The sequence below is a fragment of the Acartia tonsa genome, chromosome 9 (assembly GCF_053477335.1).
Source record: "Acartia tonsa isolate MP-2025a chromosome 9, ASM5347733v1, whole genome shotgun sequence".
Taxonomy (NCBI): Eukaryota; Metazoa; Arthropoda; class Copepoda; order Calanoida; family Acartiidae; genus Acartia; species Acartia tonsa.
In genome coordinates this window covers 37,897,905-38,042,083 of record NC_137268.1, presented here as the reverse complement: position 1 = coordinate 38,042,083, position 144,179 = coordinate 37,897,905, and the positions used below count along the sequence as shown (strand labels likewise).

General features: G+C 32.7%; 4 protein-coding genes and 1 long non-coding RNA gene across 10 annotated transcripts; 3 read left to right on the top strand and 2 right to left on the bottom strand.

Moving 5' to 3' along the window:
• The first annotated feature begins 5,425 nt into the window (after positions 1-5,425).
• LOC145327530 (FMRFamide receptor-like) lies at positions 5,426-32,863 on the top strand. Its single transcript, XM_080171075.1, has 12 exons — positions 5,426-5,532; positions 6,100-6,170; positions 6,735-6,795; positions 8,201-8,251; positions 10,876-10,964; positions 14,924-15,009; positions 22,672-22,742; positions 24,712-24,847; positions 27,193-27,281; positions 28,327-28,406; positions 30,706-30,777; positions 32,736-32,863. Exons 1-12 carry the CDS (start codon positions 5,480-5,482, stop codon positions 32,861-32,863), a joined length of 987 nt encoding a protein of 328 aa, XP_080027201.1. The 5' UTR covers positions 5,426-5,479.
• Positions 32,864-42,384: 9,521 nt separating this feature from the next.
• On the top strand, positions 42,385-44,262 carry LOC145327867 (uncharacterized). Its single transcript, XR_013882265.1, has 3 exons — positions 42,385-43,623; positions 43,690-43,753; positions 43,954-44,262. It is a non-coding gene; the product is annotated as an uncharacterized LOC145327867 (long non-coding RNA).
• A 6,174-nt stretch (positions 44,263-50,436) lies between these two features.
• LOC145328867 (uncharacterized) lies at positions 50,437-59,902 on the top strand. 2 transcript variants are annotated; one of them, XM_080172788.1, is made up of 9 exons: positions 50,437-50,577; positions 51,316-51,377; positions 56,198-56,290; positions 56,581-56,719; positions 57,048-57,236; positions 57,342-57,441; positions 57,545-58,795; positions 59,058-59,135; positions 59,650-59,902. In XM_080172788.1, exons 2-9 carry the CDS (start codon positions 51,320-51,322, stop codon positions 59,773-59,775), a joined length of 2,034 nt encoding a protein of 677 aa, XP_080028914.1. In that variant the 5' UTR covers positions 50,437-50,577; positions 51,316-51,319; the 3' UTR covers positions 59,776-59,902. The 2 variants fall into 2 exon arrangements, with proteins under 2 accessions (XP_080028914.1, XP_080028915.1); XM_080172789.1 differs by having other exon boundaries at positions 50,537-50,577; positions 51,304-51,377.
• A 4,046-nt stretch (positions 59,903-63,948) lies between these two features.
• On the bottom strand, positions 63,949-121,633 carry scrib (scribble planar cell polarity protein). 5 transcript variants are annotated; one of them, XM_080172782.1, is made up of 49 exons: positions 121,533-121,633; positions 113,343-113,463; positions 107,150-107,240; positions 106,623-106,692; positions 105,969-106,045; positions 104,948-105,055; positions 104,469-104,577; positions 104,169-104,288; positions 103,656-103,721; positions 102,802-102,921; positions 101,595-101,715; positions 101,188-101,308; positions 100,679-100,756; positions 100,474-100,574; positions 100,118-100,187; positions 99,721-99,868; positions 98,956-99,060; positions 98,147-98,391; positions 97,541-97,735; positions 97,322-97,445; positions 96,832-97,007; positions 95,960-96,028; positions 95,339-95,416; positions 93,254-93,531; positions 92,714-92,767; positions 91,882-92,011; positions 91,222-91,281; positions 89,864-89,964; positions 89,117-89,235; positions 88,749-88,830; positions 88,151-88,263; positions 85,976-86,046; positions 85,560-85,685; positions 84,909-84,989; positions 84,467-84,550; positions 83,684-83,767; positions 83,059-83,166; positions 82,473-82,549; positions 82,243-82,319; positions 81,622-81,677; positions 73,710-74,242; positions 73,151-73,400; positions 72,331-72,452; positions 71,148-71,310; positions 70,586-70,700; positions 69,264-69,401; positions 66,729-67,681; positions 65,206-66,542; positions 63,949-65,021 (listed from the first exon to the last, which is right to left on the bottom strand). In XM_080172782.1, exons 1-47 carry the CDS (start codon positions 121,558-121,560, stop codon positions 67,656-67,658), a joined length of 5,589 nt encoding a protein of 1,862 aa, XP_080028908.1. In that variant the 5' UTR covers positions 121,561-121,633; the 3' UTR covers positions 63,949-65,021; positions 65,206-66,542; positions 66,729-67,655. The 5 variants fall into 5 exon arrangements, with proteins under 5 accessions (XP_080028908.1, XP_080028909.1, XP_080028910.1 ...); XM_080172783.1 differs by having other exon boundaries at positions 63,949-66,542; positions 69,240-69,401; XM_080172784.1 differs by having other exon boundaries at positions 63,949-66,527; positions 69,240-69,401.
• LOC145328870 (uncharacterized) lies at positions 121,620-141,432 on the bottom strand. Its single transcript, XM_080172792.1, has 12 exons — positions 141,343-141,432; positions 140,812-140,854; positions 140,354-140,468; positions 139,608-139,653; positions 134,731-134,784; positions 130,093-130,209; positions 129,111-129,220; positions 126,756-126,845; positions 125,982-126,062; positions 125,700-125,744; positions 123,224-123,292; positions 121,620-122,853 (listed from the first exon to the last, which is right to left on the bottom strand). Exons 1-12 carry the CDS (start codon positions 141,405-141,407, stop codon positions 122,723-122,725), a joined length of 966 nt encoding a protein of 321 aa, XP_080028918.1. The 5' UTR covers positions 141,408-141,432; the 3' UTR covers positions 121,620-122,722.
• Between the last annotated feature and the right edge of the window lie 2,747 nt (positions 141,433-144,179).

The following is a 144,179-nucleotide window of genomic DNA, read 5'->3' as shown; positions in this document are numbered from 1 at the left end:
GATGTTTTTGGGCTTGTTGTTATAGCCATTAAAATGATTCTTTTTGTAAAATCTCTTATATGATTAAATATACCAGTAAACCTAATGTTTGGTATTTTCCTTCAAGGTGTTAGTGGGGTAAAACTGCACCTAAAACTACTAAAACTTTAAGTTCTGGGCTTATTTTTAGAGATATCAAGCTGATTTTATTAAGGTATACTTTTTTGCATAATTGAGCCAAGTAGCCACTTTTTATTTCTTTTTGGCACTTTCCTCCTTGGGGCTAGTGGGGTAAAACACTCCCCAAAACACTAAAATTTAAGCCTTAAGCTTATTTATAGAGATTTCAAGCTGATTTTTTAATGTAAACTTTTTCACATAATTGAGCTAAGTAGCAACTAAAGATTTCTTTTAACACTTTCTTTCTAGGTGGTAGTGGGGTGAAAGACCCCCCAATAATTAAGTTATAAGATCCAAGGGGGGGGGGGGGAGGTTTATATAATTTTTATAAATTTAGTACAAAATTTTGCTCTAGATGTTTGGGCTTGTTGTTATAGTTATCAACCTGATTATTTTTGTAAAATCTCTTATATCCTATTATATAAAGTAGTAAGCTATTTTTGTCTGTAGCAAAGGATCTCTGTAACCGCTGGTCAGATGTGGTCCTTCTATACTGTGTAGCTTCTCATAGGTTCTGGGAAGGTTTCTAACTATTTTGGGGGAGGGTACAATCACCCTCCCAAGGGAAATCACCCTAAAAAATGAACTCTTCCCATTTTTAAAAACTTTTCTTTTATTAAGTACAATTGAAAGTAGAGGGGTCACCTTCACCACAAGGGCCTCTAGAGTCCTCTAGGGCCTAACCGCTAGTGATTAAATATACCAGAAAGTCTTAAGTTTTGGCACTTTCCATCAAGGGGATAGTGGGGGTAAAACTGACCCCAAAACTACTAAAACTTTAAGTTCTGTGCTTTTTTTAAAAAATATTGGGCTAAAAATAAGGACTATATCATTATTTTCAATTATGTGAAATTTGTTTTAATCAAAGTTCAACATGATATCTTTGAAAATAAGCTCAGAACTCATAATTTTGGTATTTGGATGTTGGTTACCCCACTAGACTCAAGAAGGAAAGTGCCATAAGGAAATCTGTAATAGATACTAATTCAATTAGTAAAATATGTTTATATTAAAAAAATTAGTTTGATATCTTCAAAAATAATCTCATAGCTTATAATTTTAGTGTTTTAGAGGCTTTTTTACCCCACAAGCCCCTAGAAAGAAAGTGCCAAAATTCAATTTTTAAAGTTTTACAGGTAGATCTATTCATATAAGAAAATTTTTAAAAAGAACAATTTAATAACTATAACAACCATACAAACAGCCAGGGCAAAATCTGGTACTGACTTATGATTTTAATGTTTTAGGGAGTGTTTTACCCCACTAGCCCCAAGAAGGAAAGTGCCAAAATGAAAAAAAAACTTAAATTAAAAAAATCTTCTTGACATCTTTAAAAATAGGCTGATAACTAATCCAAGGAGGAAAGTACCAAATTAAATCTTTAGTGACTACTTAGCTTAATTATGTAAAAAAGTTTACATTAAAAAATCAGCTTGATATCTCTAAAACTAAGCTCAGACTATAGATTTTAGTGTTTTTGAAGCTGTTTTACCCCACTAGCCCCTAGAAGGAAAGTGCCAAAATTCAATTTTCAAAGATTTGCTGGCAGATTATATCATATAAGAGATTTTACAAAATGAATCAGGTTAATGACAACAAACCCAAAAACATCCAAGGCAAAATTTTATACTGAATTGCATTGTCTATAAGTGTATAACCCCCCCCCCCCCCAAAAAAAAACTACAAACTATGCACATTTCAAAGACAATTTTTAATTAAGCTAAAATTGAAAGTACCCAAAGTACCTAAAATATACAAATATCTATAATACAAAGTAGCTTGATGTCTGTCCGTCTATCTGTCCGTCCCTTAAGATCTTGGTAACCACTGAACCGATCGGATTCTACTCTTCAGGGTATATACCTATTGGTCCTGTGGTGGTTTTAAGCTATTTTCTTGGGGGGATTGGGACACCTCCAACCTCCCCAAAAAAATGAAAATTCCCCCCCCCAAAAAAATGAAAATTCCCCCCCCCAAAAAAATGAAAATTCCCTCCCCCCCCCAAAAAAAAATCCTGGTGCTGCCCATAAATTATTTTTTTTTTAAATTACCTCATAGGCCAAAGCCCCTAGAGGCTAGGGAAAAAGCCGCTAGTATCTATATAATATAATTATATAACTCTAGATGCTAAGCAATAAGATTTATGGTTTGTGTAACAAGTATCAAACTTAAAATTCAAGAAAAAAATGCATTTTTAAAATTTGTGTATACTTCAGAGGATAGCTCAAAAAATAATAATAGTACAAAAACGTAATATACCAATATGAAAATAGATGTTATAAGCTTTCCAATGGTATGCGTAGCATTTTTCTACCACTTCTAGGTGCTGAGCAATGACATGTTTAAAATGTCTGTATATTTTTTGCAGGATTGCCAATGTGAATTTTAGGTTAAAAATGGCTAAAATCTTTTTCCCGGATTTTCTCCCAAGAAGGAACGCTTTTGATTTCGTTTTTTGCATTTTTCATTAGTCTATATATGTATATATCAGAATCTGTAATAATCTCAGATAGCCCCTTTCAAAAAACTGCTTTTTCCTTCCGGCGACTAGTGAGAAAGGGAGAGAGATAGAGATAAAGTTAGAGAATGAGACACACAGAGAGAGAGAGAGAGAGAGAGAGAGAGAGAGAAAGATAGAGAGAGAGATGGAGAGAGAGAAATAGAGAGGAATAGATTGTAACTGGTGAGTGAAAAGAAATTTTGAGTGGATAACTTTTATTCTTCAGTCTTACACGGGATACCATATTGTCAGATCATCATACATTATATATTTGTTCAAGTGAATAAGAAAACCATATGGACAATTTATAGTTATTTATCGCATCGTATCATAGACAGCTTTCTATGGTTGCTAAAATAAAAATTATAAGAATAGGTCATTTTTTTAATATCCGTGCAAAATTATGTGTAATATGATGCCAAACATGATTTTTCAGTATGGTTCATAACCGGTTCTTATAACGAAAATAACATATAGTGCTTTATGATGATAATACCAGACTTTAAAAAGATAATCCTTTGATAATACCTTTAAATGTTAAAAATAATTGCTTTCATTATGGAAAACGTAATTATGTTTTGATGTAGACCAAAATTTACGGATTTTTATAAAAAAAAATACAGATAAACGCTTAAGAATATAAAACCAGGGCTAGGCAGCCGCGCATCAGCCGCGACTAAGCATTAAATAGAAAAAATCTGACTGGATGCTTTTAAAACATTTTAAATAAGAGTTGTCATATTTGGGTTAGTTTTAGACTTCCAACAGAGTAATAAATTTGTAAAACGATGATTTCCCTGACACGGTTGGACCCTCAGATGTCAAAACTTTATTTTAGTGTTTGGCCAAAATGACTTTGCAATTGTATCTGTAAGTACGTCTAATAACACCTTTTGCTATTTTTAAAATCCTAGAAAATTTTTTTTGCAAGAAAATTGCATAAATTCGCAACCTTTTTTAGAACCACTACATAACTCGAGTTTTAAAACTTTTTACATAAAATCCTTTTTACAAAAAATATCAATAATTACTTAAAATTAAACCTGAAAGAAAAAAAATCTCATTACACGTGTTAATTTGCATGTTTTAGGTCTTTTTTTGAGGAAAGTATAACTTCCACATTTTTGACAATAATTATATTTTTTTAACATTTCAAAGTAAAATATAATAAAACTTAAACGATTTTTCTTGAATTATCAGTTGAAAATTTCATCAAACATGCAATTTAAGTGATGAAAATTTAATAAAATCATTTTTTGAATGTTTAGAATTACCAATTTTCTACATTTAAAACAAAATGTTAACAAAATTTAAAAACATTTTAACATATAACTTCAAAAATCAATAACATTTTATAAAAAGATGTTTCAAAAAATAAATCATTAAAAGGTATTAAAATGCATTTCAAATTACTTAAAATTAAAACGAAAACATCTTTTTACAATGTATTCTGTGTAATAGAGTTTAAATGACATGATTAGTGAATGAAATATTTCATAAACTCATTAAGCCTTTTTGTGACTATATTAAAAATAATTTATTTTGTTTTATAGTGTTTTTTTATTCAAATATTTGACAAAATTTTCCCTACGTCAATAAAATAAAGTCAGTTTTTTACTGTTTCCAGGTTTTTCTTTATAATTATAACAATTAAATATAATATAAATCTTCATTATCTTTTATTTGAATTATCATACACATTAAAATGTAAAGTATAAGCTAGAATAGCACTTTTTTTAACGAATATTTTAATGACATTATATCAAAATAATTCCTCTTAAATATCACACAACATATGATTGGGAAGTATAGCCATTTCTTGGAGGTATAATATTTACAAAAATACCATTAATTCTGTTTTTATCAGAAGTTAAAAAAATTGAACAATTCTAAAACAATGGTTGGCTGTCTAGATATTGAGTACACTAAGACTACGGCTCTGTTCTATTGAAATAACGTTGCAAAAAGAGGGGTTCTGAAAGTAATCTACCTAATTATTTTTAAAGAACCAACAAGTACTGTCAGTATCTTTTTTCTTGTAATCTAGCAGACAATCAAATCATAACACAATTTTCATGATAAAATATTCAGGTTTCTACTTCACATTTTAAAAAATATACTGATCAATAAAATGTTCAAAATTTTACTTTGTACTAATTGAAAAAATATGTTGTAATTCTTATTTTAAAGTTACATTTTTATCCCTGACAAAATCATAGACGACTTTTAAAGGCATCTTATCTAAACTTTTTGAAGAAAAACTTAAAAACGTTAATTAAGTATTAAAACTATTTTCTTCGATTTTTCTGAAGTTATTATCGCATTCTATGGGTTTTTTATTATCATTTACTTATATCGAAAGTGCCAAACATTGTACCCTAACTTATTCATTTAATTAAAAACCAAGCGTGCTGAGGCTTACTGGCGGCTAACGCGCGGCTGCCGAGACCTGGGGAAAACCATACTTTTCTCCTCTTTAGAATAAGTATGTATAATACATGTGCTTTAACCTCATATTAGGTTTCGATGTCATCCGATATCGATGTAAATAATTATGTCACAGTTTCTAGAAAATCTAAAATAAATAATGATATTTAGATACAATATTTTTTTATAGATACATGTTTACTAGCGGCCACGCCCCTAGAGGCATTTTTGGCAATGGGAAAGTTAAGCTTCTCCACTTTCAATCTTTAAAGAACATTGCAAATACGGTATTTATTTCAATGGCGATTTGTTTAAGAATGGCTTCACTGCAAAGATGAACACCAATTTTACTACAAAAACAATAAATTTTAAGTTTTAGAGGATTTAACTAAAATGGACAATGAAACTGTAGAACTTGCAATACAACAATCAATACAACAACACAGGTTCAATACAATTACAGAGGAGCAACGCTTTGTAAAATGTTTTAAGTCAAACAGAGATATATTATAACTTGGATCTTACACCAGATTTTCATGTTCTCTAATAAAGTGAAACTCGTGGCAGACACAATAACGATTCCCCCTTCAACACCATCGATAAATAAAGAAAGTGAGCTGAAATATATCCTCTCACTTAGAATTTTTCGTCAGAATCATAATCCCTTATTTCTGCAATAATAACCAAAATTTTTAAAACGGTGGTTTCAAAGTTTAAATTGATTATTAAATTAGTTAAAACTAGCGGCTACGACATTAGAGGCACTTGAGGTTTTAATAAGAAAAAAAAAGTAGAAATATTTTGAGCAGGCATTTTTTCAGGAGCAATTTCCCTTGGAAGTGTGGTGGTACCCTCCTCCAAAATAGTATTAAATCTTCACATGACCTATAAGAAGCTACACTGCAATGGAGAACTATATCAGTTCAGCAGTTCGTTTTTGACAGACAGACTCAGATCATGTTACTTTTACAAGGATATGTTAATACTTTAAAAAAACAACTTCTTTTGTTTAGGCTCGTATATGTATATAAATTTTGGTTGGAAGGAGTATTCTTGCCCGTAGTTGGAGGCGTGGGAGCTATAGGTAAGTTACATTACAGATTATGTCCATAAGTACCGCAACAAACAACGAAGCAGCCTAATTATAAATGAAGTCATACACTACAAATGACTAAAGATAGGCAAGTGTACTTTTTACAATTGGTCAACTACTACCAGCCTATCATTGGTCATTTGTATTGTATTACGACATTTTTTATTAGGCACTGTAAGCTGCTTCCAAACTGCAAGCTAATAAGGAGTATTTTAACAGCAGTTTATTTGAAGTACTTTTTGCTCTGTTCATTTAATATTTATAAGTATGAAAATTGTGTGTAACTATCCAAGGCGGGAAGAGCCAAGATTATAAGGTAATCTCAGATTAATTGCAGTCCTTTTCTGTTCTTGGTTAATATTGTGTGCGAACATATTTTAGACGTTCAGCCGTTTGGCCGCTTGCAGCCTATGAAGTTTTTAGATTTGAGATTATCGATCCCAGAAACTTTTTACCATAATAAACTGCACTTGGTTCTATCTATTTTGTAAAAAGCGTAATTAGCTTTATGGGATTAATGTACAAGGTTTCAATTAATACAAATTTTATTTTTAGGAAATATTGCAATGTTTTATATCATACTTAAACATGATCTTGGTTTAAAACAACTATTTAGGTAATAATATTTTTGACTTTTTTACACTGATAGGACAATGACAATGAATTAATCAATATTCTTGCAATTTCTGCAAAGGCATCTAAAATATTAAAGCGACTAGTCGAGGATAGAAAACCTGTACCCCCTTATTTTAAATAACAATAGTAAAAAGAGAGTTTTTGTTTGTTTGTTTATTAATGGCTAGGAGAAAATCAACAAACACCATTTCTTTTTTAATTTATTTGAAAAATAATGGGTGGAGGAGGGGGGGGGGATTTTAGTGCTATTTTTGCACTTTGTGGTAAAGCACAATTTAATGTTGTTAATCATACTCTATTATCTTTATTAGATAGACTATGTAATATATATTTCTTAGTAGCAATGCTTAGGATAGTTGATCGTCTTTTGTTTTTGGAGGACTAATTCTGGAACCTAGAATTAGTGTCTAACTTTTTATCTTTGTGACGTAACAAAAATCCATCTCTTTTTTAGGGGTTTCCTTTCCCACCTCCCCTCTCATCCTTTGATTTTTGTTACGTCACAAAGATAAAAAGTTAGACACTATTACTAGGTTCCTAATTCTGCAACTCTACTAATGAACATAATCATCCTTGTTAATAATTATTTGCTAAAAAAGAAGGAAAACGATGGTCATTAATAAAATTTTCATAAAGCTTGCACAGACTAAATTTTAAAAATAATTATTTTAACACTTTTTGATCAAAACAATACATTTTTAGAGGAAAATCATTGAAAGGAATGTCAATTAGGATAACTTTAGAACATGATTATTTCTTCACCATAAAAAGACAGATACTATCCATAAAAGCGAAGTTTTGAAATCAAACGACAGAATAAACAATTGCAGAGTGTAAAAATTTAAAAATAATATGTTAATTTATTAAACAAAATTGTATATAAATTGCGTGCGGACGGACGTACAGAGCCAAATTATAGAAAAGCTTCGCTTTAAAAAAAAATATAAAATTGTAAACAATATGAAAACAATGAATCTTTTTATTTTATATTTTTATTGTGCAAAAAAAAGTTTATTGGCCCTCTTCAAGTTGTCAATTCTTATTTCAGATAAATATTTGTTTTTCATTCATTTGCTCTGTTTATTTGAAGTTTTCTTTTATAAATAGTTTATTTTTTTCTCAATTGACCCTCTTATAAACATTATAGTTTTAAAAATAAAAAGTTATAGAAATATATATATATTTTTTTTTGGGGGGGGGGGGGAGAGGGCGTATTCTTTTTTTTCTAAGGCCGATTTCTCTTGGTGGAAAAAGTTATAAACCTTCTCTCGATAAATCTTTACTGTACAGAAGAACCATATCGGCACGCACAGACAGATAGACTCAAAGACATCCTCTTACTTTTATATAAGGATTACATAATTACAAATTTTGCTTTTGTTTAGACAACTGATAATTCTACTATTAATTTCTGACACCATGTGCGTAGTATCAAGGTAATTTTCTTATTTTCAATCTTTATTTCTTGTTAATAACAACATTATTATTGCTTCAGAATCTAAATAATCATACCGTTGGAAAAAAGGCGATATTTGGTTTAAGTAAATATTTATTTATATAGCCTTTTCAAACATTGTGAATTAAATGATAACGTGGGAAAGTTTTTCGATCGTGAGAACCCAATTATTTTGATATAAATGGCACATATATTTTTCATTTAATTTCATGTTTTTAACCCGTGGGAAAATTTTTTGACCATGAGAACCATTTAATTTTCATTGAATTTCATTTTTTTAACTGTGGGAAAAAACAGGAGAAAAATATGTTTTAGTATGAAGAAATGTTTAATGTTTATCAATTTCAAACCTTTTCCATTTGATACATCTTACTGTCTATGGAAAAACTGTCAGACTGATTTTTAAAATTCAATCTATGAAAAAAAGATATTCAAGTTTACATTTTTTGTTTTGAAAATATTATTTTACATGTATTGACGCCATCTTGGGTTATGATTTTTTTCTTGTTAGAAGTTTTTTCTCTAAATTTTTTTTTTAATTTAATTTTTACAAGGAAAAAAATCTTTGAACTTAAATTGACCAATAACTCAATCCCTGAAAATTTCAGCCGTCTATCTTGAATAGAAGTTGAGAAAATCATGAAAACTTAAAAATGTAGGGTTCGATCTAGCACCTCAACCAATTGACAGATCTTAATGAAACTTGAAGAAAATATGAAGAATGGTAACAAATGTAACCCCTGAAAATTTCAGATCTCTATCTTTTATAGGAGCCGAGAAAATCACGTTTCCCCTATTCTGTCTCAGACGGACGGACATTTCGAATTATAGAGTAGCTTCGCTTTTAAAAAAAGAAAGTTGAAAGAGATAAGTTTGCAGATTTTTAATAATATCACTTTCAAATGCAAAAACTGAATTTGATTCTTTATTAAAAACAGGGATGAGACAATGGACAAATTTTTTTAAACTTTATTATTAATTGGAATTAGAACTTGTTTAGCTTGTAATTAATAGGGAAGGGGAAAGGTTAATTTAAATTCGATTGTCATATTTTTTCTAGGGTTTCCCTTTGAAAAAAATTATATATTCGACGAAGTTGAGGATTTATTAATCTTATATTCTATCATAGAGAGTGAAAATGGGAAAATTTCAATGAATTAATTTGACACCAAAAGTGTCCCCCTACCCCTTTCCACAAGGGATATTTTTAAAAGGAAAAGGCAATGATGTATAAACTTAAAAATTGTTTACTTAAATTGAAAAAGCATAAAAAATGGGTAAATTTTTTCTGTATATTTGTCAGTTTTCCGTTAAGTGGTTGAAATGTGATGCTCTTTCAATGTAATTTTGAAGAAAAAGTTTGTCATGAACCAACTCTGTTAAAATGTATTTATTAACTTCCTTTTATCTTGAAAATGTCTGAAAAAACATTTAAAATTAACATAAAATATGTATAGAATGAGTTTTCTTTGAGTTAACTTTTTATACAAAAATTAATAATATATTCAAAAGATATATCAAGACCATAGAAGTGCAAAAGGCGATTGGATACGGCCAAATGTGGCCACCATAACTGCCCCAAAGATAAGTAACACAGCTAAAAAGGGTGTAAAAACAATTGACTTGAGTATTTTGATTTTGTAAATGGTTGACATCTTTTTTCTGTATATTTGTCAGTTTTCCGTGAAGAGGCTGAATTACGATGCTCTTTAAATGTTATAATTTGAAGAAAAAGTTTTTTATGAACTAACTCTGTAAAAATGTATTTCATAAATTTCCTTTTCATCTAGAAATTGTCCGAAAGGAGCATTTAAAATTAGCATAATAGATGTACAGAATGAGTTTTTAAAAATTAACTTTTTATACAAAATATTAATTATTTATTCAAAAAGAAAAACTTTACTTTTGATACCTCGATGGTAGACTAATGAAACAAAAGATATTAAATAGAAAAAATATTTCAAGACTATAAAAGTGCAGAAGGGGGTTAAATACACCCAATATTGGTCCACCCCATAAATCCCCACAGCTAAGGGCTATGTAAAAAAAAATAGTATGTTGATTATTTAATGAGTGGACACATGCCTCTACAATCACATTGCATTTGGTTTCTGGGGGTTGTTAAATCTTAAAGTGCACTTTGCCCAACCTCATCGCAAAACTCTGTGCACGTCACTGATCAGAACTGTTCAAATGATTTATTTAGGGAAAATATAAAAAAAAAATAACTTTTTTTTGTTAACAACATACGTCATACCATTGTTATTTCGACAAGTTATTCTTTAATAATCAAAATTGCTAAATGAACTGAACTTTTAACCCTTTACAGTCGGGCCCCTTGCCGAACCTTAATCAGTCCGGGGGGGGGGGCGTTCAATCCTGTGCCCGTTAGGATGGAGATATTAAAAGAAATCCAACTCTCAGTTATGTGTCATACCCATACTTGAAAAGTCACGCAGTTTGGGCTCTTTATCTTATACACACAGAAAACAAGATAGAAAAATCCGGAAGGGGGGCGTTCAAAGCCCCCCCCCCCCCCACCCGACCGTTAAGGGTTAACATAACAATATATGTCACATACTAATACATATTTCATTTTTTCAGTATCCTGATTTTTTCGTTGCCACGGTTGCTGCCGAGCAGTTATTATCTTTCAGTTGGTCCTCTACTTGTACCCTATATTCTACCCTTAGGTAAGCTTATTCTATGTCAGGAATATAAAGGGATAGGACAATGGCCGATAGATTGATGTTCATCCCCAATGATAATGCTTAACAATACCCCTCCTGTAAATTACAATTATTAGTTGAAACGTTTGAACACTCCACTTAATGAAGCAACCAATCAATTAAAGTCACTAAAGTTGCTAAGCCAACGAATAAGAAACGTTTTTTATAAAACTTTGGGGACTATTGTAATTAACTGCATAATAATGTCCCATTCCTCTTGGGTTTAAATTGTATATTAAATGCTATGTAAAAGTCAAACTGACACAAAAGTGGTGTGTCTTTCATCTTATTATAATGGGTAGGTTTAAAGCTATTTAAAAACCCAGAGGAGAAAAAATTGAATCTTTCAGAACCCCTCGCTAAAAAAATCATTCTACGGTTACTTTTGTGCTTCCTAATTAGCCATTTCTATTAGTAAACATGGGAAAAACAAACAACATTTGAATTAAGGTTAAAGGGAGTGATGGAAAGAGGTTTAAAAGATTTAAAAACCAATGTAATTTTTCTGTTGCAGATGTATTATTTTCCTAATTAAAATTACATCAAAACTAATGTTAATGTAAATAAAGAGAGATAGAAAGATAATACAGAGAGATAGAAGGAGAGAAAGAGGGAGAGGGAAATGAAAGGAGAAAATTGCGGGAAAACCAGTGGAAAGAATTAAAGGACTTCATCGTAAAGTTTGTGTCAAGTGAAGCATTAGAATAATTTTCTCCTGTATATTCATAATTTAGAAAAATAAAAAAAATATTTTAATGTCCTTAGAAATATTTACAACTTTGGGTGCTACAGTCCAAAATTTTATGTTAAAGTAGATGTTTATTTTAAAAAAAACAAGGATGACAATACCATAAAATCAAAGCTCGAAAATAAGAAGGAATGACAAATATACAATAGCTCTTGTAGAGTGCTTTGCTTCCTATAGCATACCTAACTGTTATATGAATCATCAAGCAAAGTTTGAAATTTATAGGATAATTCTAACATATATAAATTAACAAAAAAGCTCTTTGTTACGGACAAACCGACACTTATTATAGAAGACCTTTGATTTAAAAATAAAACTGTTTCATTTTATAAATTTACAAAAATCCAATAGAAAATAAACTTTAAAATAGGTAGGATGCCAAATTCCGTACATCATACAGTAACAATAGAATTAAATTTTATTTTTTACTTAGTAATTGTGGAATTTTACAGTTTATTTTCTCAATATAATATCTATACATAAATGTATTTTTATAAAATTTAATTTTGATATCTAATAACTATCAAGTATTGTTTTAATATAAAAAAAAAACAGATTGATGATATTCGTTTTGCGTCTTTTATTTAGTAAGATACATCAGAACTTAATTTTTTTTTAAATTCATATTTTTCAGAAACAAAATAAAAACACAAACCTAAATAGAAATAAAAATGATATATAAAAACATGATATGAAACATGTTCATATTTTTAAAAATCGTTTATTTTTCATTTTATTTTAATGAATGTTCTTTTATGCAAATTAGTCTTTTAATGTGATAAAGATATAAACCCAATAAATGAATTAATTATTATTATCATTTATGAAGCAATTTACATAGGATAATAGGCAATTCGGTGTTGTAGTCTAAATTTAAATAAAAACATCCAATCATTCCTAGGGCCAATTTTTATACAGTTTTTAGCTAGAATTTCCCTTTGCCAAAGATTTTTAAGTCTTAAATATGTTGTAAAGTTTTGAGATTAAGATGAAAATTAATTGCCTACTCCCCCTTCATTTGGCAAACTTATTATAAGTGAATATAAAAAAAAATGATGCTCTTCATAGTGCCTATAAAAAAAGGTGCTGGAATTTTAAAACTTTTGGCCGAAAAATCGCGAATGACGTCGTATTAGAACAATGGACTATTCTAATATGACGCCATTCTAAATATTTTGGCCATTTTTTTTTAATTTAACGTTTTTAAAGAGCATAAAAAATATCAATAAATTGATCGAAGACTTTACTTGAAACATATGACAAAGTTTTATGTTGCTCAGAGTTGTCTTCAACTATCTTGGAAGACACTCCCACATAACAACTTATTTTATTTAGCATTAACATATATTATACAAAGTAGAATGATTTCTGTTCGTAAGTCTGAAGCTTAAGATCTCGGTGACCGAGATCAACTTTTCAGGAAATATGGTTACTAGAATTTCGGTGGTTTTAAGCTATTTTCATGAGGGATAGTACGGCCCTACCCCAAAAAAATGAAAATAAAATAACCCCTACTCAATTTTTTGTTTGAAAAAAAAACAATTATGGGTTACCATGCGGTGCGTTTTTTTCTTCTTAATTTCTTCTTCTTTTGGGTCAATGCCCCTAGAGGCTAGGGGCGAAAGCACTATTTTTGAAACAAATTATCACTGTTATAGCTAGAAAGTGTTTAAATTAAGACTTACTCACAGTCAAAAACGAAATAAAGAATCTAAAAGGCAACAATAAAATACAAATGGCTGTTGTGTGAATTTCAAACATTACTACATAGACGTAGTTCATATTTTGATTGTCTGGTAACAACTTCTTTTTTGTTGCACTTAATGTCAGAAATTTTATCGTATTTAACATAATAATGTATATTATATTTGTAACATTTTTTCTAAGACGGGGACGCTTTAATTATATTACTGTATTAAAAATTGATAAAATGATGAACAGCTTTCCGCGGATATAAAAATGTGCAATTAAGATATTAATACCAGTTTTTATCCTTTTTTGAAGAAAACTGAATATAATATTATGCTATTCATAATTTTTCATTATGGCTGAGAACCGGTTCTAATCCACCGGAAATCCATCGGTTTCAAAGTGATACTAGGATATGTATTACAATATAGGAGACTATATGCATATTCTAGTGTTAATATTTAATACAGTTATTCATACATTTTCATTTAATGTATTAAATTTTGTAATGATATTGCACATACTGGAATAGATTTCAACATTATTCTGTTGAAGCACCTTTTAATGCCTGATAAAAAAATTATACAATACAAATAACCAACTACTAGTCCAGTGTGCATTTTATCATTTGTCAATTGCAATATATAGTGACCTATCATTGGTCATTTGTAAAGTATTACGTCAATTTGTATTGGGCTGCTTCTATTCTGTCAATTTATAATTTAAATTTTCTACCTTCTTTGTTCATTAAGAGGAGAGAAAAATTCAACTTTTGTGATTGCATATTGCCAGAATATTATTAGTATCCATTACAGTATGATAAATATTACCAAAATGCGAAAAATAACTCTTGTTGATTCTTCTTTTACTTTAAAGTGTTGTTAATTTAAGTCAGCTTGATATAAACAAAGTGTTTGATATCTACAAAGTGGGAGGTAGGTTGTGCTAAAATTCCGTAGAGGTTTGAGTTTTAAAAACAGTAGTAGAACGATAATATTCACTAAATATGTGTATTCCTTATCGGAAAGAACTATGGACAATTTTTTTAAAAGTTAACATAAATTTTACCGTTTTGCTACTGTTTTTAAGTCTTAAAACTCACACCCTTACGGAATTTTAGCACAAGCTTCCTCCCCCTTTATATATTTCTTAAAAAAGAAAAAACACATCTTTTGTACCCTTCATATTTATATTTATAATTTTCCGGAAAACAAATTCTGATTGAATGATAATTTAAAATGATTTCTTGATGGAATAATAATTTCGGAAACAATTTTGTTGTTAACTTTACATTTATTTTTTTTATACTTTTTTCCTCATCGGATAATCCTTTTTTAACACCGTTTCAAGATTTCAAACTAGATAATATTTTTCTAAAAAAAAGGAATTCTTTTTCCAAAAAAATGTTATTTTGTCCCTTTAAAGTCAAATTTAATGGATCTAGAAGATATTTTAAATCTTTGTTTAAAATTGAATTTAATTTCAGCTGAAATAAGTTTGACAGTATCCGTTTATGCAACTGTAGGGGTAGCCCTGGAGAGGTGGATTAGTGTCTGCCTTCCTCATAAGCAGGTAACAAATTCATTAAACTAATTCTACTGTTTTGAGATGCTTTTGGCAGCAAATTTGTCAATTAAAATGTATACTGGCATGCCATCGTTAATTTAGTCTGTTTATTGGCCTATCATTGGTTATTTATTTAGTATGAAGTCATTTTTTTATAGGCACTATAAAGAGCTTTCTGTTTCAGAAATACCTTCTAGACGTTTTGATACCTTGATTTTTATTGTGTTTTTGTTGAGTTACGTAACTAAATTGCACAGGGCTCGGGAGCTGCGCATAAGCCTCTTTTTAATCTTTTTATTGAAATTCTATTTCAGCCCCCTGATTGATTAATAAAAACTCATAAATTATTTATTTTAAATAACTTTCATCAAATTTGATTTATAAAATAAGAAAATTATGTAAATTTTGAAGAAAAAAAAGGGAATAACAACATCCCTCGGAAATTTATCAAAAACAAAATAAAAATTTAATGCTAACAAAAAATAAAATGTGTAATTTTTTTTTCTAAATTATGCTTCACATTAGTTGATAATGTTAACAAACTTTTTGAGATAATGGATACACTACAAATTTTCCCAATTTTACTTTTAAAATGAAAGATTATCTAGATCATTTTGAAAATACTTTTTGGAAAACTTTATCTTTTTAAAAACGGAAAATTGTTGGCATGCTGCCATTAGAATATAATTATGTTGATAATATGTCAGACGTGACCACTTCTGTTTACGGTATGAACTAAAAGCACACTTTTGGTACATCGAAAAGTGTCATGTGTGACGTCAAAAAAATACGTTTATTGCCCATCTCTTTTTTAGAGGTTTTCTTTCCCATTTCTCCCCTCATCCTTCCTTTTTAGACGTATTATGAAGCCCCACATGACACTTTCCCCCACACTTTTGTTTATTGACAAAATGCCAACTATTATCGCTTTTATTAGTGCACAAAAAGCACATCATATTTTATTTACGGTATAACATTTTATTTTGTATTCTGTGCCCTGACAAATAAAAAACAACAAAATATCAACTTTCCAAGAAGAAAAAACAAACCTAAAACAAACAAAAAATCTTCATTTCTTATTTATTTCATCGGTGTGCCTTTTTACCCCCAAAATTTTATTTTTTTATTACTAAAACTAGACGTAACTGGACAGTATTTAGGTTTTTCATTGGAAAATGATAATAATTAAACTATTAAAAATATCCTTGATTTAAAGCTTTACTATTATTCAAAAGAATTAATGGAAATAAAATACATAACATTTTTTGTTTTGATTTTTAATAACAATGAAAGTAAAGATTAAAGCAAGCGAATGTGAAAACAATCAAGCAGAAAAGGATTAACATAAACATGATTGTTATTAGTACACCATATATGTACTAATGTACTTTTTCCTTGTACCAAAAATATCACTAGTAAATGGGTTTAGAATACTTTTGTAATACCATACAAGTCTCTTCCTCAAACTATAGTATACGGAAAAATATTCTTTACAGAAGATTTGGGCGTTTGAAAATAAAAATCATAATTTAAAAGAAATGACAATTACAGTGGCGTGCGAACCGAAGGGGGCAGTTGGGGCAATCGCCCCCCCCTAGCGACCAAAACGCCCCCCCCCCTGCCCCCCCCTAGCAACCGCCCCCCCTGCCCCCCCCTAAATGTTAAAAAATGCCCCATTTTGCCCCCCCCTGGTCAACAAAAATGCCCCTTTTTGCCCCCTACCCTACAAAAAGCAAAACTATCCCAGTTTCCAAAACAAAGATCAAAGGTCAAGAAATACTCCAAAAAAAATTTTTGGCGCTTCGCGCCAAACAGACAGTTACTATTCATTTAACCTTACCAATCTTTTTAATTAGTGTAGAAATTAGGTTATAATCTTTTTTCACTGAACATAACAAACCAGGTTATAGGAAGTATTTTATTTTGTATAATATAAACTTTTTACCAAAGAAATTTGTACATCCCCAATGATGATACACAAAATTACCCCTTATATAGATTACAATTAGTGGATGAAATGTAGGGAAACTCGAATTAATTAACCAACCAATCAAAATTCCATTAAAGTCCCTAAAGTTGTTGAGCCAACGAATAAGTTAATTTTATATGAAATATTGGGGTCTAGTGTAATAAATAGCCCAAAAACCCCTCCCTCCCTGCATATTTGAAGAAAAAAATTTGCGCTTCACGCCCTTCTAAATGGTTTCTGCTATGAAATATTGGGGACTAGTGTAATAAATAGCCCAAAAACCCCTCCCTCCCTGCATATTTAAAGAAAAAAATTTGCGCTTCGCGCCCTTCCAAATGGTTTCTGCTATGAAATATTGGGGACTAGTGTAATAAATAGCCCAAAAACCCATCCCTCCCTGCATATTTGAAGAAAAAAATTTGCGCTTCGCGCCCTTCTAAATGGTTTCTGCTATGAAATATTGGGGACTAGTGTAATAAATAGCCCAAAAACCCCTCCCTCCCTGCATATTTGAAAAAAAAAATTTGCGCTTCGCGCCCTTCCAAATGGTTTCTGCTATGAAATATTGGGGACTAGTGTAATAAATAGCCCAAAAACCCCTTCCTTCCTGCATATTTGAAGAAAAAAATTTGCGTTTCGCGCCCTTCTAAATGGTTTCTGCTATGAAATATTGGGGACTAGTGTAATAAATAGCCCAAAAACCCATCCCTCCCTGCATATTTGAAGAAAAAAATTTGCGCTTCGCGCCCTTCCAAATGGTTTCTGCTATGAAATATTGGGGACTAGTGTAATAAATAGCCCAAAAACCCCTCCCTCCCTGCATATTTGAAGAAAAAAATTTTTGCTTCACGCCCTTCCAAATGGTTTCTGCTATGAAATATTGGGGACTAGTGTAATAAATAGCCCAAAAACCCCTTCCTCCCTGCATATTTGAAGAAAAAAATTTGCGCTTCGCGCCCTTCCAAATGGTTTCTGCTTTTTATCACAATGAAAGGACAAGTATTTTTTTTTTATTTTTTGCATTATATCTTTGGTTTTTATGGTATGATAAATTTTTTTGTGGATTATAATATTAAATATTAAAAATAAAATTTCTTGCTGTTTCGAGCATCCAGTATGTAATTTACTTTGACTGTCATCACACAACATACAGGAAAAAGGATTTGTAACTTTTTCTACCTAAAATATATATTTATTTCAACAGATGCTCTTTAAATCTACTTGTCTGTATTCTTATTAATGATTTTTTGTGCTTTGCTACTTAAAGATGTTGTCATCCTTGTTGTCAAACAATAAAGAAATATTTAATATCATTTTTTCATATTAGGTTAATTTTTGGTAAATTATTTCCAAAATGAGTGTTTTTATCTCCCCCCCCCCAATTTTTTTAATGGGGTTATTCGTCCTTCCTGCTGAGATTTTATAACATCCCCTTCCACCCATTAAAAATGTTTTGTGGTGGAGGGGGGGGGGGGGGAAAGGTTAATTTATCTTCTGTACTATTTTTTCGAAGATGCCTTCTAGCTCCCTTTCCTTTGGTCATCGCAGGGTGGGGAGAAGGAATGGGGGAGAAGAGATGGGGGGGGGGGGGAAGAGATGGGGGGGGAGAGGTGGGGGATATAAATGGTAAATAGGGATGGGGGAAGGGAGGGGGAAGAAGGGATAAGGACTAGGAGGCCCATAATCAAATAATCCCACCCCTTAAAACGCCCTTATTTAAAATTAGTATATATAATCAAAATGCCCCCCCCTAAAGCAAAGTGCCCCCCCGGGGCACTTTGATTTAGGGGGGGGCAAAATTTTACAAATTCTTCAAAATGCCCCCCCCTAGACAAAGTGCTTCGCACGCCACTGGACAATTAATCCTCTTCATTTGATGAATGAACATTCTATAAATTCCTTTTGAATGAAATTTTATAATTTTATTTATTTACTGATAATTAGCATTTTTCGAAAAGATATAATCGCACTTTCCTTCAAAAACTATTATTGAGCACAACATAAATTTAATAAAGGGGTGGGGATAGTTTTTCAATTATTTGTTTATTATTGTAATTTAAAGTAGGTCATATAGAAGACTAGGCAGCCCCGCAGGGTTGGGATTACGCAGTTTAAAGACCCGAAAGTTTAGGTCCCCTGCAGGAATTAGACATAGGTGCACGACTTTTACTTTTTGGGATAGCAAGCACAAATAACATTTTTTTATGGAAAAAGATGGATCGATATATTATTGTCTTTTTTATCCCAATAAAGGTTTGTTCTATAAATAGATTATGATAGGTGTGTCAGCTTTATTATGCTAAGTATTATAAGATAAGAAACTAACATAGGTTGCCAATTTGTACATGCATGCATTAAACTACTATAAAGAAAACTAGCGACTGCGACTCTAGCATCCTTAGTACTTTAATCAAAAGGGGAGGAAAGGATAAAAAAATATCTTAAATCATCTCAAGATTATAATAAAATAGCCCTAAACCACCCTGGAAGACATGCAAAGCTTTCTTAAATCGGTTCAGTGGTTCGCTAGATCTTTATAGTACAAACAAAAACCCTTACTACACACACCCCTCCTTAACCGAACTTTAGATTAAAAAAATTTCCCAAACATTCGGACAATTGGGCGTTCAAATAGGACCTAGTGGTAGTTAGAATCAGTTGAGAACAAAATCCCAGCCGTTCCTTCTTGCCAGATATCGCCATTTTAAGATTTTTAGTAAAATTGCACTAAATATCCAAATACAAACTTAAATCTTCTTTAAATTTTTTAGCATAATTTCAGTGAGACAGTCCCAAAACAGAGTATCTTTGCTCCTGTGGCCAAACTGACTGCCTGGTGTCCCTAACAGAGTGTGCCTTTTAACACAAGTAGGGATTCGAACCCATTCCCAAAACTAACCAAAGTGGAATAGCTGTGTATTACAGCATTAGGTTAGTATTTTCACCACTAACAGATGGAAGGCAAGGCCAATCCTAACCATAAACCCGATCATTCACCCACAGGCCCCAGTGAAGCACCTTGGAGGTCTACTTGTTTTCTGAGGTGTTGTTCACCTGCACCTATGGATTGGGCAGGTTGAGACTTAATGGTGCCCTCAGACTCCCATGAACCCTGCCATTTTGGCCAACCTCAGAGTGATGTCACACACCTGGCTTGTGCCCTGTCCATGAGATGCTTCCCTGCCAATCACAGATCAGCACAGCTGCCATGGAAGAATAGCTGCAGGTGGTGGGCTGCATACCTTTGCTTAAGATGCAAGTTAGCACTACCCTGATCTTGATCCTCCAGGAGATCATGGTAGTGTGCATCTTGAACTATGCCCTGAGCCTGGGAGGGTTCTTTCTGAGGGAGTTGGGGACACCATTACTGTTTGACAAACCTGAGCTGATGGTATGGATCAATAGGGAGAGTAGCCATGGTCGCCCCCCATTCACATTATCAATGCATGAGTTAGGGACACAGTTACTGTTTGGCACTATCCATGGTGGTATAGCTGTATATTACATTATTGGGTTCAGCTCCTTGTTAAAGTTTTACCTGGAGTCCCCTGCACTGGAAAGTTAGGCCTGGTCTTGACCACCATCTCTCTCCTGGGGGGCCGTTTGATGCAGTCACACCTCCTAGAGGCACATTGAACACCATGGGGGTGTACAACTAAGAATAGCCCCTGTTCAGTTTTACCTTTTGAGGGGCCCAGGCCCCTATCTTGATGGGAATGGCCAAGAACTTCACGCTACCCATATCCTGGTCATCAGTCAGCTCTGAACAGGTGCTCCTTGACCTCGTGAAAGTCAATGGGGACAAGGGCTGTGGCCCCGTGAAAGCTGCCCTGGCCAGACAGTTGATTTTACAGCTAGAGGGCTTCTTGTCTTTAGCAGCTGTTTGTGGAAGGGGCTCTGGGCCTTCCCCAGGCTTGGCAGGGCTGGGACCAATTGCTTAATGTGAGTGGGGGCGACCATGGCTACTCTCCCTATTGATCCATACCATCAGCTCGGGTTTGTCAAACAGTAATGGTGTCCCCAACTCCCTCAGAAAGAACCCTCCCAGGCTCTGGGCATAGTTCAAGATGCACACTACCATGATCTCCTGGAGGATCAAAATCAGAATAGGGCTAACTTGCATCTTGAGTGAAGGTATGCGGCCCACCACCTGCAGCTATCCTTCCATGGCGGCTGTGCTGATCTATGATTGGCAGGGGAGTAACTCACAGCCCATTTTAGGGGCCAGGTGTGTGACATTATTCTAAGCTTTGCCCAAATGGCAGGGTTAATGGGAGCCTGTGGGCACCATTAGGTCTCAACCTACCCAATCCATGGGTGCAGGTAAACACCCAACTAAACATGTGGTGCAGACCTCCAAGGTGCTCCACTGGCGCCTGTGGGTGAATGATCGGGTTTCTGGTTAGGATAGGCACTGCCTTCCACCTGTCAGTGGTGAAAATACTGACCTAATGCTGTAATACACAGCTATTCCACTTTGGTTAGTTTTGGGAATGGGTTCGAATCCCTACTTGTGTTAACACATAAAGGCACTCTCTGTTAAGGACTCCAGGCAGTAAGATTAGCCACAGGAGCAAAGATTCTCTGTTATTGAGCTGTCTCACTAAAATTATACTAAAAAATTTAAAGAAGATTTAAGTTTGTATTTGGATATTTAGTGCAATTTTACTAAAAATCTTAAAATGGCGATATCTGGCAAGAAGGAACGGCTGGGATTTTGTTCTCAATTGATTCTAACTACCACTAGGTCCTATTTGAACGCCCAATTGTCCGAATGTTTGGGAAATTTTTTTAATCTAAAGTTCGGTTAAGGAGGGGTGTGTACAATTTATATAACTAGCGGCTACGCCCCCTAGAAGCCTCTAGGGGCACTGGTAGGAGGGTGAAAAGTCGACCTCATCCCATTTTAAATTTGAATTTCAAAAGAGTAAAAAATATTTTTTTGGGGGGAAGATGGGTGAAGAAACCCTCTTCAAAAATAGTTTAAAACCTTCCCAGGACCTATAAGAAGCTTTACCGTAAAGGAGAACAATTTGGGTTCAGCGGTTAGCGAGATCCTTCAGGACAGACAAAAAACGCTTACTACTTTATATAATAGGATAGAATACCTTTATATATGTATATGTATATATATATATATGGTTACCTTATGGTTGGCACGTACCATATCCGATAATAATTAAGGTTATCTCAATAACAAAGGTTTGCTGATTGTATATTGTATTTATACTGATAAAAATCATTATTAAGAGGTTATATAAGAGGGTATATAAGGTATAAGATTTGCGTATGTATTTTAAAGAACAAGTAAATTCATATACAGTAGTAGGACACCAATTCTGAATAAATGTATTTAGATAAAATTATCCAGTATTTGAGTTATTTAAAAGTAAAAGGTTGTCTGTGTGTGTGTGTGTGTGTGTATGTGTAGCAAAGGATATTATTAAACTGATATAGTTCTCCTCTGCGGTGAGAAGATTCTTATAGATTGAGAGAAGATTTTGGTGAAGAGTACCTTTACCCTCCCAAGATAGATAAATAAACCAATGAACTTTAAATTTGTTACAGTAATTTATGATTTTAACTTTTCAAAACTCGCCAATAAACAAGACAACAGTCATTTGAGATATGCAAGCATTTTCTAAACGCCCAACCTTCTTTATTATATTTTATTATTAATTACGTTTTGTGTTGTCTAGGTTCCTGTATATTCTGGGCTGTGTTTGATAATTCTTATAATTATGGGCTCTGTGGTTCTCAATATAACCAGGTAGAAAAGCTTTTTTTAAGTATCGCCTCGAAACCGATTGATTAGAACTGGTTCTCGGCTATACTGAAAAATTATGTATGGCATCGTATTATATCCAGACGTTTTAAAGTTTGAAGGAATTAAACGCCTCTTTACCCTTCACCTTGGACGTCTATACTTAATATCCTAGGTGTTAATTAATTATTAACAAAAATTAATATTATTTTTAAGGAAAACATGACAGGATGTCAAATTAATCAAAAATAATTTCCAAAGCTATCTATCACATAAATTTAAGAATAGTTATATATCGCATCGTATTATAACAGCTTTCTACTGATATAAAAAAAATGCAATCATTAAAACCAGATTTGTTAGCTCTAAGATGCCGAAGGAAAGGGGTAACAAAACTTCTGACAGACAACCAACCCATTAAATGTAAATCACAGCTATAATACATAATACTATGTTTGGCATTTTTTTATCCAATACATTTCGTCTACTATTAAATTGTAATACGCAGTATGTTCTTAAGAGCCATATATAAATATAGCATTCATTTTAAACATGAATGTGTTCTTTAAAACTGTTCTCAATCTTTTTTTCAATTATTAATTTTTATTCTATGTATTAGTCATATATAACATACATAAATTATTTATAAATGTTTCATCAAAACTTATTGACTCAAATTATTTTAATCAAAGTTTCTGAAGAAGTATTGTGTGTTTCTTAATAAAGTTTCCAATAAACAAATCCTTACAAAAATTTATTATGAAAAAGTTATTGATTTTTTAAAGCAAAGCTTTTCAATGGGATATGTACGTCCTTCCGTCCGTATGTAAGTCACAGTTAGCACTTTGTTTGTAGTAGTAGGGCGGGCTACTACATTATTGTGTAACTAGCGGCTACGCCCCCTAAAGGCCTCTAGGGGCACTTATGGTGGGAGGAGAAAAGTCGACCCCTCCCCTTTTCAGTTTAAGTTTAAATAAAATAAATTTGTCATTTTTCATTTGGAGAGTGTAGATACCCTCCCCAAAAACAGTTTATAACCTTCTTTGGACCGATAAGAAGCTTCACTGAAAAGGAGAACCATATAAGTTTCGTGTTAGCGAGATCCTTCGCTACAAACAAAAAAAGCTTGCTTCTTTATATAATAGGATATCATGTGAAACCGTCGTTGGTCAGAACTATTATTTTTCACATTTACTTTTCTCAGCTTGTAATCATAACATACGTATTTATATTTTTATTTTCTACAGCTCCTCCTGTTTTTTTTAATTTAGGGGGGGGGGTTGATTCCACTTTTTGAAAGTACCTGATTTATAAAATTTATAGAAATAGGGAATACAAAATTAATATTTCTTGTAAAAATTCCACTGGCCAATGAACATCCAATATATGACCTATTACTTTTTTTAATAAAATTTGTTTTTGATTTGCTAATTGTGGATGTTGTTATACCTCTTAACTGGGATCTGATGTATTAAATAAATATGAATGGGTTTTATTAAACTATACTGCTAAAACTGATACTTCCTTAGAAAATTGGGGTATTGATATCTAAATCAATATATTTTATGAATACAATTTCTTAAGATTTGATTATGCTTGTTTTTTAGACCTAATTCTAAATTAATTTATCAAAAAATACACATGACGTCATTTATTTTTGAAAGCTTTTTTAGAGTGAGGTATTATTTACCTCTTTGAGAGTTTACATTAACCCGTAGCATAAATAAAACAAAACTGCGTGGATTTCGAGTTCTGTTAAAACCTTGTCAATTCAAAGACTTTAGAAATTATTTCCGATGTTGCAATGTTGAGCGCGTGAGGGTCTTATGGAAAAATCTAAGATTTGGTTGTCTGATGGGCTTGGGTTACTGGATTTGAAAAAAAAAAAAGATTGCTTAAAGTTCCCTTGAAGACCTAATACAAGGAAAAATGTATTTATGTATTAACAGCTAATAAAGCAAATTGTCTATTTTAGATTTTTCGAGTATAAAATAGTGAAGAAAGTGTACCTAACCCAGACGTATGATGAAAAGAATGAAATCCTAACCGTGGAATCAACAATATTTGAACCTGTAGCAACGGAATTGAGACTGAACAAAACCTATTCTAAAGTAAGTTTTTCTTCGGAGATCAGCCAACGGGCGAATAATTTATGTATTTAAACTAACGGCTACGCCCTTGCAGGTCTCTAGGGGCACTTGAGAAGTGGGTTTGAACCCTCCGCCCCTCCCCCAAATGTTTAGTTTTGTATTTTAAAATAAAGACATATAAAAATATTTTCTTTTTTTCTAGAGGAGATTACTTTTGGGATAGACAGTACCTTCCCGAAAATAAATATAAACCTTCCCAGGACCTAGATCGAGAATCAGATCGGTTCAGCGTTTATGGATTTTTGAATAACATAAATAATAAGTTTATAGACTACTTGTGTATATATTGATTATATGAAAGTTATGAAATTTTCCTCAACCTTAAATCTTTTTCTCTCCTCAGTTGTTAGTAGCTGTGTAAGGCCTCTGAAGCACTTGAAACAAAGAAAGACAACGCTTCACTTTTTTCCTCTCTTTCTCTCATCATGTGTGAATAGAAAATAAACAAGGACATTAATTTCCCTTGGAAGAGCATCACAATTTTATGTACCAGTCTAAAAAGTAAAATAGCCTAAAACCATATCGGGAACTATGTGGGGCTTCCTTAAAAAGGAGAACTCAATCAGAGTTCTAGTTAATTTAAATATTAAACTTCAGACAGAAAAACCTTACTACTTTATATAATAGGATACAAAAAATAAAATTTCACTTTGGTTTCTGACGGACGAACAAACTGACAGACGCTTAAAATTATAGAGTAGCTACGTTATTAAATATTGTTTGCTGGCATTTTTGTTTTTGAAGAAGGCTGACTCAACCATAAAACACGTTGGATTCAAATATTGACAAAAAAAATATGTAAAATCCATTTCTAAAAACTAATGCTTCCTTTTTATACTAATCAATCTTACAGTTTTGAAGTCTTTTAAAATGGGGAATGATACAATCTTAAAGAAAAAAAATTATAGTTATCCTAACAAAAAAAAATTTAAAAGATTTAAAAGATTTAAATTAAGAACTGATAAACAATGATATGAATAATTATAAGTTATGTCCAAATTCTAACCATGTGTGTTCAGGTGTCTCATACAAAAGTTCTATCTTTCATTTTTTTCTTTAAAAAAATTTAAAAGCTTTAGTCATCTCAAAAAAATATTCTAAAATTTTAAATTTTAATCTTCATTTTTTTTAAAAAATGGATTGATTTTTAGCAATAATTTCTCTTATTTGTTAATTAATTTTGGGCAGGTTTTGTTCTTTTATATTAGGTGCTGGGTAGCATCGCAAGGTCAGCCTCCCCCAAAGGGGCTACACCCATAACCTTACACTTGATATATATTAGCTCTGAACTCGAAGTGGGAAGGCGGGGTTGCAAAAGCTATGTGAAGCTTCCAATCAAAGGAGAACTAGGGTTGGGCCGGATTCTTTTTTCGCCGGATACCGGATATCCGGCTGATTTTTTATGCCGGGTATCCGGTATCCGGCCATATATCTGGCCAACATTATATATCCGGCAAATTATAAGATTTCCGGCCGGATAACCGAATATCCGGCATTAGAAATCAGGTGATATTTGGCCCAACCCTAAGGAGAACCAAATCGGATAAATGAGTGATCTTAACTGACAGACAAAATATCACAAGATTTATATATTAGGATAAGCAATGCATCAATACAAAGCTAAAATAATCTATTAAAAGAATGTTTACTTTTCCAGCATGATAATTTCGAAACAAAAACTTCCGTCACTTAGAACAGGATCTACTGACGGAAATATAAAATTAAATAGAAATTAATATACAAATTCATCTGAAGTAATAAATAAAATCATCTTTAAAATTAAGTTTGGAGATTATCTTATAATTGTTTCTTTGAATTTAACACAACGTTTAAATGATATTCCTATTGTTTTCCTTAATTTAATGATAAAGAGAATAGTATCTTTCATAATATGCGTAATATGCCAGTCAAAGGCGCGTATTAGGTCAAACTGTTTCTAAATATGCGTTAAATTATAGTGCGTTTAACATTTAAGAACAGTTAGACTTTGACTTGGAATCTTACGCACAATTTTACGCAATATTGTGAAAGCTACTATTCCATTTATTATGAAAAAAATATAACACTTTTATATATCTAACTCCCTTTTAGATTTATTTAAATAAAAGAGATGGCGTCTCATAATTGCATCTCTATATATTTGGCAATTTTTTTTAAATATTTCATTTGGAATTCTTTTAAAAAATATAATAATACATATTTAATTATACATCTACTGCAATTGTTATCCTGTCAGTTTTATAGACAAACAAAACAGGTAGTTAGAAAGCTAGATAATTTATATCTATTGTGAATCTATATTTTAGGTATCGACAATTGTATCTCTGTGCATTCTACACATTCTGCCATTGGCGTTGTTAACTTGTCTGTACAAGGCTATCTACACTGCTATCAAGTAAGATTTTTAATACCGATGATACCAGGGATAAGACAATGGCAGATAAATTTATGTACATCCCTCATGATGATACATTACCCCTTTTGTAGAACTCAATTAGTGGTTCAATAGATAAACTTAATAAACATCCAATACATATTCATAAAAGTCCCCAAAGTTGTAAAGCAAACGAGCAACAAAAAAATATTATAGAACTTTGGGACTAGTGTTATAAACAGTCCAATGTCCCCTCCCTCCATTCTAGATATCAATATTGATTCATCTTCCCAAGTTGAAAAAGGGGGTATTGACTTTTCAAATTTTATATTACATATAAACACAGCAGAGTCCCTAAAAAGAACAGGAAGCAATATGCTAGCAGACCAAAAGGGTCTCCTCACTTGGTCCAGTTAGTTGTCTGATTATAAGCAGCTTTTTAGCAGGGGGAGGGGGGGGGGGGGGGGGCTCCTGTTGAGTAGCGGCTAGCAGCAATACAAAAAAAGTAAATATAAAATATACTTTTCTTACCACTTCCAAACCCACATGGTTAAAATAATACAAAAAAATAATTCAAAAGGAACAAATATCTAAAGATTCCACTGCAAAATATTTTCTGAGAATGCAAATCAAATTTGTTTTCAAATACTCTGCATATTTCAATAATAATAGAAAATTTTGTTTGGAATAAATACAGTTTTTTCAATACCCGGACTTGATTTTCAGATGAAAATCAAAATAATCAAATGTTACCAAGAAAAAAAGTACAAACACTTCAAACACATTCTTTAGGTTTCAGGACGCTCATGTACTATTTGTATTCCATCTTCTATAATACTTTTATTTTTTTTTTAAATAAGGGTCTGAATAATCCTTATTCCAGGTGGGGTAGAGATCAACTCCCCTGTCCGCTATCTTAGAAAGTTTGTAAGAGTTTCCAAAACAAACTAAAGACGAAATTGCTTCAAAAGATTTGAATTTAATCTATCGCCATAACAATTCAAATTAATATTTATTTATTTGTAAATATTTTGATAAAATTAATAACAATAATGAGTTATTTTAGGGCTCGCGCAGCCAGACTATCATCGATGACCACCCGACAACGCAGAGACCTCAATGTTGCAGCTACCCTCATTATCATAGGAAAATATTTCATCTTTTTAAAGCATTAATATTTAAGGCCAAATCCCCCAAAATTTTAAAGGATAGCCTAGAAGTAAAAATCTCCTATTATTTAGATATCTATAATACAAAGTAGAACGATGTCTGTCTGTCCGTCTGTCTGTCTGTCTGTCCCTTAAGATCTCGGTAACCACTGAACCGATCGGATTCTACTCTTCAGGGTATATACCTATTGGTCCTGTGGTGGTTTTAAGCTATTTCTTGGGGGGTGGGACACCCCCAACCCCCCAAAAACAAAAAAATCCCCCCCCCCATTTTTTTTTGCTTAAGATTTCCTTGGTCCTTTAACGAATTTTGCCTTAATTTTTTTTATCACCTCTTGGGGCAAAGCCCCTAGAGGCTAGGGGCGAAGCCGCTAGTATTATATAAATTAGTTGGCATAACTCTTAGGCTAGTCAAAAAAAAAAAAAATAGGGCAGGGTATTATATAATTGTTATAAATGTGATAGTTGTCAAAAATATAGGTACTGAATAAAAATTACGCAGATTACAATACACAGAATAACAATAAAGGGCCCACGCTGTCCTGTTCACCTGTATAGAATAGGCCCACAAGGGCTGGGGACGAAGGCACTGCTTAAATAATAAATGAAAACTAATAAAATAAATAAAACTCTATTAACATATTTCTTTTTTATGTCAAGTACTTCTTTTAAAATATTTTTTTAGATCTTTCCAAACTAATTGTGAAAACTTTGTCTAACACAATTTTGGGTTCTTCATAAAATATTAATACAAAAAATTTCTTACGGATTGTTTAAAACTCACTTTAATACTATCCAACTAACAATTTTAGAAAAAAATAATTTAAAAATTTTCTTTGAAAACCATAGAGTATATAAAAACATTATTAAAGCCAATTAGAAAACAGTAAAAGTGTCTGACTATGACGTCAGAAAAAATTAACAATTAACCAATGAGAGGCCGCTATATATTTTACCATTGTGAATACTGGCTTCTCATTAGTTAATTGTTAATTTTCTGACGTCATAGTCAGACACTTTTACTGTTTTAGCCAATTATCTTTTTGTCAAGTAATTGTTTATCAAACAGTTAATAGCTTTTTCACATTTTGGAACATGAGTTTAGAAATATCAAACAAGGATAAAACATCCTTTAAAATGAAGCTTAGTTATTACAATTTCAAAAAATATTATCCTATAGAGAAGTAGGACACTTTCACAATATTAAGAATCAGAGCTTTCTCTGTCTAACAGACGGACAAGCCTATTATAAATGTAGAATATCTTCCCTTTCAAAAATAAAAAAAATTGATGTATTATAACTTGAATGTTACATCAGGTTTTCATGTACTCTGATAAAAGTGATGCTGGCAGCTAGCTAAAATAAAGATACACCATATCTACCCACTTTTCTCCATCCTCCCCATTCCTACTGGAATAACGAACTGACCAATAAATGAGGCTTATTTTTGCAAGCTAAATTAACGAAAATTTTCCCCTGTCAATATATCCATTATAAAGATACACTTATTGTGTAAGTAAGAGACGTAAATAATATATTAATTTTCATCAATCAATCCAAAAGAAAACAGTTTGACAAATTCCTATTCATGAAAATTTGAGGAAAGTAAACTAAAACCAATATTGATATGAATATTGCATACAACTATATGAAAATATTTTTGTAATTCTAATATCTTTTATCGTGCGTCTTCAGAACTTTGTATCTTTATATTCTTAATTTTTGTTTAGGTCTTTTTAGTAGGGAAGCTACTTTATTATTCGAAATATACGTTCGTCTGTAAGAGGAAACATAAATTGCTCAGCTGCTATTCATGATATACTGGTGATTTTTTTCAGTGGGCCACAGTAAAAGTGTCTGACTATGACGTCAAAAAAAATTAACAATTAACCAATGAGAAGCCAGTCTTCACAATGTTAAAATATATAGCGGCCTCTCATTGGTTAGTTGTTAATTTTTTCTGACGTCATAGTCAGACACTTTTACTGTTTTCTTTTCAGTGAAGATTTTGTATGCCAATGAGCATCAAGTATATAATTTAATTGGTCTATAAGTCTTACAGTCTTACAGATTTTAATACACTGATATCTATTCTATAACTCAATTTGGCCGTTTGTCAACTCATAATTTTTTTCTGTTTTGTTATTTATGAATGTTATCATTTGCTTAACAATTCATATGCATTTTCTAAAAAATTAGGTAGCACTTTGCTAATACAGTAAATCAGTGGTGTTTATCTAGTTAAAATGGAACAAAAAGATGAAATAATTCATAGTATTTGTATTTCTCCTGTGTCACAGCTTCAAGTGTTTCATCAACTTTGTAGAACTTTTTGCACTCATTAAAGGTAACTTATAATAATTTTTTTCCAGTTATGGCTTCGAAACCGATTAATATTCGCTGTATTAGAACTTGTTCTCAGTCATAATGAATCATCATGTATAGCATCGTAATACAGAACATTTCCTCCTGATTTTTATTGCATGTTAGTGGCTGTGTCCCTTGCATCATCATTTACCCCAAACAACTGAAAACCAAGTTTTATAAAATATAAAAAATAACAAAAGTGGTAAGGAAAGTGGTACTTTCTTAGGCCATTGTTTTAGTTTAAAACGTGCCCATAACAATTATAAATATTTAAAATTTAAAACCCTATTTGTGAGATTATGAGGTACAGACAGGCAGGGACATATAAACAAACTAACACTCACACACTACACACATAAACAAACTAATAGACAAACTAACATACACTAGGATGAAATGTGATTATGTTGTAAAAATGTACTGTATTTCTTATTACGTTCTCTCAGTAATTTGTAAAAAACTAATCCTAATCTTCAAACTGAAATTAGAAAAAAATTAACTATAGATTCAATTACTGTGCAGTGTACTTTCTTAATACAATTACATAAACAACAAGAAAATTCAGGGATATAAAAGGATAGGTGAATATCTATTTAAATCATAAGAAAAATTGGATGATTATTTTGTTGCTCCACCCCTCCCCCCTCAAATTTAAGTGGTTGTGACTTTTTGAACTAGCACCCCCCCCCCCCCCCCCATTTGGTTATTTTAGGGAAATGTATACCCTAGTCTAGGGGGGTAAACCCAAATAACCACTTTATTCTGCCAGAAGGTATTAGACACACAACCCTTTTGCACGCCTATGTATATACTGCTGAATAAATTCCTAGCAATAAAACATATATAAACATATAAGCTGGAAGTATATCTGTATATGTGGAAATTAATGAATTTAATTGAAGTGCAAAATAATCCTTTCACAAGATAAACTAAATTCTAATTGTATTCGTAAAAAGTTCAGGATCTATTTTGAAAAATAGATTAAAAATTGATAATATAATTACTCTGTAAGGTATCTTATAAAATTCAAAGGTTGTTCTTTTTTGGTAGGACGACCTTCTCTATCCTCATATAAACGTAACAGGATGTCTATCTATCTGTATGTGTTTACATCGAATCCGCTCACCATAGGTCCTGGGAAGGTTTATAACTATTTTGGAGATGCTACTAACACCCTCCCAAGAGAAATCTGCTCTTGAAAAGAATGACCCCCTCAATAATAAAAGTATATATTTGTATATTTCTTTCTATTATTGGTCCATGATAAATTTACTTGGTATTACCCTCAGGGATCTAAAGGGTTAAGACATGAGCCGATAAATTCATGTACATTCCCAATGAGGATACACAAAATTTCACTTTCCTTAGATTACATTAAGTGGTTGAAACGTTTGATGCTCAACTTATTTAACCGACCAATCAAAATGCAATAAAAGTCCCCAAGGTTAAGTAAAGCCAACGTTATTATAAGACTTTGGTGAATAGTACAATAAACATCTCAAATGTCCCTTCCTCCCTGTATTACCTCACAGTCTATAATTACTAGAATCAATTTACTTACACTAAATAGAGTAACTGATATTAAAAGGATTTAATAAATCAGATTATTGTTCAAAAAAACAAACTCTTTATGCTGGTGATTACATGTTGACATATGTTATTTATATAATTGATATATATTATTACTTGGGTGTTGCATTATATTTTTTATTTACTGACTTATAAAGTGATGCTCGCAGCTGGCTAAAATAACGATACCTCCGATTCACCCACTTTATCTTATTCCCTCCTCTCCTACTGGATGAACCAACTGTACAATAAAGGAAGTTCATATTAGCAAGCAAAATTGACGACAAATTTTCCCATATGTATCCTCTATCCATTTTTTTATGATTTCCTAAAGAAAATTTTACAACTTTTCACACATATTTTTTTCAGATTCTGACCCTGAAGAGTATTGGGGAGCTGGAATGACAGTTGTGGTTGCTGTATCACACTTTCTTGTTATTTTCAACTGCTCCACTAATTTCATTATCTACTGCTACAAGGAAAATATTCTCACATAATTAGCAAATAATTTAGATTAATAAGAAAAGTAATGGTTTATATCCATATACGTTTGGTAAAAATACTTAATCTTAATATAAAAAATTCGTGTAGTATTGTTTTGAAAACTGTGATTTTTTAAGCCTCGTTGAATTTTATTGCTATTAAAATAACAATGAAACTGTAATTATGACAGTAGTAAAGTTGTAATTTTGATAGAGGTTAAAACATTATTATTCACCAAAAAAAGTTAATTGACAAATGACCCACTTTTTGTTAAAAACACATTGACTAAATTTTGTTAGTCGTAGAAGTAGCAGAAATTATCGAGATGCCGTGCACGTCAACATTCTGACAAACATTCAGAATTTAGTATCATTCCAAGTTCGGCGTGGCATACGGACATACCTAAGTTGTATTTTACCTTTGCAATTTTATGTATAACGTTATCTAATAGTGTAATCATCCTATAAACCCTAATGAAGAAATAAATCGTCCAAAGGATCATTATGCTTATCAAATATGTATGATATCATTAAGAAAAATGTAAACCTAAAAGTTGTGTGTTAGAATACACGTTCAATGCTTCAGGACAGATATTTGTAAAAAGTTAATTGGCCATGGATCAGAAAACCCTAGCCCTAGAAGTTCCAGTCTTACACAGAATTGAATATAAACTGAAAATAAGGAGAAACTCAGGGAGTAAGGGAGGGGACAATGGATCGAATATTCAATTTTTAGGAGTCTCAGACTTTGGGGACTGGCTTAAAGGGAATGTGCAAGAATTTAGCAGTTTCTGACTGAGTTTGGGGACTTGCGCATGAAATGCCGCTACTCGTTATGTATGTTTTGAATATTGCAGACGGGGAGAAGGGATAAGGGAAGTGGGGGCAAGGGATATAAACACTCGTTGTGTTAGTTTGGAATGTAGCAGACAGGGAGAAGGGAGGTGGGGGCAAGGGAAATAAACAGAATAAAAAGGGGCAGTCATATTCTTGCTAGCAGCTGGACGGGTCCAATAATCTTTTAATATAAAAATCACACCAAAATACCTCAATATATTTCATCAAAAACAAGTTGTGATTTCACTTTACATGACGCTATGGAAATCTATATTTCAATTAACAATCCCTTTATAATTTCCTACAAATTTATTGGATTAAACTGGATTTCATGCCCTTTCTTTGATAACTCTTATATTGAATTAATTGCCCATTGTCCCCTCCCTTACTCCCTGGAGAAACTAGTTTTCATTTGTTTGTTTTAGCCCCACTTATTAGTTCAATATCAAGCAGGATAAATGAAAAGAACAAAATATCCATCCTCTTTAAATATTTTTGATTTATTTCTAAAATAAGCAAGGTGGATGCTTAGTGCTTGATAGGGGAAGAACCGCATTTTTTACAGAAGTTACCCTAGATGGCCATAGTCAACAATTGAGGCAATATTTAAGAAATAGGACAATGGGAAACTTATCACCATCTCTGGGCCAATATTTTTCGAGGAATAATTCCTAGTTTGCCCTTAAATATATGACGTCCAGCCAGAAATAATATTTCTTGCGGGAACTGAGGTTTAAAATATTTTCTTCTTTGTTAAAAAATAATTTCAGGACGTAAAATATATCAAAGCTAGATATCTAAAAAAAATGATGGTCAGCTTAATAAACTTTACTTATGGAACAAAATTTGCAGTTGTTATTTTGGTGGTTAAAACTAAAGATTGTTTAGATAAATTTACATATAAAAACAAGAACGACAACATCAATAAGTAGAGAAGCACTAAAAGAATTCATGGTTGGACAAACAGACAAAATGAATTATAAATAGATGTCAGGTTGATATAGATATGCAATAGATAATAAAAATCACAAAACCTTTCTAAAATAATAATAAAAAAAGTATTTTTAAATTTTTTCAAAAGAATTATCGCCAGACCAAAATTCCAGCCATTTATATCCAATAGCAGCTGAAAAAAAATGAAATTTCCCCCAATAGCATTACGTCCGGACTGATGGACGGACAGACAAAGTGAATTATAAAGTATCTTGGCTATCCATGAACAAGAATGATTTTGATAAGGAAATATGATTAAGTATGTGTAATTTTTATATCCAATTTACCTTTTTTATGATAATGGTAGAATAATTTTATGAAAGGAAAATCCTTGTAGAAATGTTTTACATCAATGAAAATTGTATTTTGATTTTTCTTTTACTGCTTTTTGGTGGAATTAATAATCTTGCAAATTAACGTAATTATAGAACAAAAGAGGACAAATTGTATACAGGTATTATGATAAAAGATCTCTAATTTTAGAAATCAATATATTTAAATATTCTAAAATTCTTATTGGATATGGAAAGGCAGAAAAACAGCGTTAACCCATACCCAGTTTTATTTATCTATCTAAAACCATCTCATCTGGACCTATAAGAAGCTTCCCTAAAATGTAAAACTCGATCGAAATCTTTAAGCTCAAACGAACCTTACTACTTTATATAATAGAAATATGATGAGAATATTTATATTTGCAGGACCAGAAATTTCGTGATATTGTTTCAGACGGAATCAAATCTATTTTATGTTGCTGCTGTTAAGAAAAAATTATGCATGGTGGAAAGAAAACGAAGTAGCGGGTTTCGTCGTATTTTCCCAGTAGCTTTTCTCCTATTTCTAGCCCCAGCGGTGGGGGCTCTAACCCTGCGAAGCATTTTTGAATTTCCCAACCTTGCGGGGCAATCATCAAAATTTACCTAACCTTACCTAAAATAACCAAATAAATCAAAAGCTACTGTTAAAATAGGACGAATCCCGCAACTTCGTTTTCTTTCCATGATACATATTCTGAAAATATGACGAAACCCGCTACTTCGTTTTCTTTCCATGATCCAAATATTTTAAATGTTTTATGATAATACATATATATTAGTATGCTATTTAAATAAACTATATTTGTGTTTTTCTGTGTTTTATATTTCCTAAGTCTACTTAATAATTTACTTTGTCCTCAATATAAAAACCTAATTAATTTGAAAATTAGAAGAATAGTCTGATCCATTGTTAAATCTTTGGTTTTGTTATTGGCATAAGATGTATTTAAGTAATAAAATGACCGGTGTTTTTACATCAAGTTCTATAGTGAGCCTTGATATCCTCCCCCATCCCTCTTTATCCTTATATTAAAGTAACAGGATTCTCTTTGTGTGTCTGTCTGTTTGTCTGTACCAAAGGATCTAGCTAACCGCTGAACTGGTCGGGTTCTCCTCTACAGGGTAGCTACCCGGGAAAGTTTATAACTATTTTCGGGGAGGGTGCGGCCACCCTCCAAAAGATATCGCCCCTAGAAAAAATTAACCCCCCCCCCCAAAAAAAAAAATAATCAAATTCGATTCTCCCCTCCTCAAGTGCCCCTAGAGGCCTCTAGGGGCTTAGCCGCTAGTTTTAAAATAAATTGCCAATTAGGGAGGGCAGGAGTTTTTGGTATGCTTGGCAGGTTACTTTAGGTTGTATTGGTTACTGGTTAAAACCTGCAGGTTAAGAGCCCACCTCTTCTTTTCAATTCAATTGTAAAATAAGGGGAAAGGGGCCCGGGGGGTAATAGTTTAACTGACACTGTGTGATTGCCCATTTATAAGTTAATAAACTGTAAATTTTTAAAATGGTTCTGATATCCCATATCTTTGATCAGAAATCAAGCTACTGTGCGGGTTTGCGTGTGCAGGCATGCCAATCCAATAAATCTATAGTCTAGATGTAGACAACTACTTGGATCCCTCTGTTAGGGAATCTTTTTTCGTATGCTAGCAAATTGCTTTCTGTTTTTTTGTAGCGACGTGGCTATGTTAAATTCGCGACACTATTTTCAAAGACCATAGACGTCCAAGGTGGGGGGGGGGGTAATGGGGCGATTACCCCCACCCCAAAATTTTTTTCATTTTATCCCTCCCATTTAAATTTTACCCCTACCCTGGGGGTGCCGTAGGCACCACCAACCAGTTAGGAGGGGGTATTATTTACCCCCCCCCCCCCCAACAATTTTTGGGGGGTAAATACTCCCCCCAAAATAAAAAGCTTGGACGCCCCTGTCAAAGACCCAATTAAAAATCTGCACAAGGTCTCGGAAAGGGGACAAACAGTTATTTAACCCATTCCCGATCTATTGTCTAACTAATGTCTAAAATAGTGAATCTGCATTTCTGAAAAGATAAAAATATTGTAACTGTCATATATGTATTTAGGCGATAAATCATGAATGTTATTTTGATTCTTAATCTCAATTTGTGTTATTTTAAGTAGTGGAACAAAGTGTCGGAGAAATTAGCCATGCGAAGTCATAAAAATGAGAGGAGAAGGGGAAAAAATCTCATAAAAAATAAATAGATAATCCATCTATTTATGACGTCACATGTCTGAATTTTGAGACACTTTGTCCCAATACTTATTTTAAATATTTTGTTGTATACTGCAAAATGTTTTCTTTTATTAAGTTCATTTGTTACCAAGATCTTAACTTCAGATAGGCAGACGGTCACACATCGTTCACTTTGATTTACATTCAAAATCTAGCTAAACTACAAAAGAAAGTGCCGTGTTCACCAAAATATATTTTAAATAAATACCTAGTTATGAAGAAAAGGACTTTTTCACTGCCGTAAATTTATAACGTTCTACTTTGAATTTTTTAAAGATGTTGGAAGGTTCTAAGGAGGTATCCAGAAACCAAAATAATCTAACCTAACCTGATCAAGGGGATACACTAGTATAAGAGTACAAGAAAAAATATGCTCACCACCCCTTTACTTTTTATTTATTTCAAAATTATGCGAAGTGTTTAATTTTGCTCGACTATGCACTTCAAGGGAAACTGCCTTATTTTACAAACAATAACATGTAAAATTGCCTTTTAGATTGCAAAAAAATAAAGATTTATTTGTTTTCCTGCAAGTCTATAAACTTCTTTTATTTGAAATTGTACAAACAAACAAACAAAAAAACATCAAAAGAACAAATATTTCAGTTGTTTTATTTGAAAGTTTACAGTACGAAGAGAAATCGCCACTAGAAATTTTAACCCCACCCCCCCCCCCAAAAAAAAAAAAGAATTAAATTTAATATTTTTACTAAAATTAAAAATGGGGGGGGGGGCGGGGGCACCCCCAAATATAAAAAATCCTCCCCTCCAATTTTTTTAAAACTTTTTCTTTTAAAATCTAAATTAAGAAATTGTGTTATCCTATAAAATTCCCTCCTTCTCAAGTGCCCTCTATGGGCGTAACCGCTAGTATATACATATGATGCTGTCTTGCCGCAGCTGCAGCTAAGAATTAAAAGATCTTCTTTTTATATTGTTTGAATATCAACCCCTAAAGATTAAGGGGGGAGGGGGAGGGGTTGCAAGAGGGAGAAAACGTGCACCTAGCAGTTTTTTTATGTCTCATTTTTTTGTGTATAAAAGATAGAGGATATACGTGAATATAATGACAAGGGAAAATTTATGATCAGTAAAGAACTGACTTTTTAATTGGGTCACTTAGCCACAAGTGTAGTAGGAATTGATTTTTTAATATCACTATCCTGGCGGGCACAGGACGCCAGAAATGCTTGCTGCATCATTAAAATAAAGGTGTGTTTTTAGACACAGGCATCATTACATTATTTTAAGTACAAGCATTCAAAGATTTTGAATATTTTATTAAATTTAGTAACAAGTAACAAAAGAGGTTTTAAAATTTTTAATTCAAAATTATAAAGATTTACCTCAGTGAAAAGATACATATTCTATTCTAATTTAGATTACAATGTAGCAAGTTTTACATTTTAGAAGCCTTAGGTTTTCTTTTACTTGTCTAATTCTAAACTAGGACGTCAAAGGAGAGAAAACATTTTAGCACAAAAATTGTTGTTCGTAGCATTTTTTGATAAATTATTCCTTTTTTTTAGCTAGAAGGTAAATTTTCAGAAAATGTTTATTTTTATGCAGCTTTTCTTTCCAAAGACCTTGAGAATCAGGATCTGCAAGTTCATTTCTAGAGCTTAAAATTGGATTTGGACACTACATAATGACAGCTTTTATAAATTCTTTTCCATTCCTTTGTACCTGGTAGTGGATAATTTAAGATTTGCTGGCAGCCTCGGGATGAGATGAGGATATTCCAAAGATTCAAATACCCAATTTCGTGTAATAATTTTCAAAAGTTAACCAATTAAAACCCGCAGTCTCATCCCCCACCTCTGATTAATTAGGGTTTAATTCTGCTCTAACACAAACTATACTTTTACTTTATTTATATCCATAATTACTTTATAACCTTGAAAGCAAAAACAAGGACATTAACAAAAGCAGACAAAAAAGGAAGATAAAACAGAAAAAAATTGGAAAGTGAGATGTAAAAATACTCCCTACCACGGACAACCTAGAGTAATCAGTTAGCCAAATCGGGTATAGTCCCTTTCGTATCAACGCACCTTAAGGGGCGATTCTTCGTATTTTTCACAGTAGCTTTTCTCCTATTTCTAGCACCTGCGGGGAGCTCTAAACCTGCGGGGCCAATATAGCCTAACCTAACCTAAAATAACCTATAAAAAGCCTTTTTAAAAATACGACTAATCGCCCCTTAAGGGGCGTTGCCATGAAAGGGACTATTCTCGCCAAATCCTAGGTAAAATCAATGTCATTTATTGGGAAAAATGTATATATGCTATGTAGTTTTTTTTACCGTACAGGGACAAGGGATGGTTTTGGTCAATCTAAAGGAATTATATTTAACCCAAACATATTTTTTGTAATTTTAGATGAGAAGATAACGGAACGAGAAAGTGATGGAGAGGGAAATGAAAAGCGAAGGGTATAAGGGAGTCTTTGAGAAAATAGAAAAAGTGAAACATCAGCACTAATATTAAAAATTGCACCAGGCTAATATAACTGACATAAAAACTGGTATAGAGTAGCTTTGCAACAAAATAGTAGTAAGTTTTGTTTAACCAAAAGTACTTTTGTAGAAAATAATCATTATTTGGGTAACACAAGCAATTATTGAGCAAACAGAGTGACTTTAGCAAATACTTTATATACGACTAAAAATTTAAAAATACGGATTTTACCTTATTCCAGGAATAACGGGTAAAGTATAAAGCCACCCCCCCCCCCCCCACCCCCCGCACTCAAAATTTTTATGTTTTTTAATGGTACAGTTAAAATAGCACTTAATTAATCTACATGTCTACAATACGGAAAAAAAGCTTCTACGTCTCTAGAGGCCTCAATGGGCATTTCGGGGAATAAAGGTTAGGTAAGTCTACCCTCAACTTTAAATTTAGTTTTTTTTTACTTTTGGAGGGTCGTTTATTTTGAAGGATAGAGGTAGCGAGTTTCTTCTCTACACACAGACAAACATCATATTACTTGTATATAAGGATTAAAGGTTACTATTGTGTTTAACTATTTATTTTAAGAACTCAAATGCAAAATGTGAAATAATTGAACAAATTGTTTTTTTACTACGTTTTATTTGCTAATCCAGGGTATTAACCTTGTTCCGGGTGGGAGAGAGCTTCAAACAACCACTATTCGAGGGGGTGGAAGGGGGGGGAGGGTGAAAGGTATTAATATTTGACGTTATAAACGGTGATAAAGGTAGAAAATCTGAAAAAAAAACTAAAATAGGTGCACAATTTAATTATCTTGAATTTTCTCAACCTACCAGGATTGGAAAAGATTAAACTTTTTCAAATTTCAAACTTTTGGTTTTATTAAGCAGATTATCCACGTTATTTTTTATGGTAACTCAGTAAATTTATAATCGGATTTGGGATGTCTCATGTGGCCGCCAGAATTTAAAATTTGTGCCAGTTGAAAAATCAGAAAATTTTGTAACTGTAACACAAATAAAATTCCCCACCCAGGATAGGGTTAAAGTGTATAAACATTAGATGACCTCATGCATGGGTCATGTGGACGTAAAGAACCTGACCTTAAATTTAAAATTTAGATGCGCTGGAAAGTGTCAGGTATGACGTCATAAAAAATTTATAAAAAGGATGGATGAGAGGTGAAGTTGAAAAGAAAACCCCTAAAAAGGAAATGGATATTAGATGTATTTTTAAGACGTCACGCATGAAACTTTCTAGCGCTTCTAAAAATGTATCCCAAATTTAAAGTAAGTTTTTAAAGCTCATATTATAGTGATCTATTTATAAGGTAGCAATTAAAAAAAAATTAATTGAGATGTTATTGTTAATATCATACCTATAGATTAAAAACAGAAAAAAATCTATATGAGTTTTTAATTGGGCAAAAACTTTTCAGTCTAAGGGCTTTAAGATTTTAGATTTTATGGCAGTTTTACTTTACAACAAATTAAAACTTTAGGGTCAGGTTTCTGTACTCAAACATAACCAAAATTTTAGAACCTTTAGTATACATAGTGTTACGCAAATAATATCCAGAAATAACTGAACCATGGCAAGGAAAGGTTGTTGTCCTGGAAGAATTTTGACACCATACAAGTTCATCTTTATGCTGCCAGATTTTCAGAATATGATCTGGAACTATGTATTTGTAATTGGGTGGTCAATACTTGTTGCAGGTTTGTTAAAAATCATAGCTACCAGAAAAAACTAACTGAGGTGCTAACAGATAAGTTGAATGTTTGTTATTTAAAATTTATATTTATAGGAGACTCAAAACTTGATAAAAAATTAAGTAGTTTTTAACCCTTAACAGTCGGGCCCCTTGCCGCACCTTAATCGGTCGGAGGGGGGGCGTTCAACGCCCCCCCCCCCCCCCACCACTTATTATATCAGTTCCTATTAGAGCTAGAGGGCTAAAATTTTTGTGCAAGTCCCATGTTTTATGATAAATTTCCGACCTTAAGTAAGACAAAGTCAATTTTCGCTTCCTTTACCCTTTTATTTAACAACCTTTGATTTTAGGTCCTTTTTTACCTAAAAATTTCAAACGGCTGTAATTTTCTTATTTTTGAAGCTAGAAGAAAATTTGTTTTGCAGAAAATGTTTATCTTTATGTAAATTTTGTAATTGAAATATCAAAATATAAATTTCAGCGGCCGCAGCTGTACTTGGCAGCTTCCAGCCGCCGCAGTCGGCGGTCGGCGGGAAAACGGCTTGGATCTTTATGAAATTTTAATACATTATGTAGACATGTAAGAAAAGCTGAAGTTTAAAATTTGAAGTCTCTAAGTCAAAAATTGCGGCCACAGGAGCCTTTTAAAGGTTTCTGAAGACCTGGAGGATCAGGACCTGCAGGAACAAACCTGGAACCTGAAATTGACTTAAACACCTATATTTAATATGAGGATATTCTACTAGAGGATATTTTAGTATTTTGATAAAATAAAATGCTTTGTTTAAGTCAAAAAATATTTTAGCTCTTTACATGGATGACCCTTCAAAAAATTTCAACTCTCAGTTATGAGTGATACCCATTTTAGGCTCTTTATCTTTCACACACAGAAAATGAGATAGGAAAAACCGGAGGGGAGGGTGGGTGTTTAACGCCCCCCCCCCCCCCAATCATTAAGGGTTAACTAATGCTACTTAAGGAAGTGTTTGCTGAGTAAGCATAGGGTGACTGAGGGTCGGATGTATCTGAGTTTGGCTGATTTGAATTTAACTTATTAGGACTTATACGGTGTTTTAATATTCCACACAGCTGACAGATAGGCTTCTGAAAGTAAGACATATGAATGCAGCGAGACAATGGGTCTCAAGCCCTAATCTAAATTCATTTTCTAGGAGTTCACTGTTATGTCACTTCATTTACTGGACTTGTACCCACGTATTATATTAATAGTACTGGAATAGCAGATTCTATTTCTGGATTTGGGTATATGTACAATTACATGATTGTGTCAATACTGTATGTTCCCGTGTCTAACTATGCAACTCAGATCGTAGGAATTTTAAAGGTTTTGCACTAAATTAATATTTTTTAATTTAAATATATATTTCATATTGTTTTATTGCATTAAAAAAGTGCAAGATTCTAAAATAATATAATCTGGATAATACTTTCTCCAGATCAGTTCTAATTTGATTTCTTCTCTATGCAAAATGTTTCTGAAGCATGCTGAAAACACATGTATTGTTTGGTTTGGATACATTGTTATTGACTTTTACCCTTTCAGATTCAACAACTGTCAAAGCCTCACAAATTTTTTCTTTATACTTTGACGTGTATTTGCTATGAAGCACTGTTTATTTTTTGGATAACACTTTCTATTGATACCAATAATACAGCTTTTATGGTTGCTAGTGTCATTCAATGTGTTGTAATTATACTGACATCAACTTTACCACTCACAGTGATAGGGTGTTCTATTGGTCAATTTCTTTTGCTCAAAGAGAGGTATAAGTAATAAGCTAAAAATATCAAATGTTTAATAATTTGATTGAAATTTTCTTTTTTAGACTAGAAAATGCATTGTCTGATCCTGTGACAGTTACAGTTATCTGTGAGGAAGTTCTGAAATTTTACAGGTTTTTAAATTAATGGCTCAGTACAATACATAGATTGAAATCCAAACAAATAAAATATGTATAATGCTTTTTAGAAGTATGCTAAAGGGCTTTGGACCATTGCTGTTTCTGGTCTGTGTGGGAAATAGTTTTGGAATGCTATTCAAGTTGTACTTAATTATCATAGTAGGGAATAAGTCTGATCTGCTATTTCTATTCACCAGCTACTTATTTGTTGTCTACTTTTGTTATGTTTCCGAAGATGCTTATTGTGGTTTAAAAGAAATGATAATTATTGCTAGGTACCTATCTTTCTTTATTTTTAATCATGAATATCTACCTACCTACCCTTTTAAATGTTTAAATAGGGAGACAAAAATGAGTGGTGTAGTTTGTGATCAGCTTGACAATGTTCTCTACTCAATGGAACAGGTTATTTTCTCATTTTTATTTGGAAATCATTTTTACCACTCTACAACTATGGACTTAATGACTTTAATATCCTTGATAATATAATATTGACAATCTACACCCAACAAAGATGTTTTTGTTTGTCAGAGCTACAAGATATTTTTTTATTTTCTAAGCATGCACTGTAACTTAATTCAAACCAATTGAGAATTTTACATCAGGAAGGACCATTGTCTGGCATGGGAATGTTTGAAGTTCGAATCTCCACCCTTGCAAGTATAATATCAAATGTTGTTACCTACCTAATTGCTTTGTTACAATTTCCAAAGTCCATAGATTAAATCGTCAAAGTTTTGAATATCAATTCATTGATCTATTACTGCTATTAATGTAGATTTAAAAAAGATATTCAATAAATAAAAACTAACATTGCACTTCAATTTGATAATTGTAACATTTTTATTTATGTTATTATATGTAAAAACCGTTTATATAAATAAAGTATTATAATAAAAATTTATATTCTGTTATTGTTATAGCCTTATTAATTAGATGGGTGCAGCATAGTGTTCATTATTATTAAGATATTTGAAGAAACATTTTTGTATGCTATAAATCGCCCTTGACCAGGATTGAGAAATGCAGAATTATATAGATTCACATCAGTTTTAAAACCAGTAATACTCATCTGAAATTATTACAAGAACAAGTAAAAATAAATCATTATTCTTTATTATTCATTATCTTTTAAAAAAATATTTCAAAAAGGCACTTTTAAGATAAAAAAACAATTCAATTAAATAAAAAATAATTCTCATTGTCATAAAAATATTGTATTTCTGTTTTTTTTTTAAATTTAAACAACTGTAATACAGTAAAAAAAATAGCGTGATAAGCCCCAACCACACTTTTTCTTATTTTTCTGCAAAGGGAACTGCGGAGGATTTTAAAGATTCTCACCTGTATAATTTGCTCTTGTCTTATACTTAATCCATTAGAGGAAATCCTAACATAAAATTATGTAAATATTTCGTTGCATTCTCCACAATAACGTAAATCTTTAAACCCTTGAGAAAATCCACAAGCATTCTAAATATGTAGAACAATAAATAAAATTGTGTGACATGACGTCAATAATACTGTATAAACAAGAATATGAATGTTCATAACGAGGCAACAAAAGTTGAATAAAAACTATATATGTTTAGATTTATAATATCAGCTTCAAGCATGTTGGTGGAAGTGAATTTGCCAGCAATTGTTCTCGTTCTTGTTTCTAAAAAATATTTTTATAATTAAAAAGAGAATTATTTAATGCTTCTATAGGTATGTTAATCATTTTTCTAGTCTAAATATAACTATAATTTCAGCATTTTTTAAACATCATTATATTCAAGTTATTGTAATTTTCAAATAAAATATCAATATCAAGAACTATTGGAACAATTTTTACCATGCAAAACAAGGTGTTATAAAGTGTAGGATCCCTCACAATATCTATCTGTCTGTCTATAATGCATTACACATGTAATGCTAATAGAGAGGATGCTATAAGAGTGCTCTTATAATGTGAACTTCTCATAATTGAATGGGCTTCCTGAAACCAGAGACCATAAAGTTGGCCTAGTCACTACAAGGGGGAGTGCAGGAGTATCCAGGGGGAGGTGCTTGTAAAAGGGTAATTTTTTTTAGGGATGGGGGTAATCACCCCCCGTAATATATTATGGGGGGTATAAAACCAGCCTTTTAAATTTTTTTTAATAGGAGTAAAGAAAATCCTTAAAACTTACAAATCTAGGAATCAAACGAGCACCCCAACCAATAATCGGTTCCATGCCAAATGTAGGAGTGGAAAAACATTGGAGGGACAAATGCTTGAGTCCCAAACGTCAGAGTGGAACAAACGCAGGAGTGGGACAAACGTTGGAGTGGACAAACGCAGGATTTTTGGAACAAACATCAGAGTGGACAAACACAGGAGTCCCAAACTTTTTTTTCAATTTTGAATTTTTTTTATACAACACAGCCACCCCTACCTTCGTCCTGTTACTTTTCTTAGTTAGGTTAGGTTAGGATATAGGCTAGGGGGCTGAGCGCTGCAGCCATAGTCATTATTTTGTAGACAAGGGTATAAAAAATTTCAAAATTGTAATATTATTAAAATAGTAGACACTCCTAGGTTTTATTTAAGCAATGTCCACTCCAATGTTTTCCACTCCAACGTTTGTCCACCTTGATGTTTATCCACTCTGACGTTTGTCCCATTCTTACGTTTGTCCACTCCGATGTTTGGGACTCCTGCATTTGTCCACTCCGACATTTGGGACTCCTATGTTTGAGGTAGAACCCCAATAAGTAAATCTCAATAAAACTTGATAAAATTATGCAAAATATCAAAGTATTCAATCCCTGAATTTCAACCATCTAACTTGAATAGGAGTAGAGAAAATCATGAAAACTTGAAATGTAGGAATCGATATAGCCCACCCCAGTTTTTTGGCAAATCCTAATGAAACTTGATGAAAATATGGAGTATTGATAGAGAGAGAGAATATTCAATCCATGAAAATTTCAGCCTTCTATCTTTTATAGAAGCCGAGAAAATCTCGTTTTCCCCTTTCTGTCTCAGACAGACAGACATACCAATGAACAGACATACAGATGAATGGACAGACAATGGACGGACAAATATTTTGAATTATAGAGTAGCTTCACTACTAAAAAACTAAATAGGATAATTGTTGTACACAAATTGATTTCAGTATGTTTTAAATGAGCTTACTTAATCAAGGACGTCCAAGCTTTTTGATTTGGGGGGAAGGGGGGGGGAATTGAAATATCTAAATTTGGGCATCCCCATGTTCATTTTGTGGGGTAATCTTTATATAATAGAGGCAAGGACGTCAAAGCTTTTTATATTTTTTTTTTTTTTGGGGGGGGGGGGAAGGGGAAGATTAAAAATTATGGGGTCGCCCCAAATTAATTAATAACCCTTAACCCCCTAACCCCCCCCCCCACCGGGACATCCCTTTACATAAAGTAATGATTATAAAGTTGCTAAGTACCTTACTGCTACAAAAATCATCTTCCAACACTTAAGATTAATTCTAACACGCCTGAATTAACAAAACGAGCTAACCATGGCGTGGATATACACATCCTAATTGTAAAAATGTTTTGCTTTTTAAAATTGTAAATCAATTATTCAGGAATCATTTTACTTTGTTTATTTACTAGCAGCTGCGCTCCAAGCATCTAGGAGCTCTGTAATTAAAGGAGTAAGGAAATTAGTAAAATAGCCTTATACTTTACCGATATCTTAAGCTACAGACAAAAAAGCTTTATATAATATGTATTAATTTGTAAAACTGCAAATGATAAAATATGACCTATTTTTTTCTCTTTAAAGATTCTCTTCAAACACCTCCCCCTTTTTATATAAAGATGCTAATTCCCCCCCAACCCTAAGAGGATATAAGCAGTAAAAAACCCCGCAGGGGGCACAATTTTCTAACACTTCTTTCTTATTTAGTCTTTTAAAAGGATTCAAAATGCATTGACATATATATATATTTTTTTTTAACTCTTATTTTATACATCTTAATTGGAACTGATGATCTATTTTTATAGAGAAACATATGTATTCCATCAATAAAAAGTTAAAAAATTAAGTGTGTTTATACATATAATAATTACTATATATAATAGGATAATGAAATGCAGCTATTTTAAGGGTTGCCAGCCTAATAATACAGACCGATTCAATAATTGTGTTAATATGTTAAGATGTCTAACTTTAAAATGGTGTAATTATAGTTATATTTAGCCTAGAAAAATGATAAACATACCTATAGAAGCGTTAAATAATTCTCTTTTTTATAATATAATTTTTTTTTAGAAACAAGAACAAGAACAATGTATAGCAGTGTAAAATATAAATTGATATTTTTTTTCCAAAATTCAATTCCCTCTGGTGATGTTATAAATAAAATATCAAAAGTCAAATTTAGGTGGATGTTATATGAATATATAAAGCTTCTTTAAAGCCAAAAAAATTGGGAAAAAAAATATCATTTATGGAGCAACAACAAAAGTGGGTTTATCACAAAACCTCGATTTTTTAGTCAGCTGTTCCATAAAAAACCAAGTCATTACCTGTATATCATAAAGCAATGCCAGGCAATTAAAATGAGGTATTAAGAACTTTCTAACTCCAAAAATTGATTCTTCTAGAGCAAAAATTAGTTTAGCATTTTTGGTGACTCAAATTTGAAATTTGATTTGTAGCAAGAGAAAAATATTAAAAAAACATACTTTTTTTCTATCTAAGAGGCAAATTAATGGTATCAATATATTCGCAAATGTCTTATATACAGTTTAATACACTTTTAAGTCCATTATTTTTGGGCTTTGAGTGAACGTCGAATAAGGTTGATTTTATCTCAACGCCAGTAAGGCTCAACAAGACAGTAAACCTAATTATAACTTTTTTCTTTTTCTAGAGCCATTATCTTGTTAAGAATATTCTATCAAACGAGCATCTAATTTATAACACCCTTGAACCATCAAATTGTTGAAAGCTCTAAGGGATTTTTATTGAAATCATATTATTTAAGGGCACTGTTTAAGACTGTGAGTAATATACTGACCAACTACTATTGCCCTTGTGGCTTTCTGTCCACCAAATATTTTATTGAGAAAAGCAAGATATAATCATATGTTATTTTGTTAGAAGAACTGGAACAAATTATCTGACAGATTTTCCAAATTAAAATTGTCAAATTTAGTTTACGTAAAGATAAAAGAATTTTAAAATTTATGTCTATAATAGATTAATAAAGTATGCTAAATACAAACAAATTGACACAAAGTAAATATAAGGATTGATTATGTAAAACAAACTAGTTAATTATAAAATAATAATTAGGTAGCTTTTATGCTTTTTTTCTATCCTAATGTTAATTTTAAGGTTAAATTACTTAATTTTAAGTTTTTGTCTGAAGCTTAAATTTCAATTACTTTTGAAGGAAATGAGTTCTCCATTTTAGGGAAGCTTTACATAGAATCTGGGAATGGGATGGTTTTTGGCCATATTGTAATTATGATTTAAGCCTTGAGATGGTTTAATGCTATTCTTTCCATCACTTCCCCTTCGAATATAGAGCCCCTATAATATGCTAGGGCGAGCTACTAATTTCTTATAAACTTTTCCAGATTAGGTTTTTCTGTAGGAAACTTTTCTTAAAAATCCTAAATAATATCAGAATAAAAATCACTAAACCTTTCATAATAAATTTTTGATAAACATGGAGTCTTGAGCATATATTTTCCAAAACAACAGACGAGGAATGTGTATTGAATACCAACCTTTTACCTAATTATAAAATAAATAAATTGAACATAGCTAGGAATAAATTATTTTTTCATCTGTTAATATTTTTTATTCCTATTATTGAATTTCGCAATGAAATCAATAATCATAAAAAATCCAATAAACGTCAATTACAATCCATTTTAGTTTTATCTGGGTAGTTTGTTTGCTCAGTAAATTTATTACATTTTGTTAACATGGAAGATAACAAACCCAAACAAGTAAATCAAATAAAAACTTCTGTAGAAATTCCAAAGTTTCCAATCAATTTAAATGATCCCGTTCTATTTCTCTAACAGCTTAGGCAAGATTTGTGGAATAAAATAAGCCCTGTAGTGAATCCAAATTTACAAAAACAGTTTCATAAGATAGATATGACTAAATATTATATTTCACTGTTGAATGGCCAGATAAAAAAAGTTTATTTTAGTGTTAGGCAAAAATGACTTTGCAATTGTATCAGTAAGTTGGTCTAATAACACCCTTTGCTTATTTTAAAATCCAACTAAATCTAATTTTAGAGAAAATTAGATTTGAAAATTTTAAGTTTAATTTTTAACCAATAAGAGTTACCGAACAATCATGGCAAGAAAAGCAAAGATTATTAATTTAAAATTTTGAACAAGTTTGTTTTTATAAAGTATTTCATAAAACCAGTCCTAAGGGGAGTTATCAATGGCTATTTTTATCAGTTGCTTTGCTAAGGTCACGGAAATTCATCCTTAAATAAATCATATATAGAGTGGTTTTATGAAAGACTTCATTAAAGCAAAGTTGTAAAAAATTGAAAATTTGAATATTTGCTTTTCTTGTCATGATTGTTTGGTAACTCCTAGGGGATGAAAATTGAACTTAAAATTTTCAAATCTAATTTTCTCAAAAATTAGATTTAGTGGGATTTTAAAATTAGCAAAGGGTGTTATTAGACCTACTTACTGATACAATTGCAAAGTCATTTTTGCCTAACACTAAAATTAACTGTTTTCATCTACCCATGCAACAGTGATTTCTCTATTCAATATCTACTTTACAGTGTTTAAATAACTTTGATACTATTTAACAAATTTGTCTTTAACTCTTGTATAATATCAGACAATGGGTGAAAAAATATCTAATCAATTACCACCATGGGGATGTTTTAAACTTTTTAGTTTTATTTTTAAACCTGAAAATGTAAAAAAAATTATGAGTTAAGATCACATGAAGATAATTTTAATAAAGTTAATAAATCAATTATTACAATGAAATAATTCCAATTGTTTAAGTAAAATGAAAGTACTGTACAATTACATACAAATTTTATCAATAAAAAAGGGTTCTCTTTAGCATCATAATCTTGTAAAGATAAGAGGCTTTACAACAAAATATTAATACTTTTATAGCCCAGTATAAACAAGTTTACTTCTGTCTATAAAAAGAAATGATAAGACCCTACTTTTACTCATTAATTGCCTGATTTTCTTCTAATCAACAGGTGATTGTATTTTCTATCATGTTAAATAGTTTGATGTATTAACATTTCTATTTTACTCACTACATTAGCTTCATTGTTATTTCATTCATTTTTATTGTAAACTATATAATAAACTAGTGGATTCGCCTCTAGCCTTTAGGGGCTTTGCCCCAAGAGGTAATTTTAAAAAAGAAATTAAGTATTCTTTGTGCTGCCATTTATTTTGAAGTAACTGCCTAAAAACTATTTATTTTTTTTTGGGGGGGGGGGGGAATTTTCATTTTTCGAGGGGATTTGGGGTGTCCCACCCCTCAAGAAAATAGCTTAAAACAACCAAAGGACCAATAGGTATGTACCCTGAAGAGTAGAATCCGATCGGTTTCTGTGGTTACCGAGATATTAAGGGACAGACAGACGGACGGACGGAGAGACATTATTCTACTTTTTATTATAGACTAGCGGCTACGCCCCTAGAAGCTTCTAGGGGAACTTAGGGCAGGAGGGGGAAAAGTCGACCTCATCCAATTTTAAATTTGAGTTTCAAGAGTAAAAAAAAATATTTTTGGGGGGAGATGGGGGTGAAGATTCCCTCCCCAAAAATAGTTTAAAACCCTCCAAGGACCTATAAGAAGCTTCACTGTAAAGGAGAACAATATCGGTTCAGAGGTTAGCGAGATCCTTCGGGACAGACAAAAAACGCTTACTACTTTATATAATAGGATTAACAATTGAAAGCAAATTTTTCAGTTTCAATTACAGAAGAATGAGGTTTGACTGTGTCTTCTTCCTTGCCATAGGCTTACTGATTCAAGAAGCAACAGGTAAACATTTAAATTTTAACTTATTTTAAAACCATTAAGCATTTATAACTTGAATTACGCAATTTATGCTCCTGACATGTACTTATACAGTGTGTTTTTTTATCAGAACTTTTTTGAAACCAATTTTACCCCACTTATAGTTATCAGAATTTAATGATTAATGGCTTAGTTTCTTCGTTTTTAATGCAATCAATAGAACACCAAAAAATATTTCAGTTATCAATAATACAAAGTAGTACGATGTCTGTCTGTCTATCTGTCCGTCCGTCCATCCGTCTGAAGCTTAAGATCTCGGTAACCACTGAACCGATCGGATTCTACTCTTGAGGGTATATACCTATTGGTCCTGTGGTGGTTTTAAGCTATTTTCTTGGGGGGTGGGACACCCCTAACCCCCCCAAAAAAAAACAAAAAAATCCCCCCCTTATTTTTTATTTTGCTCTGGTACAGGCTGCCGCAGGCTGCCCTTTTTATTATTTTTTATTCTAGCATTTATTTTGAATGAAAGAATAGCAACATTCTCTCACTAAAAACAATAAATATTAGTTTTTTTATCACCTCTTTGGGCAAAGCCCCTAGAGGCTAGGGGCGAAGCCGCTAGTTATTTAAAAAGTACAGTGAAATCTAAAATTCAAAACTTAGTTGTCAACATCTAAAAATGGTTTTAGCGCATTTTTCTTATGCCTAAATCTTCTACCATTTGCAAGAAAAAAATTGGATTTTCTGTAGTCGACTTTGGGGGGCCAGTACTTCCTCCTTGGTTGAGATATGACCTTCAAACTTTGATATGTTCTAGTATATGTCCCTAATAGTATTTGTATACATTTTTAGCTCTATATTTCAACTTTGAAGTGTTGAGCAGCCATTCTTGCAAAAGGTTGAATATTTGAGCATAAGAAAAATGCGCTAAAACCATTTTTAGATGTTGACATCTAAGTTTTGAATTTTAGATTTTACTGTACTTTATAAATAAAAATTGAAAAATTTTTTTTTGTTGTACTCTATCACTAGCTTTTTGGGCCCTTGTCAATCTATGTCAATTGTAGTCCGATTTTAGTGTTGAAAGTGTCAAATTAGGGGTTGCTGGGGCCTGGGAATTCATTTCGGTAGAAGGGGAGGGGATGGTGTAAAGGGGGTGGATGGGAAATCCTTATTTTAGTCAGCTACAAGTTTGTTCAGTGTCAATAAATCCATTATAAATGTAGGCATGATTGACATCAATTTTTATAAACTAATATCTATATTTATAATGAAATTATGATTCTTGTTTACTGTTTATCTGTATATTAATCCTTAACAGTTAGGGGGAGGGGGTCGTTTCCCCCCCCCCCCCTCCGTTTTTTTCTATCATATTTTCTGTGTGTGAAAGATAGAGGGCTATAAATGAGTGACTTCTTAACTATGGCTATGCCACATAACTGAGAGTTGTAATTTTTTGAATATCTCCATCCTGGCGGGCACAGGATGCCAGCAAACCTGGCAGGGTCATCCAGGTAAAGAGCAAAAATATTTTGTTTGACTTAAACAAAGCATTTTATCTTACTAAAATACTAAATATCCTCTAGTAGTACATCCTCATATGAAATACAGGTGTTTAGGTCAATTTCAGGTTCCAGGCATGATCTTGAAGGTCCTGACTCCTGATCCTCCAGGTCTCTAGAAATCTTTAAAAGCCTCCTGTGACCGCAATTTTTGACTTAGAGACTTTAAATTTTAAATTTAAGCTTTTCTTGTATGTCTACATGACGTATTAAAGATCCTAAAGATCCGCCGCCGGTTTTCCGCCACCCGCCGACTGCGGCGGCTGACAGCTGCCAAGTACAGCTGCAGCCGCCAAAATATATGTTTTGAGATTTATAATATAAAATTTACATAAAGATAAACATTTTCTGAAAAAATTGTATTTGTAGCTTCAAAAAAAAAAAGAAAATAACAGCTTTTTGAAATTTTTAAGTAAAAAAGGACCTAAAAACAAAGGTTGTTGAATAAAAGAGCGAGGTAAGCGAAAATTGACTTTGAATCACTTGTAGTCGGAAATTCATTATCAATCAGGGGACCTGCAAAAAGAACCCCCTCCCCCCCCGACCGATAAATGTGCGACAAGGGGCCCAACTGTTAAGGGTTAATTAACAAACAGGGATCTAAGGGATAAAATAATGACCGATTAATATATGTATCATTGTATATTGTATCTACCTACATAATATTGATACATCAAATTATATTACGAAATTGATTACTGTAGATGACAATTAGTAATTAAAATATTTCAACACTCTACTTAATGAACCAAGCAATAAAAAATCAATAAAACTTCCTAAAGTTTTTAGGCCAAAAAATATAAAAATTTTATTTTAAAACTTTGGGGACTAGTGTAATAAACATCCCAATGTCCCCTCCCTTCCTAAATAAAACTGCAGATTTTAAAATGAAGACCAAGTAATTACATAATTTAAAAACAAAGCATTACCAATAGACAGACACATAACACTTGCTAATTCCAATTTCAATTAATTATAAGAACACCACGTTATTTGGATATTAACTTAACCCTTAACGGTCATCTCCATCCTGGCGGGCACAGGATGCCAGCAAACCTGGCAGGGTCATCCAGGTAAAGAACAAAAATTTGTTTTTGATTTAAACAAAGCATTTTATCTGACCAAAATACTAAAATATCCTCTAGTAGTACATCCTCATATTAAATACAGGTGTTCAAGTCAATTTCAGGTTCCAGGTATGATCCTGCAGGTCCTGATCCTCCAGGTCTCCAGAAATCTTTAAATCTTTCCCGCCGAACGCCGACTGCGGCGGCTGGAACCTGCCAAGTACAGCTGCGGCCGCTGAAACTTATGTTTTGATATTTCAAATATAAAATTTAAATAAAATAAACATATTCTGCAAAAAAAAAATTTCTTCTAGCTTTATAAATAAAAAAATTACAGCCGTTTGAAATTTTTAAGTAAAAAAGGACCTAAAAACAAAGGTTGTTAAATAAAAGGGTGAAGGAAGCGGAATTTGACCTTGACTTACTTAAGGTCGGAAATTCAACATAACACAGGGGACTTGCACAAAAAATTTTAGCCCTCTAGCTCTAATAGAAACTGAGATAATGAGGGGGGCGTTGAACGCCCCCCCCCCCCCCGACTGATTAAGGTGCGGCAAGGGGCCCGACTGTTAAGGGTTAACCTTTGGGACATTTGGCTGTTTATAACACTAGTCGCCAAAGATTTACAGTTGTGTGTTAAAATGTATTGAATACTAACTTTTATCTATACAAGAGGTAATTTTGTGTTTTATAATTGGGAATGTACATCAATTATATTGACCTTTGTCTTATCCCTTTAGATCATTGATAATGGTAATAATCCTTAGAAACAATTATTTAGTTACATTAAAACTTCGAACATAAAGAGCCCCTCCCCACCATTTAGTGCAATATCTATCATCTATCCATCTATCTAGTGTGGTAAATTGCAAAATCCATCTATCTATCAATCTATCTATCCATCTATCTATTCATTTATATATCCATCTATATATCCATCTATTTATCCATCTATCAATCCATCTATTTATCTATCCATCTATCCATCATCCAACTATCTATCTATCTCAACCTCTAAGGAAAACAATAAGGATGATACAATTTATAAGGAACGAAGCAAAAAAAATCTACTGTGATAAATTGCGAATATGGTCAATTAAAGAGCAAATGCTTAAATTTAATAGTAAATTACATACTGAATAGCTTTTATAGTGTTTCCAATTTATCTAAACACTCTAAAATAATAGACATAATATACGTGGATATTATAACTGGGTAAATTTTGTTGTCAATTTAGGTTGCTAATTTAGTCCTCATTTATTGGTCAGTTCTTACGTCCAGTATGAGGGGAGGGGATATCGTTATATTAGCATGCTGGAAAGACCATTTCATTTTAGTTGGAGAAAATATGGTGCAACATGCAAGTAATTATATATCCCTTATTAAGATTCTAATTTCGGGTTGTTACAATATTGACAGGAAGAATTATCTAATAAATTAGCGCAGCAATATCAAACTTGAAAAAACCCATATATTTTAGAGGTAAAATAAAGCAGGGATTTATTGAAATAAAACAACTATGTTATTAAATTTTGACTTTAAAAGCGCCTTTAAAAGCATTTTCTTACAAAGTTTTTGTGCACCCACCTTCAGAAAACAGGCAAAAAACCCCTACGGGGGCGCGGGGGGGTAAATGAAACCAGTACTGGCGATTATAATATGTCTTTTGGTAATCAAATATTGCTTTTTTAGCCGGTGGCACCCGGTGAAAACATGTTTCCTGATACTGTCTACTTAAATGTTGATTTTAAAACAAACAAAAATAAACTAAAATCTTGACTTCAACTATAATTATGTAGGATTAATATCTTCAATTTGTGCTTTTTTCTTTTATATTTTCAATATACATGTAATGCATGACTCAACAAAAGTTATTTTGTCTAATTACGTTAATTCTAAGAGATTTTATAATACTTTTAAAATTGTTGGTGAAACACATAAAATATGCCTTTTTCTGTAAGAAATTTTTTGCATTTCTTAACTTCCAGGCATTAGAAAGCTTACTTAAAAAGCGTAATTTTACGATTCCTTTGAAATCTGATGTAATATGGATATAATAATACTTATAGAATGATTAAAACTTGATTTGGGGGTGGTGAATAAAGTCCCCTGGTTGCCCGTATGTGCACTGTAACTAAAATTTTGTTTAGAAGGAGTTATTAGTCTTGAGTTTTTGAGATTATCAATTTTTGTTAACACTAAAATTGTTTAGGACAATGTCTTCCTCACGATGCCCCACCTCCAGTTTGCAAGAACTGGGTCAATACTGATAATGGTCATCCAGTTTTCATGCAACATCAATTTAGTAAGTAGACTTATGAAATAAATTTTAATGATTTTACAAAGTGCACCATCCACAAATGAAAAAAAATGTTGTAGACACGAATTTAGATTTTTGGACTGATTTCAGTTTTTAAGAGAAAATAATTACTTATTGTAAACACAGTTCAGTTTCAAATTATCAAATGTTATGTTGAATTCAAGATGTCATGAACAAAATCAGGGTAAATTATCATCAATTTCTATGAAAGACAACAGTAACTCCCATATTTACAGTGTTGAACAAGTTACTTAAACAATAATTTAAATTTTTAGATTGCAGCAGATTTTGGGTGTGCAACCCTGACTTGACTGATTGTCTTCATGAGTGTCCAAAGGCTAATGCTGATTCAAATCTTTTCTTTGATTTTACAATTGATTTTGATCATGGTGGACCAGTCTGCAATTGGCCATGGTAAGTAAAATAAATCAACTTGGAATATCATTTCCTTACAACTTAGCAAAATGTTATTTTATGTAGCTAATCATACAAAGCCTTTTCAGACTACTAATAATTCAAAACTGAAATAAGGAAGGTGCAAAAGGAAAGAAGTGTTATTTACACCCCTTAAAGTATGAATTAATTATCATAGTCTAGAAATAAGAGTGAGGATGGTATATTAATGCAAATTTTTAGGATTACCATTTTTACTATCTTTGTTTCAATTTCATTCCAGAGATTTCTGGTTGGGGGGAGAAAGCATGTTCTACTATGTTCTCTATATACATTAAGTTACTTTTAGGAATGTAAACTGTGTGTTCAAGCCAGAAATATGCAACAAGTGTGAAGCCTGGCAGGAGTGTGTTGAATGTGAGACCTGTGATGATGGCTGGAAGTGTACTCCTGAATGTAAGCTTGATGTTCACTGTGACGGTGATGAATACTGTGACTTTGAAGAGGGTGGTGAGGGAAACTGTATCAAGGGATGCAGGTAATATTTTCACTTTCAGTATTTTCAAAACACGCAATAATTTTAATACATTTCAGAAAACAGTTAGTTACCAAACACTTATTTATATATCACTGTTCTTACTAGGAATGGATCAGACTGTGGAGTAAACAACTCAGAGGACTGTGGTATCTGTGAAAATCATGTCTGCAATGAACCAGAGTGTTGTGTTGATCAAGATTGTCATGTAAGCATGTTTGTTCTCTAAATGAATACGTTTTAGATGTAGAAAGTTAAATTTAGGTCATAAAACTGATAATTAGGATACTTATTGATTAATCTTTATGTAGGATGGAGTCTGTATTGATGGAACATGCCAGGGCTGTGCCAATGATGGAGACTGTACAATGACGGCATGCTCAACCTGTGTCAACAATGAGTGTTACAATCCCCACTGCTGTTCAGATGATGACTGTGCTTCTGACCACTATTGTGACAATGGAGAATGTAAGGAGGGTTGTAATGAGGACTCTGATTGCTCTAAGAATGGATCCTGTGCTGTCTGTGGTGATGACAACCAGTGTACTCAACCTGAATGTTGTGCTGATAATGAGTGTACAAGCAATGCTGCTTGTTCTGTCTGTCAATATGACTTTACCTGTACTGTACCAGAATGCTGTTCTGATGATGACTGTTCAGAAGATCAATACTGTGACAACACTGAGTGTAAGAATGGTTGTAATGAGGATTCTGACTGTTCTAAGTTTGGATCCTGTGCTGTCTGTGAAGCTGACAACCAATGTAGCCAGCCTGAATGTTGTGCTAATGCTGATTGTACCAATGCTGTGTGTGCAATGTGTCAGAATGATTTAACCTGCACTGAACCAGAGTGCTGCACTGATGATGATTGCTCTGAGGATCAGTACTGTGACAACACTGAATGTAAGGATGGCTGCAATGAGAACTCTGATTGTGCAAAGTTTGGTTCATGTTCTGTTTGTGGTGATGACAACCAATGTACCCAGCCAGAGTGTTGCTCAGACTCAGAATGTACAAACATGTCCTGTGCTGAGTGTCAGGATGACTTTACTTGTTCAGCCCCAGAATGTTGTGTAGATTCAGATTGCCCAAGCGACTTGCCCTTGTGTGATGCAAATGAATGCGTGTCTGGTTGTAGACAAGATGAAGATTGTGACTTGTGGAATGGATTCTGCAATGGCAACTATACTGTTGATGGTTCTACCTGCTTTTACTGCAGCTTCGATTCTGGTCACCACATTGGCAGTTGTGATCCTGGATGCAGTGATAATGACAACTGCCAAGAACCCAATCCTGAATGTGATGGTAGACATCATTGTATTGCTGAGGGAACAAACTCTGTCCTGACTGCTATTGAATTTGCTACAGAGGATTGTGTTGGATGTTCTGAAACTGAAGAGGGAGGACCTATGCTTCACTTGGTTGGTGAGGAGAGCTTGTCTGGATCACCATCATGTACTACTGATTCTCTAGATCATGAAGGTCAAGTGGATTTTGGTGCTGGTAGTGAGGTCACTTTTGAAGGTGAAGAGGACAGAGACCTTTTGGGAACATGCTATCTTGTAAGTATTTCAATTTGTAACAATTCTATTATATAAAGTAATAAGCTTTTTTGTCTGTTTAAAGAATATCACTAACTGCTGAACTGATATGGGTCTGCTTTACAGCGAAGCTTTTTTTAGGTTCTAGAGAAATTACCCATAGAAAAACTCTCGCCCCAGAATTTTTTTCTCATTTTTCTTAAGTGCAAATAGAAGCTTCCATGAGCACAGCCTATAGTTGTATGTAAAATATTATCAATAGATTAAATATTTTCAATTTCAGTCTAATCTTCAAAATGCTGTAACTGAAGGAACCATCACCTGGACTGGACAAGGAACTTTGATCCTGAAAAATGGTCAGGTAAATATGTTTTATAAGAGATAAAAAAGCCAAATAATCTTTGTTACAATCCACCAAATCCTTTACATTTTTATTTCTTAGTAGGTATTTGAAGAAGTAGATGTAAGTTAAGTATGTCAGTCAGTCTCTTTAATCTTAACTAGCGGCTACGCCCCTAGAGGCCTCTAGGGGCATTTGAGGAGGAGAGAGTCGAATTTAATAATTCAATTTCTTATTTTAGATTTTAAAAGAAAAAATAAAAAAAAATTACGTTTGATGTTTGTTTTTCGTTGAAATCTCTTTCTAAAATTGAGAAATTTAAAAAAAATTTAATTTCTCTAGGGAGGGTGGTGGTACCCTCCCCCAAAATAGTTATAAACCTTCCCGGGACATATGAGAATCTACCCTGTTAAGGAGAACCCGATCGGTTCAGCGGTTAGCAAAATTATGGAGAATCACACAACCCCAAATGTATTAGTAATTTTAAGATCTATTGTATTAGTTTTTAAAGGAACAATAAATGATTTTATTTCAGGTAAATTTCTACTGGACTGATGTGAATGCCTGTCCCTACACCTGCTGTATTGCCAGTGGTCTCAACTCAGGTGAAGTCAACAGCTTTGACAGATGCTTCAAGAACTGTGGTGGTGCCTCTTGCTAAATATATATTTATATTTTCAAATAAAATAAAATTTCATATTTGATGAATTAAATTAATAAATTTAAATTCTTAAAAATTTAACATTGAAATATTAAGGGATGTGGTCAATAATAAATCTTTTAACGATCTCTTTGAGTCATTCTTAAATTTGAAAAGTTCTGTTGAAAATTAGAGTGATAGGAAATATAAAATTACTTAAAACATTTCTTAACCTTTAATAAAATACAGAATGTCATCTTCCATGCAGAATATCTATGAAATAATGTAGTAAGATTTTATAGTATGCAATACTCCAAAATCGTAATAAAAGTTAGAGGCAAAGCCATTTCTATAATATGCAAGTCCTGAATTTTGCTTTTGTTTTATTTATAAACATATATATTACTGAAGTGTAATTTAAAAGCAGTTATGATTTAAAAACTACACATAAGTTAAAATAATACTTAAATAATTACATCTATTCTATAATATAAAGTAGTAAGGCTTTTTTCTATCTGAGACTAAAGCTGCCTGAAAAATATTGGTCAGAATTGGTTGTACAGTTTTGTCTTGACCTGTTTTTTTTATATATTTTCCTGATATTCTCCCAACCTTATGGGACTTCTCCTTCAGGGACAAATTAAAGGGAGTGTGAACGTAAAAATTTCTCATCTGATTATCAAATCTTAACATTTTCTAAGCACACTTCACAACACTGATCAACAAAAAACGTCCTATTAACAAAAAATATCCAGAAATAATGCCTTGATTTTATGGTATTTTTGGAGGGAAAAAGGAAAAAACAGGGAAAATCTGAATGTTTTTGTTTCTTATAAAGTTTGTAGGGATATTTAACTTGTCATATATAGTTGAAACAATTTACTTACTGTTAAGGATTTAAAATTGCCAATTAGTTTTTTTATAACATAGTAATTAGGTAATAAATATATATTTTAAATTCGAATTATTGACAAAAAATACCTCACTGTCTACAAAGGGTTGAATCTCAGAGGTTATTCAAAATAGTAATATCCTTTTTTATTGTGTTGGACAATAAATAACCCACTTTGGAGAATTAGTCTACACTTTTATCAGACTGTTTATAAAGAAATATTGCACCTTTATTATTAACAAAGAAGATGTATCAACTTTTTTGCTTTTTATTTAAGATAGCTAGCCGGTTCTTTCAGTAAGTAGTAGATGTAAAATTTTTCATAGAATTCAGATATGCAATAGGTTTTTTTGTAGACCTCTTATTTTTTAAGTAATTTAAGTTTTAAAAAAAAATAATTAAGTCGGTTTTAAGGTACTAAAACGCAACAAAATAAAAGAAGAAAATGGCCAGTATGAACAAAAATAGTAAGATCTTTAATTTGACACCTTACTTTTAAAATTATGTTGAGTAATTATTGAAAAAATCAATTTTTTTAACCTCGGTTTAATCAAAACTTTGAAGTAAAATATAATCTTCCACAGGCATAAAAAATATGGGTTCATATATAACTTTAGAATTAAAAAAATATTATGAATTATCTTAAATCCATTTTTGCTGCATATTAATTTATATATGTTTTTAGAGCTATATTAGACATTATACAAATGGCTAAAATAATAATTTTAAAATTTTGAATTCTTAAGTTGTATACTCTATTTAGATTTCGCGAATGCCGCGCTTGTTATTCATAGCGTAAAAAAACAATTTTTTAGACATTGATTGATTGAACGAAGACGATGGTATTTCAACACAGAGTATACAACATAAGAATTCAAATATTAAAATGTCTAATACAACTTAAATCCATTTTTGCTGCAAATTTTTTAATGCATCTTTTTAGAGCTGTGTTAGACATTATACAAATGGCTAAAATGATAATTTAAAATTTTGAATTCTCAAGTTGAGTACTCTGTTAAAATCGTACGGGGCATTGATCTTCAAGATGAAATAAGGTTTTTAACAGGGTATACAACTTGAGAATTCAAAATTTTAAATTATTATTTTAGCTATTTGTATAATGTCTAACACAGCTCTAAAAAGATGCATTAATAAATTTGCAGCGAAAATGGATTTAAGTTGTATTAAAAACCCATCTCGGAGGTGGTTTTTATAAGTGAATGCCGCGTTTTTGCGACATTTTTTTTAGACATATCGCCTTCATTCAATCAATCATTATTTTGAAAATGCCTTGTAGAATTAAAACAGAGTATACAACTTAAGAATTCAAAATTTTAAAGTTATAATTTCAGCCATTTGTATATATAATGTCTAATACAGCTCTAAAAAGATGCATTAATTAATATGCAGCAAAAATGGATTTGAGATCATTTGTTTTCCTTTTATGAAGGCGGTACCAACAAAAGCGAAATAATTTAATAAATAGTTGTATACTCTGTTAATTTCCATGGGGCATTTTCATAACAATGATTGGTTGAACAAAGACGATATGTCTAAAAATATGTCAAAAAACACGGCCTTTACTTATTAAAACCCACCTCTGAGGAATGTACATATCTGTACAGGAAAATTTTTTACTGTAATGGAAATAAACTTCAAATTTAAATACTTGGTTATTAAATGTTTTCATGTATGTATTCATTTACTACTAACTTTAAAATGTACAATAATAAACAATTTTTTAGACATTGATTGATTGAACGAAGACGATTGGATTTCAACACAGAGTATACAACTTAAGAATTCAAAATTTTAAAATTATTATTTTAGCCATTTGTATAATGTCTAATACAACTTGAATTCATTTTTGCTGAATATTTATTAATGCATCTTTTTAGAGCTGTTAGATATTATACAAATGGCCAAAATAACAACTTTAAAATTTTAAATTCTTAAGTTGTATACTCTGTTAAAATCGTACGGGGCATTGATCTTCAAGATTAAATAAGGTTTTTAACAGAGTATACAACTTAAGAATTTAAAATTTTAAAATTATTATTTTAGCCATTTGTATAATGTCTAATACAGATCTAAAAAGATGAATTAATAAATATGCAGCAAAAATGGATTAAGTTGTATTAGACATACAAATGGCTAAAATAATAATTTTAAAATTTTGAATTCTTAAGTTGTATACTCTGAGATGGGTTTTAAAAGATGCCGCGTTTTTTCTCCACATTTTTTATGCTATGACTAATAAGCGTGGCATTCGCGAAATCTAAACAGAGTATACAACTTAAGAATTCAAAATTTTAAAATTATTATTTTAGCCATTTGTATAGTGTCTAATATAGCTCTAAAAAGATATATTAATTAATATGCAGCAAAAATGGATTTAAGATAATTTGTTTTTCTTTTAAAAAGGCTGTACCAACAAAAGCGAAATAATTAAATAAATAGTTGTATACTCTGTTTAGATTTCGCAAATGCCGCGCTTGTTATTCATAGCATAAAAAATGTCAAGAAAAAACACGGCATCTTTTAAAAACCTATCTCAGTGTTAAAATCCCATCGTCTTCGTTCAATCAATCAATGTCAAAAAAATTGTCGAAAAAACGCGGCATTTTTAAAACCCCATCTCTGGCCCATAAACTGTTCTTTAATAATTCAAAGAAGGTCAAATAGAGATGAGATGGATTGGAAAATAAAAAATTTTAGCATTTCCATTTATTACCAAATCTGGTGCACTAAAAAATAATGAGAATTATTACCTGACTTTAGAAATTTTAACCAGTGCATTTTTTTTAAGACCTTGATATATTTTTCTTTTAAGTTGCTATAAAGATGAATAAATTGATATAAGTCAAATTGTCATAAGGAAAAAGGTTATGGCTTAAGTAACTATATAAGTAAAAATTTTCAGATTTACCTGTCAAGGATCCACCTGGAGGCCTGAGATGAGGTTTTAAAAAATGCCGCGTTTTTTCGACAATTTTTTCAACTTTGATTGATTGAACGAAGACGATGGGATTTCAACACAGAGTATACAACATGAGAATTCAAAATTTTAAAATTATTATTTTAGCCATTTGTATAATGTCTAATACAACTTAAATCCATTTTTGCTGCATATTTATTAATGCGAAGCGCCGAAAAAAATCTGACATAATGACCTACTTGAAAAAACATATATTAATGCAAAATTTATTGGAATTTAAGAAATACTGAAATATACTGGTAAAGATTATAGAGGCATCTAGCAAAGTAGCTGCCAGTATGAAATCAAGAAATAAAAGAACAAATTTCAATTTTAGCATCATTTATTTTGTCAATATATTTACACATTTTTTCTATAGATTATAATAATAATAAACATATTAAGCAATAAAAAAGAAGTCAAAAACTAGAAAACAGAATGTAGAATAAATAAATAATCATAAGCATGAACCGAAATTGTACTATAAATTTTTTTTTTAGAACAATTTAAGAGTTCAAAAATAAGTTAGTTATAATAGGGCACAGAAAGGCGAGATATGAGATAGAAAATTATCTACCTAGATTAGATATCTATTCTAAAATGGATTAGATAGACAGGACAGAGGGCAAATAAATGCCATCCAATTTCGGTGCTAAATTGAGAAAGCATTGTAAAGATTACTTAGGAGGTGAATATTAATGTGCAATATATGTAATATGATGGACAGTTATTAAGTGTCGTTTCTCCAAGTCGTACGCAGTCATACGCAATACAGGAAGGGAGACGCAAATTTCAAATCTCAGTTTTCGCGTTTTGAGAGGGATTCATCTATATATCATAGCGAATTAGATAATCTGAAGTTTGCGTCACAATTTCAACATTGCGTATGGCCGTGTACGACTTCGATAAACGGCATTTTATTACTATCCATCGTGTATTATGAGGTGTGCTTAAATAATACAACAAATTATTGATTCAAGTAAATATTTCAAGACAAACTGAAAAAGAATATTTTTTCAATAAAAATAAAATTCTATTCCTTTAAATTGCCCAGAATAATTTTCCTTTTTTGGTATAAAATGTTTATAATAGTTATTTATCGCATCGTATTATAAACAAAACAGCTTTTCGCGGATAGAAAAATGTACAATTATAAGATTCAAACTAGTTTTGTTAGCCCCGAGCTACATTCCTATATTTGTAGAAAACTGGATATAACACGATACGATACATGATTTTTCAGTGTGGCTGATAACCAGTTCTTATCCACCGGATATTAATCGGTTTCAAAGTCATACTAGAAGAATTATTATGCTGCCTTAAACATTTCATGATTAAACTATATATGTATAATGAATTAAATTATTAATATAGCGTAAGTATTTTCGGGAATAGTCCCTTTCGTGGCAACGCCCCTTAAGGGGCGATTCGTCTTTTTTTTTTTAAATGTTTTTTGATAGGTTAGGTGATTGCCCCACTGCGTTAGGCAATTTGCCCTGCAGAGGCTAGAAATAGGAGAAAAGCTACTGTGAAAAAATAAAGAATCGCCCCTTAAAGAGCATTGCCACGAAAGGGATTATACCCGTATTTTCTTAACTACTGACACACTATTGAATTAATTTCATTACATTGAAACATCACATCATTGAGTGAACTAATACAAGATTTTATACAAAATTATATCATTTTCATAAATGTTCATTTTAAACCCCTTTTTAGTAAAATATTCAACTTTTTAAAATAAAACATAAAGTGATATTCAAAGGCATGATAATTAAGGCAAATCAACTTAAAACACTTGGATTTGCACTTACTTTGTTGGAATAACTTAATAGGCACTATAGATAGATAGATAGCTTTTAATCAAGTTTTGGATCATGGAAGGAAACGATGTAGCGGGTTGCGTCGTATTTTCACGGTAGCTTTAGATAGATTAGGTTAGGTTAGGTATATATGTTATTGTTAATGATTGCCCCGCAGGGTAACCTGACCCCACGGGGTTAAAGCCCCTGCAGGGGCTATAAATGGGAGAAAAGCTAATGTGAAAATGCGACGCAACCCGCTACTTCGTTTTCTATCCATTATCCGATGTTTTTTTTTACGCCACAAGATAAATAAAAATAAAAATATTTTCCAGAAATCCCCTTTTTGAAAATATAGTTAAAACTTAAACAAAATAAAGTGGCTTTTGAAAAATATGTATTTTATATGTTTTTGTTTAGCCCTAGTTTAAACTTGATCCCTATAATGAAGTTTATTAATCTAAAATAAATTTTTCTAAATTTTGCCAAAAATCAGCGAATATCATTTTGCAAAAATCCGCGAACCTTATTTTGCAAAAAATGTGCCAAACTTATTTTACATTACTTTAGAAACCACCAGAATTAGGATACCTATACAGTCTTTTGGCCGCGCACAGTTTTATCACATTTAATTTTCTTTTTTTATAGCAGTTTTTTTATGCTTAAAAATTCTATTTGGGTAAAAAATATGGATTTAGAAATGGTTTTGAAATCTATTTTAATTAAAAAAGGGGGGTACATTTCAAATACTAAAATCGGCAGTGACGGTTTAAAATATATCTTTTTTACCCAAAGAGAAAATTTCTAATCTAACCAGAAAAATATATTTTTTTTAAATAGAAAAAAAATAATTATTTCAAAAGTGTAATTTTATCTACGAGACCTTGTCAGTGATACCTAAATGCAATATAAACTAAAAATAAAAGCTTTTTTTTGTCCTAAGCTCTAAATTACAAAAATATTTAAAGGTATTTAAGAACTAAAAAAATATTAAAAATATCTTTTCGCCAAAAGACTGTACATTTACAATTGATAGCATAAATAACAGCCAATTTATATTAAAAATTGTCAATCATTTAAAATGAAAATACACTAACCTATTCTAAATAAATAAAACCTGTGGTGGATTCTTAAAAAACTTTTTGGCTCACTGCCTCACTAAAATTAGTGAAGCTCGTTAATAATTTTTGTGGAAAATCCTTCAAAATCGCATTAAAAATCTAACAATTTTTCACAAAAAAATTATATCGAACCTCACTAATTTCAGTGAGACAGAGAGCCAAATTTTTTTTAAAGAATCCACCTCTGAATAAAAATGATCAAAACTTAAAAATTACATACACATACATAAATATAAACAATCAACATTGAACAAATAATATCTATTCCTTCTTAATTTAATTATATCTTTTACATTTAAACAATTCATTTAAAATATAGAAATACATAAAAATATTTTATCAGAATAGATTCTTTTTTATTACAATAGACTTATCAAAATATTTTATAATTTTTAAGATTGAAAAATATATGTTAGAATAATTCTTTTAAAAGACCTTCAAAGTTGCTTGAAAATAAAATAAAACAAGCAGTAGTTTTTCTAAAAACTTGTTTCTTTTACTAAGCTAAACTTTTTGGTGTGAAGTTTTAATTATGAACACAATAATATCTCACTCAAAATTGCAACGCAGCAAAAAGTTTGGAAAAAAAATAATGTAGAGAAAGATGTTTATTTGTATTCAAGCACTGTTTTCTTTGCGGTAAGAAACATGCATTGCATTTTAAAGCAATGTATACATGAGATGTCTTGAATTAAGTTTCTTCCATAAATTATCACACTTAACACTATTAAAATTGCAATTTAACTTAGTAAACATGTTCATAGCATTAGTTCCGGATTATCTTTTACTTACTTTGTCATCTAGTGGTTAGAATTTGAACTACTTTCCAGCAGTTTTGGTTGCATATATTGTAGAGCAGATTATTGGAAGCTTTTTATGCATTTTTGTCAGGGGTTGTAATTCATAAATTGTCAAAAATATAGATTGTTTGTCTCAACAGGATTGAAAACTGGATTCTAATTGGTTTAAATTTTGTTGGCTTGGTTGATTTTCATTTTGGATTTCTATTGGTTGAATAGAAGCTGTAGCTTTGTTGTGATTGGCTGGTTGGATGTTCAGCCTAAGCAGGTGATTAGTCAGATTGAAAAGATGAATTGTGATTGGTTGGATCAAGCTGAGTCAGGACTAGTTGTACCTAAAACAAGTAAGTTGTCATAAAAAATTTTATTTCTAATTCCATTATTCTGGCTATGAGCACGATTCGTTTCCGCTAGCCAGGAAGAAGATATAGCCAACAAGCGAAAAAATCTAAAATGTTGGTTAGGGGTAGATATTAGGGTCGGATATGGATTCTTACAAAAATCCGCCAAAAAATAAAGCGGATTAATCCGTGGATTCTAGCAATATTTTAGATGCTATCCACCATTATACTTGTAGTTAAGAAACAATAAAAATTTTTTTTGGTTTTTGTCTGACACATTGTAAAATAAAAGTAATAACAATTAACAATTTGGATCTACTGCAGTTCACGGTAAAATATTGCTGGTAACGAATATTGCTAAAAATCTATGAATTTTAAATGCTGCTAGCTGCCAAACCGATGAACGTACAGATCATGCTCGCACACTGTTTTAAGCGGCATAAGAAGGCCTACAAATAATCTGGAATAATCATAAATCAATAATGCATAATTATCTCGCAGTGCAGAGAAATGCGCGAAAAAGGCCAATTCTACGCGTCTTTTCTTCAGTGAAGCTTTCCCTATGCATAATTGGATCTTGGCTATTCCAGATTATTTGTAGGCCTTTTTATGCCGCTTAAAATGGTGTGCGAGTACGATTTGTACGTTCAGCCGTTTGGCAGCCTTTAAAATTCATAGATTTTCAGCAATATTCGTTACCAGCAATATTTTACCGTGAACTGCAGTAGATCCAACAATTTAAATTGCAGATTGCGGATTCGGATTCTGTGTCCAAAAATTGGACGGATTCCGGATTCGGATTGCCAATCCTAGTAGATATAAGGTCGTTAATTTTACTATGTATTTCCCCTTAATGACAAATGGTATAAGCTGGATTAAAGCCGATTCTAAGTTGTACTGAAAAGACATGTACTGTATTTCGAGAATTTTCTGCATTTAAAATGTAATAAAATTTTTCTTTATTTTGTTGGCTAGAGCCTTCTGCCTTTCGAAACAATCAAAAAATTCTCTAACTAATCATTGTTTCTAATATTTTAATTTTCCTTTCACAGAATACGATGTTCACTGCTCTTATCTTATTACCCTGGAGTGGGGAGAAATTGGACTGTAAATTATACTGGTACCCAACCTCTTATTCGTTGGCTTAGAAACTTTGGGTATTCTTATTGGATTTGGATTAGTTGGTTCCAAACTTTAAAACCAATATTAATCTACAGAAGGGGTGATTTTTTTAATGATAATTATTAGGATTGGGCCGGATATCCGGTTTTGCAGAATATCCGACCGGATACCGGATATTAAAACTATCCGGATTCCGTAAATCCGGCTGATTTCTAATTCCGGATATCCGGTTATCCAGCCGGATACCCAGTAATTTGCCGGATACTTAGCGTTGTCCAGATATCCGGCCTGAAACCGGATATCCGGCATTATAAATCAGCCGGACATCCGGCCAAAAAAGTATCCAGCCCAACCCTAATAATTATGAATGTACATCAATTAATCGTCCATTGTCTTATCCCATAAGATGCCATCATATTACTAAGTTTACCTATTTATATATCTGTATGCTTACTTGTATGCACATCAGATTCTGTTTCAGTGGTAGTATCATCCATGTTGTTGTCATTGTTGCCAGCAGGCAGATCACCTGGCTCCCGCAACAGTTCTATGGTCTTCTGTCCAGATTCCAGGTAGTTTCCGTTATCCTCTTCTAAACACAAACAAGGATGACAACATCCGTAAAAGCGAAATCTAAAACGGTAGGACAAACGAACATTAACACATGTCATAACTGAATAATCAAAAATAAATGTATAAAAGTCGAACGAAACAAAATTGTAAGTATATCTGCTGAAAAGCTGCTTAATTACAGGATATTGTTTACGGACATACTTACATTTTTAGGACTTGATTAAAGAGATGCTTCGCTTTTAACAATGTACTTTGTTGTCCTAGGAATCAGTATTCCAAAAATCAGACCAATCGGATAATTTTATCACATAAATATTTGATGTTAAAAAAGTTACCTAAAAAGCAACATGTTTAAAATGGGCCGACCCTAATTATAGAAAAGCTTCGCTTCTAAAAATAAGGATAAGCTGCTACCAGGGAGGGAGGAAGGGGGCATTGGACTGTTTATTACACTATTCTCCAAAGTCTTATAATATGGTTTTCTTATTCGCAGGCTTCACAACCTTGGGATTTTTATTGAATTTTAATTGGTTGGTAAATTTTTTGAATGTCCAAACTCTTCAACTACTAATTCCAAACTTCAGTGAGGGTAATTTTGTGTATCATCATTAGAGATATACATCAATATATCGGCAATTTACTTATTCCCTGAGTTCCCTTACTTTTTGAACTTAAAATAAAGTTCAAATATCAAATTTTGAAAATTTGTACTTATGCGTTTATTAAGTTGAATGAAATGTGTAAGATCAAAAATAATAAGACTTTTTCAGAGATAAAAGGGTCACAGAAAGTTTTATAACTAAGTCATCTTATTTGTTGGTTTGCCAATTTTGGGTGCTTTATTCAAAGAAAGGGGTAGGTTAGAATCCGTAAAGGTGTGTGTTTTAAGGCTTAAAAATAGTAGTAGAACGATAATATTCACTAAAGAAAAGAAAAGAACTATAGACAAATTTTTTAAAAAAAAAGTTAACGCAAATTTTTATCGTTCTACTATTTTTTTTTTACTTAAACACATAACTTATACGGATTTTACCAGAAACCTACCCTCTCTTTCTATTGGTTGGTTTTAAACTGATAGATAGTCTCCAAACTTTTTAACCAATATTATCTGCCAGAAGGAGTAATTTTGTGTATCATCTTTGGGATGTATATTAATAAAGGTTTGTCGTCCATTGTCTTATCCCTGCAGATCCCTGCAATTACCTGAATATTTAGAAAGTTCTGTGATTCTGTCCACAATATTTTGTGCTTGATTTTCATCCTCTTCAAATGATCTTAATCTTTCTTTCCTCCAAGCACTGCGAGCCTCTTTTACCAACTTAATAATAAAATATTTCAATCAATTTTCAATTTAACTCGAGCTAGTTTTCTGATTAGTTTTAAAAATTTTTATTTAAGGAATAGTCATTTTTCTTATCGTAGTATGAACAGCTTTCCGCGGATAGCCCCGAAATGCCAAAGGCAAGGGACAAAAAACTGGTTTAAATCATATGATTGTACATTTTTATATTCGTAGAAAACTCGATGTAATACGGTTCTAATCCACCGGATATTAATCGGTTTTTGAAGCGATACGGGGATAGACTCCTTTCCGCGGATGTTAAAATAAAAAAATATAATATAAGATCAAAACTAGATTTGATTGCCCCGATGTGCCGAAGGCTATACGAGCCTTTACATGTTTTTTTTTTGTATGGCTGAGAACCAGTTCTAATTCAGCTGATATTAAACAGTTTTAAAGCCACACTGGAAACAATTTTACTACCTCGTCTCCTTCAGCTTCCAGAAGTTCAGCAGCTGTATTCTCTCTGACTGTGTCTAGCTCATCTGGAACATTGACTTGACCACCCTCCAGCTCTCCTAGAAGAATACTGGCATCCTCTGTACTTAGTTGAGATGTCAAGGAGTCCAGAGTCTCCAGATCCAACCTTAAGAGATAAAATATTATTTTGTGTTTTTTTTAAAGTTTTTAAAAACGAAGCTTTCCTATAATTAGGGTCCGTCCGTCAGTCTGGATCGAATAGCTTTTTTCGTTAATTTAGGCATGTTAGAATTGCCCTATTGATTTAAAACTTTGCATGGTGATTCCTGTTGTAGTTAGGTACGATTTAGAAAGCATTGCCACTCTATAATCACTACCAGAATGTCCGTACTTCAATTTTAAACATGTTGATTTTTTTTACTTTTTTATGCGATCTAATTATCCGATTGATATGATTTTTGGTATACTGATTCCTGGGACAACAAAATACAATATAATAAGCGAATCATCTCTATAATTAATTACTAGATATGTAAGTGGTGGTTTTAAGCTATTTTCTTGGGGGGTGAGACACCCTTAACGCCCCTAAAAATAAAAAATCCCCACTCCGATTTTTTGTTTCTTGCGGAGAAGTTAGATTTATTTTCTTATGGAGAAGTAGTACTTAATTTTTTTTTAATTACCTCTTGGGACAAAGCCCATAGAGGCTAGAGGCGAAGCCGTTAGTATAGTATATAACACCATAACTTACTTTTTATAGAACAGGGGATCATTATTTTAGCCAGATACAAGTTTCACAAGAGTACATGATAATCTGGTATAAGATCCAAGTAATAATAATTCTGTAAATGCATATACTATTTCTGTATTTCTCTATCTGACTATTTAAGTCTTTATCTGTAACTAGCGGCTAAGCCCCTGGAGTCCTCTAGTGCAGGCACTTTATTTTTTTGTGATTTCTCTTGGGAGGGTGGTGATACCCTCCCCCAAAATAGATATAAACCTTCCCGGGACCTATTAGAAGCTACCCTGTTAAGGAGAACCCGATCGGTTCAGCGGTTAGGGAGATCCTTCGGTACAAACAAACATAAAAACACACAGACATCCTGTTACTTTATTATAAGGATGTTATTCAGTTCATCTATCTATCTATCTATCTATCTATCTATCTATCAATCAATGTTACCTAGTCATAGAGGCAATCCTAGCTGCTTCTTCCTCTTTCATTTTACGAAGTTCATCTTCAGAAAGGAAAGAAAATTTACGGTCCTTTTTGGGCTCAATGGGCACGGTCTGTTGCTTGATCTCCTAAATGGCGAAGATTATATTAACCCTATTGTATAACTTTTTTTTGTTATCTAAAGCTTCATATCTCAATAGCTTCATATGATTTAGGTCCTTTGATGGTTTTAGGCTATTGTGTTTTCAGATTTAAATCTTGGGAAGGTTTCAAGCTATTTTCTAGCCCCTAGATGCTAGAAGCGTACCCACTAGTGTCTAAAGAATCATTATCCTTTGAAGCTAAAGACAGGCTGTTACATAGAGATTAATTTTAATACAAGTAGATATTTCCTTTTGCTAAACCTAAGCTAAGGATCTGCATTTTTTTGAGTCCAAGGATCCGGATCCGCTTTTTTTTTGCAGGGGTATAAATTTATGGAAAATTCTACCTAAATTTATATAAAATAGTCACTTACAAATTTTGAAATATCTGGTAACCTTGTTAAGATCAGCTGATTCACTCCCACACTCTTCTCTCTCACATTGTATATAATCTCCCCTTCCCTTTTCGTATACCCCTGGTCGATGATTTTATTTTTATTGTCAAGGATCCGGATCCGGATCCAGAGCCGGATCCGGATCAGCACTGACCGAATTTGGAGGATCCGGATCCGCATACAATTAATGCGGATCCGCAACACTGCTTCCAGGGAAGGACTCTATAGAAGTTAGAACAAAATGTTATGAAATAATATTGTTATTTATAATTATAAAAATCACCAAACCTTTTCAAATAACTGGAGCCTATCCTTTAAGGACAATAGTTCAGGCATGGGTGAATCAGAATTTGTCTGCGGGGGGAGTGATAACATTTCTCCACCGGGGAATGCCGAAGGCGCGTCACTAGGTGGTTCACTGGCCGCTCTGCTGTCATGCTGCGGCGTAGATGGCTGGTAACCCGCGTTTATCACCGACGATGTCCGCATTTTGACTATTGGTGATTGTGGCTTTGCGGGAATTGGCGGTCTAATTTTCCTAAAAAGAGTTTTTGTTTGTGAAATTAAATAAAAAATCGTAGTCACACTATAATTCGTGTAGGTCTGTCCAAGGTCATTAAAGAAAGTTAATTACAATTTATTTTTATTATTCATGGATTTTATAAGGTAAAGATAATACAAAAATCCAATTCCACTGTTATACATTCAAGAAAATTATTTTCTTAAAACCATCGTTTAAGATGTCCCAAGAGACAAAGTAAAGACGAAAGAGCACTATTTTTTAAAACTTGTTGGAGAGGTGAAAAATGTATGCCTTTTTTTTTAAAAAAAAAGCATAAACTTTTACCTAGGTGTTTCAGGTAAAGATGAAAGTTCTTCAGGTTCTGGACTAACAATAGCAGCTGCTGCAGCTCCTTCAACAGGACTAACAACATCTTCACCACCATTAGTTGGCGCATCTCCATTCATATCAACATCCTTTACCTCGATAACTTCAATAACTTCCTCTTCATCAACATTGTTAGTCTTATTATTGATAGGATCATCTGAACTGGTGTTGTTCTCATTAGTGATGGTGTTATATTCTTGATAATCAACACTGGCTGAATAATTAACTACTGACTCGGATTCACCATTCCTTGTTGGCTCATCATCATTATTAACATAATTGTTATGCATAGCTTCGATTACATCTTTGCTTGTATCTAACTCTTGTTGGTGGTGGTGGTGGAGGCCAGGGGTGGCGGATTCTTCTGCGGGGGGTGGTGGAGGGGGGCTAATGCTGGTGTAGGAAGAATTGTGGGGCAGGATGGTGGGGGGAACTACTTCAGCTGGTTGTGATATTTGAGTGAGGGGCACTGTAGGGCTTAAGTCAGGAATCTAATAAAAATAAAATAATTAGAATATAAAAAAATGCGACAGAAAAAAACGATACAATTTAATTTTTTAGTGAAGTTGTTAGACAGTCATAACAAAGCATAATTAAGCATAAAAAGATTATCCTTATGTAAAAGTAGCAGAATGTCTGTCTATCTGACAGTAGTTTAAGATCTCGCAAAACGCTCGACTGAAAAAATTCTCATTTCAGAATCTTCTTTTGGTCAGGGAAATGTTTATCCCTATTTTTAGGGGAGGGTACCATCCCAATAGAAGACGATTCTATAAACTCCCCTCCCCCCTCAAAAACATAACAAGATTGTTGCAACAGAAACTTTAATTATTTTGTTGACAAAAAAGACTCTAAAGGGATCACTCAAAAAAAAGGATTAAAATATCAAACATCTATATTTGATTGAAAATCTATTTTTATGTTTAAACTTATAAAAGGGATAGTTGCACATAATCAAAAAACCCACCCAAAAAAAACCACCCAGGTTTTTTTTTTAAAACCCAATAAAACCCCTTAAAACCCTGGGTTTTTAAGGGTTTTTGGGTTGGGTTGGGCTTGGCTTTTGAAAAAACCCTGGGTTTTTCCCCACCCTGCACATAATGCATTTAAACATGAATTTATTGAACCACATATTTTTTCCTGTTTAATGGGTTAAACTGTAGGTATTTATAGGGCATACATTTCAAAGAATTTCAATTTTCTACCCCGTACTTTCAACAATAACAATTCTGAAATCTTGACTTTTACTTAAATAAATTAGACATTTTGAACGTAACTCTAAAACTGCCTGGTAAAAGTTTATTTTTAATTCAAATTTCTTCTTGGTTACCTAACCTTTAAATATATTATATTCTACAAAAACATTTAAATGTTCACTTTTACAAGTACCCCCAACCCGTTAAATGCACTTCGTGCAACTATCCCTTTTATTAGAACTAATAGCTTTTGGATTAAAAGTTTTTATTGAACTATTCTGTGTTAGTTGAGATATTCATTATATTTCTATAAACTAAATAAGTTTAGTAAGGGTTGTGTTAATTTTAATATATAAAAGGTTAATATTGATTACTATGTAGTGTTAGTAAATATATAAATTTAAATTGGTTAGAGGAATGAGTTACAAGAATTATAAAGGGAAAGGTAGGTTGCGGGTAAATTCCGCAAAGGTGTGTGTTTTAAAAGGACTCTCCACAGAAAAATCAACTTTGGATTTTGGAAAATCTAACCTGAAATTATTATTCTCTGTTCAATTTTAGGCATTTTTTGTTTTTGTGGCATCGCGATCGAAGCCCTTTGAAATTTTTTACCTCTTTTAAGTGAATCCTCCCGCCATTTAATTTGTGCTGCTTTAGTGATTTTTAGCTTCTATTTTTGCCGCCGTTGCCGCATTCATCGCCCTTCTCCGCCGCTACTCCGCTGTTCATCGCTTTTTAATACATGCTCCCCTCTCCCTTGTTCAGAAAATAAATGGAGGCTGGGGGTGTTGTGTATAGCGACGTACGCAATGTATAGCGGAGTAGCGGCGGAGAAGGGCGATGAATGCGGCAACTGCGGCAAAAGATGGTTATATTTGGCGGAGGCGAACACAAAATGGAGGCGGCAGGATTGTCCAGTCAAGGAAGAGGATAAATCGTAGAGCGGCCGGTTGCAATGGAGCAAATGTTCTTTAGCGGCAAACATATATTGAGTGGAGGAAAGTGTAGTATATATTGTTATAGCGGCAGTACAAATAGGCGGCGGACAAAATTTTCAAAGGGCTTCGATCGCGATGCCACAAAAACAAAAAATGCCTAAAATTGAACAGAGAATAATAATTTCAGGTTAGATTTTCAAAAATCCAAAGTTGATTTTTCTGTGGAGAGTCCTTTTAAGGCCTGAAAACAGGAGTAGAACGATAATATTCTCTAAATATGTGTAGGGTAGCGTGGGGTTATTCCAGGGTTGTCGAATTGGGCACTTTTTTTTTATATTGGGCGGCCCAATTGCCCAAAAGGGTTTTAGGCGGGTTTTGGGCGCCCAAAAGTGGTTTTGGGCACCCTTTTTGGGCAAATGTCGTAAAAAGCATATAAAAAGGATATAAAATAGCCTAAAACCATACCTAGACTTATTATTAGAAATAAAATAGCCTAAAACCATCTCAGGACCTATAAAGGCTCCACTGGAAAGGAGAACCATATCGGTTCAGCAGTTAGCGAAATCCTTCTCTAGATACAAAAAAGCTTACTAATTTATATAGTTAACTAACGGCTACGGCCCTAGAGGCCTCTAGGGGCACTTGAGGAGGGGAGAGTCAAATTTGATAATCCAATTATTATATTAGATTTAAAAAGAAAAAGTAAAAAAAATTGGGGGGGGAATAATTTTTTTTTTAAGGGGGGGGGAGTTTCCTCCTCCATTTTTATTTTTAGTTTAAAATAAAATTTTTTTTGGGGGAGTGTAATTTTTGCTAGGGGCGATTTCTCTTAGGAGGGTGGTGGTAGCCTTTCCCAAAATAGTTATAAACCTTCCCAGAACCTATGAGAAGCTACCCTGTTAAGGAGAACCCGATCGGTTCAGCGGTTGGCGAGATCCTTCGGTACAAACACACAAACAAACAGACACACATCCTGTTACTTTAGTAAAAAAAAAATAGGCCCAACCCCCTCTTTTTTAACCCCCTCCCCTTTTTTTCCATCTAAAAGGGGGGTGCCCAAAACTGCCCAAAAGGACCTTATATTGGGCGGCCCAAAACCGCCCGCCCAAAACTGCCCGCCCAAAATGACAACCCTGGATTCCAGTAACTTTTTTTGCTTCTAATCAAAAAAAGCATACTTCCAAAAACTTTTTCCGGTTATTTTGATCGCTAATAAATGATATGGCAATTAAGAAGATGCCTGTCTCGGTCCCATTAAGATCTCGCAGCTAGAAGTCGGTCAAAAATCGGTCTAAAGGGCGGCGGGTGGCCTATACCGGAATTACCCCACGCATGGGGTAATTCCGGTCACTTGACTTTATTTAAGCTATCTACATAAATTAGAGGCAATTTCTGATTCGCAGGTCTTGGAATTTTTTGAAAAAAGTGATTTTTTCCTCAAAAAAAAATTATTTTAAAAATCCTGCCAGTTTTGACATCAGTTTTCGATACATTTTTTCTTGTCTCAAGTTGGCTAGGATTGACCTACAAAGATGGTTAAGGTGTTACATAGCTGACAATAAACTCAAAATGATATGGAGTCTAACTCTAATATTTCAACACATTTTATTCAACAGGAATTTAAAAAAATACAAAATCTTGATTGTGTACTCTAAATCTTGGAGATAGAACCCATATCCTGTAGTTTTTGTTAGGGCATGCAAAGAGCTTTCTTTAGACACCTTAAACACCTTTCTAGCTCAATCCTAGCCGATTTGACAAAAAAATCCAAACACCCTCTTATACAAAAAAGATGCTAACCGGAAAATATCCCCACTTTTTAAAAACTCTCGTAAACATTTAGAACATTGTTAAAAAATGGTTTTAAAAAAAGTTGGTAGGGGTGACCGGTATTGTACAACCCCTACCCAAATAACCCCACGCTACCCTATTCCTTAATGAATAGAACCATAGACAAATTTTTTAACGATACCCAGGGTTGTCGAATTGGGCACTTTTTTTGATATTGGGCGGCCCAATTGCCCAAAAGGGTTTTAGGCGGGTTTTGGGCGCCCAAAAGTGGTTTTGGGCACCCTTTTTGGGCAAATGTAGTAAAAAGCATATAAAAAGGATATAAAATAGCCTAAAACCATACCAAGACTTATTATTAGAAATAAAATAGTCTAAAACCATCTCAGAACCTATAAAGGCTCCACTGGAAAGGAGAACCATATCGGTTCAGCAGTTAGCGAAATCCTTCTCTAGATACAAAAAAGCTTACTAATTTTTATAGTTAACTAGCAGCTATGGCCCTAGAGGCCTCTAGGGGCACTTGAGGAAGGGAGAGTCAAATTTGATAATCCAATTTTATTACTATATTAGATTTAAAAAGAAAAAGTAAAAAAAAATTGGGGGGGGAAATAATTTTTTTTTTTTTGGGGGGGGGGGGTGGGTTTCCTCCCCCCCATATGTATTTTTAGATTAAAAAAAAATTTTAAAAGTTTTTGGGGGAGTGTAATTTTTTTCTAGAAGCAATTTCTCTTAGGAGGGTGGTGGTACCCTCCCCCAAAATAGTTATAAACCTTCCCAGAAGCTATGAGAAGCTACCCTGTTAAGAAGAAACCGGTCTGTTCAGCGGTTAGCGAGATCCTTCAGTACAAACACACAGACACACATCCTGTTACTTTAGTATAAGGATATCACCCAAAAAATAGGCCCGCCCCCCCCTCTTTTTTAACCCCCTCCCCTTTTTCTCTCCCCTAAAAGGGGAGTGTCCAAAACTGCCCAAAAGGACCTTATATTGGGCGGCCCAAAACCGCCCGCCCAAAACTGCCCGCCCAAAAGCGCCCGCCCAAAATGACAACCCTGACGATACCTGAAAATTGTTAAAAAAAAACCCTAAAATTTTCACTGAAAGCTTTGCTAATTTCAAGCTGACAAAAATTAATTTTTAACATATAATACATAGAATTACCATGGACAATCGAATAATGTTCTAAAAAATTAATATCTTTGAAATAATTGCATTATTTTTAATTTTTGAAGCTCTTTCCAATATTTTTTTTCTAATTGTCAATTTTGTTATTATTGTCAGTTTGACATTCGATGAATTTTCCGGTTTTAATTTTTTTTTAACTTAAAATCTTTTTTTTGTCTATAGTTCTTTTCAATAAGGAATACACATATTTAGTGAATATTATCGTTCTACTCCTGTTCTTAGGCCTTAAAACAAACACCTTTAAGGAATTTACCCAATTAATAATAAATTTAGAGTATAGATGTATAAACAGATAGCTACAAACATTCCTTAAGCAAAGACCTAAAGCTCTGCAGAAGGTTGTTTATCAATATAAATTTTGCTTTCTCCCTTAGCTGCTAGAAAGCTCATATGCTGTCATTGGAATAAGGTTTGAAGAAATAATCAAAATCACCAACTTGTTGATATAAGGATTTGGGGGACCTTTATTATAAATTAAAGTCATCTGCCCAATTGTACAAGAGTTAAAACAATTAAATCAAAAGATTTTAGTGTAAAACTATTTGTAAATAAGAGTATAAGAATAAGATATTGTTATCAACGACAAAAAAATGTTTTGCCTAGTTTTTGTAAAAAATTTTGAGCATATTTATCATTTAAAATCAATGCTATCTTTTCAAAAGTGTTTCCATTAGTTTGTTTGTGTTTTGTAAGCAAACCCTGTTTTATTATTATTTGTACTGTGTTATTTTATTTGAATATATATTTCAAAGATAGCTAATTTTTTTAAAAAATAAACTGAGATGAATGTCGGAATTTTCTTATTAAACATAATAATGTATATATAATTAGAATAGTAAGACCTTGAAAATAAGCGATAAATTATTAGATGATAATTATCAGTAAATTTAACAGAATTTAAACGTAATTATTACAAAGCTAGCTAAAAAAGTGTTGACAAAAAATAATAATCCTTTTAATCAATAGAACATTATAACAAGGATGATAATATCAAGTGTAGCAGCATTTAGAAAAATATGTCTTTCTAAAATCAATTGATTTAATGAATAAAATATTGAAAATATAGCAATGTACAGATTTTTATGATTTTCAGGAATTGAAAATAAATACATTCATTTGGTTGCTGATGTAAAAAGAAGAGAAGGGCATGTATAGTCATAAAAGAGCTGCAATGATTTACATATATTTAATAGGATGTAAAATCCTTTTATCAAAGTCAAATACAGATTAATTTTTATTTAACTCATTGGAAAAAAATCCGGACTTACTGATAGACAAAGTGAATTATAGAGTAGCTTCTCTACTAAATATATAGATATATAAATAGACATGCGCAGAAGCTACGTAGGAGCTACGGACAGTTCTAATATTTCGGAAAGCGGAAAGGAAGAAAGTTATCTATCTATTACTGGGAAAAACATTTAAAAGCCCCCTCAAAAGGAAAATATTTTAAAAACAAATTAAACCTATATTGATTTTAATTTGAACCTTAATATTGCTATTTTTAAAAATTGGCATTGATATCTACTTTCCGAAATGATTGTATTGTTAACAGCTTGAAGTAAAATTATTTTACTGAAAGTCCAAATTTTTACAGTTTTATAATTTTTTGACAATGCTAAAATTTATTTGTTTCCTTCATTAATTTTAAGATATATCCATTATTTGTTAAGGAAAAACACAAATATATGTTAAATTTTATAGTTAGGGCATTGTTTCTAATAATGAAAAATCCTGTATAAAACTCGGCCATTTTAGGGTCCAAGCTGTCGAATTTCTTGACCAATATGAATATGTTAGTAGGTCTTTGCCATAGTTCTATGTAGCCATATACCATCGACCCCTCTATACTCTAACTTTATTCAATTAATATCCGCTGATTTAGAAGCGGTTCTCAACCATACTGAAAATTCTTGTATTGTATTACAGACAATTTTCCATGAAAATTAAAATACATGTCATAACAATAATAGGTATTTGTTTTGTTAGCCCGGGCCTTTGAGGCTAACAAAACTGGTTTTAATATCCGCGGAAAGCTGCCTATAATACGTTCCGATAAACAACTGTTATACTATTCTAAATTATACCAAAAATATGTTTATTTAGGTTCTTTGGTGTAATCAGAAAATGGGCGTTAAGGTAGGAAGGTATTCAAAAAGTATTTTCCCTGATAAATAATTCGCGCCCTATGTTCAATACATGATAAAAGGGTTAAAATTAGGGTTGGGCCGGATACTTTTTTGTCCGGACACCGGATATCCGGCTGATTTCTAAAGCAGAATATCCGGTATCCGGCCGGATATCTAATTAAGACAGGATATCCGGCAAATTACCTAATATCCGGCATTTAGAAATCAGCTGTATATCCGGTATCCGGATAGTTTGAATATCCGGCCGGATATTGAAAGGGCCGGATATCCGGCCAAACCCTAGTTAAAAGGATAAAAACAGGGACAAATTTATGCACAGAGAGAGAGGTAGAGTGGTGTACATACGTATTATTATAAATTTCTCCTCTAAATTCTCGCTCTCATCTCTCATCTGAAGGCAAATGGTTTAGATATATAGGTAATTCTGCACTAGTTAGACTGAGCAAAACTTTAAACATTAAAAATAATAATCCCAAATTAAAGCACAGAAAAATAACCCCTAGTAGACTAGAATATTTTTATTAGAAAAATAAGTAAAAATGTAAATCCCTAAATTTTAGATGAAACAATAAATTGTTTAAAAATTTTAAAATAAAAAAATGTTTGTACCTGTGGACGCGAATTTAGTTCTGTATGTAACTCCATGCTCTCATCCCTGCGGGGCTCTAAAACAAACAATTAGGTTAAGCCTAACCTTCATAGTAGGTATCCAATGCTAGCATATCACCCACAGGCATCTATGAACTCTACATTTAGCCTAAAACCATTCCAGAGCCTTGGTGAAGCTTCCCTTATAAGGAGACCTCAATCAGTTCAGTTGTTATTGAAATCTTCAAACAAAAACCCTTACTATTCTATATTATACGATATACAACTTTTTAAACAAGTTAATATTATCACATGTTTCGACAATTTTAAAATTGTAAGTATTCATTTTAGGATTTTATCTATCGATTTTCAACTTTTCCAGGGATTTAAATGAATAAGACAATGGCCGATAAATTGATGTACATCCCCATTGATGATACACAAAATTAACCCTTATGTAGATTATAATCAGTGGTTGAAACGTTTGGATACTCAACTTAATAAACCAATCATTAAAAACTAAATCAAAGTCCCCAAAGTTGTTAAGACAACGAATAAGAAAAAGTATTTTGAAAACTTTGGGGACTTGTGCAATATACAGCTCAAGGTCCCGTTCCTCCCTAAATGTTAAAAAGTGATTACCAGGCTTGATAGTGGGTGTGAGGATCTCAGGATCGAATCCATGGCAAACATGTAGTTTAATTTGGTCTCCAGCATTTCTAAGAAAAAAATATTAATTAGAATTGGACTCAGAAATGCATTAGGCTGAATAATCCTTAAATCATCTAATTTTGGTTCATTTCAAGCTTTTCGGAATTTGAACATTGTACCTATGTGTTTAAGCAGAACCAAAAATAATAAAAATTGTTTACCTAAGTATATTTACAGCTTCTTGGTGCGTAGCACCTAGCAAACTCTGTCCGTTAACCTCAATGATTCTCAATCCAACCTACAAAAATTAAAATAAATTTTAATGCAATTTTATCTGATTAAAACGACAATCAATAGGCTTTATAAATGTAACAGTGAGCTTTTTGAAGGAACTTGCTAACCATTGGTTCTCCTTTACAGAGTTTCTTATTGGTCCAGAGAGGCTTATACTATTATTGGGGTTTGTACCCCAACCTCTCAAGAAAAGTTACTCTTGGAAAAATAATCTGCAATTTTTAAAAAATTTTCTATTTAAACTAAAATTGAAAGTAGAGATTCGACTTGCCCCCTCCCCCCTTCCATCAAGTGTGGCCGTTAGTGTCATATATTTTTATATCTAAGCATGATTTCTAAATTCTGGATTGATCTTCCCGTTCATGTAAAAAAAGACTTGATAGTCATATTAACACTTTGGCCTAGTTAGTCAGACCTCTTACAATGACCCTAATTGGGTTCTTAAGAGTATACAAACAATAAACAAAAAGTCACACTCACTATGAAGATATTTAAGCATGCATGCTTGCTTACCTTAATTCCAGGTTCTTTTTCGGCTGCGCCGCCAGGATTAACCTTGACGCAGAACACGCCTTCATCTGTGTGGTCCAGAGGATTTCCAGGTTGGCCCTTGATTCCTCCCTAAAGTGAAATATTTAAATTATACCTAAATTTTCGAATAAACATTGGGCCTATAAGTATATAGTTAGTATATTTTCTTTTTGAAAGGTAAAATCATATGAAAATGAAGGAAAGAGGAACACATTGATGTGTTTATTAACCAGTCCCAAAAGTTTTATAATAACGTTTTCCTATTAGTTGGCTTAAGAACATTGACACTTATATTGAAATTTGATTGTTTGGTTTTATTAAGATGAGAGTCGAAATATTTCAACCACTAATTAAAATGTTGTGTATCATTATTGGAGAATGAGATACACATCAATTTATCGCCCATTGTTTTATCCATTTAGATCCCTTTAAAAATCACATTCCTTTCCGTAAAAAATTCCAAAATTCAATCTTATTCCATATTGCAGAATCAGATAGCACTTTGTTAAATTTTTCGCATAAACTGCGTGTTTATATCATAATAACTAACCAACATAAAGAGCAAAAAATATATAACGAAAAGAATCAAGACTAAAAGTATTATTACCTTGATAACCATACCAAGTTTCTCTCCCGGATTCTTAGTGATATCTATCTCAGCAAAACCAATTGGCAAGGGATCATGTTGAATCTAAATGGATAATATTAATTTTTTTTTAAATTCACTTACATAAAAAGTAATTGTCATCATTGGCATTCAAATCGCGCAATTTTTATTGCACAGGAGTTTGCTTATATAAAGTTCTTCATAAAACCACTCCTGAAGTGAGTTGATACATGGCCATTCTTATCAGTTGCTTTGCTAAGGTCATGGAAATTCAGCCTTAAATAAATCATATATAGAGGTTTTATGAACGACTTCATAAAAGCAAAGTTGTTCAAAATTTTAAATAAATAATCTTTGCTTTTCTTGTCATGATTATGCGGTAACTCCTAGGGGATAAAAATTTAACTTGAAATTTTCAAATCTAATTTTCTCAAAAACGGCTACATTTTAGATTTTATTGAAAAGTAAATTGAAGTTACCTAACCTAGGGTAATAAAATGCACTATGTCCCAATTTAGGTTCTGAAACAAAAGTCAAAACACCTTTGAACGCACTGGGGGGGGGGGGGGGGGGGTTGAGAGAATGTTTTCAGTAAGAAATCTTTATTTTGTTCATTTTCCCCCCGCCCACATATTTTTCTAATTTTTCCCAAAAGAGATTGGAAAAAAGGTTTTTACTACTCCCACATACTTTTTATTCCTCTCCCCCCCTTAAGCAGAAAATAGACTCCTGATTTGACATCTTCCTTTATTAAATTATCAGCGGATCTATAAAGTTACAAACCTCTAGAGTCATAATTTGACAAGGTTGAAGAAGGGCAAGAACAGCCTCTTGATGTGTACACAATCTTACATCTGTTTGGTTTACCTACAAATTAAAATCAAGAAATTATAATGAGAAAAAGAATATGTTTCAGTTTTATTTATAACTCTTAAGTGTATGGTAGGTAACTTTTAAATAATTTTAATGGAACTTACACCGAATTAATGTGTACTCTAATAAAATAAAACTTGTAGCTGGCTAAAATACTGGATGAACGAACTGACCAAAATTTTCCCCCTGTCATAATGTAAATCATTATCCATCAGTAAAACTTATATTAACCTCCTAAAAAATTTAAATTTGTAAGAGAATTTCTTACAAGAAGGTTAGGTATTGTTTTTCTCAAATTTAATTTTTAAAAAAGTTCTTGTAAAATTGAGCATATTAATAAATAAAATCTTACCCTTAGAATTCTGTCTCCCATCTTTAATTTTCCCGTTTTAGCTGCGGCACCTTCGGGTATAATCTTGCTGATATAGATTCCCTAAAAACAAGAAAGTTTCTATAACATAATAGTTTAAAAACATTATAAGGTTATAAAAGGTTATATATAAAGCGGGAACAGTAAAATATTCAATCAATAACCATTCCTCCTATCATTAACGTATAATTTTCTTTTTCGTCAAAACATGATTTGTAGAATGCACGTAAAAATATTTGCATAAAACACCAGAGATCTCCTTAAATTATACTATAAGCAAATAACTGATATACTCCCTTTCCCAATTATATCAAATAAAAATTAAAGTTAAGTTACTTTAGGTTTGTACAACCCAATCAATATAAATTAAAAGTACACAAAGTTTTAAAGCTAATAAATGGCTGTTAATAAAATTGTTAATTTACAATACTATAACATTTCCTGTAAGAAAAATTAAAAGGAATAGATGCCTGAAATGCATTTCAGAAAAAAAAATTTCAAGTAAAAGTTACAAATACAGTATGACCCACGAAAAAGTATTTTTAGGGTTTACAGCCCTTATTTCTCAATGTATCATCAAAAATAGCATATATCCGACGACAACTTTTCCCCTGTCAAAATATCTTTTTATACCTGTTCTCCTGTGCCAAAAGGCACACAAGAATGATCGCTTCCACCAATGATAGAGAGACCCAAGGGTCCTCCACTTCTGTTCAGCAACACCTCCTCTATCACTTTAGTATTTGTTACTCTCTGCACCTAGAAGAAAAAATATACTCTTTATCCTATAATACAAAGTAAAGTTTATTTTTATCTGCAGCTAAAGATCTCATAAATTGCTGCTCATAATTGGTTGTACTAGTTAGGTAAGCTTTAAATACACTTAGGGTGGTTTTAAGCTTTTGACTTGACCTCTGCCGCCATCCCCTAGAGGCTAGGGGCGAAGCAACTGATATAGTTTATGTGTAATATAAAAATTTCCTTATTACTTCTATTTCTACCATAAAATTTAAATAGCAGAGTATCTTTGCTTCTAAAAAGAAACTTACTGTTGTAGCAGTGTATGAAGTTTTAGTGATAGTTTCTTTCAGTAAACCAGGTCGCTGAGTTTTATTAAATTCTAAATAAAATAAATCGTTAGTCTTAATTAGTAAGTCAAGAAAAATAATCAAATAGACCATAAAAATGCATAGACGTCCAAGGGTGGGGGTAAAGGGTTGTTTATCAGTATTATCACCCTCAATCTTTGAAACCCCTTATTTTACCCCCCCCCCCTACCAAAAAAAAAAAAAAAAATACAAAGGACTGCGATCCTCGAACCTTTGAAACTCCTCTTTTTACCCCCGTGAAAATATAAAGCTTGGACGTTCTTAAAATAAAGATGTACGAATTTAGAAAAATACTATCAACATAAAGTTATAAGTTATTATTTAGTTGATTCGTATTACTCACGGGTTAGGTAAAGTAATTTTTAGGGTTGGGCCGAATATCCAGCCATTTTCACACAGTGGTCCTCAAGGCAAAAAAAGTTTGACAAAACCCACCAGAAAAACGGACTATATGGCCATCATATATACCCATTGGGGGGCCAGGAACTGATTTTCTTAAAATCATAGCTGTTCCTTCTTGGGATTTATTCCATTTTAAAGATAATAGACCGAATTCCTTAAAAAAATAAGGTTGTTTGTCACTATTTTTGTTGCTATGGTTTCAGAATAGGAAAAATCCTTATAAACCCTGAAAATCTGGCTCGGGTAGATCACAAAAAGTCATGACCCAACACTTTCCCCCCATTGGCGGAAAAGTTAGAGCACCTCAAAGTTTTTTTAACCATGCTCTGGTGTATTGGCCCCAGAGGGCCTCCCAGAGGAGCTAGCAGAAATCTAAAGGTACCTATAGAACCACAATGGCTGGCTCTAACTATAATTTAAAGTTGCCGGAGAAGCTGGCCGGCCTCCTTCCTGCCTTTAAGTGGCGGCAAAATTTGCGCATCCCAAAAATGACCATTTTTTGACGTGTTTTTTGAGCATAGCGCGGCGTGTGTGCAGGGCGCAGCCAAGTGTATTCCAACTTTTTTGTAGGCCATCCCAAGCCGGTTCAGCAGATGTGCGGCCGGAGGCGGTTGGCCCAGCCGTTTGGCCATCAGCGGCCGTAAAAGGTTGCAAAAATTGTTAAAAATCTACGTTTTTGCGGATTTTCGGTGGGCCAGTGCGGCCAAAACCATCTAACCGTGTAAACACACTGTTTTTGGCGGATATGTGTCCTGAACTGGTCGGCCAAATGGCCTGGCTGCACCGGCCCACCAAAGATCTGCAAAAACGTCAATTTTTGATGATTTTTGCAACCTTTGACGGCCGCTGTCGGCCAAACGGCTGGGCCGACCGCCTCCAGCCGCACATCTGCTGAACCGGCTTGGGATGGCCTACAAAAAAGTTGGAATACACGTGGCTGCGCCCTGCACACACACCGCGCTACACACAAAAAACACATAAAAAAATGGTCATTTTTGGGATGCTCTAATTTTGCCGCCACTTAAAGGCAGGAAGGAGGCCGGCCAGCGTCTCCGGCAACTTTAAATTATAGTTAGAGCCAGCCATTGTGGTTCTATAGGTACCTTTAGATTTCTGCTAGCTCCTCTGGGAGGCCCTCTGGGGCCAATACACCAGGGCATGGTTAAAAAAACTTTGAGGTGCTCTAACTTTTCCGCCAATGGGGGGAAAATGTTAGGTCATGACTTTTTGTGATCTACCCGAGCAAGATTTTCAGGGTTTATAAGGATTTTTTCTATTCTGAAACCATAGCAACAAAAATAGTGACAAACAACCTTATTTTTTTAAGGAATTCGGTCTATTATCTTTAAAATGGAATAAATCCCAAGAAGGAACAGCTATGATTTTAAGAAAATCAGTTCCTGGCCCCCCAATGGGTATATATGATGGCCATATAGTCCATTTTTCTGGTGGGTTTTGTCAAACTTTTTTTGCCTTGAGGACCACTGTGTTCAATATCCGGCATTAAAAATCAGCCGGATATCCGGTATCCGGCCAAAAAAGTATCCGGCTTAATCCAAATTCTTTAAAAATTCTATACGCCTTACTATATGGCAGGAAATTAAATCACTCTTTCTCAAAAGCAGTACAGGCCAACAGACAAAACAAAAAATTATTAGCAAAAGAGACATTCAGAAAAAGATAGATAGATATGAAGCAAGACATCTAGCTAACCTGTACTAATATTTCCTTGAGAAGCACTTAGACTTGACTTGATACTGTCTGGGATCATCAGATCAAATTGTTTGCTAGTGTATCCATTGGTTGCTGGGGGCGCAGTGTTCTTCCTAAATACAGAAAAAATGTTATCAAATATTATTAGTAGTATAAAAGTTGACTGCCAAAATTTTAAAATACATAAACTACTTATCTCTAATTTTATATAAGACTTACCTATTTAAATTATACTGAAAAAAATCTAAAAATTACAGACAAATTACACATGAGGAAACCCTATTTTTGAACTTTAACTTTTCCACCAATTAAAAATCTTATTCTGTCATCAATATTTCGACAAACTGCATAATAATAAATATAGGTGAATGTTATGACAACAGGGGAATAATTGTAGTCAATTTAGGTTACGAACATTTATGGTCAGTTCGTTCATCCAGTAGGAGGAGAGAGGTTGGGGTAAAGGGGGTAGATGAGGATCTACGTTATTTTAGCCCAATGCAATTTTCCCTTTATTAGAGAACATAAAAATCTGGTGTAACATCCAAGTAATAATGTATCCATTTGTATAATGTATCTTGAAACTTATTAAGTTTACCTTAAGTAATCCGAAGCAGGAGTGTTGGCAAGTCCTGGTAGTTTATTATAACTCTTATCACCAGCAGTCATTGTGTAATTTCCTAAATACAAATACAATCATTACAGTACAGGGATCTCAAGGGATATGACAATTGCCGATAAATTGATGTACGTCCCTAATGATGCTTAACATTCTTCTGTAGATTAAAATTAGTGGTTAAAACGTATGGACACTTAACTTGAAGAACCAACCAGTAAAAATCAAATTTAAGTCCCTAAAGTCCGAATAAGAAACATGGTTATTAAAACCTTTGGGATTAATGAAATAAACAGCCCATTTTCCCCTCCCTCCCTGATTACAATAAGCATAATTTGATAGAAAATGACCTGGTTCTCTATTTCTAAGTCCATAGCTGGGTCTGTTGGCCATATAGGAGCTGGCACTGTACAGCCCTTTGTAGGGTTTGGGCACACCAAAAACTTTGGGGGAGTTGTCATTTCCAATGCTGAAATTAAATATTAGTAGGTATTAATTTTTATCAACATCATTTATCTTCGGCCTAACAGGGCCAAGAAAACTGGAAATAATCCTATAATCGAATATGTTCCTAACCGCGGAAAACTGTTTGTAATACTACGATACAATAATATCTTTTTTAAGTTGCTTTCTTGTGCGGATATGTTTATATTAGTGATTCATTAAGCATCCATCAATTGAAATGTCATGTTTATCTGTTTTTGGGCCTTTTTTTAGGGCAAAATTATCGATAATAATAAACTTTTTTAAAAATTCTAATACCAGCTGCTTAACATCAAGAACCGACTAAAAAAGGCTGGTAGTAAGAGTATTATTTTTATACCAAATAATGTGAAACTATCATTCAAAAAGTTGATTCCTTCGTAATTAATGATAGATTTACCATAAAAATAGCCAAAAACGGCTTAAAGGCTGTGACGCCAGCCGTTATTTTTCCAACTTTTTATTCGATTTATGGAAATTAGACCTACCAAGGATTACTCAATACTCATACCACATTTCATCCTGAAATTCGGATTCTATATGCCATTTGCGCATTGATTACGAGATGGTTGCATCAACCCCCCCCCCCCCCCTTATATGAAATTACTATACACCTTGTTTTAGCTTCAGGTGGTGCTTGTGATCTTGGTACAAGAGTTTCTCTTTCTACAACTATACGAACAAATCTCTCCAAACCAGTCAACATTTGGACAGCCTAATAAGAAAAATATCTTAAAACCAATTATATTTTTTACGGATTGGAATATTTAAAGATATAACAAGGATGACAACATCCATTAAAGCGAAGCACTTAGGCGGTAGGACAAACGAACATTATCACTTGTAGAGTGTCAGAACTGAATAAACTTATTATTACCTAAGTCTCCTATACAAAATTGTAAGTAAATATGTTGAAAAACTGATTAAATACACACTACTGTTTGAGGACATACTGAAGTTTTTATTACTTGATTATAGAGATACCTCTCTAATAACATTGTACTTTGTTGTAATAGGAATCAGTATTGAAAAATCAGATGAATAGGATAATTTTAACATACAAAATTTGTTGTAAAAAAGTTTTAAATCTGCTTTTTTTCAAATGGACGTACGGACTTTCTGGTAACGGTTAGAGTTGCTACGCTTTCTAGTTGTACCAAACTAATATAGGAATCAGCGTGCAAATGTTGAAATCAATGAGACAATTTTTACCTGTTTAAATTGACGAAAAGAGGTAACCGTCACGGACGTACGAACCCTAATTACAGAAAAGCTTCGCTTTTTAAAAAGTGCAAGGAGTAGGTATAGTTATTGGCTTGAATTTTTATAGAAAAAGTTGATTTTATACACTTTCATAATTTGGTGATATGTTTTATCAATTTTTATTGGTACACATGTAATACAGTAAAGAACATTGATATATCACATACACTCTAATTCAAGGAAGTTAGACTAATACTAGCAGCTGCGCCTCTAGCATATGATGTAGGGGCTCTATAATAGAAGAGTTAGGGAAGAGCAGAAAAATATCCTAAAACCATCCCAAACCTAAAATAAAAAATAAATACCCCAAAACAATCGCAGAACCAAAGTGAAGCTTCGATTATAAAGAGAACTCAATCAGTTCAGAAGTTAACAAAATATTAGGCTTCAGACAAAAAGAAACCTTACTATTTTCCTTTTATACAAAGTAGTAAGCTTTTTTTGTCTGTAGCGAAGGATCTCGCATACCGCTGAACCAATATGGTTATCCTTTACAGTGAAGTTTTTATAGGTCCAGAGAAGGTTTTTAACTATTTTGGGTAAGGGTATACCACCCCCAAAAAATTTCTTAAAGCTTAAATAAAAAAGTGGGAGGGTCGAATTTTCTACCTTTCACCTTAAGTGCCCCTAGATGCTTCTAGGGGCGTAGCCGCTAGTATATAATATGATAATAGAGCTATAGATAGATTATTGACTAAAAGTTTCCCACCTGATCGTGTCTTGCATCCGTGACATCAACACCATTAATTTGAAGAATCTTGTCTCCAACCTATCCACAAAATTGTCTTTGATTTGGAAGATTTTTTTGTCAAAATATTTCAAATAATTTTCCATAGAGGAAGGGAACATTATAATTACTGGTACCCAAAGTTAAATAAACATTTTCCCATACCTAATCATTGCCTCAAAAATTTTGGGTACTTTAATTGAATCAGCATTCAGGATGAACATTCATTTTACGTTCAACCTTTTTCCGCTTAAGATCACAATTTTTTCATTATTTACATTTTAAAATATTTTTTCATACAAATTCGAAGGAGAAGGAGGGGGGGGGGGGAGATTAAACTGTAAATTAAACTCTTTAAATGAATATTTTTCCTCATTTGTAAGCTTAAACTATTTGGGTAGGTACTATATTATCGTTTTTTCTTTCGCCAAATTGGATAATTTAGTAATATTTGTGACAACCCTAGTACCCTTACATTTGCACTTTTTGAGAATATTTCAATAAAATATTTTTTAACAAAACAAGTTTGTCGCAAATGATTCAAAATTGTCCAATGTTGTCAAAATTGGCGATTTATAATTCATTTTGAGTAGAAGTTTGTTGTTTTTTCTTCAAAACATATTTTTCAAAAAAAAATTTTACCTGGAGTTTTGCATCTTTGTCTGCAGTACCACCTTCTGATATCTTGGAGATGAACAGGTTATCACTTCCCTCCCTATAGGGGGTAGCTCCGATACCACCAGCTATGGAGAAGCCTAGTCCAGTGTTATCCCTACAAATACATATATATATATATGAATGTTAGAGGCAAAGGCGTCAAACGGTGGAGGTATTTGGTTTTTACCCCCCCCCCCCCTCAAACTTTGATACCCATCATCTTACCCCCCTCAAAATTAAAAATAACTCTTAGATTAACTAATTCTTAAACCTTTGAACTCTCATTTTAAACCCACCCCATCAAACCTTTGAAGTCACTCATTTTACCCCCCTCAATTAAAAAGCTTGGACGTCCTTGATCAGTGGATACCAGTTTTTCAGGTATTCCAGACAAAAAGCCTCAAAGTCTCAAAAATTAATAGATACTATAAAGAAAAATTTCCTGGGAAGCTATTTCTAAAGCAAAATAAGCCTTTGATAGGTCTTGGAGTATCTATGTTTATCTTGCTAACAAAGGTTAAATATAGCAAAAGATTTGGTACAACATAGTAATTTACTCCTTAAACAATTATGGTTGGTCATTTTGTAATATTGTTAACAATGTAGGGTTTGGCCGGATATCCGACCATTTTCAATATCTGGACGGATACCGGATATTGAAACTATCCGGATACAAGATATCCGGCTGATTTCTTATTTACCGGATATCGAACGTTGGCCAGACATCCGGCCGGATACCGGATATCCGGCATTAGAAATCAGCCGGATATTCGGTATCCGGCCCAACCATACAACAATGTATTACCTACAATGTTACCTTAATAATGTTGTGACAATTTTCTCTACTTTTACAACCATATCTTCACTCTCACTGAAAAAATCAATACAACATTGATAACATAGAAAATGACTAATAGTTTAAAATAAACTAGCGATTACACCCCTAGAGGCCTCTAGGGACACTTCAGGTGATGGGATACGACCCTCCCCCCGAATTTTTTTTTTTTTGGGGGGGGGGAATGTGGTGGTACCCTCCCCAAAAAAAGCTATAAACCTTCCCAAGACCAATTAAAAACTACACTGTAAAGGAAAGCCATATCCATTCAGCTGTTAGCGAGATCCTTCGCTAGAGACAAAAAATTGTACTACTTTAAATTATAGGACTATGTACACTTAAGGGGGAGGGAGGTAGAAGTTGACCTATAAAAAGCGGAGTAAAAAGAAGTTATTTGGTTTTAAAGATATGAAAAATCACAAAAGTACTGAAGAAAACCATATTTGGTTACTTGTTTAATAAAAAAATCTATTCTCAATTTTCTCTGGAAATAGACTAAAGGTGTAAACAAAAATAACTTACCATGACGTATTCAAATTAGAAGCAACTGTAGAATTCAACGAGCTTTTAGTTTCACTCGTGGCCAGGGGTCCTGTGGGGGAACTCAACGGTAAAACACCACTTGGCGGAACTATGGGGGGCAGGTTTGCGGTGGACAGAGTGGGCAGGGGGTTATAGGTGGAGGTGGAGGTGGTGAGGGGAGCAAAGGAAGGGAGGGTAGAAGAGGAAGGGGTGCTTAGGGGTGTAATTATTTTGCTGATTTCTCGAGTGATCACCATTGATATATTTGCACCGGCAGCCTAAGCACAAAAAAGCAAGCTCAAAGATATTATTAAAGCAGTTTTAGTTATTTTTACATATCAACGAAAGCTTTAAAAAATTCATAAAATCAAAAATAAATATTTTATACATATATTTGAATATAATTATTAAAAGCTACAAGAACACTAGGTATAATATTAAGCAGTTAGATCAATAGCCATTAGGATTGATTTTAATTCTTCCATTTGTGATTCTAAATCCTAAAAATTAATTTAACAATCCTCAATGATTTGGTCCTCAACTATTAAGACATCATAAAATAAAACTTGTACATAAAAATAAAGTAAAGGGGGGGGGGGGAATGTGGTGACTCGTGCCACGACATACCAGCAATTTTATTTTGGGTGCTACTCCCTTAGTTTTAGAGATAATTGGGTGAAATCTTTTGGGCTGGGTCACTAATTACCCCAACTAGAGGTATCTTTCAAAAAAAACGGCGGCGCCAAAAATTTTTTTATTGCATTTCTCGCCGAATTAGGCAATTTGGAATCATTTGAGACCATGTTATTTTTTTCAAAAATTTTTCCCCTTATAACCAACCCTGCGGGGGGACTTAGTCATTTTTTTCAAATTCTCGTTTATTAAGGTATATCTTAAATTCAGTGCCTCTCCTAAGCTTTTAAAGATATTGAGACAAAACCTTTTGAGGTAGATCAGTAAAAAATATTTGAATAAAAATGGCGGCGGTACCGCCGCTCCCGCCGTTCACCGCCATTTTCCGCCGCCGCCAAAATTTTTTTTATTGCATTTCTCGCCGAATTAGGCAATTTGGAATCATTTGAGACCATATTATTTTTTTCAAAAATTTTTCCCCTTACAAGCCGTCCTGTGGGCGGCGGAAAATGGCGGTGGATGGCGGGAGCGGCGGTATCGCCGCCATTTTTTATTCAAATATTTTTTTGCTGATCTACCTCAAAAGATTTTGTTTCAATATCTTTAAAAGCTTAGGAGAGTCCCCCTGCAGGGTTGGTTATAAGGGGAAAAATTTTTGAAAAAAATAACATGGTCTCAAATGATTCCAAATTGCCTAATTCGGCGAGAAATGCAATAAAAAAATTTTTGGCGGCGGCGGCGGAAAATGGCGGTGGACGGCGGGAGCGGCGGTACCGCCGCCATTTTTTATTCAAATATTTTTTACTGATTTACCTCAAAAGGTTTTGTCTCAATATCTTTAAAAGCTTAGGAGAGGCACTGAATTTAAGATATACCTTAATAAACGAGAATTTGAAAAAAATGACTAAGTCCCCCAAATTGCCTAATTCGGCGAGAAATGCAATAAAAAATTTTTTTTGGCGGCGGCGGAAAATGGCGGCGAACGGCGGGAGCGGCGGACCCGCCGCCGTTTTTTTTGAAAGATACCTCTAGTTGGGGTAATTAGTGACCCAGCCCAAAAGATTTCACCCAATTATCTCTAAAACTAAGGGAGTAGCACCCAAAATAAAATTGCTGGTATGTCGTGGCACGAGTCACCACATTTCCCCCCCCCCCTTTTTTTCCCGTAACGCTATCCTGTGAATTAGAACCGATTCTCATCCATACGAAATAAACTATGTCTATCATCGTATTACAACCAGTTTTCTACCAATATAAAAATTTACAGTCATAAGATTTAAACCAGTATTTTTAGCCCGTGTCTTCGGCATCTCGGGGCTAAAAAACTGGTTTTTAATCTAATAATTGTACATTTTTCGCGGAAAGCTGTTTATAATACGATGCGAGAAATAACCATTAAAACACATAATCTCCATTGCCGTTTAAGTGATATTAATGGACAGAAAAAGTAACCTTTAAAATGCCAACAGCTTCATAATGGTCCACGTCAATACAAGATATTCCATTAACTGATAACACTTTGTCATTTACCTGAATTAAGCGTTTCAAATAAAAAATAGGAAAAAGGTGTAGGAAAGTTATTGTAACAAAAGTGTATACTTTTTGTTAAAGTTAAATAAAGGGGAGGTAAATTCCGTAAAGGTGTGAGTTTTAAGGCTTAAAACAGTAGTAGAACGATAAAATTCTCTAAATATGTGCATTTCTTATTGAAAAGAATTATAGACAATTTTTTTAAGTTAACATAAATTTTATCGTTCTACTGTTTTTAAGCCTTAAAACTCACACATTAACGGAATTTTGGCACAACCTACCACCCCCGTTTTTTATTTCATCGACTTAATACGTCATCATTTATAAATAGTTGAATTTCTTAACACAAAGTTTAGCCATTGGAAATTATATCATACATAAATTTCGTCGGGTGATGACCCTGTACCAATTTTCAATTGAATATTAGCAGAAAACAACTTGATAGCAGACAAAAAAAGGTCACCACCCCTTTAACCAGGTAGTTATCTAACTTATGTATCTGTAAGCCATATTGATAACATAAATAGTTGATTAAAATCCTACCATAAGCCCAGCAATATCAGCGGGGCCGCCAGGAGTTACTCGTGAAATAAAAACTCCTTCGTCATCTCCCTAAATTCAATGAATTGTAATAAAATACATGTAAAGGGGGGGTTTTAATGCAACCATCTCGTAATCAATGTATAAATGGCACTTAAAATTCGAATTTTGATCTGAAATTGTGCATGACTAATCCTTGGTAGGTCTATATTCCCTAAATTGAAAAAAAAGTTGAAAAAGTAACGGCTAACGGCTCAGCCGTTTAGCCGCTTTTTGGCTATTTTTAGGGCAAACCTTCATAAATTACGTAGAAATCAACTTTTTGAAACATATTTTTGCTTTAAATCATGTGAAATGATACAAATTTTTTTTTTAGATTTCTATTACCAGCAATTTCCGGCTAAAACCGTTTGAAAACGTTTTGGATCGGAAAAGAGCATTATGTGGAGAGAGGTTTCGTGATGGATTTCGCTTGAAAATACCCAACAAATGTCTAAACGGATGAGCCGCCAGCCGTTAGCAGCTACTTTTCCAACTTTTTGTTCGATTTAGGGAAAATAGACCTACCAAGGATTACTCATGCAAAATTTCAGATCCAAATTCGAATTCTAAGTGCCATTTATACATTGATTACGAGATGGTTGCATTAAAACCCCCCCCCCCCTTAGTATTAAATTAATAAAAAAACAGATTATATAATTACAACATAAAATAAAATGAATAAATGTCATTGAAAAAAAAGGAAGTTAGTAAAGAAAAAGATAACACTTTTTTAAAGATTTCGTTTAATGAAAAAAATTACAACTTATATCAAATATTTATACATATTATAATTTTCAACAGCTTAGAATCTAATTGCACTTTGACAAATTTACCTTAAATGGAGTAGATCCTAAGCCGCCAGCAATGCTCAGTCCCAACCCCTTGTCGGCCCTGCTGAAATTGATCTGTTTCTCAATTGTTTCCAGGACCATTTTGGGTCCCTGTGCAGCAGGTGGTACCATGTGGTCGGAACTTGTGTTCGCAGAACGGGGAGGTGGAGCAATATTTTCTAAAAAAAAATACAAAAATAATTTGAACATTATCAGTCTAGCTGTTTTAGTTTATCTACTAGTCTCTTATGTTTAAAAATCTGTCCAATTTCAAAGTATGTCTGTTTATAACTTTAAAATTCCCAATAATGATCTACCTTTCTGTAGATTACAATTAGTTGTTGAAATGTTTAGACTCTTAACCTAATAATCCAACTTATCAAAATGGGATAAAAGTACCCAAAGTTGTTAGGCGAACGAATATGAAACGTTATCATAATGTCCCCTTCCACTCTGTATAACGCCCCTAAGACTAGAGTGAAGCCGATATTACCTGAGATAGAAACAGGACGAGAGGATCCAAGGGCCGCAGCTGTAGCTGGTAGACCCACACTGTTAGGATCTGATTTCTTCTGCAGGGCTTGAGCAATTATATGCGCCATCTGATCTTTGTCAACCTACAAACAAAGCAATATATAGTGCCTTTATCTAAAAAAATTAAATTGTTTTTAAAAAGTAAAAAGTAGAGTATTATACAGTAAAAAAAGTCTACCTGTTGATTAATCCTTTTGTTCTTGAGATGATGTGGAGTATCCCTCCTGTGCAGGCGCATTTTATCTTCACTATCCACTCCCTCCCCAACTCCGTCTACAGAGAATCTAACCCCATCCTCTCGGAGTCCATCATCGTCCTGTTCGCCACCAGCATCGGCCACTTCTTGTCCAGGCTCATTTTCCTCTTCGCTTGCCTTAACAGAAGGATGATATAAGTTGACATTACAATATACTAATTCAATTTGTATGTCTACATAGGTACATATTAGGGTGGGTCGATTTTGGACATTTGTTTTCTAAGACCAAAGCGGGGATCTGCAAATGATCTTTGCATTTTTTTTATGTCTATGTGTCTCTTCTCAGGGGTGTATCATATTCTTTATGGGATCCCCTGCTAAAGGGGAAAAAAATTGAAAAAAAATAAAGACTAGGTACATACCTACTGAAAATTTAATTTCATTTTTCCTCTCCTTGGGAAAAAAAAACTAGAAAAATATGTTCCTACTGGGGTTGATAGAATATTTACAGTCAGTAAAAAATTAATCTTGTGCTATCATTTGTCTCTACTTTTACCGACTACCTTTCTACTGTCTATGTTTTTATACCTGACTATGGCTCGTGCTGCCTCCACTGGCAACACCTGGATCACTTGGATTACTGTTCTGCCTGCGGGCCGCCAGACTGGAGGGCAATGATCGTTCAGCCAGGCTACCCTGGCGTGCCAGCTCAGCCCGGTCACGGGCAGCGGTCACATCGAGGATGTTGGTGACAGGCACAGCATGATTTAAGTCGGCTGCGCTGTTTCTATCACCGGGAACCATTCCACGGTTCAGTTGCTCGCGAATTCTCTCTAAATTATTAAAAAATTACATCTAATTTTAAACCTTGGTATTTCTAGCGAGGACGGTATAATGCAGCGTTTCGGAGCCGGAGCAGCAACATTTTTGGTGGAGCCGGAGCCGTATTTTTCGTTAAAAACGGCTACGGCTCCAGATTAGCTAAAATGATTTTTAAAAGTAGTATTATAATTTGGCAACGGTCTATTTCCATATAATAAAAATTACACGGCTCCGACACGCTGTATAATGGAATGATGTTGAATCTTGATTGGGTTATACAAAGTATTAGTGTCTAAATCTATTTTTCAATAATCTTAATATTCATGATAACTGATAAGGAGTAATTTTATTTCTCATTTTCTTACTATCTGGTGGATTAGAACCGGTTTTCAGCAATACGAAAAAAATTATATCTATCATCTTATTATATCCAGTTTTCTACAAATATAAAGATGTACAATCATAAGATCAAAACCCACTTTTTAGGCTAAAAAAAACTGGTTTAAATCTTAAAATTGTACATTTTATATCCGCGGAAAATATATTTTGAAAACTACAACATAGTAAAAGCTGACCTTTATATGTGGCCTCATCCTCTTCATCCTGGTGTATTCCTTCATCCTCCATACTGTCCAGCACTCCTCCATTCTTATCCTCAATCATCCTCTTCTCAACCATTTCTAAACAAAGTTTATCATTAGTATCTGTCCTTTAAGATCTCGGTAACCACTGAACCGATCAGATTCTACTCTTCAGGGAATATACCTACTGGTCCTGTGGTGGTTTTAGGCTATTTTCTTGGGAGGGTGGGACACGCTTAACGCCCCCCCCCGATAACAAAAAATCCCCCCGCTATTAAAAAAAAAATTATTTAAAAGAGTGGGGGATCTCTAGGTAATAAAAGATGTAACTATACCTCTTGGAGCAAAGCCCCTAGAGGCTAGGGGCGTAGCCACTAGTTGCTGATAAAGGACTGAACTCTTGGAGGGAGAGGACATTGCACTGTAAATTAAACCGGTGCCCAAAGATTAATAACCAATTTATCCCATTCGTTGGCTCAAAAACTTAGGGTACTTCTATTGAATTTGATTGGTTGGTCCCAACTTTAAACTAATCATTTTTATCAACAGAAGGGGTAATTTTGTTTACTATCATTGCATTGGGGATGTATATTGTATAAATTGTCTATTATTTTAGTATTAAGATTCATAAGTAAACTAAGGTAAGATATTTAATAATGCAACATTTTTAAGGAACTAGGTAATATTTTATTCAAAATATTAGTATACATCCATTGAATTTTTATCTATTTGAAATTGAGTACTTTCACCCGTCCCTACCTTCATGTGGCTCCTCTGGTTGTTTTTGCGGGGAGCCAAACAGTTTATGTGCCTTGGCTTTCAACTCTTTGGGGTGGGGAGTTTTCTGACGGACAAAGTTGGTTGTCTCTCTGTCATCCATATTCTCTTCTTCGTCATTTTCTACTCCCTAAAAATAAACAATGATTCAAAAAAGGATATTAGAAAAGTCTACAAGAATATTATTATTATCAAACAAAATATAAACAATGATGACAACATCCATTAGTAGCGAAGCTCAAAAATTCTGAATGGAAATCGCAAAAAATTACTATACAACAGCAGTGTCATACAATAATCATTAAACTTGATCAAATAGGGAAATCAGGAAGCCTTTAAAATCACGCAACATTTAGGGAGGTCTAGGTGCTGTTAATACCTGGAACTGAATAATTGACTTGCGTTGATGGTTGGGGTCCCAAGTGTCCTCTCTCCATTCTGAATCACGCCTGAAAAAAAGATAAATACTTGCAAAAATAGAAATATTTTGTGTCCTAGTAAACAAGCAATTATATTTCTTTCTATCTCAACCTATAGGCTGTAAGCCAATCCTACTCTAACTACAGACTTATAAAATTACATCAAAATTAAGTCTAGCACCTAGCCTGCTATCTATCTACTTACTTGTATATATCATCAAGAGTAAGTCTATCACCCAGACTACTTCTCTAACTACTTACTTGTATATATTATTAAGAGTAAGCCTAGCACCCAGCCTGCTATCTATCTACTTACTTGTATATATCATCAAGAGTAAGTCTAGCACCCAGCCTGCTGTCACCGGCCTGGTCATCGCCAGGTCCGTCCAGTTGGGGCAGAAGGAAACAGGTCAATACCTGAAAATATTTTTATTTTATTTCATCAATAGTTTTACCAGAATTAAAGTTAGTTTTTTTTTTAATGTTAAAATTCCTAGAAAAATTGGTAGAATTATTGTCACCTGATCTCCTGTTTGTTCATCATAATCAGTTTGGAAGGCAAGCATTGGTTTTGCCTGATTTTCTGATAACCATAAAGCCTAAAAATATAAAATGATTATTTTGAGATTTAAGTGAATATAATACCTACCGAATGAGGCTATTAACCCAGGTAGAAAAAGGGATATTTGGCAAAAAAGTTTCCTTTTGGGATGTATTTTCACTGTATTAAAAAAAAAATTGGCTTTGGGTACGGGTTCAGGTACTGCAGGCTTCCAGGTGTTCTCTGGACAGGTAAAAACTATACCAAGTTTTTTTTTGAAGAGTTAGAGGTGAAGTTATAAAACAGAATATGCATCTTTTTTATTATTATTTACCTACATATTTTTTAAAAAAGATGTATATTTTGTTTGTTTTTTAAAGTTGTCCTCTAGCTCTTAAATTTTGTTTAGTTTTTACCTGTACAGTGTCCATGGAGCACCTAAGGACTGCAGCACCTGAACCTTTAATAGAAATAACAAAATAAAAATACCTTAAGATTTAAAGAAGTAAGGCTGAAAGGTAGATGGCTGAGCCTGTTACCACAAACATCCAACACATGCAGCTCTCTGCAGTTTCCTATCTCACTTGGCAGCTCCATTACACAATTCTCCCTGGAAACATAGTCATGATTGAGTTGTCCTATAGATTTAAAATCAAGAATTTTATCATATTATTGACAATTTAATATGAATTAAACCAAAATAAAACTACAACCAAAAGTTTATTTATGGTAAAAGTTATGTGTTATGCAATGCATGACACCTAACAGTAATTAGAATAGTTTTGATTTAAATTCAAACCAAGTTTTGTAACACTGTACCTAACTTCAAATAAAAAATAATATCATTTTATTTTAAAATGTTATTCATTTCAACTTAAATGAGTAAGGTAAGATACCTTAATGATAGAACGCCAAGGTTGACAAGGTGTCCAATTTCAGTTGGCAGGAATTCCAGGCGGTTACGGTCCAGGTTTAGGTTGGTCAACTTTACTAGGTTGCCAATACTTGTAGGTAGCTCTAGAGATAGATAGATAGATAGATTAGTAACAAATAACATAATACAGAAAAATAAAATCATATGCTTTTTAAAAGCGAAGCTTTCTATAATTAGGGTCGGTCCGTACGTCACGGACAGTTAACTCTTTTTGTTAATAAGTTGGAATTGTCCTATCGATTCCAAACATTGCATGGTGATTCCTGTAGTAGTTAGGTAAGATTTAGAAAGCGTAGCTACTCTATAATCGTTACTAGAATGTCCATACGTCCATTTGAAAATGTTGATTTTTTAACTTTCTTAACAGCAAATTTTTATGCGATAAAATTATCCGATTGATCTGATTTTTGAAAAACTTATTCCCAGGAAAACAAAGTACAATGTTATAGGCGAAGCATCTCTTATACCTAATCAAGTTCTAAAAATGTAAGTATATCCTTAAACAATGTACTGTAATTTAAGCAGTTTTTCAACAAATTTACTTACAATTTTGAATTGACTTTTTTTACATTTATATTTTGCTTATTCAGTTTCGAACTACAAGTGTTAATGTTCGCGTGTTCTACCGTTTCAGAGCTTAGCTTTTGTGGATGTTGTCATCCTTGTTAAATACATTTTTTGATAACTACAACAGAAATCCAAAAGAACTACAGTGTTTTTTTTATGAGAACTTTTTTGAAAGCAATTTTACCCCACTTATAGTTATCAGAAGTTAATGATTAATGGCTTATTTTCTTCGTTTTTTAATGCAATTAATAGAACATTAAAAAAAATATTACAGTTTTAGTTTAAAAAGTACAGTAAAATGTAAAATTCAAAACTTAGGTGTCAACATCTAAAAATGGTTTTAGCGCATTTTTCTTATGTTCAAATCTTCTACCTTTTGCAAGAATGGCTGCAAAACGCTTCAAAGTTGAGATCTAGAGCTAAAAATACAGATACTATTGGGGACATATACTAGAATATATCAAAGTTTGCAGGTCATATCTCAATCAGGGAGGGAGTACTGGCACCCTAAAGTCGACTACTGTATATCCAATTTTTTTCTTGCAAAGGGTAAAGATTCTGATAAAGAAACACACTGTATTTAACTGAAATGTTTAACTGACCTGTAAGAAAGTTCTCCGTGATGACGAGTTCTTGAAGGCTGACACAGGTCCCAATACAAGGATTTAGTTCTATCAGGCGGTTCTGGTCACATTTCAGTATTGTTAGCCGAGTTAAGGTACCTAGTAATGAAAAATAGATAGTTTGTAACAGGGTTGGCAATTTAAATTGCGGATTCGGATTGTTAACTTTTATGACTTTTGTAGCACTTAAAAAATATTGATTTAAAATGTGGCAGGCAAAACCATAAAAGTACTTTATTATATCTTAACTACAAATAATTGTGGGTAGCATCCAAAGTTTTATTATATTTTATTTCACAGTAGGTTTTCATGCTTATTTTAGGTTAGGTTAAGTTAAGTAAGGGTTATAAATTGGCCGCTGTAAGGGGTACCTAGAATTTTTTTTTATTTATAAAAATATCTTTAAAATATTGATAGAATCCGCAATCCACAACCCAAAAATCCGCAAAATATCCAGATTCCAGAATGCCAACCCTAGTTTGTAATTTATACATAGATAGGTTGGTTAAATTATCAACAGGATAATGGATATAGAATACGTTGATATATTGACAGAGGAAAATTTGTCGTCAATTTAGGTTGCTAATATGAACCACATTTATTGGTCAGTTCTTTCATCTAGTAGAAGAGTGAGGGGATGGGGTAAAGGAAATTATTGCTATTTTATCCAGCTATGAGTAATATAATTTAGTGCAACATCCAAGTGATAATATATCGAATTCTAGAATGGAAAGATGCGTAAAATATAGATTTTAGTAATTTCAGACTGGTTAAGAGAAATAGAAATATTTTTATTTGCTACCTAGGCATTAATTAACTAGAATAAATCTTACCGATTGAGTCAGGTAATTGTTCCAGAAGGTTTTGTGACAAATGTAAATCTGTTAGTCCAGCAAGTCCTTAACAAACACAAAATATATTATTTAAATAAATGGACAACAAACTTTCATTATATGTATTTATTATGCTTGTGACAGGAAAGGTAATTTAAAGAGAGCCTAGCCGGATTAGATTCCCCTCAGGGTTATAATTGTTTTTCAAAAGTTAGACATATCTTAATAGGGCACTAGACTTCATGTTCTTATATTCCCTAAATTAGCTTCCACTATCACTTCCAAATCGGTGGATTAGAACCGGTTCTCAGCCGAATTATTTATGCCATCGTATTATATCCAGTTTTCTACGAATATAAAAATGTAAGTACAATCATAAGATCAAAACCATTTTTTTCGTCCGTGCCTTCGGCATCTTGTGGCTAAAAAAACTGGTTTTAATATTATGATTATACAATTTTATATCCGCGGAAAGCTGTTTATAATACGATGCGATTTATAGCTATCACATACCTGAGATATCATTTGGAAGGAATTCAAGTTTGTTCTCTGATACATCCAGACAGGCAAGCATGTGCAGCTTAGAGATCTCCACAGGTAGGCATGACAGTCCATTGTGGTCCAGCCATAATTCTAAATAAAAATTGATTCATTTTGGATAGATCAGGGGTGTATATATTCTGCAAAATTGATCCTGCTAAATTTTCAATATTCTCCCCTCCTAGGTGAAAATAAAACTAAAAAAAATATGTTGGAGGGGGGATAAAAAGATTTCTTTAGCCTTATTCTTATCAACCAGTTAAGATTCCCTACCTTCCAAGGAAGGTAGTTCTCCAATATGGGGAGGTAGGACGTCTATCTCATTATCACCAAGATCGAGTCTCTGCAACTTCTTGAGCTCGCTGATGCTTTCCGGCAGGTCCTGCAAAGATTAAAGAGTTGGAAAAGATTAATTAAAATTAGGTTTAAGATTAATTATCAAAACTTATGTCTAACTCTACTACATGTCTGATGAGCATATATTAATAATTTTTGCATAGTTAAATCATCTTTTTGACAAGGGTGTATATTTTGTCCCTAAAATTAAGACAAAATAAATAGCTGCATTTTGATTTTTTCTGGCATAAAGATTACTACAACGATTAGGGCAAACTATGAAGAAGCGTAGCAAATATGGGACTGTGAGTACGTTCATACAAAAAAATATTTTATTCAAACAATGTTTCACATATATGATCGTTACAAACAATGAGTTTCGATTTTATTGTTTACATTTGAATATTAAAACTTACCCTTAGAAGATTTTCTCTGAGCTCCAAAGATGTAAGATTCTCCAGGAGTCCAAAATCTTCGGGCAGCATGGACAGAGACATATCATTCAAACTCAGCACAGAAAGTGACTACACAAATAAAAAGATATATTTAATTCTTAATCCAGTATGGCTTAGAAATAGTTTCATATTAGGGTGGGTCGATTTGCTTGCTTTTTGGGATTTTAACATTAGTACACATTGGCAAAGGTTACTGGGCCAACATAAAACCCTGTGAAAATTTTAAACAGTTTTTTAATCCAAAAACAACGGGCGCGCGGAGTGTATAAAAGTGCCCACCCCCTTATAAAACCAAAAATTGAAATTGTTTCAAACACAGGCATGTTGCATATCAAAATGACCGCTTTGAAATGCTGATTACGAATCCGAAAACCGTTTTGAAAAATGTTGCTCCTAGTTCGAATAAGATGTCATTAAGTACCAAAAAACAGCTGATTTAGTCAAAATTGTTTATTTTGGTAGGTTATTTGAAAATTATTTCAGACTGAATCAATATTTTTCAAAACTGTTTTCAGATCTGTAATCAGCATTTCAATGCGGTCATTTTGATATGCAACATGAATGTGTTTGAAGGAATTTAAAGTTTTGGTTTTATATGGGAGTGGGCTGGGCACATTTTATACCCCCCCGCGCGCACGTTGTTTTTGGATTAAAAAACCTCTTTCAAGTTTCACAGGGTTTTATATTGGCACAGTAACCCTTGCCAATATCTACTACTATGTAAAATTCCAAAATCGACCCACCCTATTTCATATTTGAAAAATCATGTATAGAATCGTATTAGAGAAAATTTTCCACAAGTATTAAAATAAAAATAATAAAATTAATAACAGTTTTATTACACCGGCCCTTCGGGTCAAACAAAACTGTTTTTAATCGTTTAAATTTTATTAACCGCGGGAACGTTTTATAATACGACGCGAGAAATAACTAATTCAAAATTTCCAAAAATCTATAAAATTGGAAAAAATCAAAAGTTTACCTTCAAGAGAACAAACCCCGAGGGAAGTTCTTGAATTGGATTGGATGAAAAATCTGCAACTTGTAAGGCTTGTAAGCCTAAAAAAAATCATAATTATCAACACATACCTACAAGATCTCAAAAACGGCTAAACCTCAAGGTCAAGAAAATGAAAAAAATATATTGCTATAATTAGGATTACTGCTTTTTTGTGGAGCAGATAAATCATAAAAAATATGATTACTGCTTTTTTGTGGAGCAGATAAATCATAAAAAATAGGATTACTGCTATTTTTGTGGAGCAGATAAATCAGAAAAATTAAGTTAAACAGCTGAGCGAAACGAAATAACATCCAAAATTTTCTTTGTTTTAAATCCTATTAAATACCTCAAGTAGTAAAGTTTTTTTTTTGTCTGAAGAATAAGATTTCAATAACTTCCATTTTAAGGACGCTTGACATAGGTCCCAAAACGGTTTTAGGCTATTTTATGTTTTTCATTTGGTTTCAGGCTTTTTTCTGCCTCCGTCTTACCCCTTTAATAAACAAGCCCCTAGATGCTAGGAGCAAAGACGCTAGTTTAAGTAAAAGAAGGAAGGGGTAAGAGGTGTGTGATGGCTTGCCCATTTTAGGAGCCCGCTCCTCTTCTCTACACAACTCGCTAGTCATTCTTTACCTTTAATATTTTCAGGTATATCTGATATGTCATTTCTGGAGACATCCAACTCAACCAAACACTCAAAGTTCTAAAATAATTATGAAAATTGTAAAATAAATATATTTTGGCAATATACCCTTCTGAAGATTACATTTAGTGATGTAGAGATGTTTGGAGTTGGACACGCGACTAAATGGACCCCTAATCAAAATCGAAAGTTGTTAAGCCACCAAATTAGGAAACATTGTATTCAAACTTTGGGGACTAATAAACCGTCCAATATCCCTTCCAAGTTCACATCTTCCTATATCTGAATCTTTAAAAAAAAGTATACGAAACTATATGGCATAGGTATAAAGTATGTATTATCAGGGAAAAATGTACTGTAAATTATATAGGTACCCAAAATATTGAAACAGGCACTCAATAGTTTCAATCTACAAAAGAGGAAAATTTTTATATTATAATTTGGGCTTAACATCAATTTATCATCCATCGTCTTATCCGTTAAGAACCCTGAGGCATAAAATTTCCGTGCCACTTACCTGTATCTCTGGAGATATTCTCTGTATTTCATTATCGCTGAGGCCAAGTTTTCTCAACCTGTGCAGACGGAAAAAGTTGTTCGGAAGATCCCTAAAATTAAAATTAATGAATTAATGATTGCAGAAATCACTTTTTAAATTATCTCCATTATGTCATTGTCTGTCTAGTGCAGACTGGCCAGCCAATTTTGAAAATAAAAAACGTACATAACGTACACAAAAAAAATACGTTACGTACATAAAAAAAGTAAAAAAACGTACAAAAACGTACATTCCTAATAAAAATAAGTTAAATAATTTCCTAGTTACCTATTATCAATACATTTAAGTCTACTAGCAGCTACCTGTAAAGGAGAACCATAGCGAACTGACAGACACAAGATATCCTATTACTCTATTCAAAAGAACTAGCGATAACGCTCCTAAAGGCCTCTAGGGGCACTTGAGGAGCGGAGAGTTGAATTCAATAAAAAAACATGGATGACAACATACATAAGTAGCGAAGCTCAAAAGTTATTTATAGACATCTGGAAATAAATTAACTTAAAATCGCAATTAAAATTCATTTCTTGGGGGGAGGAGGTAGTTTTTTTTCTAAAGTCAATTTCTCTTCGGAGGGTGGATGGTGATACTCTTCCCCAAAATAGTTATAAAACATCCAAAAACCTATGAGAAGCTATCCTGTTAAGGAGAACCATATCGGTTCCGTGGTTAGCGAGATTCTTTGGTTCAAACAAACAGACATTCTGTTATTATGTACAAAGTATATCCTATTATAAGGACCAGCGACTACGCCCTTAGAGGCCTCTAGAGGAACTTGATTAGGGGGGGGGGGGGGGGGATGGGAGTTGAATTCAAAAACCCATTTTTTTATTTAAAGATAAAAAGTAAAAAACAAGGATGACAACAAAAGTTATGGATGGAAATCTGGGAACTATATAAACTATAGAGTAGTGTCGTAAAAAATAAGCATTTAACTTATTTAAATAAATCACAAAACCTTTTAAAAATATATAATGTGAAAGTCTAAGGAATAAATTCAGCCCCCCAACCAATAAGCAAATCTCAATGAAATTTAGTGGAAGTATTAAGAATGAAAACTAATACAATCCCTGAAAATTACAACCGTCTATCAGGAATATGAGTTGTGAAAATCACAAAAACCTATACATCTAGGAATCGATCTAGCACTGCAACAAATAGACAAACCTTAAAGAAACTTTTTGAAAATATGTAGAATGTGAATTTATTTATTCCCTGAAAATTTTAGCCGTCTATCTTGAATAGAAGTCGAGAAAACCATGAAAAAAAGAAAATCTAGGAATAGATCTAGCACCCAACCAAAAGGCAAATCTCAATGAAAATATGTAGAAGGTAAACTTATTCAATCAAAAAACAGGAGCCGAGAAAATCATGTTTCTCCGATAGCATAACGGACTGACAAAGTGATTATAGAGTAGCTTCGCTAATAATTTTTTTAGTGAGGAAAGGGGGAGTAGACCACCCCCATTTCTAATTTCAATTTTAAAAAGAAAGAAAAAATAGGGGAAGGGTTGTGATTTTTTTCTAAGAGTAGTTTCTCTTGGGAGGGTGGTTGTACCCTCTCCCAGGACCTATGAGAAGCTACCCTGTAAAAGAGAACCATATCGGTTTAGCGGTTAGCGTGAACCTTCGGTACAAATAAACTGACAGAGAGACATACATCCTGTTATTACGTACTAAGTATATTCTATTAAATAAAGTAGTAAGTTTTTTGTCTGATGCTTAAGATTTTCATAACTACTTCACACAGTTACCGAGATGGTTTTAGGCTATTTTTCTACCATTTTGAATACAGGTTCTTGAAGGGATATGGAAAGACAGAGAAAATAGCCTACACCTCACAAAGATCTTGTCGGTTCAGCAGTTAGCGAGATTCTTTGTTACAGAAAAAAAAGGATTTATAGGATAAACATATAATAGGATATAGGGTTATTTTGTCTATTGCTAAAGATCTCAGAAAATACTAGGTAGTCTTTAATACAAAGTAAATCAATGCCTGTCTGTCTAAAGCTTAAGATCTTGGTAACCGCTGAAATTCTAAATTCTAATCTTCAGGGAATATATCTACTAGTTCTGTGGTAGTTTTAGGCTATTTTCTTGAGTGTGGGACACCCACCCCCCCCCCCCAAAAAAAATCAACCACCCCTCAATTTATTTTTGTAAACTAATGCAAATCAGCGGGGTGGGGGAACCCCCACCGCACCCTGAGGCGAAGCCTAAATGAAGAAAATAATCACAATTTTTTTTATATATTTTTTTTGACAAATTTCCAACAAACTATTCTATAAAAGAGGGATACGAAGCCTCTAATCCTAGTAGAAAGTAAAAAGCTTTAAGTGTCCCTCCCCCAAAGAAAATAGCAAAAACCATCACAGGCCTATTAGGTATATTCCATGAAGAGTAGAGCACAATAGGTTCAGTGGTTACTGAGATATTAAGCTTCTGATATACAGACGGACAAGCAGACGGACAGACATCATTCTACTTTGCATTATAGATAATATACTATTTTTGTAATACTTTTTGTACAAATACAAATAAATATACAAATACTTTTATACTTATATTTGATTCTTATTCTTTAAAAACTGAAGATACCAAAAAATAAGACTTCTTAATCCTACACTGTGCACCATATGATATCTCGGAAAATTTACCCAAGTATATAAAGAATTTGAAAAAAATTATCGTAAAATCTATTAAAGGGGTAGTAGCATGAAATGCATTTAAACTTGAATTTAGTCAACTGCATATCTCTTTCTGTTCAATAGTTTAAACTAGGGTTGGGCCGGATACTTTTTTGGCCGGATACCGGATACCGGATGTCCGGCTGATTTCAAACGCCGGATATCCGGTAACCGACCGGATATCCGGTAACCGGCCGGATAATCCGGAAAATATCCGGTTATCCGGCCAAATCACCGGATAACCGGCCAAATTACCAGATACTAAAGTAGCAAAAAAAAATTTCTTCAGAAATCTTATATAAATTTACATAAAGTTAAACTTGTTCAGAAAAAATGTTCTTCTAGCTTCAATAATAAGAAAATTATAGCCATTTAAAATTTTAAAAAGCAGAGATTTTTGGTGTAAAGTATAAAAAATTAAAGAGCCGAATATCCGGCCGGATAGTTTCAATATCCGGTATCCGGCCGGATATCCAGCCACACCGGATATCCGGCCCAACCCTAGTTTAAACTATATCTATAGGACATATATTTCAAATCCATAAATTTAAACTGTAAGTTCTAATAACATATATGCATAATTTACATACATATTTTTGTTCTATGAAAATTGAAGATATTATTGAATTTATTTAAATAATACACCTATTGCTTTTGCAAAAATTTTCGTACAAAACATACAAATTACTTTTCTGCTAATATTTGATTATTATTTTTAAAAAAACGTAAAACGTACAAAAATACAAATTTCAAAATACGTTACGTACACATATCAAAATAACGTCCAGAACGTACACAGATTCGATGCGTAACGTACAAAACGTACAAAACGTACACTCTGGCCAGTCTGCTAGTGTCTACACTCTCTCTTTCTCTCTGTGTCAGTTTACAAAAACGACTAAATGGCTGAGCCGGCAGCCTTACTTTTCCAACTTTTTATTCGATTTAGGGAAATAGCCCTACCAAGGATTATTCATGTCAAATTTAAGCCCGAAATTCGGATTCTAAGTGCCATTTGCGCACTAATTACGCGATGGTTGCATAACCCCCCCCCCCCCCCATCTTAAAGATAGTCTGCATAAAAAGGGGGGGGGGGCGAAAGTGACACTTTTTGAAACCAAAACTAAGAGTCAACAAAGGAACTCAACTAAAAAAAGGGTTACAGGTCTGAGATTTTGCATGGCAGTTGCTTTATAGGGGTACAATATGGAACTGTGAAGAAACGGCGGCGCAACCGCCGAAAACCGCCGTTTCCCGCCGTAATTTTTGTTGCCTTTTCTCGGCGGTTTTCGGCGGTTGCGCCGCCGTTTCTTCACAGTTCTATATTGTACCCCTATAAAGCAACTGCCATGCAAAATGTCAGACCTGTAACTCTTTTTTTAGTTGAGTTCCTTTGACTTTTAGTTTTGGTTTCAAAAAGTGTCACTTTCGCCCCCCCCCCTTTATTTCATTTATTCATCTTACTTGATGGTTAGCAGCTTTTTTAATTCAAAACTCTTAGCTCATCTAAAAATCTATCTGTGTGTCTATCTATATATCTTACTTCAGATAAGGGGGGGGGGGGGGGGGGAAGTTTGTACACTCAGTACAGTTATAGGAAATGAAAATTCAGTACCAAATTTTGGCCTGGTCGTTTGGGCTTGGTTTTTTAGTTATCAACCTAATTCTTTTTGTAAACTCTCATATATGATTGGATCTACCTGTAAAACTTTGAAAATTGAATTTTGGGACTTTCCTTCTAGGGGCTAATGGTGCAAAAGACCCCCCCAAACACTAAAATTTTAAGCTATGAGCTTATTTTTAAAGATATCGAGCAGATTTTTTAAATAGAAGCTTATATTGCATAAATATGTTGATTATCCATCCCATATTTCATTTTTGCAACTTACCTCTAGGGGCATGTAAGCTCAAAACTTAAAAATTTTGTATTTGGGGGGGTTGTTTTACTCCAAAAGCCCCTAGAAGTAAAGTGCAAAAATGAAATATGGGGTGGCTAATCAACTCATCTATGTAATAAAAGGTTCCATTTAAAAAATCAGCTCGATATCTTTAAAAATAAGCTCATAACTTAAAAATTTAGTGTTTGGGGGGGTCTTTTGCCCCACTAGCCCCTAGAGGGAAAGTCCAAAAATTTAATTTTCAAAATTTTACAGGTAGATCCATTCATAGGTATAAGAGAGCTTACAAAAAAATTAGGTTGATAACTATAAAAACAAGCTTAAACGGCCAGGCCAAAATTTGGTACTGAATTTTCATTTCCTATAACTGTACAAACTTCCCCCCCCCCCCTTAGCATCTAGTAGTAGCTCCCATAAACTTCTAGCATATCTACTTATCTATCTATCAATCTATATCTATAATACAAAGTAGAACGATGTTTGTTTGTCTTTCTGTCTGTCTGTTTGTCTGTCTGTCTGTTTGTTTGTAGCGAAGGATCTCGCTAACCGCTGAACCGATCGGGTTCTCCTTTACAGGGTAGCTTCTCATAGGTTCCGGGAAGGTTTATAACTATTTTCTTGGGGGGTGGGACACCCCTAACACCCCAAAAAAGCCGCTAGTATGTATTGTATATATCTATCTATCTATCTTATTTGAGATGATTAGCATCTAATAAAAGCTATTCTAAACTTCTTGCATATCATTATCTAGTATGTCAATCTATTTATGTGTCTATCTGTCTATCTATCTATCTATCTATCTATCTTACTTGAGATGATTAGCATCTAAAAGTAGTTCTTCTAAACTCCTAGCATATCTACTATGTCGATCTATCTATGTGTCTATCTATATATCTATCTATCCATCTATCTTATTTGAGATGATTAGCATCTAATAAAAGCTATTCTAAACTTCTTGCATATCATTATCTAGTATGTCAATCTATCTATGTGTCTATCTATATATCTATCTATCCATCTATCTTACTTGAGATGATTAGCATCTAGTAGTAGCTCTTCTAAACTCCTAGCATATCTACTATGTCGATCTATCTATGTGTCTATCTATATATCTATCTATCCATCTATCTTACTTGAGATGATTAGCATCTAGTAGTAGCTCTTCTAAACTCCTAGCATATCTACTATGTCGATCTATCTATGTGTCTATCTATGTGTCTATCTATCTATCTATCTATCCATCTATCTTACTTGAGATGATTAGCATCTAGTAGTAGCTCTTCTAAACTCCTAGAATATCTACTATGTCGATCTATCTATGTGTCTAACTATATATCTATCTATCCATCTATCTTACTTGAGATGATTAGCATCTAGTAGTAGCTCTTCTAAACTCCTAGCATATCTACTATGTCGATCTATCTATGTGTCTATCTATATATCTATCTATCCATCTATCTATTCTTACTTGAGATGATTAGCATCTAGTAGTAGCTATTCTAAACTCCTAGCATATCTACTATGTCGATCTATCTATGTGTCTATCTATCTATCCATCTATCTTACTTGAGATGATTAGCATCTAGTAGTAGTTCTTCTAAACTCCTGGCATATCTCATAATATCCTCTGGAACATTGTTGAGACTGCAGTGGCGTTTATCCACATATTCGACCTGCCTGTTACAGCCTAGAACATTTTTAATGACAGTATAGTTATTTCTCGTATCGTATTATAAACGGCTTTCCGCGGATATAGAAGGTACAATTATAAGATTAAAACTAGTTTTTTTTTTAGCCCCGAGGTGCTGGAGGCACCGGCTAATAAAACTGGTTTTAATCTTATGATTGTACATTTCTATATTCGTAGAAAACTGGATATAATACGATGCTAGACATAGTTTTTTCGTATTCATGAGAACCGGTTAATATCCACCGGATTCAAATGAATACGAGAAAAGATATTACGGTATTTTTTCATTGCAAACAAATGCCTAATACACAAATATTTGATTATTAAATCTTTAGTTTTAAGAAATACTACATTGATTAAAAGTATATTATCAAATGTAAGAAAATATCTCATGTAAGCTATTTTTTCTACATTTTGCAACACAAGACTGTAATTTCTATACAATACGTATATAAATACAAATCAAAGTTATCACAACAACTACACAGAGAATTTGAATTCTAATTCTTAAAAAGAATTAATAAAGTTATTGTAGAGAAGTTACTCTACATTAATGTCATTACGTTCGTCTGCTAACAGACACTCGACTTTAGAAGTACTTGGTTTACATTGATTTATACTAATTCAATTCTAATATTCAGGGTTTCGGATCCGCATTGATTGTATGCGGATCCGGATCCTACCGGATCCGGTTCCGGATCCATGACAATAAAAATAAAATCACCAAATTTTTCAAAAAAAATTTATTCTTTAATTCGAAGTCAAAAATACTTTTAATTTTCAAGTCTGAACCTAAACCTTAAAGATTGGCTCTCATCAAGAAAATGTTTTATATAAATTTAGGTAGATTTTTCCATTTTTTCCGCATTTTTTTGAGTCCAAGGATCCGGATCCGCAAAAAAATGCGGAAAAAATGGAAAAATCTTGGACTCAAAAATATGCAGATCCTTGCGGATCCGGATCCGAAACCCTGCTAATATTAATTTAAATTACATGCTCTCTTATCAACAAAATTGTCCATATTAGAAAAATATAGGGTAAAGCGGGGCGAACTCTGTGCTTTTTTCGGTTTTTTGAACCTGCAAATCGTAAAAATTATTTTTTTTAAATGGGACCAAGACCAGTAGAAAGATCTCGGAAAAGTCGATCAGGTCCTAAATGGACGTAAACCTAGGACTTTGGGAAGTTTGTCAAAATTGATCTCAAAAATGGCACAGACTTCGCCCCGCCTCGAGGCGAAGTCGGTAGGGCATTTTCAAGCTTAAAAAAATCGATGACGTATAGATCTTATTAAAGTATGCCCAAAAGGTAAAAGTTGCTAAATGTAATAAAGAGTACGCACAAATAATTTTATGAAGATAGGTAAATTTTTTCTACCAAAAAAAATACTTTTTCCGAAGTACGCGAAATTTGACTTTTTTTTCGAAATTTTTTTTGATAAAAAATATAAAAATACTACTAGAAAAAATAATCTTTTATGACTTTTAAGGCCTGATCCTTAAAATTCAGGCAATTTTGAATAGATTTGACCAAAAATAAATTAGTTCTATTAGCAAAATTTCCTGAAAAATTCAAGTTGAAAAAAAGAAAGATTTGGCAAAATCTGTGGTCGAACTTCCAGCTTCAAAAAACCTCTGACATATTGATTTAATTACAGCATGCCCTAAAGGTTAAAGTTGCTAAATGTAATAAAGAGCATTCACAAAAAAAATTATGAAGATCTGACAATTTTTTCTACAAATTTTTTTTTTTTTTTTTTCAAAGTACAAGAAATTTGACTTTTTTTCTCGAAAATTTCACTTTTTTATATAAAATTGAAAAAGTTAGTATAAAAAGTGAAAAAACCGGGTTCGCCCCGCTTCACTTTTGTCGATTTAAGAAAAAACTATACAAGCTTTTTTTAAAGTTTTAAACGGAAATGGATAGCCCATTAGATTCTTGATAAGTCCCCTCAAGACGTCTAAGCTCTAGCTCTTACCAGTTTTTGTCCAACTTACCGTTTTTCCGACCGAAGCAAAAAAATCGAAAAAAAAATTTTTGTCGTCCGACTTTGAGACCCAATACCTAAGTACCCTAAAAATTCATCTCACAAAAATTTCATTTTATACTTTAATTGTAGGCAATTTAATAAGGAACAAATTTGATTTTATGTTTTTTTCTGTCAGTCGATTAGAACATGAAGAAAAATGTTATTTAATGAAGGTGTGTAAAAAAATAAAGACTTCGCCCCAATACCGAGATCGCCCCGCTTTACCCTACACAGGTCTCCTTAACAAAACCTTAGATTAAAAAAAATCTCCAAAGAAACGGACAACGGGGCCTTCAAACAGGGCACAGTGGTGGTTAGAATTCGTTGGAGATTAAATCTTAGCTGCTCCTTCTTGCCAGATATTGCAATTTGAAGTTTTGTGGTTAAAATGCCTAAAATTACAAGAATTCCAAGGATATATGCATACATGAACACCTTAATTCATCAAATAAAAAGATGAGTTTAACATTTGAGGAGTTTAGATATCTCTGCATGTGTAAACTACACAGTCCCTCCCCATTTAGAAAATTTTAAAACTTTAAAGAAAGAGTAATGGAAAGGTACAATGTCCAGTTTATAACTTTAAGCTAGAGTCTGTTATCCTGGAACCAGTAGAAACAACCTCAGTTCAAGTTTACATATAGCCAAAGTTAATTTTTAAAATACTCACAACCCCCTTCCCCCCTCCAACCCCACCCCTTACAGCCCATAAATTTAAGGGGGGGAGGCAAAGTAAAAGTATTATGTTTTACTCAAAACTACTTGAAGTATTGTGAGAAAAATTTATATGTAAGATTCTTAGGACCAATGTTTCTGGAAATATTGTTGACTACCCCCCCATCTCCCCCCACCCTCCTAATGAAATCTAATAGGAAGGGGGTAAAGGGGCAGAGTTCTTTAGATATCACTAAAGAAATATATAAGCTTTAGTACTTAAACTTTAGTAGGCATCAAAATCTCTTACAAATATTGCTGCAACAAACCCCCTCCCCCCTTCTTAGACCACAAATTATTAGGAGGGGGGCAGTGGATGTGGAAAATAATCTTGTATTACTTTAAAATCACTGAATTATATTAAGCAAACTTTGGATTTAAGCTTTTTTAGGATATTAGTTACTTTTACAAATATTGCTGGATCCCCCCCCCCCACCTCCATCTGTTGGAAATAGTGGCTAGTGGCATAGGTAAATAATATTGTGTATCATTTAGAAACCTCTAGAGATATTCAGGGTTAATATTTTAACTTATATAGGCCCATATTTACTTTTATAAATATATATTCCAACTACAACCCTCCCAATTTAGTACAATTATTTTGCTGCATAATCTCCTCCAACCTATTGGACTAATAAAAGAAATATTGTCAACCCAGTGCTCCTTCCCCAAACATTGAATTGGTAATACATATAAAGCAATTTGGAAATCTAAAAGCTTTTTTCCTAAGTTTGCTCCTTATTGCTTTAGTGGTTCCTGAGTAAAACACAGGTGGTGAGATTGTATGGAGGGTAGCTGGAGAGGGAGGGGAAGGGCAAGCAATAATTTAATATTTTTTTATGAGGATGGAGGAAATTGTGCAGCAATATAATTTTACTGGATGAGGTTGGTTGAAGTTGGGGAAAGGTCTGCAATATTTGTTCAAGTATGAAGTAATTATGCACATACTAAAGTTTAAATCCAAAAGCACACTATATCTTGAGTAATCTCAAAGTAAATCACAAGGGTATTGCTATACTCGCTTATATTACTTAATTGGAGGGGGGGGGGGGGAGGGAGATTGTAAAGCAATATGGAGGGAAAGAGGGCTTGGAGGGAGGGTTTCAGCAAAATTTGTAAAAGTTACTTTTGACCTACCAAAGCATATCTCAAAGGTTTACTTTGTTGCTATAATTCTAGCGGTTTCTTAGTAACACAAAAGAGTAGCACCCTTTCAACTGCAACCCTCCCCCCTTTCTCTCTTTACAAAATGTTATGTTATTGATTTATGAGGGGAGAGGAAGAGGTCAGCAATATATGTAAAAGTGCTTTGGGTCCTACAACAATACAAAACCAAAAGCTTATATACATATCTAATAGTTTTCAAAAACACATTGGAATGATCTTCTGCCACCCTACCCCCTAATTAGGTTAGGATGAAGGGGAGGGGGGGGGGGGGGGGAGAATGTGGACAACATAATTTCTACAAACTTTTGGCCTAAAAACCTTACATAAAAATTTTTCCCACTATACTTCAATTAGTTTTTGAGAAACACATAATAGTATTACTATGCTTCCCCCCAAACTCCACCCTAAAGTTTGTAGGTTGTGAGAGTATGGGGGGAGGGGAGCAGAATTACTAAAAGTAACTTGGACCATATGTAATCTTAAACTGAAGTTTTTTTCTTCTGGTTCCAGGGTAACAGCCTTTAGGATAAAGTTGTAAATTGGACAAACCTCTTTAAGCTTATAGTACCTTATTTATTACTCTTACTGAAGTTAAAAACATCATTTATAGAAGTAAAAATTGTTTTGAATGGGGATGTAATGTGTAGTTAACATATGAAGTGATATCTAATTAAATTCCTCAAATGTTAAATGTTATTTGATGAATTAATGTGTTCACTTATGTATATAGTCTTGGAATTCTTGTAATTTTAGTCATTTTTACCACAAAACTTCAAATTGCAATATCTAGCAAGAAGGAGCAGCTAAGATTTAATCTCCAACGGATTCTAACCACCACTGTGCCCTATTTGAAGGCCTCGTTGTATGTTTCTTTGGAGATTTTTTTTAATCTAAGGTTTTGTCCACATTCTCCCCCCCCCCCTCCCCTTCATCCTAACCTAATTAGGGGGTAGGGTGGCAGAAGATCATTCCAATGTGTTTTTGAAAACTATTAGATATGTATATAAGCTTTTGGTTTTGTTTTGTTGTAGGACCCAAAGCACTTTTACATATATTGCTGACCTCTTCCTCTCCCCTCATAAATCAATAACATAACATTTTGTAAAGAGAGAAAGGGGGGAGGGTTGCAGTTGAAAGGGTGCTACTCTTTTGTGTTACTAAGAAACCGCTAGAATTATAGCAACAAAGTAAACCTTTGAGATATGCTTTGGTAGGTCAAAAGTAACTTTTACAAATTTTGCTGAAACCCTCCCTCCAAGCCCTCTTTCCCTCCATATTGCTTTACAATCTCCCTCCCCCCCCCCCCCCTCCAATTAAGTAATATAAGCGAGTATAGCAATACCCTTGTGATTTACTTTGAGATTACTCAAGATATAGTGTGCTTTTGGATTTAAACTTTAGTATGTGCATAATTACTTCATACTTGAACAAATATTGCAGACCTTTCCCCAACTTCAACCAACCTCATCCAGTAAAATTATATTGCTGCACAATTTCCTCCATCCTCATAAAAAAATATTAAATTATTGCTTGCCCTTCCCCTCCCTCTCCAGCTACCCTCCATACAATCTCACCACCTGTGTTTTACTCAGGAACCACTAAAGCAATAAGGAGCAAACTTAGGAAAAAAGCTTTTAGATTTCCAAATTGCTTTATATGTATTACCAATTCAATGTTTGGGGAAGGAGCACTGGGTTGACAATATTTCTTTTATTAGTCCAATAGGTTGGAGGAGATTATGCAGCAAAATAATTGTACTAAATTGGGAGGGTTGTAGTTGGAATATATATTTATAAAAGTAAATATGGGCCTATATAAGTTAAAATATTAACCCTGAATATCTCTAGAGGTTTCTAAATGATACACAATATTATTTACCTATGCCACTAGCCACTATTTCCAACAGATGGAGGGGAGGGGGGGGGGGGGGGATCCAGCAATATTTGTAAAAGTAACTAATATCCTAAAAAAGCTTAAATCCAAAGTTTGCTTAATATAATTCAGTGATTTTAAAGTAACACAAGATTTTTTTCCACATCCACTGCCCCCCTCCTAATAATTTGTGGTCTAAGAAGGGGGGAGGGGGTTTGTTGCAGCAATATTTGTAAGAGATTTTGATGCCTACTAAAGTTTAAGTACTAAAGCTTATATATTTCTTTAGTGATATCTAAAGAACTCTGCCCCTTTACCCCCTTCCTATTAGATTTCATTAGGAGGGTGGGGGGAGATGGGGGGGTAGTCAACAATATTTCCAGAAACATTGGTCCTAAGAATCTTACATATAAATTTTTCTCACAATACTTCAAGTAGTTTTGAGTAAAACATAATACTTTTACTTTGCCTCCCCCCCTTAAATTTATGGGCTGTAAGGGGTGGGGTTGGAGGGGGGAAGGGGGTTGTGAGTATTTAAAAAATTAACTTTGGCTATATGTAAACTTGAACTGAGGTTGTTTCTACTGGTTCCAGGATAACAGACTCTAGCTTAAAGTATAAACTGGACATTGTACCTTTCCATTACTCTTTCTTTAAAGTTTTAAAATTTTCTAAATGGGGAGGGACTGTGTAGTTTACACATGCAGAGATATCTAAACTCCTCAAATGTTAAACTCATCTTTTTATTTGATGAATTAAGGTGTTCATGTATGCATATATCCTTGGAATTCTTGTAATTTTAGGCATTTTAACCACAAAACTTCAAATTGCAATATCTGGCAAGAAGGAGCAGCTAAGATTTAATCTCCAACGAATTCTAACCACCACTGTGCCCTGTTTGAAGGCCCCGTTGTCCGTTTCTTTGGAGATTTTTTTTAATCTAAGGTTTTGTTAAGGAGACCTGTGCCTAAATAGAAAAGTACAAAAAAAATATTTGATTACTGCTAATTGTCAATAGTATTGCGAATGTAATATTATGGGAAATGCCTTGCATTATTTATAGAATACCAATATTTATCCAATATTGTGCAGTAGTCAAGTGTGAGTGTATATAGCAAGAGATTTATTTCTTGTTAAAAATTAAATTATTCTCGGAAAGTAATTTTCAATGCACTTTCAAGAGAATTTTTAAAAATTTCTCTGCAACCAATCCAAAATATTCTGCATTTTTCATTAAGTTGGTTTTAAAACTGATATTAAGTTCAAATTACAGTGATATTTCAGTCCATGTGAAGTTGTATTTTTAGTGTTATTCTAGAGAATTATTTCATTTTAGAAACCAATAAAATAAACAAAATAGACCTCGCTCTACTTCTTTAAAATAATAGGATAGTAGGTATTAAAACAGTTTTTTGAAAATGGAATAAATATTTATGTTTTTAAAAAGAACTTCATTTTAAATAGCCACTTATTATGTTCTTAGTTTTCTAAGTTTTATGTAGGTATTTTTTTATATCTCAAAAAAAATTCTACTATTTGCCATTAAGACATTCTATACCTCATTACGTAATAGGTGCTAAGCTTTAGATAAGAAACAAATCTTTACTTGCGAAATGTAATTTTATCAAATCTCTCAAGTAAATATGAAGTCTTTAATATTAACAATAGGAAATATAAAACATAAGTAGCGCAGTAATTTAAGTAGGATAGTTTGATACAACACATTGTTAATATGATAGATTCTTAGGATCAGGTGCAGTTCACGGTAAATATTCCTGCTTTTAAAGTTGATAGATTTTTGGAGATAATCGATCCCAATAACATTTTACCGTGAATGAACTGCTGCACTTGATCCCATTTTATTTAAAAATGAAAATAAATTCATTTCAAGTTAGGGTAGTTCTCTGACGTACTGACATAGATGATAGAACCATACCTTCCTATGCTTTACTAGGACATTTAAAAATATTCTCCATAATAAAGGGAGTGTTGACAAGAACGGACATTTTGAATCAAAGAGTAGCTACTAAAAATTATGGCTGGGCAGGATACTTTTTTGGCCGGATATCGGATATCCGGTCGATTCCTAATGCCGGATATCCGAAATCCGTCCGAATATTGAAAAAGGCCCGATATCCGGCAACTTACCGGATATCTGGCAATAGAAATCAGCCAGATATCCGGCATCTGGATAGTTTCAATATTGGATATCCGGACGGATATTTAAAATGGCCGCATATCCGGCCAAACCGGATATCCGGAACAACCCTAATAAAAATATTACCTTTAAAAATAGGAATGCACTTGAACATTTTTGTCACCTAAGTTGTCGCTGAAACTGAATCAATCTACCAACGATCATCACATATTATCTGAAATATAAGTAGTTTTATTATAGTGCTCTTTATAAATAAATATATAATTTTTTATATATTATCTAACTGGGACTAGTATATAAATTAGGGTTGGGCCGGATACCGGATATCCGGCAAGATAACCGGATATCCTTTATTAGAATTCAGCCGGATATCCGGTATCAGGATAGTTTCAATATTCGGTATCCGGCCAGATATTAAAAATTGCCGGATATATGGCCCAACCCTAATATAAATAACAAATAGAAATTATGAGCTAGTAAAAACTTATAGAAAATAGATCATGCATAAAGCAAGGACAGAAATAAAACTTCTGACTAACAATTGAGAGAACAGGGCAGGTAAAAAATGTCTTCATTTAAAAGCTTCACGTTTTGAAGATTGTAAATTAATGTTTGTATAGAACCGTATCAAAGAACCAAAAAAAAAAAATAATAAGTACATTAAAAAAGTTTTGATTTAACTCTTACATCATTAATCTTAGCTTCTTTATGTGTGTGCTTTAGAAGATTTTTAGAGTTATCATCAACAGATTTTCTTCAATCAAATATTTTCAAAAGAGGATTATGTTTAATAATATCAGAAACAGATCTATAATACAGATGTATATACAGACAACTACCTCCCTTCATTTTTTAACGACCTTTTTCGTCTGCTTCTAAATTATTTTCTGCTACTTGGTTGTGTTAATATAAGCGACACCATTGGTTGATTTTCAATGACCCAATAGAAAGGTGGTTGCGATGGGGAGATACAGTTATTTAACCCTTTCTCCCTCTAGTGTTTTACTCAAATATATCAGATGAAAATGGGAAAATCTAAAATAAACCCAACAATTATTAAATTAAAATAGAATAAAAAGTATAGTACCATATTTCTGAAAATAAAAAAGTAACAGTCTAAAACAGCTCTATTGTTCTACTAGCTCATAAATCCAAAGTCAGTCATTCATGACATTATTATTTTGTTGCAAAATGACAATCTATAATCTTCAATTAAAGGGAAGCTATGGCTTTTTGATAATCCACAACATTCATGCAAAAGAATTGCAGTAAGTGTGTAATTCTTGTTCATTGTTCTATCCCTGTATAGTAGACAATTATGATCTTTGTTGGGTTGGAAAAACAGGAGGAATAATGTTTTCTGCTTGTTGATCTTGTTCCTCGTATTTGCTTCCAATTCTAATGGCCAGGTATTGTAGGTAAACCGCGAATATAAATGACAACAAAACTAAATTTGTTATTATTGATATCTTTTTAATAAATGGTAATAAAAGTGTGACAAGGGAAAGCATGTCCATAACAATGCAGCAATAACAAGCTAACAACATTCTCATAAAATAAATAGGTAATTAAAGTAATATGATATTTATCTGTACTGTATGTATGTTCGTTAAGATCTAATAAATGACTGAACCGATCAATGCATCCTTATCAAAAAATTTTAGCCAGGGAAGATATTTTATTACTTTTTAGGGATACAGAATACCCCTACTTAACACAAGAAAGAAAATAAAATCAAGGTAGAGAGGGAACATTATTCTGTAAATTAAACTGATACCCAAAGTTTCATGTAAGAAATTGCGATATCAATAATATGCCTATAATATTTTCCATTCTGATGTACTTTTCAAATTTCAATTCTTCATTTACAACAAGATGCAGTCTTCCTAAAGTAAAACATATACCATAAATAACATAAATATAATATAAAGCTCAGAGCTGGATCTTTAAATGTGTTGCCGTTGCTGTGGCCGTAGTCGTCGCTTCTGCCAGTGGTGCCAATAAAAGATGGATTTTTAAAAGATTTTACAGCAATGCAATGCAGGCAATCCTCGAAATATGGATTTCTAAAATCTTCTATTGCCCACCAAAAATATAAATTATTTTTTATTTTAAAGTTTTAATTTTACTTAGCCACAGCTACGCGTAGCCAAGTTGATCTAAAGATCGCTATTAGGTTAGTGGCTGTACCTTTGGCAGCGGAAACGGCTACACATTTAAAGATCCAGCTCTGTATTGACAATATATTTAACCTTTCTAACATAATTTAACCTTTGAAATATTAGTTTAAAACTTTCCCTCAAAGTTTCTATCGAGCACTGAACACCCAACACTTATTTTGATAAGAATTGTATTTTTTATGCCAAACCATGCAGGGCTACCCAATACCCAATGTAACCTAACCTAAACTAACTTACATGATGTAATAGCTTATTGTAAAGAATTGTAAACTATAAAACTCAGAAAGGGAGGGGACATTGGGCTATATTGAAATTTGATTTGTTAGTTCATTAAGTTGATTGTCTAAACGTTTCAACCACTAATTCTATTATACAGAAGTGACAATTTTGGGTATTATCATTGGGGTGTACATCAATTTATCGGCCATTGCCCTATCACTTTAGATCCACTCTAAAACTACTCTTGTGGAGAAAAAAAAACGAAATGTGTACTTAAAGAAACCGTAGAAGATTTGTATTTTTTGTTTGTAACACATTTACTTCAGTTTTTTTAGATATATAAATGCAGAGATAGATATCTGTTATAAGACAAATAAATCTGGGGAAAATTGGAATTAAATAAGGTTTATATGTAGAAGGGGGAAATTGGGCTTGATTTATGACATTAAATAATACTTTACTATTAAAACAATAGAGTAGAAATTGTAAGGGAGAGAGGGGGCATTGGGCCCTAAGTCCCCAAAGTCTTATAATAACGTTTTCTACTTTGTTATCTTAACAACCTTGGGGGACTTTTATTGAATTTTGATTGGTTTGTTCATTTAGTTGAATGTCCATACATTTTGACCCCTAATTGTAATCTACAGAAGGGGTAATTTTGTGTATCATTATTGGGGATGTACATCAATTTATTGGCCATGTTCTTATTCCTTCTTTATAAATATTCTTCTCTCTTTCAATGTATTTATATAGCTAAGCGAATTCAATTTGTGTAAGAGATAAATTCAATCAGGAAAATATACTCATTTCTTTCCAGCCAGGGACTAGGGATATTGCACCAGAAGATAAACCTGTTCGGTCTCCAACATTTTACACGTCAAAAATCATTTATAACTTGCCGAAAGTTAACAGCAAAATAGATTTAAATTGGGTGACATCTAGGGATGGGCCAGATACTTTTTTGGCCGAATAAGGGATATCCGGCTGATTTCTAATGCCGGATAACGTTCGATATCCGGCAAATTACCGGGTATCCGGCCGGATAACCAGCATTGGAAATCAGCCGGATATCCGGTATCTGGATAGTTTTAATAACCCGAATCCGGTCGGATATTGAAAATGGCCGGATATCTGGCCCAACCCTAGCTGATATATACATATGTCCCTGATTTTTATCCACTGATGGAAAAGTGAATATTTTATACCTATCGTATTGCTTTCAAATTAATCTCTTAAAATATCATATTTAATTTCTTGAAATCACAGAAGAACTAAAGAAATGTAGATAAGTGTTCTATTTATTTCTAGTTCAGGGAGGGAACATGCAACCCCCCCCCCCCCTCTCCCCAATCATTGAAAAAACACACCCCTAAGGACAAACTATCTTTTGTATCCCCTATAAAAATTTTGACCTCCATTTTTTTGTTTTAAAAACTTTTACCTTAAGTTAAGTAATATGGTTTTTGTGGGCAGGGAACAAAATGTTTATGCCCAACAGGGGTTAGGCATAAAGAAAACGAAGTGAAGTTTCCCTTAAGATTGTCGCAACCACGTCTTTTTTTTTTATTAAAAATACATCATTTGAGATGGGGGGGGGGGGGCACAGGTACGTCTAAGGGGGAGGGTAAAGGGGAGATTACTCCTTCTACCACCACCATTTTTTTTTCATTTTACTCCCCCCCCCATATAAAATTTACCCCTACCTACGACACCACCAACCATTTGGAGGGAGTATTCACCCCCCCCCCCCAAACAATTTTGGGGGTGAGTAAATAGTAATACCACCCCCTGAAAAAATAATCTCGAAAAAAATTTTCTGTTAACCAATTTTTTTTACCAGATTACTGAAAAATTTATGAATATATAATATTGGTATAATTTTAAGTCAACTTACCTTTCCAAAGATGTCTTCTAATGATATTCCAAATTTTGCCAGTATCTAAAATTTTAATTTTAATCAAAATACCCAGTAACTTCAGTCCTCTTAAATTCTAAATATTTTAGAGGAGTTTTTGAAATTATTTCGAGGATTTCTTAAGATATTAAAAATCTAATTAAAAGAAAATGTAGAAATTAGAACAAGTAGCGTAGCAATCATTATTTAACATGTACACCAATTAAAAGTTTATTGTCTTATCCCTTAGGAAACCTGAAAAAAAAATAATTATACTCTGACCTGCATGAGAAAATTGGACGACCTTCCAATTGCTTGCGCCAGATTTTTCAAAAGTGTAATATGTTGCTATTATTTCATTTCCTAAAATTAAAGAGATTAACATATCAGTAGATACCTATGTCAGCTTCATACAGTTCAGAAAAAAACAGCAGTAATTCGTTATACAGCAAAATTTTACAAAAAAAAACACTTACTGAATATTTAGAAATTGTAAAAGCAAAGAGTGTTATATTTTAGTAATAATTTTCTTACTCATATTTGATTAAAAAACAGATCTATAGTAGAGATGTATATAAAGACAACTACCTTCCCTCCCCCCTTTTTTAATGACCTTTTTCGTTAGATAGCAAATTGTTTTCTGCTACTTGGCTGTGTTAATATTCCCGTTACCATTGGTTGATTTCATAGACCAAATTAAGAGACGACACAAGGTCATTGTGATAGGGAATAGTTATTTCTCGCAGCGTAATATAAACAGCTTTCCGCGGATAAACAATGTACAATTATAAGATTAAACCCAGTTTTTTAGGTCCCGAGATGCCGAAGGGACGGGGTAAAAAATTGGTTTTAATCTTATGATTATACATTTTTTTATTCGTAGAAAGCTGGATATAATACGATGCAAGACATAGTTTTTTCGTATGGATGAGAACCGGTTCTTATCCAACGGATTCGAATGAAAACGAGAAATACGGTTATTTCAACCTTTCTCCTTCTAGTGGTTTACTCTAATGAATAGGTAAAACATTGCATATAGAATTTAAATTTTCTCACCTGTTAAAACCTTAGAAATACCAAAATCATCATATTCTTCTAATTTACGTCGCATTTCTCTTGAATTAATATCTCCCTTCTGTAAAATACCTAAATAAAGTTCAGATCTTAAATGGTATACTGTAAAATTTCTCTTGAACTAATATCTCCCTTCTGTAAAATACCTAAATAAAGTTCAGATTTTAAATGGTATACTGTAAAAAGTTATATATCTTTTTTTTTTGTAAACTTCAGGTTAATATATAACAAACATACTACATTTCACAAAAAGTTGTTGTGCTACAGTGTGGTATGTTGTGTTCTGAAATTTTTAATAATCAAAATATAATCCCCTTGAAAATTACTTTTATAGTAAACTCAAGTATAATATGAAATATTAACTAACAAAATTGAATGTTAACACTTGACTTCCCCTTAGTTTAGTGTTTTAATTAAATATTTTTACTTAAAAATATTACATCCCTTTCCCAGTACTTTTTAAAAGCGAAGCTTTTCTATAATTAGGGTCGGTCCGTCCGTCCGTCCGTAACGGATAGCTTTTTTCGTTAATTTAGACATGTTAGAATTGTCCTATCGATTTCAAATTTTGCATGGTGATTCCTTTAGTAGTTAGGTACGATTTAGAAAGCGTAGCAACTCTATAATCATTACCAAAATGTCCGTACGTCCATTTTTAACATATTGATTTTTTTACTTTTTTAAATAGCTTTTTTCGTTAGGCATGTTAGAATTGTCCTATCGATTTCAAATTTTGCATGGTGATTCCTGTAATAGTTAGGTACGAGTTAGAAAGCGTAGCAACTCTATAATCATTACCAGAATGTCCGTACGTCCATTTTAAACATGTTGATTTTTTTTACATTTTAACAACAGATTTGTATGTGACCTAATTATCCGATTGGTCTGATTTTTGGTATACTGATTCCTGGGACAACAAAGTACAACTTTATAAGCGAAGCAACTCTATAATCAAGTCCTAAAAATGTAAGTATGTCCATAAACATTATCCTTTATCAAGCCGTTTTTCAACAAATTTACTTATAATTTTGCTTTGACTCTTATACATTTGCATTCTGATTATTCAGTTCTGACATTATACAAGTGTTAATGTCCGTTTGTCCTACCGTTTCAGAGCTTCGCTTTTATGGATGTTGTCATCCTTGTTTTGTTTGAAAATAAAATAAGCCAAATCCCTCATAATGTAAAAAAATATAATAAAGGGGGAGGTAGTTTGTGCTAAAATTCCGTAAAGGTGTGAGTTTTAAGGCTTAAAACAGTAGTAGAACGATAATATTCACTAAAAATGTGTATTCCTTATTGAATAGAACCATTGACAAAAAATGTTATATATTTATATTTAGTGAATGTTATCGTTCTACTACTGTTTTTAAGCCTTAAAACTAACACCTTTACGGAATTTTAGCACAACCTACCTCCCCCTTTTTAAAAAATTGCTGATAGTTGATTGTTTGGATCTAACTTTATAGAACACTTCACTGATTAATGTAAGTGTATCCACCGACAATTTAATCAATCCAATAACTTTTGTGATGGATTATATTAAACTAATTTCTCTTTCTTTAGAGTTAAAACTTATATTATCTTGATCTATTGCTTTTTAAGAAGCATTAGCAAATTACTTTATGAAATACTAGCGGCTTCGCCCCTAGCCTCTAGAGGCTTTGCCCCAAGACGTAATAACTGGGTCTAATCAACCCAATTTTTAGTATTTTAGATTTTTTTTAAAAAGTAAAAAAAATTGTAGAGCCCAATCGGTTCTGTGGTTACTGAGATCTTAAGCTTCAGACAGATAGACATCGTTCTAATTTGTGTTATATATAGCGGTTACACCCCCTAGAGGAGGCACTTGAGGAGAAAGGAGTTGGCGTTATCTTAATAAAAATTTCTTTTTTCAATTTTTCAATTTAATATTTTTTTATGAGGAGTAATTTTTCTTTGGGCGATTTCTCTTGGGAGGTTGGTGGTACCCCCCCCCCACCCTTTCCAGGACCTATGAGAAGCTACCCTGTAAAGGAAAATAATATCTCATTAGCAGTTGGAGAGATCCTTCGGTACAAACCGACAGACATCCTGTTACTTTACTATAAAGATGATAAGTTAACAGTGTGTTTGTTTCTCTGTCTGTTTGCATTTAAGCTAAGATCTAGTTAACGGCCTAGTCGATCGATCAAAAATTTTCTGGAAAGCTTAACTTTCGTGCAAGGAAAGTTTATTTTAGACTACATTAGCTCGAGGGCTGCAGCCTCTAGTGGCTAGAGGCGAAGTCACGAGTGGAAAAATATATGAGTATGTATGTTCAATAAGATCTTAGACACCAAAACAGGCTGGGCTTACCTTTATTTTTAGAGGCATGATGGTGAATATCATTCTTTAAACTTTTGTATTGCTCCCAGACTTGTTTGGATTTGGCCAATCCAGGTAGGGAATAGGTCACTGTCGAGATCCTGCCAGAAATAAAAAGATAAACTAAAAGACAGCCATAGCAGATTTATCAATGATGGAGGGGACATTGGGCTGTTTATAACACTAGTCTCTAAAGTTTTATAATAACGTTTTCTTATACAATGCAATGGCTCAACAACTTTGGTGAATTTAATTAAATTTTAATTAGTTGGTTTATTAAGTTGGTTTGTTCATAAAAATGAGTGTTCAAATGATTCAACCACTAAATAAATTGTAAGCTACAGTCGAAGGGATAATTTGGTGTAGTATCATCGGGGATGTACATCGATTTATTGGTCATTGTCTTATCCCTTTAGATCACTGACATTTATGCATATTAAAGCCAAACTTGTCAAACAATAAAATAGGACAGCCAACAAAACCTAAATATATTTAAAAGCGAAGCTTTTCTATAATTAGGATCGGTCCGTATGTCACGGACAGTTAGCTCCTTTCGTTTATTTTAACAGGTTAGTAGTTTGGTACGATTTAGAAATCGTAGCAACTCTATAATCGTTACCAGAATGTAAGTACGTCCATTTTAAACATGTTGTTTTTTAACAACTAATTTTTATGTGATAAAATTATCCGATTGATCTGATTTTTGGAATACTGATACCTAGGACAACAAAGTACAATGTTATAAGCAATGTGCCTCTATTATCAAGTCCTAAATATGTTATTATGTCCTAAAACAATGTCCTGTAATTAAGCTGTTTTTCAAAAAATTTACTTAAAATTGGTTTCGATTTTATACATTTATATTCTGATTATTCAGCTCTGACACTCTACAAGTGTTAATGTTTGTTTGTCCTACCATTTTAAAGCTTCGCTTTTATAGATGTTGTCATCCTTGTTAAAGTAAAACCCTTACCTTACTGTATCATTATCTAAAACTTTATAGGAATGTATGAAATGAAGGAAAACATCTTTGGCGTGCACAGGAACATCTGGATACTGCTCCATTGGTAACTTCTCCAATATGTTCTTTCTTATTATTACATTTTGTTACTTTAACTCAATTATAAGTAAACTAGCGGCTACGCCCTTCGAGGCCTCTACTGGCACTTTAAATGTTGTCTATACTTTTCTAATAATTTCTATGTTGCGTTCAAGTCTCTACGTAAAATTTTTTTTTTCTCGATCTTTTTGTGAATTGATTCTCTTGGGAGTATAGTGGTACCCTCCCCCAAAATAGTTATTAACCTTCCCAAGACCTATGAGATGCAACCCTGTTAAGGAGAACCCAATCGGTTCAGCGGTTAGCGAGATCCTTCTGTACAAACAGACAGACATCGTACTACTTTGTATTATAGACTAGCGGCTACGCCCCTAGAGGCCTCTAGTGGCACTTTGAATGTTTTTTTTTATTTAAAATATCTAATTAGAGAAATAATTGGTTTATGTTTCGTTGGAGTCTCTTTTTCGGGAGGCGTAATTTTTTTCTAGGGGCGATTTCTCCTGATAGGGTGGTGGTACCCTCCCCCAAAATAGTTATAAACCTTCCCGGGACTTATGAGAAGCTACCCTGTTAAGGGGAACCCAATCGGTTCAGCGGTAAGCGAGATCCTTCGTTACAAACAAACAGACAAACAAACAGACAGACATCGTTCTACTTTGTATTATAGATAAAAACATCTAACCTAGTTCCTTAATTTGAAAAAATAGAGGGCTTTGAAGGAGGCAGCCTAGCCAACACAAAAAGCTTTTTTTAAAAGTAAACCCCAATCCAAACCCCAATCCAAACAGCATACTAATAGATATAAGATACTTTTGGTTCAGGCAAAAATACCAGAGAGGAAGAAAAAGGGCTGTTTTGTTTATTTCACTAGTCCCCAAAGTTTTACAATAACGTTTTCTTAGTCGTTAGCATTACAACTTTGGGGATTTTCAATTAATTTTGATTGGTTGGTTTATTAAGACGAGTGTTCAAGCGTTTCAACCACTAATTGGAATCTACAGAAAGTGTTTTCTTGTGTGTCCTCATTAGGGAGTACATCAATATATCGGCCATTGTCTTATCCCTTAAGATCCCTGCAAAAATATCCTACTTTATTTCATAAACAAGAGCATTGATGTGTTTTAAAATAATTTTATGAGTAATTAAATCAAGTAATTTAAAGATTAAAAGTTTTCATGTATGAATATAATTTTGATATGAAAGAAATATAATATTAAGTTTCTAGTTTTATTTCGGTTAAATAAATATCAAAATATGCTTAAAATGTCTAAAAAAAAACATTACTTGTTTTGTAAAGCATTTTTCATAAAATATTTAAAAATCTGCATAAAAATACATGAAACACGAATATTACCGCTCCTTTACTTAATCATTCAATAAAATGCAATTGAAAAGGCCTAAAATCGCCTTATTTCGGACAATGTATCCTAAAAGTTATTATTTAAAATACCTATAGTTTAATACAAAGAAAATTGCTGTAAAATGCTGTGCTCTCATTGGTGGAAAGTTGGCTCACCCCGATTTGGCGCACCATTGAAATAATTTAAAGATCCAGCTCTGATTTGTTTTAGTTTTTACTTTTAATTTTAGTAAATATGTAAAACATAGGAATTGTCAACAATTATTAAAATCCAAATAAAAATTTCTATTACATTAAAGGTCGGAATGTTTATTAGACCAATGAAAAAATGTTAGCTTTATTGATTTTTTTGACATTTTTCTCAATTTTTTATGTTTATCTTAAATTCTTAATAGTGATAACAAAATATAGGTAAGGCATGTGACAATTACAGATTTAAATAAAGATTTAGGTAAAATATGATGTTAGAGGAAAATGTATCTAAAGGGATAAGACAATGACCGATAATTTGATGTACGTACATCCCCAATGATGATACACAAAATTAACCCTTCTGTAGATTTAAATTATAATAGAGTGGTTAGACAATCAACTTAATGAACCTAACAATCAAAATTCAATACAAACCCATAAAGTTTAAAGCCAACAAGTAATAAAACCGTTAGGTATTAAAAAACTTTGGGGACTAGTGTAGTAAACAGCCCCGTGTCCCCTCCCTGGAGAAAAATGGAGGTTTCAGAAATCTACATCCAAATATTGGAGGCAGGATTAATCTAACGTCCTGTACTTCTATGATTGATGATTACTCAAATTTAACTCCATTGCCTAGTTGTCTGACTGGGTGCATAACTATTTACACCCTTTTTGGCTGGTTCCTCCACTCTTATCAATTTAAAAATCACAATAAAATCTCAGCCTAAGTTTGCCTACTAAAGTAATTTTTATCACCATATAGAAATAAAGGAACCAAGTAACTGTTTTTATCAGCACTACAATCAAAATTTAGAACGTTTTTGTAAAACTGCTACAGAATAGTATTTGAAAGCAATGTATTAATTCTTACTTAGATCTTACTAATAAAGTGAAACTTGTAGCTATCTAAAATAACGATACACCCAATCCACCCCCTTAAACAATCCCCTTCCCTCCTTCTGGGTGAACGAACTGACCAATAAGTAATTTCCATGTTAACAACCTAAATTTGACTACAATATTCACCCTGTAATAATATTATAATATCCACATATTCTATATCCAATTTGAAAACTTGGGCATTAAAAGTAAAATATGTTAAAAAAAATAATCATTTTTATAGTATGCTAGGCATAAAAATAAGTTTAAGTTTTTTTAGCGTTATTGTAAAAACCTAATAATTGAAATAATGTATTATTGTATTGTTTAGGTTTATTATGCTGTTCAATATTTATGGATTAATATTGTTTGTTCATATTTATATGTATATGTAAGATCATACCGAAATAAATTCATGTTAATTTGTAATATTTTTTACATTGCTAGCTTCTCTATAAATAGAATTTGTCCGTAAGTCCAACCGACTGAACTTAATATTTTTTTTCTGTGGTAATAATGAACATATTCATCTAACTTTGTTCGAGTTTAAAATTATATACATCCCATTATGTAAAGTAAAGGTTTTTTGTTTGAAGCTAAATGAAAGCTTCACATATGCCCCGGCTGGTTTTAGGCTATTTTTTCAATTTTTTTTACAGAACTCCTTCATGCTCTAGGGGCTCAGCCACTTGTATTATAGGAAAAGGCAAACATGTTATTGTTTATGCTAGTAAATAATATTAAAATGCTGAAAATAAGGAAACATAACCTAAAACATTTGCTTACTCAGTGAAAAATATCAAAGAATATATGGCTTACCAAAATGGATACAGAATATACGTGGATATTATGACAAGGTATAATTTGTCGTCAATTTAGTTTGCTAATACTAACCTCATTTATTGGTCAGTTCTTTTATCCGGTAGGAGGGGAGTGGATGGGGCAAAGGATGTGGACTGAGGATATCGTTATTTTAGCCAGCTGCGAGTATCACTTTATTATAGAGCATGAAAATCTGTTTCAACATCCAAATAATAATAAATCCATTAGGTATTACCAACTTACCAACTTGCCTAGTCAGTAATATTCATAACAATTTTGAAAGAAAATCTAGTGCAACATCCAACAATGATAAATCCATTAGGTAGGTATGGCTTACCAACTTGCCTAGTCAGTAATATTTAGACAAATTTTTGAAAACATAGCTGCTCTATAACTAAAAAATGCATGTACATTGAATTGTACATACGACTGTAAGGTTAATACATTGATCGTTAGAAAAATTGACTGTCCTTCAATAGTTAAAACATTTGGAAGCTTACAATGCCTTAAATAATATTTTATTCCCATTTTAGCCTTCAAATGGTTGTCATTTCAATGCTTCTTAATTGTCCTTGTATAAGCTAGAAAATGGAACATATAGGAAAATGCAAAAGTGTTCTGATTAAGAAAAAGCGTAATATATAGTACAAACAAATTGATATTTAAACAAGAAATGTAGAGGGATCTTATTACACTCTAAAGAAATTATTAATCCCTAAAGTAACAGGATCTCGCTAACCGATGAACAGATATGGTTCTCCTGTACAATGGTGCTTGTGATTTTCTTTGTGAAAACTTGAATCTGTTTGAAAATAAAAGCATGACACACAATTTTACAACTACGGAAGTTTTATTATGTAAGATTTTTAAGATAATAAATACAAAACACTTTTGAAAAAATATCAAAATGACTTATACGCTTTGTTATTAACAAAGTATTTAGTAGCGAAGCTGCACCAGAAATAGGGTATCAATTCTATTGATATAATTCATAATTTATCGCAATCCTTATAATACAGTAACAGGATGTCTGTTTGTCTTTACTGAAGGATCTTGCTAACCGATGGACCGATGGGGTTCTTCTTAACAGGGTAGCTTCTCATAGGTCCCGGGAAGCTTTATAACTATTTTGGGGGAGGGTACTACCACCCTCCCAAGAGAAATCACAAAAATCGAAATTTTTTTTACGTAGAGACTTGAACGCAACATAGATACTAGATAGGTGACGTATTATTTAAAATGGTATTAGAGTTCTCTAGGGGCGTAGCCGCTAGTTAGTGATTAAAGTAACAAAATGCCTGATATCGTCTAAACATTGTGTTGTCACCAAATCATTAAGGCCTGCAATGTCCCTGAAAATTAACAAAAATATGTAAAAAAAAAAGATAACTCACCAAAAAATATTTTAAAGTTGCCGCTATCAGGCGATATCAGTGTCGTAAAAACATGAATAAGAAGCAGTTGATCTTAACATAGACAACCAGAGGCCTCAAGGGGCGTAGCCGCTAGAATTATAACAAAAGGAAGGGTAAAGATTTAAGTAATACAGGTTGAAATATGTAAAACACAACATAGATCAACTGATTTTTAAATTTTTATTATTTTTTCAGATTTATTGATCTTTTACTTAAATTTTTGCCTGCTCTTTATTCTAAAAAAAAAAGGTAGGTGATAGTTTTTTCTCGTATTCATTCGAATCCGGTGGATAGGAACCGGTTCTCATCCATACGAAAAAACTATGTCTAGCATCAAATTATATCCAGCTTTCTACGAATATAAAAATGTACAATCATGAGATTAAAACAAGTTTTTTTTAGCCCGTGCCTTCGGCACCTCGGGGCTAAAAAACTGGTTTTAATTAAAACAAGTTTTTTTAGCCCGTGCCTTCGGCACCTTGGGGCTAAAAAACTGGTTTTAATCTTATAATTGTACATTCTATATCCGCGGAAAGCTGTTTATAATACGATGCGAGAAATAACTAATATCGCATCGTATTAGACAGGCTTCCGCGACAAATTAAAAAGAAAAATTATAAGATTAAAACCAGCTAACAAAGTGGTATTAATTTAATAGTTTTTATTTCAACATTCATGCTATACATTATTTTTCAGCACTACTGAGAACCGGTTCTAATCTAACGGACATTAATCGGTTTCGAAGCCATACTGGAAAACATAATATTTATACGCAATATTGATTTATTAATTCATACGTAGTACCTAATAATAATTGAATTAATTCTGAATAGTTGTGGTAACTAAGTAAATCTTATTCATATGAAGTATGAATATATCCATGAAAACAAGGATGACAACATCCATAAAAGCGAAGCACTGAAACGATAGGACAAACGGACATTAACACTTGTATAGTGTCAGAACTGAATAATCAGAATATAAGTGTATAAGAGTCGAAGCAAAATTGTAAGTAAATTTGTTGATACAGAATAATGTTTATGTACATACATACTTACATTTTTAGGACTTAATTGTAGAGTTGCTTTGCTTATAATATTGTACTTAGTTGTCCCAGGAATCAGTACCTATCCAAAAATAAGATTAATCAGATAATTAGATCACATAAAAATTTTTGTTAAAAAAGTAAAAAATCAACATGTTTAAAATGGACGTACAGACATTCTGGTAATGATTATAGTTGCTACGCTTTCTAAATCGTACCTATCTACTACAGGAATCACCATGCAAAGTTTGAAATCGATAGGACAATTCTAACAACGAAAAAAGCTATCCTTTCCGGACGGACGGAACGACCATAATTATAGAAAAGCTTCGCTTTTAAAAAGTACTTAAAGGTATGATAATAAGGGTTATAGAATTTTTATTGTTAACAAACATACGATCTTATTATACATCACTACTATAAAATATTTCTTTTTTATTTAACTGGCAAAAATAACTTTTAAACTATAATAAGTATCATTCTTTGAAAGAATCTTAAAATAACTTCAACGTGTAAATACACAGGGTAAAAATGTTTGTACGCCATCAAAATCAAAATTAAGCGATTATCAGTCAAATGAAAAATTAAACTAAAACTATTTTTATCCAAAGAAATAAAAAAACCTAGGGTAAAGCGGGGCGAACTCGGTGTTTTTTTCGGTTTTTTGAACCTGCAAATCGTAAAAATTATTTTTTTTAAATGGGACCAAGACCAGTAGAAAGATCTCGAAAAAGTCGATCAGGTCCTAAAAGGACGTAAACCTAGGACTTTGGAAAGTTTGTCAAAATTAATCTCTAAAACGGCACCGACTTCGCCCCGCCTTGAGGCGAAGTCGGTAGGGCATTTTCAAGCTTCGAAAAATCGATGACGTATTGATTTTATTACAGCATGCCCAAAAGGTAAAAGTTGCTAAATGTAATAAAGAGTATGCACAAAATTTTTTATTAAGATAGGTCAATTTTTTCTACCAAAAAAAATAATTTTTCCGAAGTACGCGAAATTTGACTTTTTTTTCGAAATTTTTTTTGATAAAAAACATTAAAATACTACTAGAAAAAATAACTTTTTATGACTTTAAAGGCCTGATCCTTAAAATTCAGGCAATTTTGAATAGATTTGGCTGGCTAGAAAAAAATTTAGTTCTATTAGCAAAATTTCCTAAAAAAATCAAGTTGAAAAAAAGAGAAAAGTTTGGCAAAATCTGTGGGCGATTTTCAAGCTTCAAAAAACCTATGACATATTGATTTAATTACAGCATGCCCTAAAGGTTAAAGTTGCTAAATGTAATAAAGAGCATTCACAAAAAAATTATGAAGATCGGACAATTTTTTCTACAAAAAAAAATAAATTTTTTCTAAGTACGAGAAATTTGACTTTTTTTCTCGAAAATTTCACTTTTTTTATATAAAATTGAAAAAGTTAGTATAAAAAGTGAAAAAACCGAATTCGCCCCGCTTCACTTTTAGTCGATTTAAGAAAAAACTATACAAGCTTTTTTAAAGTTTTAAACGGAAATGGATAGCCTATTAAATTCTTAATAAGTCCCCTGAAGACGTCTAAGCTCTAGCTCTTACCAGTTTTTGTCCAACTTACCGTTTTTCCGACCGAAGCAAAAAAATCGAAAAATTTTTTTTTTGTCGTCCGACTTTAAGACCCAATAAGTACCCTAAAATTTCATCTCACAAAAATTTCATTTTATACTTTTTTGTAGGCAATTTAATAAGAAACAAATTTGATTTTATGTTTTTTTCTGTCAGTCGATTAGAACATGGAGAAAAATGTCATTTAATGAAGGTGGTCAAAAAAATACCGACTTCACCTCAAAACCGAGATCGCCTTGCTTTACCCTAGGTATTAAAAACACAAATCTATGTTTTAAAGTTTCCTTAACCCTTACAGATCGGGCCCCTATTCCCACCTTAATAGATCGGGGGGGGGGGTCATATTGACCCCCCCCTCTATCTCGGCTTCTGTTACAGATAAAGACGTAAAATTTTTTTCTGGTGGTTCATGTGTATTTTTAGAGAAAATTACTTTTTCTAGTCATAGCGGTCAGGCCGCTCCTTAGTCGCTTTTTAGCGGCCAGCCGCTAAATTTTAAAACAGCTGTAGAGCGGCCAATTTTGCAGCTAGGATGACCAAATTTTAGGACGAACTTTTATTTTTCATAATAAAAAAATTACTTTTTCTGATCATCGCCGAAAAACGGCAAATAACGGAAACCGCCATTTTCGGCGGTTACGGCGGTAAAACGGCGGTTGGCGGCGCCAATTAATATTTTTATCTGTTTATTGTTGCTCAAGGATTTACCAAAAAAAAATTTAGGTCTCTAGCTGTAATAGAAACCACGATATTCATGATATATGTCTGTAGTAAAAGCCGGACAAAAATCGGTCATAAAGTCGGTCAGGGTGCGGTCAAACGGTCATAACACCACATTTCTCATAAGGTCATTGATATCTCAGTATTCACCAAAAAAAATTTAGGTTTCTACCTTATACACAAAAGTCATAATGTAGAAATTAAGATTTATTTAGAATATTTTTTTAATTTTGGTGCTACCCAACCGACTTTGACCGGACACCACGACCGACACAGACCAGATATCCTAATAAAATCAACTCTTGCCGACGTATAATTACTAAACTTAAAAAGTCATGAAGTCACAGCTCTCCATCTTACCTACAAAAAAAATGACATTGAAAAAACTAGAGGGGGGGGTCAATATGACCCCCCCCCCCCGATCTGTAAGGGTTAAACATTATTTTTTCCATTTGAAACACATGTTTAACTAAAACTTTTCTTAAATATTCTTTTTAAATCAATATATCTTTCCTTTATGATTAGAAATACGTCAAAACATAAACAGAGAGTTAAAACAAGAGGCAACTGTTTGATCTAATTCTAATGCTCTTTTTAGTCCAATACTTACAGATTTTTCATAGATTTCATATTTAAGGCCTAAACCAATCATGACACGTTAATATAATGGAAAAAACCGATTTTAAAGGCTTTCAATACCTAATTGTAAACGTAGGTCGAATGCCTTGGCTCTTAAACAGACACAATTCATGATCATGTACAATAAAAAAACTCACAAAGGTGATGAAATCAAAGAGCTAATTCTATTGTAATTTTAGATCCTAAAGACGAGAAGTCGCTACCTTAAAAATGTTGTGTTAACAAACTAACATATTTTACAATTCTTTAAGTATTGAACTATTTGAATGTATAAATACACCGACAGATATAAACTAAACAAACTATAGATTGATGTAAGTCGAGTAAAATAATGAAAACTTTGGAGGATTTTATTTGTTTGTTTAAATGCAAACTGTTTATGTTTTCATTTATTTTCCAATTCCTGATCTGATATGATACCCTAACACGAAAAATTCTCAATTTTTTTTGGGCAATCACAAAAGACATCAGGACGTATAAATATTTTTAATAATTCTCACCCCCCCCCCCTCCCAACTAAAAAAATATAAAATATTCTCCTTATAAATTTCCTGCTCTATACATATGATATGTCCGTAATTTCGTCACTTCAGAATCACTTACGATTACAGAATATAGGCAGTATTTTTACCTATCAAAATGGTGGTGGAAATTTTTTTGTTTACAATTAAACATTCATTTTTGTTTAAAGGAATAATCGTGAAGGTGGGTAGGTAAAACATTAGAAGAGAAAAAAACCTGTTAACAGTTGTCACCTTCTGCTTAAACGATTGCTAACTTCCTCAACAGCTCTCTTAGCTCCTGATAACAAAAAAAATACATTTATTTTCACTTTTCAGTCATTATGTTATCTAATATACATTATGTAATAATATCTTTGTATTTTTTTGGGTAGATTGTTCGCGTGTTTTCAAAACATCATTAGGATTAAATTAAATTTCTCTAAACTCTGATGTCTTTTTTTATTTATTATAATATATTTAAATGGAACATCTGACATACAATTTTTTCTGTGGACGATTTTTCTTGAAAGGATAGCGATACCCTCCCCAAAAATAGTTATAACCCTTTAATTGACCTATGTAAAGATTCATAGGGAAAAGAAGAACCGATTTGGTCCAGCGGTTAGCAAGATCTTTCTGTTCACACACACACACAGACAGACAGACATTCTTTTACTTTTACATAAGGTATTATCGCAATTCTATGCTGTATCTTATCCCTTTACAAGAAAACTTTAAAATGAATACTTGACATAAAACCAGTTTTTTTATGAAATTTTTACAATTGTGATTTACAGATATTATCCTGTAATTTACAACCCAAATATTTTCAGGTAACGAGAAATACTTTTAGACACGTTATCTGTTTATATCAAAGAAGTAGGAATCGAGATTTGTTGAATCTGGAACGCTTAAATTGACAATAATTTTGTCCTGTAAGATCTCAAAATTTTTTTTATTATAAATGATTCCTTAATATAAAAACAACTAGAACTTACCTGCCATAAAGGATGCATGGTTGATATCATCACTTTTGATTATTCTAAAGTCAGGATCACCAGTAACTGTCATGTGAAAGTTTGAGGAAATTGGAAACTTGCATGACGACAGAGCCTGAATGAAAACAATGTTAGCTTCAGAATTTAATAAATTAAAAAAATACAAACTATGGTACCTATACATTGACAGAATATTTAATACAGGCATTTTTATGGAAAGCACCTTTACATGTTATTTTTATCTTAAAAATGGCCTAAAACATTGGATATAGATAGATACGTATATGCTCTCTATTATGTAAATCTTTAAGTCTGTTTATCGTCTTTATATTATTTAACAATAAAAAGTTTGCCATTTAAGACTTTTTAAACGGATAAATGTAGTAGGTTGTGTAAAGTATTTTAAATTAAACTAATATATAGATAGGTATAATCTAGTAGAAAAATCCAATATCTACCTTTCCAGAGGTAGAGAAAAATACATTTGTGGACGATTTGTTTCTGAATATAATAGAAATTGTTATTCATTGATACCTACATCATGAGAGACTTATAATATATAAAAAAAATTGTAGCAACTGAGATTCAGATTCGTTACATATTTAAATCTTTCTTTTTGAATAATGTAGATTTTGATTATTAATCTCATCAAATAATTAACGAAAAATTAAATCTCACCAAAATTAATCATGATTAAAATTAGAAAGTTATAAATATTCTAATTCTATGACTTAAGCATTGATTAGTTTAAAATCATGAGTTTGAGTCCTAGCATTCATTAATAATCATAGGAGAACAAGGATGACAACATACATAAGTAGTAAAACATAGGAAAATTTATGTACATACTAAAAAAGTGATTTAAAGATCAAATAATTATCGTTTATGAACCAAAAAAATAAAATCTTTTGTGTATATTTTTGTACGTTAATTATAGAGTAGCTTCGAAAACTTAATTATAACTTGAATCGAAAATCAAAACACAGCACCTAGTTTGAATAACAATTTTTGTTGAGCAAGAATTACACAAAAGTTTTCGGTTACAGCATAACATTTTATAATCTGAAAAATAAACATAGGTCTTTTATTAGTCATTAGGATATAAACAATGTTCTAGTCGGTGTTATATATCATTGCGTAACATGTGAATTGCCTAGGTAGTAAATATAAAGAATTTCTGAGGTACCTACTTAGCGAAAGAATTTAGCTTTAACATTTACAATTATTGGAAATGATTTCTGAAACATATTTGCTGATTTCTAAAACATAACTGACGAAATACTATTTTGCAAAATTTGGTCCTAGGACAAACGCAGGAGTCCCAAAAGTCGGAGAGGACAATCGTCGATGTGGAAACTTAACCTAACCTATTTTAAACTATCATATTATAAGTTTTTAAATGCCTAACCCCTGTGGGGAGCATATTTCTATATTCATATCATAATCTAACCTAACCTAACCTATATAGAAATACCTACTTACTTAAATAAATATTTTGGGACTCCTACGTTTGTCCTGGAACCCAAAATTTGAGTTATTTAAACGTATGTTGTTGATATCTGCCACTATTATAAATCAGTTGTGAATAATGTCCCAAATATGATTTTTATTTTTTATAACATTTTGGAAAGCATAAAAATTACTCTTAACGTGTTGAAAAACAAAATCAATGGTTAATCTTTATTACTGGTATAAAATGCTTTTAATTAAGAACTCTAAAACTCTAAAAGAACTATCTTGTAATAACTTACATGCTTTAATATCTAAAAAAAAACAATGTATAATTGATACGTTTATGGCCTATGTACTACTTGCTTAATTGAGAAGGTTTCAAATTTCATTTGGAATAATGAAATACAAATATTTCAAGAACAATTCTAATGAATGTAAAAATTAAGATTTATAAGGGTATTTTTATTGTACACATAGTCTACCTTAGCTAAGAGCATTTTACAAGTTTAAAATTACGGTAGAGTTCTCTTTATTTCAAGTAGAAATCAAGAAAAAATAAATATTTAAGTCATACATTCTAAAATCAAAGTAATTTAAAAAATAATTTTCCTATTATATAATGGCAAAGCTAACATGAAATTTAAGTAATATTCGCAAAAAGAGGAGGATACTCTGTAGCTAGAAAAGGAGGGAGGGGGGGGGGGGGGATGCATAGTGTAATCTCAGGAGTTGTATGTAAGGGGTAAAAAGGTGTGTAGAAATGGCTTTAAATGATTCCAAATTGTCTAATTAGTTGAGAAATGTTGTAAAAAACTTAAAAAGGTATATAAAAACCCCTCCCCTAATAAAAAAATTAATTATCAAGCTATAAAATCTTCGGACTGTTGTTAAAGTTTGATTTAGTCAACAAAAAAAAGACAAAACAATATAATTTTATCGGACTAAATAAGTTGTATATAAATATACACATGCAGGATGATCTCAAAAATACGAGAAATCTTTACGAAATTTTTTAGCAGATGATATAAAACCCTGCAGATAAAATCACATTTACCCATTTTAGGAGAACACGACATGTATGTAAGAATTTAATTTTTCTATGGGAAATAATAAAAAGGGGTAACTTTCCTATTGTAATATATGACAACAAACGTAAAATATAATATAGAAAGTAAAATATCTTGCCTGAAGCATTTTTAATTATGAAATAATTTAAGAGGGGAAGATTTAATTGAAGCAACAAAGAATTTGACATTAATATATCTTTATAATTTGTATATTATTTATTATTGATGTAAAATTGTAAATAAGTTAATTTCGCCCCTCTAGCCTCTAAGGTGCTAGCTAGCTCTTTAAAGAGGTCAATAAAACTAGCCTAGAACCAACCAAAGACATTTATAAAGCTCCCCTGAAACGATTTACCAATTCAAAAACATCAGTTTCCGAGACTTAAAGCTTCAGTCAACACAATTAAAGAATTAACAATTCTTTAAATCAAAGATACACCTAAATGTAAAATTATGTCTTGAAAAAAGTAACAATCATGACTTTTTTCCTTCACTTTTAGTGTATAAAATAGATTTAAATATCACTTTTTTAATATCTCAGGCTTTTATTTCACATATATAATCACTTTTGATGCTTACATAAATTGATTTTTTTAAAATTTAATTTCATCAGAATATGAACATTTATATTAAAATATTATTTTTAATATATTTAATCACTTAAAATAACTATTTATTTAACAAAAATGTTCAATTTTAACTTAAAATTCATTTAAAATTGAATAAAACATGAAAAAAATCAACAGGTTTGTTTTATTTGATAACATAACTGTTTTGTATTTGGGTGTTGTTTCGAGTGTTTAATCACAAATACGTCGCCATTTTGGATTTTACTTACAAACCTACAAAAGTTGGATACGTAAAAAGTAATTAATGCGACCGTGGCTTTCAACACATAGTCCACTCACTCGTCGTCGGGCAGGTGATAGGTTCGAATCTCCTCGCCTTAACACCGCATCATAACTAATGAAGTTAAAATGGTTCCTACTGCTATTATGTCAGGTGCGCGACATTAATAGACAGAGTTGGGAGAATGCCTTGGCTAAAAACAGGCGCAACTCACTACCATGCACAGTTAGAACTTCTCAGACAAGGGTCGTGCAATCAAAGGGTTGGTTGTCTGTTGGGTGTTACTTAACCTAATAACCCGTGTGTTTGGACAAAAAGTATAATTGATTCTTATTTACAAATAATACAAACACAAGAAATATTACAATTTTAAAAATTAAATAATTACAATAATTATGTAAAAATATTTATCTAATGGCAAATTTATTTTATAGGAAACATAATTAAGGAACCGACTC

Bases quoted from the DNA above. Each gene is read 5' to 3' on its own strand.
- LOC145327530 (XM_080171075.1), top strand. From the start codon at position 5,480: ATGGACAATGAAACTGTAGAACTTGCAATACAACAATCAATACAACAA. The intron at 22,743-24,711 runs GTAGAAAAGCTT...TGTCTATTTTAG, and splicing joins GTGGTTCTCAATATAACCAG to ATTTTTCGAGTATAAAATAG. The intron at 27,282-28,326 runs GTAAGATTTTTA...GAGTTATTTTAG, and splicing joins GCTATCTACACTGCTATCAA to GGCTCGCGCAGCCAGACTAT.
- scrib (XM_080172780.1), bottom strand. From the start codon at position 121,560: ATGTTCAAGTGCATTCCTATTTTTAAAG. The intron at 89,965-91,221 runs GTGGGAAACTTT...TTTTCTTATTAG, and splicing joins CGGATGCAAGACACGATCAG to GCTGTCCAAATGTTGACTGG. The intron at 81,678-82,242 runs GTAATCACTTTT...TGTTTGTTTTAG, and splicing joins CACACCCACTATCAAGCCTG to AGCCCCGCAGGGATGAGAGC.
- LOC145328870 (XM_080172792.1), bottom strand. From the start codon at position 141,407: ATGTTATGCTGTAACCGAAAACTTTTGTGTAATTCTTGCTCAACAAAA. The intron at 123,293-125,699 runs GTAAGTTGACTT...GTTTTACTTTAG, and splicing joins TAGAAGACATCTTTGGAAAG to GAAGACTGCATCTTGTTGTA. The intron at 122,854-123,223 runs GCATATTATTGA...TAACAAATTTAG, and splicing joins CAGAATGGAAAATATTATAG to TTTTGTTGTCATTTATATTC.
- LOC145328867 (XM_080172788.1), top strand. From the start codon at position 51,320: ATGAGGTTTGACTGTGTCTTCTTCCTTGCCATAGGCTTACTGATTCAA. The intron at 56,291-56,580 runs GTAAGTAGACTT...TTAAATTTTTAG, and splicing joins TTTCATGCAACATCAATTTA to ATTGCAGCAGATTTTGGGTG. The intron at 57,237-57,341 runs GTAATATTTTCA...TGTTCTTACTAG, and splicing joins AACTGTATCAAGGGATGCAG to GAATGGATCAGACTGTGGAG.